Source organism: Lynx rufus, unplaced genomic scaffold (assembly GCF_022079265.1).
Source record: "Lynx rufus isolate CCGP_SWC_20201006 ecotype Redwood Valley unplaced genomic scaffold, mLynRuf1.p SCAF_11, whole genome shotgun sequence".
NCBI classification, from domain to species: Eukaryota; Metazoa; Chordata; class Mammalia; order Carnivora; family Felidae; genus Lynx; species Lynx rufus.
This window is the reverse complement of record NW_025814825.1, coordinates 60,086,478-60,227,500: the sequence shown is the minus strand read 5'-3', so window position 1 is coordinate 60,227,500 and position 141,023 is coordinate 60,086,478. Positions and strand designations below refer to the sequence as shown.

The window sequence follows — 141,023 nt, the reverse complement described above, 5'->3', positions numbered from 1 at the left end:
TGCCTTTAACATGAACTGAACTGGGGAATGGGTTGTCCAACAAATGAGGAATTGGACCCTATTGGGTACAACCAGACCCATGGTGGGGGGGGGGGGCGGGGGATCCATCAGCCAAACTTCTCTTTCCATCTAGGGACTAAGAGGGAAATGGAGTGGATTTTGCTCTGAAACTGTTGATTACTGGAATGGATATTGATCTGATTGGTCATCAATTAACACCTCACTGCAGGCCATACTGCTTGACTTTCTTAACAGAAGCTCAAAGGGACAACTTTGTCCAGCAGCTTAAGTTAAGCCAAAAAGGGGAGAAAAAGGTGGGGAGAGGGGAGAGCTGCTGGGGAGGTGAATATACAATAACATGTTTAAAACCCCCACGCCCCCTTCTCAAGTGGAATACGTAAGAATACGGTGAAAATTTTAAGATAAATTATCTCTGATCACATTTCTTTATTGTACACTGGGTAAACATTTACAGTAAATCGTTTGTAAATTTCACCCTTGGAAAAACTACAATGCAATCATGTTCGTTATTTCCAGCTTCTAATACAGTCTTTGGTGGCAGACTTATATTTCTCGTATTACCTTGTTCCAAATGTGAGCTGGGGCAGCTGGCTCTTTTTCTTTCCTTACATTTTCATGATTTATATAAATACTTTTGCTGCTGTATTGTATTTTATTTTTATCCTTTGCATTTTATTGGTACCAAACTACTCGTGCATTTCCAGGGCTCCCATGCGAATATTCCTATTTATTCCATGATTATTTATTGAAAGCTATCTCATGCTCGGTTACTTTGCCACTTTCTTTTGCTTTAAACATTAAACAGATGCAGTATATTTTCAAATAATTTAAACAATACTTGATGAGTGAATTTTCCCTTTTGCCCTGCCAGGATTTTGTTACTTCTGGTCAAAATGGTAACATCTCTGTCTTGGCTGTCACATTGGCTACTGATTGAGAAACCTTCCCATCTCCTCCTTGACCGCTGCTAATAAAACAAGCACTGTTTTTGACCCAAAGAGAGTTTTTGGGGAACGACATGCATGGAGATGAAGGTCACGCTGAGAGGAGAGTTCAGCATTGTCCCAGAGAGCCTCCTGAGGCCACGAAAATGCCACACTATCCAATATGGTGACCACCAGCCACAAGAACTGAAGAACTGTGTTTTTAACTTGATTTTATTTCAATTACACGTGGCCACATGTTCCATAATATAGACAGTACTAGTCTAGCTGGCCCTGCTGATGGGTTTGTTGGGCTCTGGGAGTGATTTGGGGAGGAAAATGAACCTCTGATGCACACTGAAGATTCAAGGTGGCTCAGCTAGTGTGGGGTGGGGGTGGGGGACCCTGGGGCCATTTCCGGCTCCACCCCCTGCTGGCTCAGTGATCACAAGTAAGTCCAGGGCCCTCTTGGAGCCCTAATTTCCTCATCAGGAGAATAGGTATAATAATTACAAACTCACAAAGTTACCATAAGGATAAAATGTGATTAACACAAGTGAAAGTACTTCCGCACTGAAACAAAATATATTGAACATTTAGTATTTGCTGGGTAATTTACACAGCTGATACCATTTAATCTTTATGGTGACCCTGTGACAAAATGGCGACTATAATTGTAATTGTCACTGGTCCCATTTTAGAGGTAAGGACACTGAGGCTCTAAGAGGCCAGTGATATCCCCAGTCTCCCCCAGTTAAAAAGTAAGGGGGCTGCTCCTTGGGCCCATGGGTTTTGCCACCGTGTCAGATGACCTCAGCAGCAAACCCTTTAGATGTCAGGAATGATTAATCACAACAATCATTTCCAGTTGCCATAGCGCCTTTTGTCTTGAGGGAGTCGGGAACCAAATCCACCATCGGGGAATTCAGCAGCTTCGGGGGTGAAGGGGGCTGACGATGGCTCCCACCGACCAAGTGAAGCTGCTAGAATAGCAAAACCCCTCAGCAGACACCCCCACCCCAGAATCCTTCCCATCAGTGTCAGCTGCCCCTTCTGGGGGGGGAGGGTGGGAAGAAACTTCCTGGTTTCGGCTTCTAGGCTTCTTTTGTTGAGCTGTGGCCATCCTTCTAAGACAGCATTTCTGTAACCTGGCTGGCTCCCCGGAATGTCCATTAGGACTGGTGGTCTGTGTTCCCTCACTGTCTCTAGGGCCCCCAGTCCCACTGAGGGGCATCTGAAGGGGTCTCTGCTAAGTCATGTCGTTCCCCAAACATGACTTGTCATTACTGATGCCAAAGAATAAAGATGTGGCATGCACAGCAGGGGAAGGTACTGGACCGGGTGTAAAATCTGCAAATGAGGTAGGTGACCACGGCTCCAGAGCGACTCCAGGTGGCAGGCGGGTGGGCACCCACCGATGGCTAAGATGGCCATAGCCTCTCTGCAGTGCTCGCTTTCTTTGAGGACAGTGGCCCTGGATATATGCGCAGGCATATTAAAACGATTTTTTTAAATATTTATTTATTTTTGAGATAGACAGAGAGAGAGATGGCGTGAGCAGGGGCAGGGCACAGAGAGAGGGAGACAGAATCTGAAGCAGGCTCCAGGCTCTGAGCTGTCAGCACAGAGCCCTATATAGGGCTCGAACTCACAAACCGTGAGATCATGACCTGAGCTGAAGTCAGATGCTTAACCGACTGAGCCACCCAGGCGCCCCAAATGCATGTGTATATTTAACCCTAAAGGAGTCTGTGGTTTTTGAGGCCCCTGATAAAACCATGTGGTTGATTTCAGTGAATCACCCATCATCATGTGACTGAATTTTAAGTAAAAACAAAGGGGCTGGATTGTGCAGGCGATCGTTCTATGCCCTGTGCGTTGGGCTCTCTGAAATACCCATTCCACAGACCTACAGTCACCAGCAAGGAGAATGAAAGCAAGACGTGAAGATAAGAAATGTCGGGATGTTTTGGGGCCCCGGAGGGCAGGGGGCTCCTGAAGGGGTAGGAGGAGTGTTGGGGTGTTCGGGCAGAGGCCGGGATGGAATGCCTGCCGTGAAGGATTCCAGCTTGGCCAGCGGGCAGCGAACAAACTTCCCCAAGATCCCCCTCTTCAATCTCCAGGGGAGGCGGAGGGGAGACTAGTGTGTCCGGCCCTTCTAGTTCGCAACGTGTGTTTCCTTCCATCATCCCGAATGATGCTCTCGACTTCTGGGGAGGCTTGGCTTACTATTTTCCCAATTTTGCAGACGAGGAAACCAGAGCTCAGGACAAAAATGACTCATCCAAGACCACGCGGCTGGTTAAGAAGCAGCACCAAGACTCGAATGTAGGTTTCCTGACCCCAACCCACTCACGTGGAGTCAAGTAGGGGAATTTCCCTGCTGCCTCCTGGGGGATGGCAATCTGGTGAGGACTGACTGGTGCCATAAAGGCAGATTGAAAGGTAGTAAAGGCAGGAGGACCAAGATGGCAGAAAAGCATGGAAGGTTTTTTGCGTCTCTTGTCCCTGAAATGCAGCCAGATCAACACGAAACCACCCTGCACACCTAGAAAACTGATCTGAGGATTAGCACAACAATCTGCACAACCTGAACCACAGACCTCGGCAGGTACGCGGCGTGGAGAGGTGAACTGGGGGAGAGAGAAGCCACGGGGGGCAGGGAGCTTGTTCGTGCTGGCGGAGAGAGGACCGGGGTGGCGGGGGGAGAGTACAGGAAAAGCACCCCCCACCGAAAGCAGCTGGAGAGAAAGAGAAGAGTGGGAAAGTAGTAAAGGCAGTAAAGATGTACTCTGAAGCTGAGGATTTCATCGCTTTTAAGTAAGGTTGGTGTCTCCTCCGTGCGGTTCTGGTTGTGCTTAACTTAATTATTTGTAACGAAGCGTTTTCCCAGCCCCCTAGTACAACTATGGGTAATTCCGGAGTGTAGTGATGTAGGACTCCCTGGAAATCCGCCCGTCAGCCCCTTCCTCGGGAAGACAAAACTTCCTGAATGAAGTAACCCACCTCTTCTTTACCAACACATCCCCCGTAATTAGGTCACATTAAGGATGCAATGCCCGTAAAATTGGATTGTTTAAAAGTAATGAAACTTTAAGCAGCAAAAAAAAAAGAATTTTTTAACAATTAACGATTTTCAGAGGGTGACGGAGAGAAGATTCCCTTGCCGTCCCAACTGATTCAAATGTCACTGAGGGAATCAGATGCTGGGAAGGAATGAAAGGGGCACCTTCATCCCTAGAATGTGGGTGAGACTGTGGGGAGTTCAAGAGAGGGTGAGTTGTGCAGACCGGGTCTCAGCAGCGTAAGTTGTGTCGGGCATCCCCAGTTACGGTGAGATTGAAATATGGCTGCCATTGAAATATGGTTGAAATATGGCTGCCATTTTTTTTTTAATTTTTTTTTTAATGTTTATTTATTTTTGAGAGAGAGAGAGTGACACAGAGTGTGAGTGGGGGAGGGTCAGAGAGAGGGAGACACAGAATCGGAAGCAGGCTCCAGGCTCCGAGCTGTCAGCACAGAGCCCGACGCGGGGCTCGAACCCATGGACCGCGAGATCACGACCTGAGCTGAAGTCAGACGCCCAACCGACTGAGCCACCCAGGCGCCCCTGGCTGCCATTTTTTGAAAGAAGTCCAACTGCATGCCTTTGGGACTTTGCTTTAAACACTGGGGGAAAAAATCAACGAAATGCACCCAAGATACCCAGCCTGGATCCATCTTGCCAGCCACCATCCTCTTGGTCCTGTCTGATCCCCAGGCACGTCATCATAACCCACCGCATGCATCACAGTGGCATCTGGTTGGTCCCTCTGCCCCTGGACTTCAAGCCCAGGATCAGGGAGAGGGAACCTTCCTCGCACTTCTGCCCTGGAAGCTTCTGGAAAGCTCTCTAGAGATTCCCAGAAATCAGCCCAATGAATGCTGAGTCTAGAAGAACGGGGGCAGGTCTGCTTGCTCAGAGAAGGACTTCACTTTCCAGCTGAGGGTTCATCCTGATTCGGAGAATCCCCTCCTCGCCATCCGTGGAAGGTTGTTCTGGGTCTTGAGCGCCCTTCTTGTCCATTCACTCATCCATTCACTCACTCATTATTTATGGAGCGGGTTCTCTGTGCAGAGACGCACTGGGGGTACGGCCTTGCGTTCCTCCATGCACCTACTTTCTTAGAGGGAGAGGCAGACAATGTACAAGGTAAAAAATGGGTAATTTCGGGCTGTGATAAGTGCCGTGATGAACGTGAGCAGGGATGAGGTGGGGGAGGCTGGGATCCAGGTCCGAGAGGCCTGGGGAGGAGGAGGGACCGGGAACCAGGAAAGGGCCCCAAGAGGGTTTGCTGTCAGGGAGCCCAGGTGTGTCCACAGAATTTCCTTCCCCAGTTGCAAAACCTGCATGTTTCCTGGCCTGGGATTGCTCCCAGGGCCGGTGGTGAGGCATGAAGAGCAGCCTACCCCACTGAGTAGGGGCTGCCTGGAGGTCCCTCTGGAGCACGAGCCCCCCTCACCCCTGCCCTGCCTGCCGGGATGCACACCGTCTCTCACGTGCAAGCCTTGGCTGGAGAGAGAGGGCAATCCTCCCCCGAATCAAGCTCTTGGCTGGGACGCCAGTGCCGCTCGTCACTGGGGATGGGACCGGGGGGACAGGCCATCCGAGGAGGCCCTGGGCCTTTGGGAAACAAACTACCGATTTCCTTCTTTCGTCCAACCTTAGCGACATTTCGTAGGTGTCAGGGCCTTCCCAGGCCGGCGTCCCTGGGGCCTCCAGGCTTGCTACCGCGCTGGGTACGACCGGTGGGAAAGTTGGTGAGGGCTGGTGCTCGGCTGCAGCTCCCAGGCCCGGCTGGTTTGCTGCCGGGGCCCCCTGAGGAGCATGTGAACCTACGAGGCCCTTGCAGAACTGTCTTAGGCTCAGAGAACGAGGCGCGGAGTGCACAGGACGGACCGACTGTTGCTCCCATCACACAGGGGAGGAAGCAGAGGCTCACAGAGAGGGCATAGAGGCCCTGGCCGGACACCTAGCAGGCATTAGGGCTGAGCCCAGAGCCCTGGCCTGACTCTCCATACGAGTTCCCTATGGTGGCCGTGACAAAGCACCACAGACGAGGTGGCTCAACAGAGCAGAGTTTATTCTCTTACGGTTCTTGGGGCCAGAAGTTTGAAATCAGTGTAACTGGGCCCAAACCAAGGTGCGGTCGGGACCATTTTCCAAGCTCTAGGGGGGAGTTCTGTTCCTTGCCCGTCCAGCTTCAGGTGGCTGTCACCATTGTCTGGCTTGTGGTCACATCCCTCCCATCTTCAAGGCCAGCGTCTCTGCTCTGTCTTCATACTGCCTTCTCCTCTGTGTGGAAGATCCCCCTGTCTCCCTCTTATAAGAATACACGTAATTGTATTTAGGGCCCACTGAAATAATCTCCCTATCTCAAGGTCACATCTGCAAAGACCCTTTCTCCTTACAAGGAAACTTTGCAATTTCTGAGACTGGGACCCGATCCATTCGGGGGCTCTTATCCAGCCCACCATACTTGCCCCCACCACGGAGGCTGCTGTGTCAGCAGAGAGGACCCAAAACATCTTCCAACACGACCTTGGCTTTGAGCTTAGACGGATGTTCCCAGCGGCCATCCAGTCGTATTGGATCAGGGCGCACCTCCATGACCTCATTTAAAGTTAAACTTAGACCTATCTCCAAATACAGTCACATTCTGAGGTCCTGAGAGCAGGGACTTCAACATATGAATTTGAGGGGACACAGTTCAGCCCATAACGTGACCTAGCCCGCCCTTCCCTGTCCCGTGTGGCATTGTCCCACCAGTCCTTCAAGGCGCAATTCCGTCGGGGCGACTCCTCTGTGAGGCATCCCCGGAATTCCTTTCCCTCAGCTGAGGTCTTCACAGCTGGGCACATGCCGGCCTGTTCTCCCCCTAAAGCTCAGGGGCCCGGGCCGCTTCACCTCGGCCTTACCTCCGTGCTCCCTGGCTTGGGGTCTGGCATGGAAGCCGGGCTCACTAGACATTTGCCAAACCAAATTAAATGCCAGAATCCTCTCTTCTGGACTCCAAGCTCTGAAGTCTTTCTCCTCGTTGCCCAGGGTTCCGGGTGGGCGTTCTGTCTGCACATCTCCTGGTCTCTGGTGTATCCCTGAGTAGCTCCAGCTTACGCACAGATCGTGGGGTATCTGAGGACTAGTGGACAGGGCATTTAGAGGAACTTACCGTCTTCTCTAGTGCCTGCTTCCATATTGGGGGCATTCTGATTTATTGATGATTCTGCTTAACTCAGAATTAATGGCCACAGTGCTTCAGTCTAGTTTTCTGAAAGAGGGGGCACGGTGACGTGCCCTTATGTGGAACAAAGCACCAACCAGACCCAATTCCAACAATGTGGTGTTTCAGAAGGTTCTTTAGGGCACGACAGCCCTGCAGGGCCATGGCGATGCTCCCTGGTCATCACCGAAGCCAAGACGAGCGGGCTTTGGTACCCGTGGTCATACCTGCCAGGCAGAATGCCTGCTGAGTCTCATTTCCCTTCAGCACTTAGACTTTCCGCCCACAGCCTTCCTCCACCTCTTCTCCCCACATTTAGGGGTCAGTGACCTGGCTCCGTGCCTACATCCTGAGTGACCAGCCTAACCTCTGTGTGCCTGGAACATCTTCTAAACAGAGCTCATCCAACTTGTCCTGAGGCTCTCCCGGGCTTCTTGTGAGGGCCCGATGAGCTAACACATGCAAAAGAGCTTGGAAAACAGCTGTTTGAGTACGTGATTAAAAGTCATCTTGGTGGTAGGGGCGCCTGGGTGGCTCAGTCGGTCGAGCGTCCGACTTCGACTCAGGTCACGATCTCAGGGTTCGAGCCCTGCGTCGGGCTCTGTGCTGATGGCTCAGAGCCTGGAGCCTGCTTTGGATTCTGTGTCTCCCTCTCTCTCTCTCTCTCTCTGCCCCTCCCCTGGTCACACTCTGTCTGTCTCTCTCTCTCTCTCAAAAATGAATCAATGTTAAAAACAATTTTTTGGGGCGCCTGGGTGGCGCAGTCGGTTAAGCGTCCGACTTCAGCCAGGTCACGATCTCGCGGTCCAGGAGTTCAAGCCCCGCGTCAGGCTCTGGGCTGACGGCTCAGAGCCTGGAGCCTGTTTCCGATTCTGTGTCTCCCTCTCTCTCTGCCCCTCCCCTGTTCATGCTCTGTCTCTCTCTGTCCCAAAAATAAATAAACGTTGAAAAAAAAAAAAAACAACAATTTTTTTTTAAATCGTCTTGGTTGCGAGAAAGCCCGACATAGTCTGTGCCCACACCCCACGCACACGCAGGCTGCCGCAGAGAATCCTGCCCTCTGAGCCAGGGGACCAGGCTGCAGGAAGACACATTTCAGGCTCACAGCTCTCTGTGGCCACTTGCTCTGTCCATCCCAAGACAAGGGCTGGGCCAGGCAAGCAGGGACTGACCGTCACTCGCCTGCGGGCCTGGATCCGAGCCCTCGGGTGAGGCTGTTTGCACGCAAGCCCGAGGACGGATGAGACATTTAAATTTTACCAGCTCTCAGTTACGGGCTTGACATAGAGAAATGGCTGCAATCCTTTTTATCAGCCCAGAGAACAGGCACTAAATGACAAAATATCAGCCAGGGCCTGGATTCACGAAGCCTCCAAGTCCTAAAGCCGCTTCCTGGAATCTGAACGGCAGGCGAGGCCAGAGACAGACAGCGGGCTGGGCCTCGCCTTCCCGCTCCTTGTCCCGTATCTGCTGTTTCTCCCAATCATTTTCTTCATCTGTCTGTTGATTGGTGTCAACCCCTTTTTTAAAAATTTTAATTCTTATTTATAGACTGACCTTAATAAACTCTCTTCGAGTACCACGGGTTTGTCACTGTCACGGATGAAAACATTATTAATGGCGGGCTTGGTGACCGAGGACGACAGCTGCCCTTTAAACTCTCTGCGGCTGACCGGACCGCAGAGGCTCGTCTGGGGAGAAGGCCGCGGTCGATGGGGTCGGGGTCAGCCAAGGTGGCCCATCATTAACCAGTGCCCTTCCCATCAGTGCGTCAACCATGCCTGCAGGTGGAGCCTCTGATCCCGTACTCAGGAGCTGTCCCCAGCGCTCGAATGCACAGCAGTGGCCCTGGCCTATTTGTTTCAAATACAGACGGATAAACAGGAGGGGGAGGCAGCCAGCGAAGAAGAATGCATCTGATGTCATCGCCCGAGGTGGGGAGCCGTAGGAAGCAGGGGGAACAATCCGGGCCAGGCTTGGGGACGTGAGATCCTGGTCACCTAAGCCTTCTCCTGTGAGCTGCCACAGCCAGGCTGTTCTGGCCTCAAAGGAAAGAAACTCCTAGAGAAAGATTGGAGGCTTGGGTCCCGTAGCCTAGGTCAGGGCTCACGTACCCATCAGGCACAGCGCCTAGGGCCGCTGGAAAGGTCTCATTTCGCATCAGAAGCAGAAACAAAAACGTTAATATAGCAGTTGAGACTATATAATAATGGGTCCAGCCTAGATTTTGTTCTCGATACCAATGCAGCCATAAAATATAATTTCAAAATACATAATACATATTTATATATTTTTATATATTTGAAAGTGTATATATAGAAAAATGGGGGAAGCATTCCACAAAGGCAACAAGCCCGTAGGACCCACGAAAGTCCAAATGCAGCCACTGGTCCAAGCCCCGGGAGTTTTCAAACTACATCCGATACTCTTCCCGTGTGGACAACCCGTAATCTCGTTAAAAGGCATATATACCCTGGCTTTGTGCCTTGTCTTGTTACCTGAGATAAACGTTCCAAAGATGCTGGCTTGGGAGGGTGGAAAAAGACGGCATCAAACTGTAAATCAAGGCTGCTCCCTCTAGCCTAAAAATTAGACAGACGTGTCTACGCGAAGTCTGGGGCACGTTCTTAACAGGCCAGCCACCAGCCTGACTGCATGCGAAACGGGCTAAGTCCTCTCTGCTTGAAATACACGTTTTCGCCCAGCCATTTAAGGCAAGTTACCAATGACTTGGCGGAGTTGCCTCACACAGCACTTACTTTCCTCTTAGGAGGGGCCGGCCCCGCTCGGTGACACGGTTTGGGTGTTAAAGACAGAGCCGAAGGGCTGAGGCGGCCAAGGCTTCCCCAAGCACATGGCCGCTGGGACGTGGGGAGTCCTCCCTGGCCAGCGGGCTCCGAGCGGCCGAGGTAAATCATGCCACGTCCCCATTAACGTCTCATGTTGTTGCAGGGTGGTAATTTTGACAGCAAAATAAGCCACCAAACTGCATATGCTATTGGGTGACATGTAATTTTAACTTCATTCAGGAGCAAGACTTTTGAGACATTGTTACCTGCGGGAGCAAGCAATAAAACAAGGATGTACGGGAATGTGTCAAATAGAGGACCTTCCTAAATTACGCCGGGAGGCACAGATTAATACATTTAATATATTCTGGTCATGAGTGAAGTGCTCGTAGCAGAACAACTGCTCCTTCAGCGATATCATTCACGGGAATGAACTACAGTCGCACTGACAGCCTGGAAAAATGCCCCCACTTTTCAAACTGTACAAATGGTGGTTGGACACAGTAACTCAAAACTGGACACTTCATTTCAAGTTTAAAGCTAGTGGCCCAGCCACAAACTATTACTCCATCTTCTTTATTTGTGGTCCATGGTTTTGTACTCTTTAAGAATCAAATAAATACTGGTGTAATGGTTAGCAACTGCCAGTTGAACGAAAAATACTGCTAAATTCACCAATAAGTCTTTTTTCCACACACACAAATTTATGCCCCAAGAACAGAGCCCATTCCTGCCACGGGGTCTGGATAGTTTTTTAATGTAGAGGGAGACTCACTTTAGTGATAAGAGTTTAAACCCGAACTCCTTTTTCCTTTCCTCTCGCTCATAGATCTAGCGCCGGGAACAGAGGGAGGTACACAATCAGTATATGTAAGTGGAGGCACGTTAACTCGACCGTTCGCGGCTCGGCCTGGGCAGCCAGGGCTCCTGCCCCCCCACCCCGCCATATCCAGTGCCACTTGGCTTCTAGAATTCAAATCGATGCTGGGAATCTTCCAGAGAGGATGGCATCCTGGGTGTCCACGATGCACTGAGTCCTGGCCAGCGTCAACATTTAAAAAAAAAATTTTTTTTTAACATTTATTCATTTTTGAAAGAGAGAGAGAGAGCGTGAATAGGGGAGAGGCAGAGAGAGAGGGAGACACAGAATCGGAAGCAGGCTCCAGGCTCCGAGCTGTCAGCGCAGAGCCCGACGCAGGGCTGGAACTCACAAACTGTGAGATGATGACCTGAGCTGAAGTTGGACGCTCAACCGACTGAGCCACCCAGGCACCCCCCAGCGTCAACATTTGATATTATTGCTGTTTTTCAGAAGGTCTTTTTATTTTATTATTTTTTAAAAATATCTGTTTTTCAGAAGGTCTTTTTATTTTTTTGTTTTAAAAACAGCTTTATTGAGATATAATTCACGTAAGCATACAATTCACCCATTTAAAGTGTACAATTCAGTGGGTTTTAAATTTTTTTTAATGTTTATTTATTTTTGAGGGAGAGAGAGAGAAAGAGAGAGACAGAGCACGAGTGGGGGAGGAGCAGAGAGAGAGGGAGACACAGAATCGGAAGCAGGCTCCAGGCTCCGAGCTGTCAGCGCAGAGCCCGACGCAGGGCTGGAACTCACAAACTGTGAGATGATGACCTGAGCTGAAGTTGGACGCTCAACCGACTGAGCCACCCAGGCACCCCCCAGCGTCAACATTTGATATTATTGCTGTTTTTCAGAAGGTCTTTTTATTTTATTATTTTTTTAAAATATCTGTTTTTCAGAAGGTCTTTTTATTTTTTTGTTTTAAAAACAGCTTTATTGAGATATAATTCACGTAAGCATACAATTCACCCATTTAAAGTGTACAATTCAGTGGGTTTTAAATTTTTTTTAATGTTTATTTATTTTTGAGGGAGAGAGAGAGAAAGAGAGAGACAGAGCACGAGTGGGGGAGGAGCAGAGAGAGAGGGAGACACAGAATCGGAAGCAGGCTCCAGGCTCCGAGCTGTCAGCGCAGAGCCCGACGCAGGGCTGGAACTCACAAACTGTGAGATGATGACCTGAGCTGAAGTTGGACGCTCAACCGACTGAGCCACCCAGGCACCCCCCAGCGTCAACATTTGATATTATTGCTGTTTTTCAGAAGGTCTTTTTATTTTATTATTTTTTTAAAATATCTGTTTTTCAGAAGGTCTTTTTATTTTTTTGTTTTAAAAACAGCTTTATTGAGATATAATTCACGTAAGCATACAATTCACCCATTTAAAGTGTACAATTCAGTGGGTTTTAAATTTTTTTTAATGTTTATTTATTTTTGAGGGAGAGAGAGAGAAAGAGAGAGACAGAGCACGAGTGGGGGAGGAGCAGAGAGAGAGGGAGACACAGAATCGGAAGCAGGCTCCAGGCTCTGAGCCATCAGCACAGAGCCCGACGCAGGGCTTGAACTCACAAACCGTGAGATCACGACCTGAGCTGAAGCCACCAATTCAATGGTTCAAGCTGAACCAACTGAGCCACCCAGGCGCCCCCAATTCAATGGGTTTTAATACAACTGCAGATATGCACAGCCATCCCCACAGTCCATTTTAAAACATTTTATCACACCCCCCCCAAAACACATGGGCTGTCACTCCCCAGTTCCCCTTAACCCTCAGCCCTAGGAAGCCACGAATCTACTTTTTGTCTCTGAAGATTTGCGGGTTCCAATACTTCACATAAACGGAATCAAACAATATGTGGTCCTTTGTGACTGCCTTCTTTCACTTAGCATAATCTTCTCAAGGTTCACCTAATGTTGTAGCGTTTATCAGTAGTTTGTTCCTTTTCATGGCTGAATAATATTCCATCGCACCGATAGACCACGTCGTGTTCACCCATTCATTAGCTGATGGACCAGAATGCCCCCCAAGCTTTCCCCCTCGAGTCCTCATAGCAGGCTTAGTATGTGCCAAATATGTAGAACGCAGCACAGCCTGTATTTATCCGTGGCTTTGAGTTCTTGAGATATAAGCGAGCCCTACACCCAGAGCCATTAGCTCCTGGTTTGTTGACAGATGGAGACGCAGAGGCAGAAAGCCAAACAAACCGCCTAATCATCTTACCTGGGGCATAGCTCTGAATGTGGCCTTCTGTTCAAGGATCTTTCTTCCGCACATGATTGGTACTTCCCCCGTGGGGGCAGCCCAGTGCCCCGGGAAATGTCAACTCCTCTTGGTGCAGGAGGGAAGGAGCTGGGCTCCATTTTCTTCAGGAAGGCAGCCTCAGGGGTCCCTGAAAAGATAATGCAGGGTGAAAAAGCTGCAGATTTGGGGTTCAGCAGGGCTCCTGTGAATACCCACCCATGGGTGAGGGGTTGGCTGTGACTTAGTTACCCTTCTAAGGGTAGAAATCACATCAGGAGGCCGAGTAAGACCAGAAAGGGATGGTTCCAACAAGGAAGCCAAACCAGAGATTTGGGTACTGTGGTCCTCGCTTCTCCATGTGCCCTACGGGGGGAGCTGAGAAATTGTGCCCTGGGCAGAGACTGTCCATTCTCCCCTTTGTCCTCAATGACAAAAAGCCTGATTAGATCCAGGCATCAGTATGGCAGCTCAAAGACTACTTTTCCCAGCCTTCTCTTTGCGAGGCTTGGGCAGTGAGAAAACACAAAAGTTAGGCAAGGACCACCAAAAATAAAATTTTCATTATGAAAATTTTCCAGCATAAAGAAAGGTAGAGGGGGGTGCCTGGCTGGCTCAGTCAGTGGAGCGTGCAACTCTTGATCTTGGGATGGTGAGTTCGAGCCCCACGCTGGGTATAGGGATCACTTAGAAAAATATCTTAAAATCTATGACCCCCCCCAAAAAAGAGAAAAGAAAGGTAGAGGGACTAGGATAATGGGCACCCATACATACTCATCACCCAGATTCAACCGTTGTTAACAGTTTGCTTATTTGCTTGTTTACATGACACTTTACATGTAAATATTTTAGGATGCATCTCCAGAAAAGCAGGACATTTTCTTATATATCCACAATACCCTTCATACCTAGTAAAATAAACAATGACTCCTTGTTATCGTCAAAGAATCAGCCCATATTTAAGTTAGGATATCCATTTAAAAGTGGCTGACTCCAGGGGCGCCTGGGTGGCTCAGTCTGTTAAGCATGTGACTTTGGCTCAGGTCACGATCTCACAGTTTGTGGGTTCGAGCCCTGCTTCGGGCTCTGTGCTCACAGCTGGGGGCCTGGCGCTTGCTTCAGATTCTGTGTCTCCCTTCCCTCTTTGCCCCTCCCCTGCTCACTCTGTCTCTCAAAAATAAATAAACATTAAAAAAAAAAAAAAAGAGGCTGACCCCGATGGGAGACAGGTGTTCTTTAGATCTTTCTCCCTTTATCCTTCTGCTTTTCTAAATCACAAACATGGAGGCTGGTGCTCCAGCAACCATCTTGTGACTCTGAGGTCAACTGGAGGACAAAACCAGAGAGAAGTACTGTAAAGCGGAAAGAGGGAAGGGTGGGCTGCCAGATTAGCAAAACTGAAACGAAACAACAAAAACAAGCAAGCAGATCCACAAGCAAAAACCCACACAATACCGGTTTAATTGCATTTCAGATAAACTGTAAATAATTAGTTTAGTATAAGTATGTCTCATGCCATATTTGGGACATCCTTATATTTAAAAATGATTCATTATTATTTTTTTTTAATTTTTTTAACGTTTATTTATTTTCGAGACAGAGAGAGACAGAGCATGAACGGGGGAGGGTCAGAAAGAGGGAGACACAGAATCCGAAACAGGCTCCAGGCTCTGAGCGGTCAGCACAGAGCCCGACGTGGGGCTCGAACTCACGGACCGCGAGATCATGACATGAGCCGAAGTCGGCCGCTTAACCGACTGAGCCACCCAGGCGCCCCAAAAATGATTCACTATTTATCTGAGATTCAAATCTAAGCGGGCGTTCTGCATTTTGTATAGCTACCGTGCAATGGACTTGGGTTCTTGGTGCCTGTAGGCCTGCAAAGCACTGTCTACCTTCTTGCCCTCCCCCCATATCTAAGTAATTCATTTAATGAGTTCTGTTTAAGCACCTAAGATGTGCCAGGTCTCAGGCAAAAGCCTGTGTGGACACTGTCAAATGTGTCCATGAGATTCACAGTGTAGTGCGCGATACAGAAATTAATCCAGGTACCAGTGAGACGAACAATAAAAAGCAAGAGTAGGTTCTCTCCACCCCCATACTCATCCATACCCATCACTCCCAGGTCCCTGAACGCTGGTTTGTTTCCCACCTCTGGCTTCTGCCCCTCATCCTGGGATGTTCTCATCCCGTACATCTGCTCCTTTCGCTTTTTCCATTCATTCCTTCATTCCGCAAACTCCGGTTAAGCACATGCTGGGCCACATCCCAGGGCACAGAAGGCCCTGCCCTCCAGCGGCTTACAGCCTGACTGCCCATCGCCAAAGTCTTCCTGCCAACGCGGAGGCAGGACTGTGATGATGGCGGTACAGGCACAGGGAGCGGAGGAGAAGGCAAGCCCACAATAGCCTGGGGTTTGGAGGAACACATAAAAGCTCGCCAAGCAAGTGCCATGTGATTGCAGCTGTCAATGGAAGGGAAAGTGCATGACTTCAACCGTCAACCAAGCAGATGAGACAGCCCCCACCCTGTGACTGGCCCCAGCCAAGGCCCCTCCTTTTCTCCCCACGGGGAGCAGGCCAGATCCAGGGAGGTTTCCAGGTCCCTCCAGGGCTGACAGATCCCTGTGAGGGAGCCAGATGGCATCTGTCTGCCTCTGGTTACACCGCAGTCACATCCCGAACCTGCTTGGGCAGACGCCCGAACTTGGGCGTGTGAGTCACATGGTTCAGTGTCCTCGGCCATAACTTAATACTTTGCAAAATGAGGGGGCGCCTGGGTGGCTCAGTCAGTTAAGCCTCCGACTTCGGCTCGGGTCACCATCTCCCGGTTCGTGGGTTTGAGCCCCACATCGGGTTCTGTGCTGACAGCTCAGAGCCTGGAGCCTGCTTTGGACTCTGTGTCTCCCTCTTTCTCTGCCCCTCCCCTGCTCGCCCTCTGTCTCTCTCTGTCTCTGTCGCTCTCAAAAATAATAAACATTAAAAAATTTTTTTAAAATACACATTCTCCAGTACCCTCTGCCATTTTTGCAGCCTTCCAGGTCAAGGCTGGTTCAACCATGGTTAGCCATGATCTGGTTCAACCATCCATTTAACTGATGAATAAACCAAACTGCAAAGAGGGAAAAAAAAAATTTTCCCAAGGTCACACCCAGCTCAGCTCTGCTGGAACCCAGTTTCCCTGTCGTCTTGACCCAGTGAGAGTTATAAATAACACCTTGCAACCAACTGTTTGGGGCACCCCATCGATGGTCAAATCCCCTGACACACAGCCAGCCCTCCCTCAGCGTGGCGGCTACCCAGAAGCACCAGCCACCTTATAGGATGCGCATTGTGGCTCCAGGAGCTGGCTGACCTTAGGAGAAGCCCCTGGCAGACAGTGGGGGCATCCTGGAGACCCCGCTTTGGGGGGCACGGGGGGAGGCCTCTCCCAGCCTTATCTTCCTTTTCTTCCCCCAGGGACTCTGTCCTCCAACCCAGCTCGTGGCTATGAGCAGAGGCAAACACAAGGAGGGAGCCAGGGCCAGATCTCCTGCTGAGTTAAGGGGGAGGCTGCCTAGAGGGAGCGAATTTGGGATTGCAGTCTCCTAGGGAGAGAGTATTCAGTTGCCATGGGATTGCCATGGGAACAATGGCAGACTATGGGAGTGGGGGGTGGGCAGGTTTGGGGCTGGGTCCCTGGGTTAGGGGGAAAGGTGAGGGCAAGGTTGGAAAAGATTTTCTGGGAGGGAAGCCAGAAAATCGGGGTTTAGAAGACCTCTAAAGACCTGCTCTGACAACCCCTGATTGACTGATGAGGCCAGAGACGACCAGCAACCCGCAGACGGCACACAGCAGAGAGGCCAGGCGTCCCAACTCCAAAGCCAGAGCTCCTCGCTCGCCCCTTTCTCGTCTGGGTGAGCCCGGAGCCCTCAGTAAACACCAGCACCCCCGGAGGTAGATGTGACCTACACGGCAGGCTGAGGATGTTCTGGAGTCCCATGATGTGGCCGGTGGAGACGAGCACGTCTTCTCGGGAGTGTGGGGCATTACCCTTCATGGACTCAAAGGTCAGGTGCCGGTTCCACCTTGCCGCGGGTGATGAAGAGCACAGAAGACAGATGGAGGCTGTTCCCACTCACAGTATGCTAATTCCGCTAACCAGTGGACCAGGAAATGGCTGGTCATTTGCACCGCCATCAAGACTCAGAGATGCTGCCTCAAAGCTCCCTTGTCTTTAACGCTGTCCCCCTGTTGAGGGTCCTCAGAAACAGTTGTTCCAGCCTGTCTCCAGGGGTGCGGGCAGCAGGAGGGACGGGACAGGTGACCGATGTATGGACCTTCGAGGGGACCCTTCCTGCTCTCAGGCTGCCCTGCGCCCGGCACCTCCACCTCTGCCCCTGTGCTCACTGGGTCCCCCTCCCAGGGCTGTGGCCGGGACCAGGATTCCGGCGGGCTGCCCCCAGGGCCATCAGTCTCCTGGAAAAGAACAGAATTGCTGTTGTGGTGAAGTAAGGGCCATCTTTGCACTGTCTGCCTGCTCTCAGCCCAGTGCTGGCCCTTTTCCATTGCTCCTGGGGTGGCAGGGGAGGGTGGGGCCAGAAGGCTGCCTGTTGTTTGCAGAGCGGTTTTCAGATTGTGTAAGGCGCCTGAGGCCAAGGCCGAGCCTCTGTGGCTACCCTTCAATCCCTCTTAGGTCCATGCCTTGCAGCCCCAGTGCTGTGCACTTGAGTCCAGTCCGGCTGGGCTCCTTCCCCTCTGACCACAGTCACAGAGAGTTGTGCTGACAGGTGCCATGGGAGGCCATCCAGACTGGGGAAGCCTTCCCTGCGGGGATAGCACAGACCTGGAGAGCCCGCCCCACCGGCCCCGGAGTGAAATCTCAGGGGTACCAGTTCCTCTGTGTGAGAGTGTTTCCCCATCACTCCGGGCAGAGGTAGGTAAAGAAAGGAGCTGCGCAGCTCTGAGCTCCTAATATTGGAACGTATGCCTTTTGTCCTAGGGATCCCGAGATATCACCTGGGCCACACAAGGTCCACGTTATTCTAGGAACATTGGTGCTCGACAGAGGTAATGTAATAAAACCGGGAACTCCTTTCTTAGCAAATGGTGATGAGAAAAGAGGCTTGATGTGGAATTAGCCTTAAAACTTAACTTTCTCTTACCACTTAAAATCTGTATTATGACTTATTCAAACAAACATATCTTGCTCTTTTTTTTTTTTTGAAATTAAGGATATAATTGCATCTATAATCTTGGCCTGAGAGAAGAATGAAGCGAATGTTGATTTGGGGAAGTACGCTTTTCAGCACAAAACTGTGGATGGCTCACTCTGTGGGCCACTCTGGGTGGGTGATTCTCACAGCATAGTCTTACAGAGGGTCATTTTTGTGAAATTATCCGGAGGCGCCATACGTCTTCATGAGCGCACGTCTTAATCCCCGGCACTCAGATTATTCTCTCCGGGGTGTCTGCTGTGCCCACGCCCTTGCCCGTGTTTCTCTTCAAATTAAGAATGGCTAGATCCTCCTTCGCCAAGAGCTTTGCACACGAACGCTTCCCCGGCACCATTTTCATGACACCATGAAATCTGCAAGGTTGGCACAAGTTGCAGTTTCCCTTTGTAATCGATTTATTCCTTGCAATCGATAGATGTGGGTTTGCACAGGTGAGCAAAGATGGACGCTGGAGCTCCGCAGGAAGGGACATGCGGTGCTGGTGGGCACGACTTTTACGGATGGTGAACAGAGTGATGATCCTTTTCACTGCCCTAAGGAAGCCACGTGACCCAAGGACTCAGGTACCGGATCCTAGGATAGTGATGATCTGTGCTTGGTGGTTCTCCTTTTATGTATCCAGATCCTTCTCCGGACAAGACGCGGCTTCATCCTGTGTTGTCCCTGCTGGTCCTTTACGGACCATGTCTGAGACTCATCCTGATAAGGGCTCCTGACCATGCCTCTGAAAAGGGTCAGGCCAGTTCTAGACAGCAGAGCTGTAGCAAAAGAGATCTCCACACCTAACTGGGATGGCCTCGAACTGGTTCTGGCAGTCTTGTCTTCCCTGGACAGGGCACAGGATTCCCATCTGAGATGACACATCCTGTACCATTTTCCCAGGGGCAGCAGGCGGCCAGATTTAAGGACTCAGGGAGGTGATGGACAGTACTTTGGGAAACCCAAACACGAACCAAATGTTTCATTAAACACCAGTGATCTTCCAGGTCATAAGTAAGAATATCAACAAGTAAAATTTATTGAGTGCATACTATGTGCCAGGAACTGCACTAAGCATGTCACAAGTATTACCTTAGTTAACGCTAACTGCACTTTCAGTCTTACCCCTGTTTGACAGTTGAGGAAATAAAGACACAGATGATTTTTTTTTCCACATCACATGAGTGGTAAATGGCGAATGGAGGTTTGAACCCAGACGATCCGACTCTAGAACTCATACTCCTGGCTGACATCGTGTTGGAAAGTAACTCGCCTTTTTTCTTCTGGGTCTGAAAAATGCTGGGGGGCAGAACTGAGGTGTTATGGGATTGTCCAGCCCCTCGCCCACATTTGATAAATGTGGCCTCCAACATCCATAGCCAAGTGCCATAAAAACCCAGAGCCTCCTAAACTAGTAAGTGTACATTATGTGTAGTCATGAATCTGCTTAGAAAAGTCTATGCACAAGTCGAGAAACGGTCTGTCTGCTAGGAAAGGTGACCCCAGAAAAGCTGTTGTCGCCCGGTCTCAGCAGGCATGGGAAATATTTTCTCAAAGATGCCTCATTTCTTGGAACTAATAAAATAATTAGGTTGAACATGCTCAATGCAGACTTTCCCCTACCAGCGAGCTCTTTCACAGCCACTGAAAAGTCACTTTTTGGGGGGCTCATTATCCCTCAAGATCTCGTGCTGCTCATTTGCATATGAAAGAGGAAGTTCATAAAAGCCCTTTCTTATTTTCTAACACGAGTTCAAATCAGGGGCCATTATCACCCTATAGAAAGACCCAAATGGCATATGGATCATTCTGGAGAAGGGTGAGCTCCTTTTAAGAGAATTGTTTTAGTTTTTGCAGGAAATTAATCAGAGGGATGGGCTTTGTGGAGCGGGAGCAAATCTAATCTGTCCTTTGTTCGAATTTGCCTTGCTCCAATTCCTAGCAATTGTAGACAACATGCTCTTTTGTTCGGGAGACACTTGTTACATGCATAATTAGAGACTGCAGTAGCTGTGTTTAAAGAAAAACTGTTTTCCAATGTAATGTGTGATCTTGATAATAGTATTTTCATCAAAGGTAGCAATTACATTCATTAAGCTGGGACTGGCGTGGCGGCAAGGAAATTAAGTGGAAAGTGAATAAAAAGCTCCCCTCCCCCTTTTGTTATCTCCTTCTCTTTATAAGTTGAAATGCACCATGGTGAGCTGGGACTGAGGAATACATAGTGAATATAAAAAAATAAAGTCCTCCTTAACCTTTCTGAATAATGACCCTGCAGATATCCTAGGGATGGCAACTATAGATGCACTTTTCAAATTAAAGGGCTTTATTCTACCTTAATTTCCTATGCAAGTTTTAAACGAGCTCAACATATGATTCAGGTCTTCAAAGGCTGCAGGGCTCTTTAGGATTAATTCCCTGTTCTTTGCACCCATAAATTAATAGTTTTGTGTTCTCAAAAAACCCACAACAGGGCACACATCAACCAGTTTAGGAAAGAAATAAGGCCATTTGCCTATTTTTAATTAACTATTCATTTAGGCTTCCTTGTACTTTACTTTTTAAAGATTGCTGTAAATGAAGTCCACACATTGTGTGTGTGTGTGGCGGGGGGGAAACATAGCACAGGAAGAGAGCCCCCCCAGGTTCCTGAATCTCACTGTGTTGCTGTGAGAAATTTATTCTGGAAAAGACCAAAAAAAAAAAAAATATATATATATATATGTGTGTGTGTGTGTGTGTGAGTGTGTGTATGTGTGTGTGTCTCCACAGATGTTCTGTGTCCTTCCCCCCCTCCCCCGCCCCGCCCCCATTCCCGATTAAAAGTCCTGCTTGAAAAATGTCCTTGCAATGCCTCAAAGGGCTTTGATGATTTCAATTTTATTCAACAGAGCACAATGATAGCCAGACATTTCTGGGCAAAAGTAGATGGAAATATGCCACCTCCTATCAGCACCCTAGCTCTGGCCAATGTTTGACCTGAAAAGCTTTCCGAGAAAATGAAACCAGTCCACAAAAATCAATTGGGGACCCCTATTTCTTGTGATTGGACACGCACAGCTCAGCGGCAAGAATCATTATCTCTAAATTGATTGACCCAAATGTCATGCAGATCATCTTGGAGCGGAAGCCAAAGTGCTTGAACAGGCTCCGCATTTTCTGCTGGCTGCACCGCCAGATGCGGCCGTGGCCTTGATGCCCGCTCTAACCAAGCGGGTCAGGGTATTTCACCCTTGGCTAAGGGACTTGCTATAATTTGAGGGGAAAAAAATGGGACTTCAGAAGTTTTCAACGTTACTTTCCGACCTGTTCGTTAGCAGTTGGTTTGACTTTATGAGTCAGGAGGAGCCAGGAAACTAGGCGGTAGAGTAAGAGCTAACATCTACAGAGGGGCTTACTGGATACCAGGTTCTCTGCTAAGGGGCTTGGAATACACGCATTGTATACCTTCTTCATAATGGTGAGCTGTCGGGCACAATTTCCATCTTACAGTTCAGAAAATAAAACACCAGAGAGGTCAACTGAGCCACCCAAGCTGTACAATTAAGTTGGGGAGCAGACAGCCACACCCCGGCAGTCTGATATCCGGGTCCAAGCCCTTGGTCATCCACTGCACCATCATGGGAGCAAAGGCCCTCACCCTCCCGGGTTCTGGTTCTCTCAAGGTGAGTAAGAGGGTAGCTGACAAGTCCCTAGCATCCCAAGCAACAGCTTACGACTCCGAGATTTTTCAGAAGACTTTTCAGGTTATCTTGTCCCACCAGCTAGTTTGCTTTGGGGGGTCTCCTATGTAGGCTCCACTGCAGAGAGAGGATGAGGCCAGGGACCCAGGGATCACAGCAGCTGAAGATCTCAGGAAGTGGTCCAATGACAGGGGGTGGTTGGTGCGGATCCCTGTGCCCCAACACAGGTGAGCAAGAAGGAAATCACTTGTTCCTTTAGGTTTGATTGTACAAGCTTATGGAGTCAGAGTGTTGAGGATCTCTGCTAATAATCATCCCCAATTACCCTGGACCCAGTCCCTGGCTCCTGCTAGGGGGACAAGTCCCTTGACAACAGTCGATCTCAGCTCACTACAATAGCTTAGTTACTGCAGTCTCGTGTCTATTTTGAAGCTGTGCCCTGAATGTCAGCACTGGCCATGCCTGTCTGGGGCTCTAGCAGCTTGTGTGTGTGTGTGGGGGGGTGGGTGGGTGGGGTGGGGAGAGTGCAGGGTCTCTCTTGACTTTTTCCTTTCCTCATCTGGGGCTGGGGTTGGTTGTGGAGTCGGGGAGCGGAGGAGGGAGAGCAAAGAGAACTCTGCCTCCTCCGATGGCCAGGTGGGGTGCGGTCCCTCGCGGACCTCGTTGTGCTGGCTCCTTCTCTATGCACAGGATGCCGGAGTGTTGGCTACACCAAGTCCTGCTATCAAGGACTTGCTCTCTGGGCCCTGGGGGTCTCTTCTAGCAAGAGTGGCTACATTCTACTGCTGGCTCCATCCTCTTCTGTGCATACCTCTTTGTCCTCAACATAAAGGATTCCAGAAAGATCGGATAACACGATCTCATTTACCTCCTGAGCCAACTCTCAGGCCTGCCGGTATGTGCAGAACCCACGTGCTTTCACTTTTTGGAAACAGGAACTCAAATTAGGGTGGTCTGGGCCTCTCTCTGGGGGTCCTTTCATCATGTCATTGCTTCCCAGGTCTTTCCTCTCCTGCTCTTATGCAAAGCATCAATCTACGGGCCAAGTAAGGCATCCACCTGTGAACAAAATGCCAGGCTGCCTTCCTTGTAGGACCCTCAACCACCTTGACTTCGGGGAAGTAAAGCACCCTCTCCTCCCTCTCAGCCTATGCTCCTCTCACGTGGACCATGGCTCGTGGCACCTCTCTGAGGCCTGTGAGGAGGTAGGTGGTCCTACCCCTGGTGGCTTTCTGAACTTACAACATGAGGCACTTAGGTAGGCCGACCTTCTCATTTATTGCCCAAACTGGGAAGCCCTTCTGAAAGTGAAAGATGGCCCTGTTGACAATTATTCTGAGGCAACAGGCATAAACTGGGACTGTCTGGGCACCTCCTTGCTTGGCTTCTCTGCCTCATCTGGGACAGGTCTGAGATCAAGGCCAGAGGGCTCTGCCTGCAATCCCAGCCTCCTGGTGTCCCCTACACCGTTCCCTCTGGCTCACATTCCCAGGATGCTAGTCTAGGCTACACGTAAGGCCTGAAGGCCTCTCTCTCCTCTCCTGACCTGGGAAACCCCTCTTTAATTTGAGAGACATTCATCTCTCCTCAAGCCTTATCTTCCACATTGGACTTAGGTGTCTCCTCTCCTTCAAACTCTGTTTCCACCGAAAATAGGAACAGAAGTCAGGAAGGGCTGCTGCCAGCCTTGTGTGAGGCAAGGATCATGGAACCTCCTTGCATGGGGAGAAGGGAAAGGAGAAAATACCAAAAGAACACCAAAACAATCTCTGAAAATTAATCTTGCCACACCGCTTCAAAGCCGAAAGTTCTCGGAGAACGATGATGTTTGCTTAGTCAGGCACTCTGGGCATCGTTTGTTCTTTGGAGGAAGCAGCTGCTGCGTCCTCTAGAGCAGCCCAGACCTACGGAACTTTCCGCGATAACAGAAATGCTCTATAGCTGTGCTGCCCAATACGGTGGCCACCAGCCAAACGTGGCCAGGGAGCGCTCTGGAACATGGCTAGTGCTCCTGAGGAATCGAATGTCACATTTTATTTATTTTTAACTAACTTAAATTGAAATGGTCACACGGGGCTAGTCAGTAGCTATCATAGTGGACAGCACGGGTCTAGAAAAATCATTGAAGAGGAGAGATAGAATCCAACTGACGTTTAAAAGACTGTCATCGGCGGATAGGTGGCAAATGGGTTGGATCCTGGGAAGAGAAGAAGCTGGGAGCTAATTAGGGGGTACTGTCCCCAGACTGAGATCACACCTTGGATTGGACTAAAGTGCCAGTAGGGATGGAAAGATGTACAGATGAAGAATTATTTTGGAGGCAGAACCAGCGAAGGCGGCCCACTGGCGACTGGGCTTTCCATGTGCCACTACCAAGACCACACTGGCCTCTAAACAGATCCACCCTCTGTAGGAACCCATTCTGAATCATTCATTGCGCTTCAAGGAGACCCCTGACCCGGGACATGTCTTCTTTCAGTGGTGGACACAGCTGGTTACCATATGTACAGTTTCGAACGGTGTCTCCCACAATTCATGCCCACACTATGAGTGTGACCTTACTAGGAAATAAGACCTTTGCAGGTGTCATCAAGTGAAGATGAGGTCACACCGCATTAGGGTGGGCCCCAAATCCAATAGGGCTGGTGTCCTTAGAAGACACGGGAAATGCGGATACTTCACACGGAAGGGAGACGGCCATGTGATGATGAGGTTTAGTTTGGGTCCGTGCTGCCATGAGCCAAGGACCCCAAGGGTGACTGGCAGCCCCCGGAAGCTAGAAGAGGCAAGGAAGGATCCTCTCCTAGAGCCTCCAGAGGGTATATGAGCCCACCAACACCTTGATTTCAGACTCCCGGCCTCCAGAACTGTGAGACAACGCCTTCCTGTCGTTTTCAGCCACCTCATTTGCGGTATTTTGTTCCGGCAGCTCTGGAACATAGATGCACCGGGCCAGCATCCACTCCCTGTTGCCTTCCTAGCAGATCTAGATTTTGTTTTGGTAACTACCCCTTCCCCGGTAGCCGTGGATGTCAGGGAGCCGATCTTTCCTGGGTGGGTGCTGTCGATCTGGAGACAATCCTACCTTCCTTCCAAGGGAGGATTTTGGAGTGCGTCCGTGACCCGAAATTGGCCAGGAGGGTCCGAAGAGTAGTCTGTGGAGGCCATCTGTTTGCACGGCTTCTCCAATGTTCTTCTCTCCTTGGACATGATTGTGTCGGTGGGTAACACCTCCAGCGGCTGCAGCCACCTAGGCCCCGGGCTCAGGATGGTGTCCGGGAAGGACGGCGGAGCACAGAGATGGAAAGAGCGTAAGCCTGTTGGCCTTGGTAAGCTGCTGCTTCAACTGGCTCTGGGGCCTCGGGCCTCTGGGCTTTCCAAGCTATGTGACGTAACAGACACAAGGCTCATTCCTCCTCCATCCAAGTGGCTTAACAAAGTACAAACCCAAAGAGAGCCGTGTTGGCAAACACCATTGGCCCCGTCCGGCTGCTTTTCCAGATGATATTTCAGCTCCTGTGGCAACTCCTGCTTGATTAGAAATGAGTAAAAGAAAGGGGAGACACTTATTAAGATGCTACTCTGACCAATTCGCTCTTCCTACTTGGCCATCCACCCCATGGATGGTTTCTCAACACCTGGTCTCAGCTCTTTTGGAGGCTGGGGCAGGAGCAGTATATTTTTTTTTTTAATTTTTTAAAATGTTTTTATTTATATTTGAGAGAGAGAGAGAGAGAGAGACAGGGTGCAGCGGGGGAGGGGCAGAGAGCGGGAGACACAGAATGCAAAGCAGGCTCCAGGTTCTGAGCTGTCAGCACAGAGCCCGACGCGGGGCTCGAACCCACGAACTGTGAAATCATGACCTGAGCCAAAGTCGGACCCTTAACCAACTGACCCACCCAGGTGCCCCAGGGAGCAGTGTCTTATAAGCAAATTTATTTCTCACAGAGGCTGGGAAGCCCCAGATCATGGCACAGATTCGGTGTCAGATGAGGTTCGTCTTATTGGTGTGTCCTCACATGGCCCAAAGGGCCAGGGCTCCCTCTGGGGTCCCGCTTATAAGGGCACTAATCTCATTCTTCCCCACCCCACCCAAAGGCCACACCTCCGACGCTATCACCTTGTGGGGTAGGATTTCAACGTGCGAATTTACGAGGACCAATATCAGACGGGCAAGATTCTTTCACTCGTCCCCCAAATTGGGCGATTCCACCAAAGCTTTTCATGGTTCTGGCCGGCGTCTCCCTTCTGTCCCTGGCTATCCCAAAAGTTTCTCTCATCCAGAAAAGAAAATGCATCCCCTAATTCCAGAAGACCTCACAAACCACCTTTTAATCCCTCCAACTTAGTTTGATGTATTTCTCCATCTTTTTTCCCTTACTAATAAGAGGCACCCAGAGCGCCAGGGGGGGCTCAGTTGGCTAAGTGTCCCACTTGGGCTCAGGTCATGATCTCACAGTTCGTGGGTTCGAGCCCCGCCTCAGGCTCTCTGCTGTCAGCACAGAGCCCACGTTGGATCCTCTGTCTCCTTCTCTCACTGCCTCTCCCTGCTACCACTCTCTCAAAAATAAACATTAAAAAAAAAAAAAAAAAAAAAAGAGGACCTCAGTCATCCTCACGAACTCAGGCTCAGCTGCAAACCTTCGGATCCTTGCCTGGACTCTCCCTCAGAACCCCCCCAACCCACCCCTGGGGCCATGGTGCTTCCCCAGGCTCAGGACTGCTGGAGGCCTTCCCTCTGCATGGGCTTCTCCCTGCCACCCCCATCAGCACCCCCGGGGGGGTCCCCAGGCTGCCTCCTTGCAGTTCTTAAGATACAGGCACCCTTTCACCCTGCCCCTGAAAGCCAGGACCTGATGACCCCTGGCTCCCAGCCTCTTCTCAGATACTGCTCTGGGGGGAAGGAGGATTTGCTCAGGAAACAGACAAATTCACTGACTTGTTAAATCCTTCCACTCAGAGAACAAGAATGCAATACATTCTTGCAGAGTCGATGGTCATTTCCCAAAGCGATGAGCTTCCTCTTTCTGGCTCCTCTGTGTTCCAGTGGGCACTACCAGAACTTTCCATGAATTGGTATGGTTTCCCAACAGTTTTACGTGGTGGCTGACATGATGCGATATTCATAATTCACATGACTTTGAACTTGGATTATTTATGTGACCTACATGTAACGTGCACGGCACATGATACCCACTCGGTAACTGGATGCTAGATTTGTGAATGGTCTTTTTTATAAAAAGTATTTAATAGTTCAAATTTCCAAAACGAAAATGTCTTATAGATAGAGTGTTATTTTGCTTTTTTACATCAATGATTTTAAGTACTTTAAAAATAACTTTGGAAAACGGGTAAAAATAATTTTCAAATTTTTCATTAACTTTAATTTGCATTTTTAATGAAAATATACATTCCAGTTTTGTACATTATGAATAAAATTATTTTTAAAACTCCCGTGGCTCAGAAGCATGTATATGATCTTAACAGAAATAGAACACACGAATATAAAAGTTAGAAAACACAAAAACTCGAACTAAATAAGAAATAGAAAAGCTTCATAGAGGGGCGCCTGGGTGGCTCAGTCAGTTTAGTGTTTGACTCTTGACTTTGGCTCAGATCATGATCTCACGGTTCATGGGATCAAGTCCCAAGTCAGGCTCTGCACTGTTGCCTCAGAGCCTGCTTAGGATATTCTCTCCCTCTCTCTCAGCCCCTCCCCTGCTTGCACTCTCTCTCAAAAAAACAAAAACCCTCATAGAGGTGATCCACTCACATTTTTAAAACTCGTAATAATCAAGTGATCACAAACAGGACATTACACATTCTTTTTTGTTGCTTTCAGATCTAATTTTAAGTAACGTTTCCACCCAACGTGGGGCTCCAACTCACAACTCTGAAGTCAAGAGTTGCACACTCTATGGACTGCGCCAGTCAGGTAAGTGCCCCTACGCGTTCTTTACTGAGTGAAGATTTCCTTACCAATCAGAACAATGAAAATGTATGTGAAAACGTTTTCAGTGGATCCCCATCAAATTAACATCCCTGCAATTGTACCCCTTTTCATTAAAGATGTTATCACTGACAAAACAATAAGACTGCGGCTCGGCCCCCAGTTGAAGGCTAGCTCCAGGCTCACGAACACGCAGGACCAGCCGGTTCAACCCGCAGAGGGCATTTGCAGAGATGCTGGGGGATTCCTGTGTTCTTTCCCCAGGACGTGCGGACACTGCCACAGGTCTCAGAGGAAACCCACTGACTGAAATAGTAGCAAAAATGATAGAGGAATTAGGGGCCGAAAAACCGTTAGGAGTTAAGGCCCTAGGACAATAACAGGACTACAAGAGAAATGAGTCTTGAGAGAAGTCACACAAGAGACTCAAAACTAACCAACCAACCAAAGAACCCACCCTGAGAGCGCGCTCTTCTGCTGGTTGTTAACAACTATGAGGGTTTTCTCTCAAGAGATACTCCTTTCAGATGCCTGTGGAACATTCTGGCTTTTGCATCATCACGTGCAACCCTTTCCCCCAAGGGGCCAGTGGTGAATGTTGCAGTCTTTGAGTCGGATTCAGGTTCTTCATCTATTAGTCAGAGGTGATGAAGCAACTTTTTTTTTTTGAAATTTTGATTCTTCTGGAAAACTGCCCTTACGTGCTGAGGCCCAGAACGAATTCCAGGCCAAAAAAAATCAGCTGGCCTGTGTCGAACATCTATACAAACTTGGGGTCCACTGAGGTCGAGAAGTGCGTTAACTCAAAGGCCGCACAAATGCTTGCACCAAATGACAACCTGGTTTGTGAGAACATGACCAGTTTGACAGAGCCTAATTGCTTTTTTTTTTTTTTTTGAATCTTAAACCAAAACCAAAACAAAACACACCTTTCTGTGTCCGGCAACTGTTTTCACATTAGTACATTTCAATCTGAGTAATTCCCAAGACTTGCCCACTGGATAAGTACAGGGCTGTCTTAGTTTCAAAATGCTCTTTATTAAAATACGCTTAAAATGAGCTTAGCAGCAATCAATAAGCATATCCTTAGCCTTTGTCTACTTGGAAAAATCAATTGGGTTGATAAGACGGAGTATTAATGTGCAAAGGAACTGCGCATACATTACACAGTAATAGGTTTCTGTCATATGACCACGTGCAAAATAAAGCCACTCAACCAGATGTATTCCCTCCAGCCTCCCTGACCCTCCAAAGGTACAAAACCTTAAGACTCTGGAATTACTTGTTAGTTTACATCGCTGAGAGAGAGAGAGAGAGAAAAAAAAATCCATTTCTCTCTAAGAAAAATTATTAGGTTTAAAACACTGCATCTAAGGTAATTTATCCGTAGTTTCTTCATTAACTCTCTTGCTAATAAAGGTAAGTTTTCATTAAACAAGCCCCACCGAGCCTCCTATTTTGGTGTGGGAGAAATGCAATGAGCACATTGCCCTAAATTGCTTTTGGTTCCACAGAACTAGGAAAACAGCTGGTGCATAGCTTCTCAACGCCACACGAGGAGAGAAGCAGGGTAATCTGTAATGAGCTAGTCACCTCTGAACTCAGTAGGATGAAGGGGAAGGTGTCCTGCCCCTTCCACCTGCTGCCTCTCTGGCCCTCTAAACAGGTGGGTATTTAAGGAAGGTCTGGGGTTTTGTTAGCTGGTCCTGCTATATTGGGGTGCTGGAAAGTTGAAAAGGAACGTGGACTCTGGGGCTGGAATCCCTGGAACACTCAATTCTTAGTGTGCAATGAAAAATCCCCCGAGGGATTCTGAAACGGATTCCAGGCCCAGTGATTTGACCCGTAGAGCAGGATCTCAGGTGAGTCAGGGGCAGGTCTGTGACAGGGCTGTTCCACTCTCCTGAGGACTTCGTCAGTCTTTACACCATCAGTAATTACGTAAGACTGCCAAGTCTCTCCCTCCCACCCTAATCCTTCCAGGCATTTTAGACATAAATTTCCAAGACCCTGCTGGACATCTTGCCAGGGCAGATCTGAAAATAAGCATCGGACCTAATGACCAGCAAATTCTGGGGACGGCATTCCACAGTCTGCCTTTTTTAGACTCAGTTATTCTAGAGCTCAGTGAAGGCTTTGAACAGAGGACGGTAAGAGGTACAATGGTAGAATCTTGATAAACGGTAGAATTTCCATTTAAAAGAAAAGAAACCAGTAGCGTCAGCCAACAGTTGGGTGTTTTGTCAAAAACAAAACAAAAAACAAAAAACGAAGGAAGCAGAGAGCCTTAGGAAGAAGAGGGTGGCCAAAAGTATAGTTTGCAATGGATATAATAGGTCACCAATTAAAGGTAAAAAGATAATTTTTGAGAGTATTGTTTAAGCCCACTGACAAAAGTGAATGTCAGCTGAGATTAAAGGAGCAGGCCCTGAGCCGAGGCCTGTGGCCATGTGACCACCTGTCAGTGCTATGGGGCAGTGCCCCACAGGGAAGTTTTATTTTTTTAAAGATCGGAGACTTGAACGCTGTTAGAGATTGAAGGAGGGAGCCAATGGGGCCAGATAGGCTACAAATAAAATTAAGGGAATAATGACCCAAGGTCTCAGGGAACATCGTGTCTTCCTTTATTATTATTATTTGTTGGTAGCTTTGACCTTCTCCGTAGAATCTGATTTAAGAGGCAATAATTTAATCAGGGGTTGGCAAACTTTTCCCTAAGGGCCAGACGGTAAATATTTTGTGGGCAAGAGGGAAAACTGAGGATATTATGAACATATTTATATGCCATCTAAAATGTAAAAAAAAGTTTTCCTTCGCAGGTCATAAATACTAGGTTTGGAGATCTCAGGTCCGATCACATAAAATCAAACTACGACAAGAGGCAAGATGCTAACATCAAGGCCAGTGCAGGTGGCCCAGTTTGCAGCTGAGTGCGAGAAACCTCCCTGGGAAAGTCCTGCTCAGCAAAGCAAGACGTACAAGGCTTTGTGCGGGACAGCTGTTTACACTGGGCCAGTGCGACTTACCCACAGAGGCCAACCCTTCAAGGGACTAGGTTTCAGATCCCTTTCGGTCCTGTCAGCCTAGTGTCCTGTGTGGCTGGACGGAGCTGCCTACTTGGCTGTGGCTCGTTGAGAAAAGCAGAAAAGTCCGTGAAAGGTAAAATGATGCACCAAAGTGAAAATTCTCAGCAACCCTACAGGTAGCTTTATTTTCGAATCACAATTACTCTTACATTTATTTAATTACAAGTACTATTACACCCCATTATAAAACTTCCAACAGTATAGACGATGCCAATGACCCCCAGGGCTACCTTCTCACGTGCCAGCACAGGCCCTCGGTGCAGTTATCAGCGTGGCCACCACACTTCCCGAGCTCATTCTAAAAACTTCTATGCCTGCTTGGACTTACCGAAATAGATCTGTACCATTCTGGGCAAATATTCGAGGTTATGTGGCTCTTAAACTGCCACATGGGATGTACAATGTGTAATTCCATCGTTTATTTATTCTCTCGCTACGTTTCTACTTTCTCACTACTACAAACTCTGCTGTCCTAAGAGTCTGGGACGCGCCTTCTTGGCCGTCCTCCCTTAGGCACCCGACCAAGACAGCTGGGCTTCCCACGCCTCTGTCCACAATCATAACCTGTATTTTCATGTTGTAATTAACCAAAGTTATTTAAAGCTATGGTTCCCTTTTTTGTATTCTTTTTGTTATTTATTTACTTACCATCGTGTATGGTGGAGGTTGCCTGTAAAATTTGGGTTTTTTTTTTTTTTCCCAGAATTTGTAGCAATTTCCTGGAGAAGGGCCGTTCTTTTGCACTTCAAAAGGACAGTCCTGCCCCCGTTGACACCAATTGTAACTTCTGCTATCCCAATCCTCTGTTATCTGTTCTTACCTTTTTCTACTAGGCTGGTTGATTTCTGAGTCAGCGCCCAGGATGATGGTTTTGTCGATGGTTTTCATTGTATTTCCATTTGTTTTGCTCTATATAGTTCCCAGTTATGTTGTTAGAGACATAAAGTTCACGACTATTGGGCCTTCTTGGTGAAATCTTCCTATTTTCTCATGGATATTCTTTACGACTATTAGTGCCTTTAATTCGGTGCTGGTACTTGAATTCGGTGCTGGTACTTGTTGAAGCAGTTGTGCGGTCTTTTCCCTTCAACTTTCCTGTTTTTTGGCGTTTCTAACTGTAGGTAGCTGGTAGTTATATTTTCCTTTTGTCCCATCTTAACATCCTTTCTTTTTCATGGGTGAGTTTAACCCACGTATACCTATTATGTTTGGCTGTACCTCTACCTTATTTTGTTTCCTACTTACCATGCTTTCTTTAAAAACAAGTAACTTGCAAAGTTAGCTTTTCCCCTTTATATTGTAGCTATCCATACAGATAACTGCACATCAAACATCCTATACCACCACTCAGCTTTTTATCCTGCTCTCTCATTCTTCCTGTCTCAGGGAAACTTCCAGATCACTCTGGAGGGCAGGACATTTTCTGGTATTGCCTTAGTGCCCTTTTTAGTACTTTGCTCTCCTTCCAGCCACATCTCCCCATCACCCTATCCACCCCACTCCCCAGTCTTTCTCCCAAAACACACAGGCTCCCACCACCCCTAATGATTTCTTTTGCAGGCCTGCTAGCTACCTTCCCCGTTTGAAAAGATCATCCTGGCATTTTACTGGAAGCCTCCTGAAGATGAGCAAACCCGGAAGACCGGAGAACGAATCTGGGACGGCCTTCATCAGCCAGACTGCCTGAGTTTGAATCATTTCTGTCATGTACCAATAAGCATCTTATTGAACCTCTCCATGCCTCGGTCTCCTTGCCCGCAAAATGGGCTAACAGGAGCACCTACTGTAAAGGGTTGTTGTGAGTTAATTTGTATCAAGAGCACAGAATAGCAGGTGGCACACGGGAAGAGCTCAAGAGACGTCAGTGCTTAGTGTTATCATTCTAAAGGATCTAAAGAAGTACTTTTGCATAGGGCTGGGCTTGGTAGTTTCCCACTCAATCTCTGTGTGAGGAGGCACCAACGAGGACAGAAAAATGACCCCTGAGATCAGCACACGTTTCACTAAGTATCTACTTTCTCATCCCTGTGGGGCACTTTCGACCCTTGGACACAGTGAATGCTCGGCACAGGTCGCTGAACGACCGACCGATACCTGGATTTCTAAAGTAGCATAGGAGGGAACGGGGAACAGATAGGCTGAAACCTGCGGCTTCGGGCTATAGAAGATCACTGAGTAAAAGGCACAATGATGTACAATTTCCAGAAGTAGTACTAGAAAGCACAGGTATAAATATCAGCTAGACGAGATCTATCCTGTGAAGGTGTGCTCAAAACAGGTGACCTCTCAAACTGAAGAGTTCCTTATTTTGCTGAAAAAAAAAAAAAGGCAAAAAGAAAAAAAAAAAGAAAAAAGGGTCCTCCAGTAAAATTTTCTTTAGCATCAGAATTTAAACTTGGTCTACATCGTAGGACCTCTTCTCTGAAAACGAAATTGGCTTACAGGAGAGGCAAGCTATCAGGCTGGCAAACAAAAGTGTTATGTATTTTGCAGGAAGATTACACCATTTTGTTACTTCATCTGTATGTGGAATGAACGATTTTGCTTTGTCAGAGCGGCAAAAATCTCCAGTTAACTTAGTGCCGTAGTTTTTCATTCTCCATAGAATACGGACTTTGTGACACTGAGTAGTCTGATTGACATACACCGTTCCCTTCACGAAGGATCAGCAAAATACAACAGTGAGGATAGAACTAGCACATTTGCTAACATATGTCATAAACATTAAACCAAATCATACACAATAATCTTCACATGTGACATGCCAGCTTCAACTGATGGCAGCTGGTGTCTTTGGCAGGAGATTAATGTATGTAAGTCATGACAGTGATCAATCACAACACTTCTGAAACGCTCTTGGTCAGTTAAAAGAAATAAATCAACAATCATACTGAAATATAATAAGAATGAAATCCAAAATCTGCTGAACAGAGATGATGTCAGGTAGGAGGAAGAACACTGTATCGGGAGCCGTACACTTGGATTTTTGTCTTGTTTTGTCCTTGGTGGATGACCTTGGGCAAACATTCTGGGTCATGAATCTTTCGCGTTTAAAATGAAGAGTTGGCCGGATAGTTCTCTAAGGTCTTTCCAGGTTTATCTTTCCGTGGTTCTAAAATCTTTTGACACTGATTCATTTTCGTGTTGTAAAATGAAATCTCTAACAATACTGACTTGGCAGTTGGGTTGAGCCCAGCTCCTTCCACACAAATACAGCCAAGACGTATTTGGTGTTTGGGTTCAAGTCTGAAACTCCTGAGAGCCACGGAGGCCCAATCCTCAAACTCACGAAGAATAATGACAACCTTCAGGAGGTGAACAAGCTCATTCTCCATTAGACACAAACTCGGGATTGACCGTTTTAAAGCCCCTAAAGTCACGGTTATTAAGAAAAGGTGTAAGGGAAGAACTACAGGGAAAACCCACGACATCCTTTTTGGTAAAAGGCAAAATAACACAATAATTCCCTAATACAAGAAGGTAGATACATTAACTAGATTACAGAACTAACTTGCAACTGGTTTTTGTGAACATGGACAAAGGTACACATCATTAGAACTTTGTCAACACTCAATATACATTCAAGGTCTGGACATACACAGGAGTTTCTCCAATGCTGCTAATTCCAACACGAGGTTTCTTGAAGTTTCACGTCTTTACAATTCCACGGGAACCAGTGGGTTTTTTTTTTTTTTTGTACTAATGTTGGCTTCTGCATTATTTGTGAAGTCCACCTTTTACATAATCACAGAAATTAAAGACTAGACGTCTAGCCTTGTTTTAGGGCATTTCATCCATTCCCCTATTTTTTTTTTTTTATCAGATTACACTGCCTTTTTGTTCCGAAAGACCGAATGAAGGAATTTCTATCATCTTCCTATTTGAAAGTCACGTACACGTAATCTCTTTTGATCCAAGATCTGTATTTGTCTTTATTTCTTTCTGATATTTTAAAGTAATTCCTATCTCAATTGTATTTACCAATTCTGAGTATTTAACTATGATTTGCATCACAGAAATTAATCCAATTCAAGAAACATGAAGGTGCAAGAGCAAAATTACTTTAAAAATGTCAGGTTTTCTTAATAGGCATGATCCTCTCATTTATGGACTAAAATGCTTCCCATGCAGCAGCAGTATGAACCCGGAAGCATTTTTCAACATCTCTGACCCATCCCACCTTTTCAGAAGAGACAAAACTCTAATCCGTCTGTCGTCTACTTCCCTGAGGGGACTCAGGATATGTATCCTGGCCTGGGGGAGGGGGAGGAGAGTCCTTTTCTCCTGATTGAGAATCCCCAATACTGAAGAGATGGCATCACCAGCTCTATATTTTGTAGAGCTTTGCTTTTCTGTAATTTGTATTGTGAAACAAATAGATTTTTGCCTTCCAAGATATAAAATTATTTTTATATTATTTTCCATATCACTGAATATGCTTTTTCAAACTCTACAGGCCCTTTCTAACTCATTCCTTATAAGATTTTGATATGCTTCTTTACAGGGACAAGACTTCTCCCTCTTGAGAACCACTGAACCAAAACACAGCATCTGCATTACTATTCATGGTCAAGCCCAATAACTTTAAGTTTGAGGAAATACTATTCAAATACAGAAAGAAATGATGTTGCTGAAAAACAGTGTGTGATAAATGAATATTATAATACTGAATATATTCTGATTATTAAATCAAACTATTTAAACTTTATGCTTGAAAACTAATAGAAGGACTTGTTCTTTTTATTTTTTTTTTAACGTTTATTTATTTTTGAGAGAGACAGAGTGCGAGCAGGGGAGGGATAAAGAGAGAGGGAGACACAGAATCTGAAGCAGGCTCCAGGCTCCGAGCTGGCAGCACACGCCCGACCGACGCGAGGCTTGAACTCACGAACCGTGAGATCATGACCTGAGCCAAAGTCGGACGGCCAACCGACTGAGCCACCCAGGAGCCCCGAGAAGAACTTGTTTTTAAAATGATCTGCTGAAAACATCATGAAATGCATCTTTGACGCAGCTCAATTATAGGAACAAATCGTATTGCTTTCTTTTGTTAAAATAATGTCTTCAATCATATGACCTACAGAATTATACCCTTATTTTCCACCCACTTCCATTTAGAACTAGAACTTTCAGATCTTTCTATCTATTTATTTAATGTTTATTTTTGAGAGAGAGAGAGAGAGAGACAGGGAGAGAGAGCACGAGCTGGGGAGGAACAGAGAGAGAGGGAGACAGAGGATCCGAAGCAGGCTCTGCACTGTCAATGCAGAGCCCGATACGGGGTTCGAACTCATGACCTGAGCTGAAGTTGGACGCTTAACTAAGCCACCCAGGCGCCCCAGATTTTTCTTTTTTAAAAGTAACTTTCTTTTTTTAGGGGCACCTGGGTGGCTCATTCAGTTAAGCTTCCAACTCCTGGTCAGTCATAGTCTCACGGTTCTTGAGATAAGAGTCCTGCATTGGGCTCTGTGCTGACAGCGAGAAGCCAGCTTGGGATTCTCTCTCTCCCTCTCTCTGCCCCTCCCCTGCCCTCTCTCTCTCTCTCTCTCTCTTTTTCCTTCAAAATAAACATTTTTTAAAACTTTTTTTTTTAGATTTTTCTAAATACATTTTCAGTTCCTACCTAGGCTAGTAACTTAGAATTGAATCGATCAATAGAATTGCCAACTATAACAAATGTTTCTCTGATCCAAAAAATAAAGATTTAACAGGAATATAAAGCAGTCATGTCTGTACGTAATACTTCACATGCATTTCTCCAAATGCTGACAGAGTGAAACGTCTGTCTGCCCTGAAGCTGAAGTGATTTACATGTGTACAACTTTAACAACAGTTTTGGAGAAAACACAGATGCCTTTCTTCCCAAATTTGAAAAATGATTTCTCAGTGCCTAATTTATGCAGACTGGAAAGATAAAACACAAAAGATCAATCCCAAGAATCATGACTAAGGCCTTGAACAGAATACTTCAATGCCATGGAGGTTTACTTCCACAAAAAGGCACGATAGTTTAGACTTTTATGCCAGCGACAAGGGGGAGAGGCCCGTCCCTGTGGACGTCAGTATTCTGTGTCAATGCACTTTGCGATGGTGTTGAGCTGGATATTTGAAGCTCCTTCGTATATTGTGCCTTAAATAAAAAGGGAGCAAAAAAAAAAAAAAAAAAATTAGGAGTGCACCCATAACTACGTGTCTACATTAAGACATAGCTTCTACACATTACCTCTGTATATTTGCTATAAAACTGTCACTAGTGATATCATTCAATATCCCCTGAATATGGTACTATATGACAAAGTCATTTTGCCTAAGAGATGAAAATATTCCATTTGGAAATTGGATTCTGATTCCAGAATCAGTAGTAAACGGTTGAAGTTCACTGTTCCTAATCTATCAACGCATGAGCGTGGATTGTCACTCTGAAACAGGCAGCTTTCAAAGCTCCTTGTTTTGGTCTTCCTGCCTGGTAGTGGAGCGTCAGACGGCTCAGGCTTGATGGGGTGCTAGGCTTCTGAAATCAGAACTTAGCTTCAAAGAACGGCATTAAACGAATCAAACGTAGTAACATTTTTGGTAAGAGAAAAATGACAAGTCAGTTTGGTTGCAGTTTTGCGAAAAGGCTCTGTTGAGGCGTTTATAAAGGCAACTTGATGTCTTAAAAAATATAAATCCATCCTTCTTCTTAAAGGAAGAGGTGGGGGAGAAAAGCCCAGCCCCAGAAAAGAAGAGAGCCAATAAACACAACAGTGAAGAGATTACAATTGCCTTTGCCTAAGTACGGTAATATAAAACCAAACATATACAGCAGGCCACACAGCTACAGAGGCAAATAAAAGAAAACAAAATAAAACGTGAAAAAATCTACCTACCAACTTTTGCATCTCGGAAGTATTTTTCCACAGGGAAATCTTTGGTGTAGCCGACTCCTCCCATCCACTCGATACACTTACTGGTTGTGAGGCCTGCAATCTGCCAAAACCAAGCAGCAAATAATATGCTGAAACCGCATAACTCACGCACCATAAACACTCCTGCGGAATATTTTAGTAACGTGGAGCCACTGCTGTCCGCCGATCGGAGTTACTTTGTAGGATCGCATTGTCTCTTCAGCCCCATTCTCTACGCCATTTTTGGCAACTCGTATTTATTCACAAAATTCCTATTTTCTTTTTTTTTTTTTTTTTTTTTTTTTTAAGTTTTTATTTATTTTTTTGGGACAGAGAGAGACAGAGCATGAATGGGGGAGGGGCAGAGAGAGAGGGAGACACAGAATCGGAAACAGGCTCCAGGCTCCGAGCCATCAGCCCAGAGCCCGACGCGGGGCTCGAACTCACGGACCGCGAGATCGTGACCTGGCTGAAGTCGGACGCTTAACCAACTGCGCCACCCAGGCGCCCCACAAAATTCCTATTTTCTTAAGAACATTAGGATATCGTTCAGACACCTATGCACACCGACAGGTATCGTTACTCAGCAAATATATACACAAAGGGTCTTCTTTGCATCACGCACTCCGCCAGCCACTGGGTAAACGATGGTTGGGGGCTCTTTTGGTTCCCACATCAAACCAACAATTACAGAAAGTGATCAACTCTACGAGGCAAGGAGAACTGGCTAGGGAAGCTGATGTGACGTAGAAGGAGAACAGTGTGAAGAAATTACAGCTTCGCTGAGGCCCAAAGGATGAGTGAGGGGACATGTCAAGTTGAGGAACGTGTGGGAGGGCTTCAAGGGGCGAACGGGTTTATCGACCTCAAGGACCTGAGGGGAAGTGGGCTGGGGTCAGGGCAAGCTGCGAAGAGAATGGAGAGGCAGGCGGGCCTCCTGAGGGCAAGCATGTTTAATACTGTAATGGCCCCCCAATCTGTCTGCATGCTAATCCCCACAAACTAATGTTTGTTACCTTACATGACCACTGGGACCCACAGATGTGGTTAAGTTAAGGGCTTTGAGAGGGAGATGGTTCCGGGCTGCCTGGGTGGGCCCAATGGCATCACAAGGGTCCTCATAAGGGAAAGACAGAGGCAGGACGGCTCGAGCCAGATTTGAACACGCTACCGCTGGCTTTGAAGATGGAGGACGGGGCCACAGGTCACGGAATGTGAGCAGCCTCTAGAAGCGGGAAGAGTGAGGAAATGGATTCTCCCAGAGCTTCCGAAAGGCAGTTTTGCTGACACTTTGATTTTACCCCAGTGATACTCACTTTAGACTTGTGACCTCCAAAGCCATGACATAATAAAACTGCAGTGTTTTAGGCCACTACATTTTTGGTCATTTGTTAAAAGCGGCAATAGGAAATGAATACACGCACTGTTCCATTTGCCGTGAGAAGCCACGAAGGTTAAGCTGGAATGGCACGGCCTCGTGAACACTAAGAAAAGGGAAGAGGGGACTGGAGGAAGCGACAAGGACCAATGGAGCAGTCGGAAGATGAGTGGAGGCGTCTGGTGAAGAAATCACCCGGCTTGTTCAATAGGGGGCAGCAGAAAGGGAGGGAAATATACAAATGCAAGAAATACTTGGGGCACAATCCTCAGCACCTGGATGATGGGCTCAAGGTGGAGACGACGGGGAAGGGGGTGGTGAGATGACGCTCAGGCATCTGACTGGTGCGACGGGTTGGGCAGGTGAAGTGGAAATTGGATCTATTAGTCTGGAACCCAGAAGGGAGGTTGAGGCAGAAGATTAAATTTGGGGGCTAAGACGTTAAGTGGCTACCGGAAGCTATGGAATGAATGAGGCATACTGCCGAGGATGCGCCGTAGCAGCCAGTGACCGGGCAAAGTTCTCCAGCCAGTGTCCAATGGGTTAAACAGAGAAGGCAGAAGTATCAACAGAAAGCATTAAATTAAAGCAGAAACAATCTCTTCTTGTGTTTTTATTTCACATGAGCTCCCATGGCATTCACCTGGCCCCAACTGGAAGCCACGGGTGTGATGCCATCGTTCAGACTGAGGCTCACCCAGGGATTTACGGTGGGTGTTCTACCTGAACTGGGCCACTCGGTTTCCACAGAAGAGCCTGTAAAGACATCAAGACCTCATAGAATTGAGCACTTTCCTACACAAGGTTTGCAAGTGTGCTTTTCTGTTGCAGGAACTGGAAAGTCTACGTTATTTTACTTGAAAAACAAACCAATTATCAACACTCCTAAGTGGAAAGGTTAATACTTTTAAGTAACGGGGAGGGGAAGGTGAATTACGTTTTGTCTTACCTCTGATGCATAGTATTTGGCCATGGATGCTTCTTTTATGAATGACTTTCCACCTTCTAAAAGCCTAGCAGTGTTGTATACTAGCAATCTTGCAGCCTCCAGCTGGGTGGCCACCTGAGCCACTTGGTGTTGGAGCCCCTGTAATATTTAGGCCCAAGTTAGAGAATTAGGACTCATGAAAACACCGCTTATCCTCAAAGTCTTGCCTGGACATGGAGTGCTGACACACTGAAAATATGCACCCCCCGCAAAGGAATTTACATTCATTTTGTAGAAATACTTTAAAATCTCCAATCTAAAAAATAATAATTAAAATATGCAATCTAAAATGAAATACATTACTTCTCAGACAACTTTCAAAATTCATGTAATTATAAATGTCAAGACTTAAGAAATCATCACAAAATGAGGCTTAAAAATTTGACTGTTAGGGCGCCTGGGTGGCTCAGTCGGTTGAGCGTCCGATGTCAGCTCAGGTCATGATCTCGCAGTTCGTGGGTTCGAGCCCCGCATCAGGCTCTGTGCTGACAGCTCACAGCCTGGAGCCTGCTCCAGATTCTGTGTCTCCCTCTCTCTCTGCCCGCCCCCACCCCCCCCACTCACGCTCTGTCTCGTTCTCTCAAAAACAAATCAATGTTAAAAAAAATTAAAAACAAAATTTGACTGTTACATTTAATAACTTAAGCCCATTGCATGATCAAAATTAAGCTTAAACTAAATCCCAGCAAAGCAAAAGTGTGAACATATTTTTCATCTGCTTGAATTCATAAAATTTTGATTCTGCATATAGCCTCGGTGCATTAAAAAGATGCTGTTAGGGGGAACCTGGGTGGCTCAGTGGGTTGAGCATCCTACTTCAGCTCAGGTCATGATCTTGTGGTTTGTGAGTTTGAGCCCCGAGTGGGGCTCGCCGCTATTAGCCTGTCAGTGCAGAGCCCGCTTCAGATCCTCTGTCGCCCTCTCTCTGCCCTCTCCTGCTTGCGCTCTCCCAACAATAAATAAATTTTTTTTTAATAAATCAGTAAATCAGTAAATAAATACATAAATAAATAGATGCTGTTAGTTGCAAAGCAGTGAAAGAACAGTTGAAGCTCCCATTTTCTCTAAGTATCTTTATTAAAATACCTCTATGGCAATATTCATGAGCAGGTACCAGTTTCTTTAGGGTTATAGACAACAGAAGACTAATTAAAAAAACAAAACAAAATAAAACACCCTGAAGAAATCACTACCACTTCAAATTTTAGAGGATGGAGGGGCACACACTCAATGTTAGTCAATAAAAGGAGTGAGTCAGTGAGTGAGAATATGAGTATTAGCAGTTTATAGTTATAAACTATATCCTGGAAATATGGACATGGGTATGTCTATCACGAACAGAAATTTCTCATGCCCAATATCTCTGTCTGCCCAGATATGCACTAAGCACCTACTATACGCCAGGCACTGTGCTGAGCACTAAAGATGTCGCACTGAACATGGCAGTCAGAGTTCCTTGTGCTTATTACTTATATAGCCCAGCAAGGAGAACAGTTAAAAACATCTATCGAAAATACCCGATAGGGGCGCCTGGGTGGCGCAGTCGGTTAAGCGTCCGACTTCAGCCAGGTCACGATCTCGCGGTCCGTGAGTTCGAGCCCCGCGTCGGGCTCTGGGCTGATGGCTCGGAGCCTGGAGCCTGTTTCCGATTCTGTGTCTCCCTCTCTTTCTGCCCCTCCCCCGTTCATGCTCTGTCTCTCTCTGTCCCAAAAATAAATAAACGTTGAAAAAAAAAAATTTAAAAAAAAAAAAGAAAATACCCGATAGATTCTCCTTCTCTTTCTGTAATATGTGGTATGCACAAAAAAATCTGTTACATGTGTGTAGCTTATAAAGCATCATAATAAATTGAACACTCACTAACCTATGTGTACAGCAATTATCATCCTCCTTTTAATTTATCTTTACTTTATGGCATCTTTTGAGGAAAAGAAATTTGGTAGCCAAATTCACCATTATTATTATCTTTTACAATTGGTCTTTTGGGGCCTTGTTTACAAAATACTTTCCCTACCATGAGATCATAAAGATATTCTCTATTTTCTCCTAAAACTTAAAAAAAAATTTTTTTTAACGTTTATTTATTTTTGAGAGAGAGAGAGACAGTGCAAGCAGGGGAGGAGCAGAGAGAGAGGGAGATACAGATTCTGAAGCAGGCTCCAAGCTCTGAGCTGTCAGCACAGAGCCTGACATGGGGCTTGAACCCACAACTGTGAGATCATGACCTGAACCAAAGTCGGAAACTTAACCGACTGAGCCACACAGGTGCCCCTAAAATTTTATTTTTTATGTTATATCTTTAGTATATCAGAAATCTATTTCCCATGTATGGTGTGAGGTAGGGATCCAGTCTCATTTTTTTTTTCCACAAGGAAAGAATAGCCCCACTCAGTGATCTGCAATACCACTACTATCCTACATCAGGTTTCCATATGTGCCTAAGTCTATTTCTGGCCTTTCTTTTTTGTTCCATCAGTCAATGTGTCTATTTCTATGCCAATATCACTATTCTAGAAATAGTTTATGGCTTGTTATGTGGAATGCAGATTCTAATTATTTTTGAAAAGCACATTCGGTTCAATTAAACCAACAGTTGCCATCTAGGTTGTCCACTCCAATGACCACATCAGGTGCCAGGAGAGGCATAAAGCTGATGCCGGCAATGTCTCTTGCCCTACAAGAACTAACGATTGCTGAATACCGGTTCCCTGACTACACTGTGAACACAGGGCCTGACATGGAGAACATATTCAATGAATCTATCCTGAACACACAACTGAGAGAAGTGAGGATGAAGAGGCCTCATCTTTACCCAAGGAGCTTGTAGTCTGGACAAGACAAAGATGTGAATGATCACATGCAAAGCAAAACACAAACCATTCTAATGAGATTAAAGCAGTTAGAGAAAACTCTACCTTTAACCAAAGCATCAGATATACGTGGATAGATGTATAAAAATATATTATAAAATAATTATATATAATAAATAATGTTTTTCAAGATCAAATTTCCAAAAGTGTTTTCCAAAAGTGTTTCTAAGTGTGTTCTAATGCCACAAGAGGCATCTCTGGAAGTGCCACGATTATACCAATTAGTACACCTGACCCCGTATCCCTCCCTTACCAACTCCACAGACACAAAAATAGTTTCTGGCGTACCGAGATCTCCCTCAAATTGTCTCGTATTCTGTCCCTTTCCTTGCCATCTGTGTGGTAGCTGGTCCGAGAGAGTTCGCTAGTATAATAACATGCAAGTCAGACCGAAGCCAAGACAGAATCTGACACATTACTAGCTGTGTGTCCTTGGGAACTCAATCTCCAGATGCTTCAGCTTCCCATGTGTAAGACGCCATGACAGCACAGGCTGTGGGGGGCCCTGGCCAGGACTGACATGCTCACTCAGACTTTCCAGGCCAGAACTGACTGTGCCTCATATTTCCATGCACGTGCAATCTGTGTGTGCCCACGTAACGACAAATAATTACTACAGCACCTGAAGACAACGCATCACAACAGAACTGGTAATGGAATAAGAAATTGTCCTTGGGGCCTGCTTACAAGAAGGTTTTGTGAACATGTAAAGCAATTTTTTGGGATTTTTAGGTCAAGTGCTTAAGCGAGCTTGGTAAAGCTGTCACTCCAGGCTTTCCCGAACCCGGCAAGGCCTCAACATGGACCGGAAGATGCCACCGTCACCAACGGTCCCCTTAGCTGGGGAGCTCCGAGAAGCTACATCATTAGACCACGCCCCTATTTCCCAATACGCTTGGCTGAGAACATCTCGTTTGTACCCACTGCAGCACACTGTACCTTCTACAAGAAAGAAGGGTCAAGGTGTCGTCTTTTGAGGATTACCACATGGCTCTGACCTGCGCAGGGGATTCCTAACAAGTGTTACCGTTTACTGAGCGCTCGTTAGACTCAGGCAATGTGCTGAATACTCTACACATCTAGCGGATGCGAAGTCACCCTGAAGTCACCCTAGTATCATCTTTAGAGAGGAGTCATGCCACAGGCGGGCCTCAAGGACTGTTGTTCTGCCCTTGGAGAAGGTCAAGGCATTCACAGGTGTGCTCCCTGAGACCTATTCCTTCCTCCTCTCCACCTCTCCCATTAAAATCCCCCCGAGGGGACGCCCTCCACAGCTTTATGACACAGCTCTTCATTAATAGGAAACCACGACAGTATAGCTGGCTAGAAAGAGGCTGAGAATTACGTACCTGAAAATCGAATATCCTTTTGCCAAATTGCATCCTTTCCTTTATATATGGGATAGTGTGGTCAAAGCAGCCTTGAGCCAATCCCAGCATCTGTTTAAAAAAAAAAAAAAAGAGCAGAATTTCTTATTTTGTTGTAAGTTTAACACTTTTAATTATTTAGGGTATAAATCCCTTTTACAAGCAAACTGAACAGCTGGGGTAGGGGAAGGACTGGCGAGGTGTGTGTTAACACCTTCACCCACTGCATTAGTAGAAGTTAATTTCCAGTAACTGGGAGAAGATTCGAGAGATTTCACATACATATGAGTCTACTGAATTCTTGCAGGGTAAATCCTACGGCTTGGCTGTGCTTGTACAACCAGGTTACTTCTAAAGAAGCTTCTCCTCTAAGCTCTGATTCTCCAGGCATAAAGCAAGCCACAGAAATTTTGCTCGGAACTGGCCTCAAAGACTAGAGCAGCTCCCTCTGGTCCTTCTAGAAGGCAAGCATGGAAGGTCACTTCCTAACCTTCTATCTTCCTGTCCGTTCTGCGTACGATCAGGATTAATAAGGGCTTCAGGGGAAAGGGCACTAGAACATAAAAGAGCAGTGTTTTCCAACCCTGGAGGCATATCAAGATCATTTGTGGGGACTTGATTAAAAAAGAAAAAAGCGACATGAGGGTCTAACAACTGAATCTAAATCTTGAGAATGGAGGGGGTGAGTGGCCTAGGCATCAGCGTTTAAAAAAATTTTTTTTAATGTTTATTTATTTTTGAGAGAGAGAGACAGAGCACGAGTGGGGGAAGGGCAGAGAAGAGAGACACTCACAGAATCCGAAGCAGGCTCCAGGCTGTCAGCACAGAGCCCGATTCGGGGCTTGAACTCACGAACTGTGAGATCATGAACTGAGCTGAAATCGGCCGTTTAACCGACTGAGCCACCCAGGTGCCCCGGCATCAGCGTTTTAAAACCTTAATGGTTCACTGCAGGGCTAAAGCGAGAGCACCTGGTGAAAACATGGATTTAGGCACTTGAACAAATCAGGACGTGGTGACAATCTTAGCTGAACTGTCCCATTGCTAACTAAACTCTGTATCGAACTATTCAAGCTTAGAAGTGGTTTCCAAATTTCAACATCAGGTAGCCACTTAAGCCACCATCTACTTATGCCAAACTATGTGGGTTTTAGAAAAAGGAAACAGGGGTGCCTGGGTGGCTCAGTTGGTCTAAGTGTCCGACTTCAGCTTTAGGTCATGATCTCACGGTTCATGGGTTCAAGCCCCATGTCAGGTTCTGTGCCGACAGCTCAGACCCTGGAGCTTCCTTTGGATTCTGTGTCTCTCTCTCTCTCTCTCTCTCTCTGCCCCTCCCTGCTCGCACTCTGTCTCTCTCTCTCAAAAATAAACATTTAAAAAAAAAATAGAAAAAGGAAACAAATATCAATAGCAAAAGCTTTGTGGGAAATGCCCATAGACTTATTAATATTTCATTAGTGTTCACATTTTCCTTTAGCCTTTTATTTTGAATTTTCTGGAGAACAGAATATTGTGCTAAAAATTAAAGGATCTCCCCCCCCTCGCCAAAAAAAACACCCCCAAATTTTAGTGAGGCAGCGACCCAACGCATTTTTGGCTGAGTCAAGATGATGTCATCAAACTTTTTTTTTTTATTTAAATTTGATTTAGCCAACTGTCACCAAACCCTTAGGACTAAAATTCACAGCATGTTAATAATATCCTACATTGACGTGAAAATTAAAATCACTGGCTGTCAATCACAATAGGCTTTTCATCTCTGTACAATGTTTTCACTATCATTACTGAAAAACTAAATAGTCCTCGGCTGCAGTTTTGAGGACTGATGCCTTCAGGTCTCTGTCAGATGTGACTCTTGCTCTAAAAGGCATTCACAATGCTAGCCAAGAAACAATAACTACCTGACCTTAACTTTTAATTAGGTTATAAGATAACTCAGAGTAATTAGACTAAAGCCCAGGCTGTGTATTTTAATGCCAGAACATCTATATTATTTATATGTCTGAGAACAAGGAGATTCAGACTATGGTTTTTAACACCATATCTGATGAAGCTGAATCACAGAAAAACATTAAGAACAACAGATATGCCAATTCTCTCATTATCTAGCTTTGTGGGAAACACGGGTTAAGTTTTAATCTAAGAATATTTTGTCAGCAAATTAACAGCAACACAAAAACCCCTAGGGTAACAGCATGACATTTACTATTCCAATAGCTAATACATGTAACATCTTCAAAACCTAAAAGCTGTCAGTTTGTAAATTTTGGATATTCACTGACTAAATGAATTCTACAAATTCTGTAAATATATTCTACAAAATGATATATTTTTTAAAAGGTTTTATTTTTAAGTAATCTCTACACCCAGCATGGGGCTCAAACTCACGACCCCGAGATCAAGAGTCACATGCTCTACCAACTGAGCCAGCCACGTGTCCCCCAAACGACATTTATAATAAAACCCAAGACTTTATTCATGTTGCTAATCAAGAAAATAACTGAGGGGTGCCTGGGTGGCTCAGTCGGTTAAGCGTCCGACTTCAGCTCAGGTCGTGATCTCGCGGTCCGTGAGTTCGGGTCCCACGTCAGGCTCTGTGCTGACAGCTCAGAGCCTGAAGGCTGCTTCTGATTCTGTGTCTCCCTCTCTCTGACCCTCCCCCGTTCATGCTCTGTCTCTCTCTGTCTCAAAAATAAATAAAGGTTAAAAAAAATAATAAAAAGAAAATAAAAAAAAAGAAAATAACTGGTATCACTTCACAGAAAAATGTAATATGCATTACAAAGGGCAAATTTGATAAAAAAAATGGAATAGTTCTCATCTTATATATCCTATTTTATTGTGGTTATTTTATTTCAAGCACTACACACAAAAAATTGCCAGATTTTCACATACACAACACTAAGCAACAAATTTTTCATTATTTATAGATTAGAGGGGCACGTGGGTGGCTTGGTCGGTTGAACGTCTGACTTTAGCTCAGGTCATGTCTCACGGTTTGAGGGTTCAACCCCACATCAGGCTCTGGGCTGACAGCTCAGAGCCTGGAGCCTGCTTCAGATTCTGTGTGTCCCTCTCTCTCTGCCCCTCCTCCACTCACACTCTGTCTACTTCTCTCAAAAATAAACATTAAAAAAAAGATATTATAGATTAGAGATGTTTACTACACAGACTGTTATGTATTCTTAATTTAAAAAATTTCTTCTAGCATGAACCTCAAAAATTGAAAAGATTTTTTAAAAAATGCATTTAATTTACAATATATTTGAGAAGTGATTGATGCAGGTATCAGATAATACTTAACATTCTCAAAGCAGAAAAAGTGTCACCACTAAGCCATTGTTTGGCTCTCAGGGCATTACATTATTGACCAAAAGTGGGATTTTCAAGCTGGTGGTCAGACGCCATTCTCCCACCTCACGGAAGGGAAGGGCGCCATCTTGTGTTCACACGCTTCCAAATATTCATCAGTTTTACTGCATTTTTTTCTTTCTACGTTTAATCGACCCACACTGTGCAAGAGTCAAACGAAATGGCCACAATGTGACTAACCTGTGCAGCAATTCCTATTCTGCCTTCATTAAGACTCCCTATGGCATACTTATAGCCGTGTCCAATTTGTCCCAGGATGTTGGTTTCTGGAACCTGAAGGGAAAAATGTAGTTATTTCTCCATTTAATTTTACAGAGTTCATTTTGATTATATAGTTTTACATGCACAATACTCCCAATTCGCGTCATAGGACTCCAGCCCAGGACTTAGCAAATTCCAAGGAAACTGTCAGCTACACCCGTCTCTCCCTCTGCACCTCTTCCCACACACGGGCTCTGGGAGACACAGGACTCAAGTCTGTGCTGTTTGCTACTGCGTCCTCTAGCGTCTAGCCCAGGCGTGTGTGAAACAAATGAATGGGTCTAGAGAAAGGGTAATCTCATACAATTCCTGAATCCCAAATGAGATTTGGGATTTTTATCTGTATGCTATGGGATGAGATAAAACATTTTAGAGATCACAGAAAATAGGCGAGTGGTTTCCTAAATCAAGGGTGTGAAACCTTTCTTCTGCCAAGACTATTATTCCCATAAAAATCAACTGAGGTTGTGTGCACACAGATGCATGTGTATACCAGGGAGGGCAAAAAGGAGAGAAGAAATAAAGTGTTTATTCATCATTAAAAAAAAATCTAGACTAGGAACAATAAAACAAGACACTTAGCTTTATAACCCTGGGGGAGGAAGTGGGCAGAACAGAGGAAGAAAGGGCAAGTGGGAAAGAAGCCAGTCCGGGGGAATTAGTGAGGCTGAAACATCTATCTGTACAGTCACCCCGTGGGCACACACAACACATGCTCACTCATGAACAGAAAAATCGAGTTGCAATAGGAGTGGTAAAAAACCCGTCACAACCTGTTCCACCTGAGTCAAGTTCTAACTAAGCATTCTGGCAATCTTCTCTTCCTCGGTTGGAACAGATTCCACTCAACGGTGGGGCGACGCCAGGTTGGTTCCCAGGCTCGCCGAGTAACATCCCCACCTTGTGGCCTTTAGTATATCCAACACCACACACCTGTCTCGGAATGCAAGTTTATAAAGTATACATGGCTCACAAGCATATAAATTAAAAAGTATAAATGGGGGCGGGGGGCGGGGGGGGAGACGCCTGGGTGGCTCAAGCGGTTAAGTATCCGACCTCAGCTCAGGTCATGATCTCACAGTTTGTGAGTATAAGCAGCGAGGAGCCTGCTTTGGATTCTCTCTCTCCCTCCCTCTCTGCCCCTCTTCTGTGTGCACACATGCTCTCTCTCTCAAAAATAAGTAAACAACAACAAAAATTTGTTTAAGTATAAATGGGATTAATCTTCAGCATTGGCTCTGAGGCCAGCTGCTGGGGAGAAGCTTCCATCCTTTGCCTAAACTCTTGTGAAAAGTACATTTAGGGGGCGCCCCAGTGGCTCAGTTGGTTAAGCGTCCGACTCCTGTTTCGGCTCAGGTCATTATCTCATGGTTCATGGGTTCCAGCCCCACATCAGGCTCTGCACTGCCAGTGTGGAGCCTGCTGGGGATTCTCTCTCTCCCTCTCTCTCTGCCCCTCCCCCACTCGCTTGCATGCACACTCTCTCCCTCCAAATAAATAAATAAACTTAACAAAAATAAAAATACTTATTTAAAAAATAAGTACATTTAGTCACAGTCTCACCTAAGAACATCATCCCAGTTTTACAAAATACTCTCCTATGCACACTCAACATTGTGACGCTTTTCTTGCACGTCGATAATTCTGTGCAAAGCTTATTTCACACCAGTCTTTCACTGGAAATTCTAAGACACCCACCTTGACGTTTTCAAACGTTAACGGGCAGGTGGAAGAAGCTCTCAACCCCATTTTGTTTTCTGCTTTCCCTACGTGAAGGCCTTCAGTATCGCGATCTACTAAGAAGCAGGTAATTCCTTTATACCCCTAAAAAGAAGATTTAAAATGCAAATAAAAAATGTTATTGCCACACTCGAACTGGGAAGATCCCTTGTTTCCAACAGTTGAAAGTTACCAGAAAATTAAAACTGAACTTTAGCATTAAATAGTAATGGGCTCAGGGGCAACTGGGTGGCTCAGCCGGTTATGCATCTGACTCTTGGTTTTGGCTCAGGTCATGATCTCATGGTTCGTGGGATCGAGCCCTGCATTGGCCTGACTGCACAGAGCCTGCTTGGGATTGTCTCTTTCTCTCTCTCTCTGCCCTTCCTCCACTTGTGTTCTCTCTCTCTCTCTCTCTCTCTCTTTCTGGCTCTCTCTCTCAAAATAAATTATCATTAAAAATTTTTTTTTAAATATTAATGGACTCAGAATTACAACATGTGCATTAGGACACAAGAAGTTCTGGAAAGCACTAGATTCAGAGTTAAGAATGCTACAGGTTCTTTGACTTTTTCAAAAGCCATTATGGCTAGCAAAATTAAGATATGCTAAGGTACTGTGTGATCACGAGAATTTCCATGTTTTAAATTTAATTTTATTAAATACTTTAAAGTTTCAAAATTTAATTCGATTGTTAGGTCAGAGAAAGGACAAAAGATAAAATGTATTGACTTTTTTGCCCTGTATCTATTTTCTAACTACACAAAATATTCTTAAAAACAAATGTACTAAGTCAGTACTTACATTCATCATTACATAGAAATTCTGGAATCCTACAGAATGGAAGATCAGCTTCCTATATAACATACTAGGTGGCAATTAATAAATAGTCCTCCATGTAAGTAATAATCACATCAACTGTATTTATTCAGGAAGATCAGTAAATAGGAGGATGAAAAGAAATCAATTGTCCTAACATTTTAGTCCTGAGGAGAAGGAAGGATTTCAGACAAAGTTGTAAAAAGGAAATGCACGCAGGCAAGAGATAGAAAGAGAAAAGGTGGGGCGGGGGAGGGAAGCAATTTTGCTTCCAAACTTACAAGGTCAGAATTTATGTTCGCCATCACCAGGAAGAGCCCCGCACACTCAGCACTGGTGATCCACATCTTTGACCCATTGATGACATAATAATTTCCCTTTTTATCAGCTCTGGTCTTCAAAGCAAATGCATCGCTACCTGCTCCAGCTTCTGAAAGGCAGAAACTTCCTATCTACATATGCAAGCAAAAAAAATTCCAAGTTAATAACTGTATACGTATTCAGTATAACAAGTACGGTAAAGCAAACATTTGTCAACGAAAGCTTTAGCCACTTTTAAAAGCCTGTACTTATCAAAATAATAATGGTATCTTCACGTTATTATTTTCTAAAATACACCTTACTGGGGTGCCTCGGTGGCTCAGTCAGTTGAGCGTTGGGACTGCAGCTCAGGTCATGATCTCACGGCTCCGGGTTTGAGCCCTGTGTCGGGCTCTGTGCTGACAGCTCAGAGCCTGGAGCCTGCTTTCGATTCTGTGTCTCCCTCTCTCTGCCCCTGCCCCACTCATGCTCTGTCCCTCTCTCTCTCAGAAGTAAATGAACACTAAAAAATTTTTTTTTAAACATAAAATATACCCTACTATTTGTCGAAGACAGATTTAAAGACTTAAGCACGTATATTCAATGTTAAATTGAATGAAATTGGTTCTAATAACTGCAGTTTTCTAGACATCTCACCATAAATTAAACTACCAACAAAAGTATTACGAAAATATCATTGGGGCCAAAAAAAATTATTTTTTTCTGTGATGATTATTCTCTGAATTGCTGAGCAGAAATGAGAGGTAGAATAGATTTTTCTAATAGCATTAATTTATGGAGCACTGCTTGACTGACGAATGGTGCTGCGCTGTGGTCTTGGATAGGGGTCAACATTGCAGCTGAAGATGTCCTAAGTTTGGAAGAGATCAGATTCATTTCAACAAGTATCAACTCACTTTCTCTGTCACAAGCTTGGTCAAATAGGTAGCCTTTTGTTCTTCTGTTCCATGTTTTCTAATCAGTTTGTTAATGATGGTGTTCTGGAGGTCACACACCAAAGCCACAGATGCATCAACTTTGGCTAATTCCTCTATCGCTAGGATAGAGGAAAAAAAGGAAGCTCCTGTTCCTCCATATTTTGTTTCAACTTCAATACCCATCAACTAAAGGAAGAACAAAGAAACAGATTAAGAAAGTCAGTTTCTATATGGGAAAGTTTCTTGCAAGAACAAGTTCAAAACCAAAGTTTAACTATCTAAGTTCCTAATTTTAAAATCGCATATTTCATTTTACTTCGGTATGGCTACTTCACTACGTTGTAAGTTACAAAAACTATAAAACTATATGTAACTATATAAATTTGAAAAGGATGTAGTTATACACTAGAACTATCATTTGCTTCCTTATGGAATCTGAAACACAAAAATTGGTGAAATGCTCTGAAGGATAATGGAATGGAATAATGAGAAAGTCTCGCACACTAAGGAGACGGAGGAAGGCAGTGGGTCACAATCTCTTCTGGTCAGCCGCCTCCACCTTGACTCATTCAGCCAAGATAATGACTGAATGACCATTCCTCCTGGGGGCACTGTGGCAAGTCCGGACGGTTAGTGGACATCTGGTGGTCTCTTCCTGAACCACAACAGACAAGGCAGAGGAGCCTGGTGAACACGACCAGATTCTGGCCAAGGCTTTCCAGTGACCATCTGACTGTTCAGCAGCTACTCCTAAGTCTGGAACATGAAATGTCCCCAGCCCCCTACTTCTAAGTATTCTCATTTCAGAAAGAGAACGTGTGTACGTGTAAATCAAGACCCAGAGCTGTTCACAGGTAAAAGGGTAATACTGCTCCTTTCCATTCTGCGCAGACACTTCTGGAACGCTGCAGCATGCTGCAGTCTGGGTTCCGGCTGCTATGTTTAAGCTGATGGGAAGCTTAGCGGATGGGCAGGTAGAAGCACCAAGGGGGGAGACTGAGACGGTGAGAACTACAAATGATGTTCTACCAGGGAAAACTGAAGGATTCGGGCGTGCCTGAAGTCTGAGGAAGGCGTGATAACTCATCTGATTGTAATACCTTAGAGCTGTCAGAGACACTGCTTCTCCAAAAAAGTCACCGATTTTCCCTACTGTAAAGTATTTCCCTACAAGTACTGGAAATACCGTACTTGTCAGCTATTACGGCAGGTGACCACAGCCCGGGGACGAGAGGAGGCTGAGAATAGCCGGTGCAGGATGTGTGCAGCCAAGCAGAGCCTCCAGGTGGCGCTCCACCTAAGGAAGAGCAGGCCGTGAGGCCGCAGCGAACCCAGCCAGCGAGAACTCTCTGGTGGGGAGAGTGGAGTCCAAAGTGTGGAGCAAACACTAAGTAAGACTCCTCAGAGCAGCCTAGAGGTTCTGCAGACGGTGGAGACGAAGCCTGCGCAAAAAACTGGATTCACAGACGCTATCTGACCCGCTGGGACTCCAGAGAAGATTCCATTTTCCCAGACGTTTCACTGCTTTAAAGAAAGGTGGAAAAATCACTACTATGTATGGTATTAAAAAGCTGGTCTCTTTAAAACCGGGAAGAAGCAAAACTATTTAGGTTCGGCGAGAAAGGCTATCTTTCAAACAGGATCAACACACCAGATTCTAGCCAATGGCTCTGAATAGGAGCTACTAGTTCTGGGATATCCCTAGTATTCAAAATGAAAAATGAATTATTGCTTCACGCCTACGGAGAGGGAGAGATGACGAGCGAGTGCAGTGATTGTGAAAATGTTCTCCTTGGAGCCCCCATGCTGATAAACCCACAGCCTAAACAATTCTACCTTTTTTTTCCCCCAAGTTTATTCATTTTTGAGAGAGAGACGAGATGGAGTGTGAGTGGGGGAGAGGCAGAGAGCAAGAGGGAGACACAGAACCCGAAGCAGGCTCCGGGCTCCGAGCTGTCGGCACAGAGCCCGACGCAGGGCTCGAACTCACAAACTGCGAGATCGTGACCTGAGCTGAAGTCGGAAGCTCAACTGACTGAGCCACCCAGGCGCCCCAAAACAATTCTACTTTTATCTGCTCTGTATCCTGGGCTTCCATCAAAGGACTACGTGACTTGAAATCTGGAAATCGGTTTCCCTGGTTAATGTGGAACTCAGATGTCACCTGAACTTCTAAGTTTACCATGTACGGACAGAGGGATTCAGGTAGAATATACACTTGACTATGAAGTTTCACTAACTAAAGTTGGCTTCTTAATCCTGGGCATTACCGAGCTGGATGATTCTTTGTCACGCAGCTGTCCTGTACACAGTACGATGTTTAGCAGCATCCCTGGCCTCTATCCCACCAGTTGTCACTGGCACCCCTAGCTGTGGCAACCAAAAACGTCTCCAGACACTGCCAAATATCTCTTGAGGGACAAAACGGCCTCTAGTTGAATACCACAGGTCCAAAGAAATCACTCTCACTTGCTTCTAAGCCCTTTACTTAAGAAGTACAGGATTTCCAATTTCAAATGTTAAATCAATTAAAAGAAAATCTTTAACTAGGACCTCAATCTAAAAGAGAACATACAGGGGCGCCTAGATGGCTCAGTCGGTTAAGCATCCGACTCTGGATTTCGGCTCAGGTCACGATTGTGTCACGGTCATGAGATTGGGCCCCACGTCGGGCTCTCTGTGTGCTGACAGAGATTCTTGGGATTCTCTCTCTCCCTCTCTCTCCTCTCCTTCTCCAATCATGCTCTCTAATAAATAAACATTTAAAAATAAATGCATGAATGAATGAGAACACAGATAATCCTGACTAGGAAATGAAGACTTCGTTATGCCATCATTAAAGTCCCTAAATTTAAAAGCATGCCTACATTTGAATGCCGGAAAGTACGGTATTTTTAAAGTTTGAAATGGGAAGAATTACAAAGTATGTACCCCTTGCTGAAATAATCCTTGTATTACTGATTCCTCCATTTTTGAATTTTCATCCATCGTTGAAACCAGAGGAGCAATCTGTTCCTGGGCAAATTTTTTAACTGTAGGGGAAAAAAAACCAATACTGGTAACATCTTTATTCTATTTAATATAGCAGGTTTTACTGTTTTCAAAAACATGTTTTAAATTCATGGGAAAAAAACTGCATTCACAAATTGAGGTGCACACATCCCCCAGGCACATCACGGAATTTCACACCAGGGACCCAACTGGTGACCAGAGGGGTCCGGAGTTGAAAGTGAGCCGACTACTCACCCGTGTTCTTAATCATCATCTCCTCCTCTGTAAACATCTGCAGAGGGGCACAGGATGGCCCATGATCCGTTACACCGAGCAGAGCTGCTGACTGGGAAGATTTCAGGACACGGGGAGGAGTTTTCCAAGAAGACAGGCAAGTTGGGACATGTCTTCTTAGCTGTAGGAACGGTCCCCCCGTGGAACAGGGAACACACACATACAAGGTAAAGAAAAGTATCTGAACATCAGTTTCTTCGGGAATGACTTTATAACCCACTCTCCTCTCTTGCGTCACCAAAGAAGGGGAACGTGAGCTGGCGCATTTTAAAATTCACAGTCTTGGGACCCAAAACCCAAGTTGGTTTAACGTGTGTGTCCTTTACCAGCGATGAGCTCTTCTAACTAAAGCAATTTCCCGGATGATTACCTTTTACCTTCAAGAAAACAGAACTTTCTAGGTGGAACTCATTCTTAAAATGTTGCATTCCACGGACTTCATTAAAGGGGAAACCTGAAAACAAAAGCACTACTGGGTGACCAGCGCAAAGAGCATTCTTGAGTGGGGTGGGTTGCACAGGGCAACTGAGCAGGGGTGGGGGAGGAGCGTCCCCTGCCCTGCTGGCTGCAGAAGCCAGCCTCTTGATTCCTGAGGCTACTTTTGTTTTGTCAGCTTCTCATTAGTAAGAGACAATGTGGCATAAGGGTTAAGAAAATGGGCTCTATAGTCTGCAAGGACTGGACTAGTTTCAAACCTAGCATCTGGTATTTACCAGCTATGTGGTCTTGGGCAAGTGATTTCAGCCTCAGTTAAAACCTCTGAGGCTGTTTCCTTCCCTGCAAAATGTAGATAATAATCCCTTGAGTTTTGTGAGGATTCATGAGACAATCTGCATGAAGGGTTTAGCATAGCACCTGCCATATAGTAAGAGCTCAATAAACAGTGATGACTGTTTCTACTCGGGCCCCTAAGAACACAGCAGTGGGGGTCCTACCAGAGGTAGTTGTGGCAGTAGTAACAGAGTTAACCCGCAAGGCTGGCTTTTCTTGCCATTCGTGTATCTCCCTGCCGCAGTGGCCCAAATCCTTCAAACGTGCCAATTCTGCTTAAACAATGGATTTGCTCCAATTTTGTACAAAAAAGAAGTCATCTAATTTTAAATACTTGCCATACCTTTCCAATTTTATTTTGTAGAATTCTATTGCAAGGGAAACAGATAAGGTATCAGTCTTTTCCTGAACGTAAAAACATGCTAAGTGGAAGAAGCCAGCCACAAAAGATCACAGATCGTATGACTCTATCTACATGAAATTTCCAGAAAAGGCAAATCCACAGAGACAGAAAGTAGAGCAGTGGCTGCCTAGGGCTGGGGGGTGAGAAGGAGCAGTGGTTACAAAGGGCACAATCATGGGCTCCTGGCTGGTTTACCTGGTAGAGCGCGTGACTCTTTATCTCAGGGTCACGAGTTCAAGCTGGGTGTAGAGCCTACTTAAAAAACAAAATAAGAAAGGGCACAATGATCTTTTGGTGGGTGATGGAAACGTTCTAAATTGGATTGTGGTGATGATTCTGTAAATTTACTGATAGTCATTGCGTTGTACACTTTATTTTTCCTATTTTTTTAAAGTTTATTATTTTTTAGTAATCTCTATACCCAACGTGGGGTTCGAACCCATGACCTCGAGATCCAGCATCAGATGCTCTTCCAACTGCGCCAGCCAGGCACCCTGTTGCTCTACACACTTTAAAGGAGTGAATGTTGGGGCGCCTGGGTGGCGCAGTCGGTTAAGCGTCCGACTTCAGCCAGGTCACGATCTCGCGGTCCGTGAGTTCGAGCCCCGCGACAGGCTCTGGGCTGATGGCTCAGAGCCTGGAGCCTGTTTCCGATTCTGTGTCTCCCTCTCTCTCTGCCCCTCGCCCGTTCATGCTCTGTCTCTCTCTGTCCCAAAAATAAATAAACGTTGAAAAAAAAATTTTTTTTAAAAAATAAAAAAAAAAAATAAAGGAGTGAATGTTATGGTAGGTAAGTTATACTTCAATTAAGCTGCTTTAAAAAAAGAATTAGTGTGTTCCTTTTACTCAATGAGATTTAAAAATGAACTTTCTGAGCACCTGCCAATTGCCTGAGAGTGTAGGGCATAAGGGAGAGCATGATATGGCTCATGGAACAGGCCAAAAAAAAAAAAAAGTCAAGTTTTGCAGGATTAAAAAGAAGGGTAGTAAAAAACGGGAGAGTGAGTGAGAGAGAAAAGGAGAAAGAGTCACTGTGTTTGAAACCACTGTTAATCTTTCCCACATACAGGTCAATCTTTGCAATTATGTGCCCAAGTACAGATATGCTCTGCTCTAGATTCAGGGGGGAAACACACGTTGGCCAGATGGAAGAAAAATGTGGTTCAGTTTTGTAGTTCATTTGTTTTGTTTTCAGAATCAGGAGGCAGATAGTTTAGGGCGAAGTTGCACGGAACGTTTTCTTCCTGTTAAAAGACACAGTTGGGAGAGGAAAACTTTGGACTAGAAAGAAGGAGGGGGGATACATGAGGTGGTGTCTTCTTCCTGATGACACAGATGAAGAATCACGGGTAAGGGGGGGGGGGTTGAGAAAGGGAGGTGCACAGGGGCTTGAGGAGGGCAGCAGAGTGCTAAGTAGGACCAGGAGAGAGCGTGATCGGTGACAACAGGCACCAGGGACGGACTGGGAGAAGGAATGGAATTATGGAGGTGGAAGGGTATGTTTTGCTCAGTGGTTGGGCGGGCGGCGGGGGGGGGGGGGTGGTGGGGGGGGGTGGGGGAAGGGGGGCGAGTCCTGTAATGGGACCGTCCAGAGATGTTGGAATGAATGAATGAGCTGACTAATCTCCTCCACAAAATGATCATGAAACTCGCCTGTTACATTTTAAAACCTCAACACATTGCCCACCTCTCTTCTTTCTGGAAGAGATTATTTACTTCACCAGACCCCCTACAGAGTTCTTTGTGTCTCTGAGTCAATGTATCACCTTTGTACTGGAGTTGAACAGAAAGCCCACCACTGAGAAACTTAAGAAGCCAGCAGGTATGACAATAATACCCATTTTTTCCTGCTGACATAACCGTGACCCGCTTTGGTCTCAAAATTGCTACCGACAAAGTGTTCGACACATAGCAATTATTTTAGATTCACAAGACAACACAGGCAAAGGTCCTTTACAAAGTAGGCATACAAACGTAGGAAGATGCGATAATAAAATATAGTGGCTGTGTGCTAAGGGATTGGAATCCCTTAGGAACCAAAGCATTGAACGTTATTACCTCTCCTTTTTGGCAGAAAAAAAAAAGTTCCTTTTAATATGACAGTCTTTAATAAAGGAAACGTTTCCTTGCCTCGCCTTTAAACTGCACAGCCCAAGGTTTCGATGATGATTTTCGACTGTCCCCTGCCCTTCAGTGTTGACCTCAGCCTGTGCGGCTTTGGTGTCCACTCCATCAAAATGATTTTCCACAGTTATAACCCATTGTACCACATCATCACATTTTTTTGTACAGGGCAGCAATTGCTCCTTGAATGGAATAATAGTTATTTATGCCTTGCCAAATACTTTCCGTAACACAAGTCTGATCTGTTTCCGACTCAGCTGACCAGAGTTCTGTTGCCCTTGGAAGTACTGATGATCAGACCTGGGGTCTGTAGACTCCTGTGGACGGAACAATAAAGTCCATGAACTTGCATGGGGGAAATTATATCTTTATCTCACTAACCTCTAACGGAAATAAAGCATTTCCTTCAGTTATGAAATGGAGGCAACAAGTTACAAGTTATCTGTGGCTCTGTCACCAAAAGAAATTACAGATAGTTTCGTATCAAATAAATTGGTGCAAATATATTGATGCTCCTTACTACTTCAAAACTACAGAGCTGCTTCCAGATCTTTTTTTTTTTAATTTTTTTTTTAATGTGTATTTATTTTTGAGACAGAGAGAGACACAGCATGAGCAGGGAAGGGTCAGAGAGAGAGGGAGACACAGAGTCTGAAAACAGGCTCCAGGCTCCGAGCTGTCAGCCCAGAGCCCGACGCGGGGCTTGAACTCATGAACCTTGAGATCGTGACCTGAGCCGAAGTTGGACGCTTAACCGACTGAGCCACCCAGGTGCCCTGCAGATCTTAAGAAATACGTATTACTATATCACAATTAAAAATATCTTTATAACTTTTCTCATAACTGGCTTCCTTTGTGTTTTGTATATTTTACGTATTTTAAAACATTTTGAGAAAAAGTCTATTAAATTTCACTACAGTGCTGTGTACCTTTCATCTATTGCACACAAAAAGGTGAAGAACCCTTGACTGTGGAATGTTCTGGTAGGTTTTTTTTTTTTTTTTTTTTGCTAAATCCATTACATCCGTTATATATGGAACATATCCATCGTGTTCCAGCACAATGAAATATCGTTCCCAACATTTTTAGAGTGCTTCAGTTCTACGGGCTTTTACAATTCGTGAAAGGTAAAAAGGAGGACACATGAGAGAAGTTTGCGAACCTGCGAAGCCCCGCTTAGGCTCTTCCCGAGGAAGTGTTCCAATGCAACGTGGAGGGCTTTGCACCTTAAATGTCTATATTAAGAGGTTCCCACCAAATGTGCCCCCAGCTCTTTTTCCCACATGTGTGCAAGAAGACATGCCCTTTCCTGCTTGGATTCCATTCCAGCACCACGGAATTCACATTCCAGTTTTCTTTTCTTAGTGGTAACTTCTTTCCGACAGTGAGAAACTTGGCTCTCGAGATCTAGGATGATTTACTTGCTTAAACCTAGCACACGTTTACAACAGTTTCAGAACTGCTAACCCAGACCGCTGCGAGACACAAATCTGTGCTCGCGCACAGGCCTTTTTGTCTTTGGCAATCGAAACATGGTTTCTGTGGCTTCTTTTTTCCCCGCCCCCTGTGTGGGGTGATGTGACTGTCCTGTAATAATTCTGGGACCGATTCCAACACGTGGGGGTGTTCCCCACACAAATAAGCAATTCTCCCAACCCAGAGACGGTGTCAGGCCCCACAGGTCAAGGGCTCAAGTCCCACAAGATGGCTCCTGTCCCACTTCACGCAGCAGTTGGCAAGCCTGGGCCATCCCGTGCTTCAGACTCACTGGCTACAGATTGCAGGTTCCTAGTACCTTGGGTTCATTAAGGTTTCTAGAGCAGCTCACAGAACTCAGAGGAACATTTTTCTTACTGGATTACTGATTTATTATCAAAGAACATAACTCCCGAGCAGCCACACAGAGAGATGCACAGGGCATGGTGTGGGGAAAGGGCACACCTTTCTGTGTTCTCTACTCAGGCACCCGTCTCCCAGCACCTCCCTGTGCTCATGGACCGGAAAGCTCTCCGAGCCCTGTTCCAGTGGGTTTGTATGGAAGCTTCATTATGTAGACTAGATTGATTCAATCACTGGCCATTGGCCACTAACTCAACCTCCAGCCCCTCTTCCCTCCCAGGAGCCTGGTGGAGGGGGTGGGGGGTGTGAAACTGAAAGGCCCAACCATCTCACCATGAGAGTGGCTCCCGGGGAACCCAAACCCCACCCTGTGCTGCAGTCTAGAAGTCATCTCATTGACAGAAACTCAAGTGCCATGGAAGGGGGTTCAGTATGAGTAACAAGGCACCCATTTCACCTTTAAGGCTCTCAAACTATTTCAGGAATTGCAAACAGGATCCCAATTATTTTCATGAAAGATGCTCTTTGCTCTTCTTGCCTAGGAAATTCCCAGGGTTTGGGGAGCTATGAGCCAGGAACCCTGAAGGAAGACCCGGCATGTGTTTATTATAAACCTCAGTATCACAACTTGTAATATCGTTAGATACATTTGCCACAGCAACATTCCATCTTCCCCTTATACCCAGTTCAATTTTACTTTATTTTTGATTTGGGGGGGGGGGAGAGAAAGAGAGGGCAGAGAGGGAGAATCTTAAGCAGGCAACATGTTCAGTGTGGAGCCCAACAGGGGGCCCGATCCCACGAGCCTGGGAGCATGACCTGAGCTGATATCAAGAGTCGGACATTCAACCGGCTGAGTCTCCCAGGAGCCCGGTTCAATTTTTCTTTTATACATAAGGTAAAATGTACTTAAAATTTTTTTTTCTAACATTTATTCATTTTTGAGAGACAGAGTGTGAGCAGGGCAGAGAGGGCGACACAGAATCTGAAGCAGGCCCCAGGCTCTGAGCTCGATGTAGGGCTCTAACTCCCAGACCGCGAGATCAGGACCTGAGCCAAAGTCGAACGCTTAACCAACTGAGCCACCCAGGTGCCCCTGGTAAAATGTACTTTTTGTAGTATACAGTTCACTGGGTTTGGCCAGATGCACAGAGCTCTGCGCTCACCACTGCCGCTCGCCATACAGTGGTTGCATCACCCCCAAATTCCTCGTGATGCACCTCTTCTTCCCCACTTCTCGTCATCCACTTCTTCCCCAATCTACTGCACTGCATTTCCCATCACAACTCGAGCCAAGAATGGCTCCAGTGGGCTACCTCTCTGCACCGGCATCCAGGGCACAGAGGACACAGACACACGTGTGGCCTCATCCAAAACTAAATTCATAGTCACCTACCTCCACTTAGGCCCTTTCCCATTCTCTGAAATGATGACATTCTCTCACCACCACCACCCTCCCCCCCAACACGCACAAGCTCTGCCCCTCACCGTCAGCCAACGATCTCACCTTCTACCAGAAAAATTAATGCCAACAAACAGTAAACACCTCAACTTCCCACCACCCAATCCACTCGGGGCCCTGCATGGGCCACCCCTCCTGTCCTTTCTTCCTCTTACAATGTAAATGCTGTCCCTCCTCTTAAGAAAGGCCCGTCCCCCTACCTCTCTCTGGATTCCACCCCTCCCCACCTTCACGGGATCCTTAGCCATCACGTTTGTCTTCTCACATTTTTCCACTTCTCCCTGCTCGAATCCACCTGGAGTACCATCCCCCCCCCCCCCCCCCCCGCTTCCCCTACACAGCCAGACACCGCCGGAGCGCTGCCTACTTGCCCTTGCCTCCTCAGTGCCCCCACCGCTCACCGGCACCTCTCCCTGGAGGGCCTCCACCAACATCTCTATGCTCTCCAGGCTTCAACTTACTTGCTGTCAGCAGATTCAGTTCAGGTGAGCACACCCCTCCTCCTTCCAAATGCTCCCCTCTCATTGTCTTCCTTCTGGTCAGTTTTTCCTCAGTCTCCTGTTTTAGCTTCTCTCTCACTTTGTTGGGGAAGTCTGACAAAGGCTCTCTCCTTTTTTTTTTTTTTTTAAATTTTTTTTTTTTCAACGTTTATTTATTTCTGGGACAGAGAGAGACAGAGCATGAACGGGGAAGGGGCAGAGAGAGAGGGAGACACAGAGTCGGAAACAGGCTCCAGGCTCCGAGCCATCAGCCCAGAGCCCGACGCGGGGCTCGAACTCCCGGACCGCGAGATCGTGACCTGGCTGAAGTCGGACGCTCAACCGACTGCACCACCCAGGCGCCCCAAAGGCTCTCTCTTTAACCAAACGTGAGTCAGCTCCTCTGAGTCCATTCCAACTAGGCCCTGACCTTGGGCGCTGTCCTTGGTCCGCTGAGTCCAGTTTTAGCAAGAATCCTGCCGGGTCAGGTTAGTGAAAACACCCACCCTCGGTATCTGATCACTGCAGCATGCCTCCAGCAAGAATCCTCGCTGGCTGGCGAGTGTGACTCTACCAAGTGTCAGGGAGGGAGCATTTCTTCTAACCTTCATGGTCCTTCTAGCTGGACTAAGAATCAAACCGAGATGGGAAGGATTAACAGGAGAAAGTCCAGTTGAATCCACACAGACCTGGAAATTCCAAAGACAGTCAGGTGATGTGATGCTTTTATGAGCTAAGGACGGGGTAGACATCTGAGCGTACAGAAGGGACAAGGCCATAAGCAGGAAGGGGAAAGATGTCTGGAGGTCACCCAATCATGCAGGTGAGTTTCTTAGGTAAAGAGGAATCTCCGTTAATAGCTTTCTTCTTGGTATAAGCAGGCAGGTAAGGGGGAAGTATAGAGCTTTACCTGAACCCGCCAGGTTTTGGTTGCTTTTAACTCACACTAACGTTCATGCCAAAGTGGCCCACCTTGGGTGGTCTGCCCCCTTGCCCCCCACAAAAGAATCCCACTTGCCTGTAATGTTTCTTAGTGATTTTGCATCTGCTGACTCCCACTCTACTTGTCCTTGCTGTGTTTGGAACTGGGCTTGATCTCCCCTCCCTACCGCAAAATCCAATGTAGGCCCTTTTTTATTCTGAAATTATTTCTTAACGTTTTTATTTATTGTTGAGAGAGAGACAAAGTCGGAGAGGGGAAGAGAGAGAGGGAGACAGGATCCAAAGCGGGCTCTGTGCTGACAGCAGACAGCCTGAGGCAGGGCCTGAATTCAGGAAACTGTGAGATCATGACCAGAGCTGAAGTCAAATGCTTAACCGACTGAGCCACCCAGGCGCCCCTGCAGTAGTCCCTTCTTGGATAAAGTCTTCTTCATCGTCTTTAACAAGGGTCATGAATAATTTTTCTTTAACAAAGTGGGGGGAGGGGTGCGAAGAAACTCTTAAACTCTGTAGGTCGAGTGTAAAAACAGGTATAAGAAATCACAATAAAGATCAAGCCACACATTAAGGCCCAGCAATTCCCTGTTAGCTCATACACATGAGGATAAGCTTGCAAGCAACGCAGTGACAGTTATAAAGGTGAAGAATTAAACATCCAATTATCTGTCAACAAAGGAATGCATAAGTTGTGGGGTACTGATTCTGAAGTGGAAAAGAATTTGCCATCACAAAATATGCCTCTCTGACCTAAGGATGATCTTGAGCTGCCTATTTTTTTTTTTTTTCAATGTGTACTTATGATTGAGAAACAGAGACAGACAGAGCACGAGCAGGGGAGGGGCAGAGAGAGAGGAAACACAGATTCCGAAGCAGGATCCAGGCTCTGAGCAAGCTGTCAGCACAGAGCCGGAGGCGGGGCTGCAACTCACAGACGGCTAGATCACGACCTGGGCCGAAGTCAGACGCCCAACTGGCTGAGCCACCTGGCCCCCCCCCCCCCCCCCCCCCCGAGCTGGCTCTTTTTTAGAAATAACAGACATAAGAGAATCTCTCAAAACTGAGTAGACAAAACCCTTTTGTACGAGACATTTGGCTACATTAAAAGGGAGATCTTCAAGTGAAAGGGTGTCTTCCTCTCTGTACCAGGAAGAGTAGGATGACTAAGTCCCTAGAAACTTATGCAGGGAAAAGGGGAAGGCTTAAATCTGCATAACTGCCCCACTCTTGTTTACTGGTGCTTTTCCTGGCAACCTCCCACAACTGCATGTCCCTCCCTCCCACTTTTGTATTTAGCTGGTAACAGTATTTAAAGTGATGGTGGCTTGGGCCATTTCAGGGTTACTCAGTCTCCCTGGGTGTCTCCCATTTATACAGAAGGTATCCAAGTTATTAAATTTGTTTGTTTCTTTGCTTGTCTTTCCCTGTTAACCTGTCTTTTATAACACAGGGATCTCAGCCAAGAACCTATAAGGGTAGAGTGAAAAATATTTTCTCCTCCTCTATAATTCAATGGGATAGCTTACAGCAGTTAAAATGAACTAGGGAGCTACATATAGCAACATGGATAAATCTTGGAAATATCATAGTGAGTTAAAAAAGCAATTTGCAAAAAGGATTTGTTTGGGATGATAGCATTTATGTATACTCTAAAAACACACCAAATGATAGTATATATTCTCATGGAAACACACGGATGCAGTAAAAGTCTTAAAAACATGAACAAGAAGCATACACATCAGCGTCAGGATTATGTTCCCTCTGTGGAGAAGGTGGAAATGGCACCGTTTTTGTCAAAAGTTTGTTTCACTTCTTGAAAAAACAAATGGGTGGCTCAGTCGGTTAACCAGCTGACTTTGGCTCAGGTCATGATCTCACAGTTTGTGAGTTCGAGCCCTGTGTGGGGCCGTCTGCTGTCAGCATAGAGCCTGCTTCAGATCCTCTGTCCTCCCCACCCTCCACCCCTGCCCCTATACTTCCCCCTCAAAGATAAACATTTATTAAAAAAAATTTTTTTAAAGTTTATTTTTTGAGAGACATAGAGCGTGAATGGGGGAGGGGCAGAGAGCGAGGGAGACACAGAATCTGAAGCAGGCTCCAGGCTCCGAGCTGTCACCACAGAGAGGGGCTCGAACTCACAAACTGCGATATCATGACCTGAGCCAAAGAAGGATGCTGAACCGACTGAGCCACCCAGGCACCCCCAAAATAAACGTTTAAACAGATAAACAAACCTCCAAAACTATAGGAAAAGTGGGTTGTGGGCATATGGGTGCCAGGTTTCCTGCACTTTCTTGTGTATTAGAAATATTTACTGATGAAATGTTAATGTTATGACTTTTTAAAGTATGTGATGTGTAATCCATGTACGCTCTGGATTTTTGAAGTAGGCTTGCCTTTAAAATGCTACGTTCGGTTTTAGATAAATCATACTGCAGAACAACTTTATGGCTTTCTTAGGAACCTGTCAAATATAGTTGCACGTAATTAAACTAAAGAAACTGGTCAATTCTGGGAACATTCACCAACTCCACTAGGGTCGAGTTGCCCCTGAGATAGCAAAAAAAAGAGAGAGCCATACCAATGAAGACTGATTCAACGGGCTCAAGATGAAACTTGGGCTTCGGTATTTCTAGAAAGCTCCCCCAGATGATTCTCATGTGTAGCCTGGGCTGGAATCTGGTTTAACACGCATGACTTGGAAAGTAAAAACTCAACTCCTCTTAATGCAACCTTTCAAAAGCCTAACCACTCACTTGTCTATGGTAATGATCCACGAATGTGCATCCCTGCTCTCCCTGCCACGTCCGCCCCCAATGTGTTTGGCTTTAAACAGTTTTTTGTGTTGAACAATAACAAGGTTCAAAAAAGCTTTTGAACGATGCCCCATCCTCATCCAGCCCACTTCTCGACCTTCCTCACAGGTCACTGCGTCAGGCTCTGTGCCAACAACTCAGAGCCTGGAGCCTGTTTCAGATTCTGTGTCTCCCTCTCTCTCTGCCCCTCCCCTACTCATGCTCTGTCTTTCTCCCTCTCAAAACAAACAAACCAACGATCATTAAAAAAAAAAAAAAAAAAAAAAAAAAAAAAAAAAAAAAAGTGGCATGTTCTAGTGACTGAGCCAGCCAGGTACCCACTAAGTCCTTTTTGACATACAAGTCCATTAAAATCATGTAGTAATTCTACAGCTAAATAATTAGGGTGCTCACCCTGGGTAAGCAGATTTTGATGGTAACTTTCTTGTCCTTTTTGCGTTAAAAAAAAAATTAACCAAGTAAATTTAAAGATCTGACTGGCTTTATTCAATGATTCATGAATTAGGCAGCATCCCATCTAGCAAGGGGGAGTGCCACTGGGATAAATAAAAGAAAGGCTTTTAAAAGCAGAGAAAGCATTTAAAAAAAAAAAAGAAAGTAATTTATTAACAAGGAATGCACTGTTTGCCTTCCCTCCTAAGGGGAGCTGAAAGGGTCTATCAACAAATTTCTTAGTTGGACCAAGAAATTCCAAGTTGACCTGTTAAAGGCTACATTCCTGGTTGGCTGGCGAGGGGGCGTGGGGGTGGGGTGTTGAAAACTACAGTTAAGTTAGGTATTAAGTCTCGGCTTACTGCTGTGCGGCCCTTAACCTAAGCGACATCATTTTTAGCCTCTGGTTTTCTTTTTTTTTTTAATTTTTTTTTTAATGTTTATTTATCTTTGAGACAGAGAGAGACAGAGCATGAATGGGGGAGGGGCAGAGAGAGAGGGAGACACAGAATCGGAAGCAGGCTCCAGGCTCTGAGCCATCAGCCCAGAGCCCGACGCGGGGCTCGAACTCACGAACCGTGGGATCGTGACCTGAGCTGAAGTCGGACGCTCAGCCGACTGAGCCACCCAGGCGCCCCTAGCCTCTGGTTTTCTAACAGCATTGACTCAACTTTACAGATCAAGAAAGGGTAAAATAAGATTATTTTATGATATAATTAAACATGTGTAATACTAAAAGAAGGATCTTTTAACTGTCAACAAACCAGAATATCCCACTCTCCGATTCTCCTGGGAACTAAAAAGTATTTTAAAAGTAAATCAGCAGAGTGAGATATAATCAGAATGGTTAAAATAAAAACCTTAACAACAATACCAACTGATGGTAAGTGTTAGGGTCAGGCGTAAGGCAGGGTAAAGATAGGAGTCAGAGGCTAAAAAATTTTAGCGGTCAAAGGCTTTATTTGGGAACTAAGGTCTCGGGCGAAGTTCCATGACTCTGGGAGAGAGAAAGAGAGAGGAGTCAGGGAAGTCGTGCCCAGGTGTGGTGGGGTTGGGTTTTTAAGCTGCAGCGGTTCCGGGTTTAGGTCTAGGTGGGCCTTTTCCGCTGTCGCTCGGTGACTGGTTGACCTCCAACTCGTTCTGGCAAGCTACTAGGGGCTTTTCGTTGGGTTGCACTGGCAAGATGGCCGTCCCCTCTACTGTGATTCCAAGGACATCCTAAGGGTAAGGACGAGGATAAACTGGATGTCCATACACTGCTGTTAGGAACGTGAAATGACACAGCCACTCTGGAAACCTGTTCCGCAAGTTTTTTCCGATCATGCAATTACCACAACTGTGTTCTCATTATTTACTTAAGACATGAACATTTAAGGGGGCACCTGGGTGGGCTCCTGGACTTCGGCCCAGGTCATGATGTCGCAGTTTGTGAGTTCGAGCCCTGTGGCTCTGTGCTGACGGCTTGGAGCCTGGAGCCTGCTTTGAATTCTGGCATCTCCCTCTCTCTCTGCCCCTCCCCTGCTCATACTCTGTCTCTCTCCGTCTCTCAAAAATAAATAAATGTTTAAAAAAAATTTTTTTTAAAGAAATGAACATTTAAGTTCAAACAAAAACCTGCATACCAATGTATACAGCGGCTTTATTCATAATAGTCAACTAGAAACAACCACGTTGTCTTCCATTGGATGATTCGTTAAGCACCCAATGGTATACCGCTCATGGCATGGGGGGGACCCACTTGGAACCCCAGAGCTGGCAGAAAGATTGTTTTAATCTGAAGACATCTGAGATTCAACAAATGCAGGAAAAAGTCTTCTTGGAGGTTCCCTGATCTGGCTCAAAGCAGTTAACTTTGGGGAAAGGAGGGTGCCAGAAACCCTCTCTTGGGGGAGTTTTATGGAAAGACCACCAATACTTGTAGAGACAAATATTATCACGAACTTTCTTATCTCTTGTCTGTTCTCCTAAAAACTCATCTGTCTTTCCTAAAAGAACCCTATTTGTTTTTCTCTTAGGATCAGTTTCTGCCCCTTTCCTTTTCCCTAAGATATGAAACCTTTAACTAACCTTTGAAAGAGTCAGCTAGTTCTTCTGTTGGTTCCCCTACTCATACGAAATAAACCTTTTCCTTGAGTTAATGTCTTCTGTCAGTTTAATTTCCAGACTCCAGCTACAGAACCCAAGAGGGCAGAGGAAAAGTTTTTCAGTCTGGAAAAATGGAATATCGCTCAGCAATAAAAGAAGCAAGCTCTCCATGTCGGCAACAGCTTGGCAATAACCTGTTCGAATCTCAGGACTATTATGAAAAAAGCCAATCCCAAAGGTTATGAATCGATGATTTCATTTATCTAACATTCTTGAAATGATACAATTATACAGACGGAAAACAGAACCACTAAGTTACAGGGCCTTAAGGGATGTCCTGTGGTTAAACAAAGGTAACACAAAGGATCTTTGTGAGGATGGAAGTGTCCCGTAGCTTGGCTGTGGTTGTGGATACCCAAACATACGCGTGATTAAAACTGCACAGGACAAAATATATAAATTACATGTAAAACTGGAGATATCTGACTAAGTGTGATGGACTGTCTCAATGTTAACATCTTGGTTGTGATACTATACTGTAGTTTTTATAAGGTGTTACCACTAGGACAAATTGGATGAAGAGTATGCAGGGGGTGCCTGGGGGCTCAGTCAGTTACTGTCTGACTCTTGATTTCAGCTCAGGTCATGATCTCAAGGTTGTAAGATCGAGCCCTACATTGGGCTCTGCGATGGGCCATGGAGCCTGCTTAAGATTCTCTCTCTCTCTCTCTCTCTCTCTCTCTCTCTGCCCTTCCTCCACTTGCACACACACACTCTAAAAAAAAAAAAAAAGAAAAAAGGAGTATGTAGGATCTCTTTGTGTTACTTCTAACAACTGCATGAGAACCTACAATTATCTACTGAAAATAACATTTTAAAAAATTCTAGTGCCCTCCCCCCCAAATTAAATTAAGCAAATTACTTTAAAGTTAGAGAAACCAAATGTTATAGCTTTACCATGACAGAAATTCACATGGCTTATGAAGATTATGTCAACAATCTAGAAGAATTTAACGAATAGACATTTGAACACTGAACCTCTTATCATTTGTACCTGTTTCTAAAGCATGTAAATTTAAGAAGTTTTCCAGCAGGAAGTAGGAGTGAAGAGGGGCAGGTCCTCCGTGCCAAGGTCTCGTAAAATAAATAGGAGCTCAAGGTTAAATGCCAAGGTGTTTAATTATGCTCACTGCTTGTTAATTAACCTAATCAAAACAAGAACGGTGATTTTTGTGATGTTTTGATGCTCCTTGGGGCAGAAGGAGCAACATGGTATATAAATAGTTCTGCAGGTTTTTTTTTTTTTTCAACTTTTTTTTTCAACTTTTTTTTTTTTTTTTTTTGGGACAGAGAGAGACAGCATGAACAGGGGAGGGGCAGAGAGAGAGGGAGACACAGAATCGGAAACAGGCTCCAGGCTCCGAGCCATCAGCCCAGAGCCTGACGCGGGGCTCGAACTCCCGGACCGCGAGATGGTGACCTGGCTGAAGTCGGACGCTTAACCGACTGCGCCACCCAGGCGCCCCTGTTCTGCAGGTTTATGGGACAATAGTTAACACAGAGAGGGCCCTATTATGTAATCAGCTGGCCACATTTTTCTCAGGCTCTGTGGTAGGCGGAGGGAGAATCCTTCCAAGACAGCTAGTTTCCTGTACAGCAAAATGTGAGAAGAGGCGGAGATAAGAGGATTTGCTTATTAATGCCACTGTGTCAATAATGGTTATAAAAAAATCCTTCAGTACAGCAGATGATGCAATGTTTCTTCTCCACTTTGTAACAACTCAAGGACTCCCGTCTTCCTCTACACAGACCTCTTAGAGAATTCCAACTAACTCCAGGATATTTATTTTAAGATCTGATTTAAGTACTACATATCTCATTTTAGATTTTAAATTGATCCTTTCTTTGCCTTCCTATCCCCGAGCCAAAGCTTTTACACCAGAACTTCTTCAACCTCTGCTTGCTTTCTCCAAAAACAGCAGCTTCGGTTCCAGGCGTTCTCCAGAACTACTAAAAAGGTAACCTTTCCCTTCCATCGGTCTCCGCCTCCTCCAGTATCTAAAGGTTCCTAACAATGCCACCGCTTTCTAGAAGAATAGACAGAGACTGTCTCAGGAGAGGGTGAAATGAACCAAGACAGGGCACAGTGCTGGGAAATCAGCATAAAGGAGACCTGTTCACCTTTACATGGCCTTGGCCAGGCCAACAAGTTCTCTTTCCAAAACGGCCTCTATTTCCAAAGAAATCTTACAGGGTGGGATTATCAACGAACTTAAAATTTTTTAATTGTGCCATTAACTCGGGTCCAACACCTTATCAGGTACTGGGAATTTCCCTCCTCTTCAGGGAAACCAGGCTGGGTAGCAGAAAGAACAGTTAAACCAGAATCAAGAGACCCGACTTCTAGACCAGGAGTTGCACGCTTAAAATGCCTGCAGGGACAGGTGGATAGTAAGAGGAGGGAAGGGAACCTACGAACCTAAGGCAGTTCTCTAGCCTTAAACAGACCCAGTTCACACCCTGCCTCAACGTGCATTCCATAAGCTGGCCCTGAGTTCCATCTCGCCTCTGCTCCCTTTGGGTTGTTCTCTTTACATAGCACGAGTTGTGCTTGTACTTTTGCTCTTACTCTGAATAAAGTGTATTTGTCACAAATCGTCCCCTAAGGGATATCCTACATTAATTCTCGTCTTGACTTTGCCTGTCTTCAGCATTCACCCCACATGGTCTGTAACGTACTCCAAAGGCTCAGACCTATATCTGATTTTTCTGTTAGTTTCTGCTCCGATTTTTTTTGGCTAGTTGCCAGATCCCTTTCCTGCTCAGCTTCCAAAATGCTTCCAGTTAGAAGTTCAATTCACACTTTTAAAAGTCTGAAGTCTAAGCAGAATGAATCCTTTTCGTTTTGTTCAGGTCATCACACTAAGAGGTGGTAGGCAGGATTCAAACTCCAGTGCTCTGATTCCAAGGCCTGTTTCTAGAAGTCCTAGAAAGTCTAGAAATCCTTTATAGGATTAACTGAACACGGAATTGCCTCAAAAATACGTTTTTAAAATGATCCCTTGAAAAACATCAAGGTGCCTAAAATGCTTTGGAACCACAGGTAGACTAGGTCAATTCCCCACAAACCAGGTTGCCCCAACAAAATGGACATGTTAGTTCTAATGCACGTGCAGGGATAAGAGAGCCCTTCTGAGAAGGCAGGCATGGCTGAGTGCCCAAGCTGTGACCTGACTGTTGTGTGACAACAGCACCTTGAATACCGTCCTCCCCCTCCCACCCCCCAGTTCCTCAGCTGTGAAATGAAGCCACTAAGACTTGCTTAATAGGAACAGTGTACAGGGTGGTGGATGTAAGATGCTGTCCCTGGTCTATAGAAAATTCTCACTAAAATCTGGCTTTCCATTTGTCTTTGATATCAGGGACCAAAATTAGCCCTAATTTGCAATTCTCTACCCTCCGTACCACTTGCTATGACAGCAATAAAACTAGATTATAGCTGACTATGTACCTCCAAAGCTCAAAACCTTCAAAGGCCCCTCAACAACCTAAAAGATAAACTCCAAAATTCCTTAAAATTCCCCAGGCCCTTTCGTTGCTGTGTCTTCCCCAATTCTCTTTTTCCCCTAAAATCTAAACCCAGCTCCCAGAGAGGCTGTCTCTCCCCTAATGGTCCTGTATACCACTCCCTCCTCTGAGCCCACAGGCAGACTGTGGACCCGTTGGGATTTGTATGCTACCTACATAGCAGATTAGTTGGATATAGTTCTAACTTCCCCACTAAAAGATACACTTCTTAAAGGTCAGTGTTCATGGTCTTTATTGTATCTGCCATACTACCCAATGTCTCACACATGGCAATAAAAGCTGACATTTAATGACAGCTGACTCTATGCCAGGCACTATTTTAAGTGCCTCACATCCCCCTATAGATAGGTACCATTATTCTCCCCATATTACAGATCGAGAAACTAAGATCCACAGAGATTCAATAACCTGTCCAACGCTGCTAGGGAGTGACAGAGCCTGTGTTCAAACCCAAGCAATCAGGTTGCAAACCCCACATTCTCAACCACTATGCTACATAGTCAACATCCCGTCAATTACATTAGCTGATTAATGCAAAAGAGTGTCAGAAACTAACAAGGACAACCAGTCACAATAAACCAACAAATCCAAACAAAAGAGATCTCTGGCATGGCTAAGGAAGAGAAGAAGGTAGCAGAGCACGAAGGTCAAGTGTCCCATCAGACTAGAATCTGAACACCAGCTCTGTCACTTACTTTCTAACAAGTCACTCTGAGCAAGTCACTTGATCTATTCCGGCATTAGCCTCTGCAGCCAAAAGACTGATGAAACTAGTACTCTGGAAGATAGTTTTAAGAATTAAATGAAATGACACAAATAGAACACCAAGAACATGTGCCTGCCACACCACGTGTGGTCTAAAACTGTGTTGGCTCTAACACAAGAGTCAAATTGTGAAATCCTGGGAACTGTCTTTCCTAAGCTACTAAACAACAATTATAAAATAGTACTAACTAGTACCATAGAGACTTAATTTCTTTGCAACAATACACTAAGACGACTTTAGAAATCTTCTTAATACCTCAAGTCTGTAAGACAGTCAAATAAAATTAATTACCTCTAATTACACAAGGAGAGTTCTGCCTCCGGGCATGGTACTGAAGTGGCAGCTGAACAGCCTTTAACTCTTTAGAGCAAATGCAAAGGTCTACAGCCAAGCAGAGGTCAAGTCCCTAATGAAATGTTCTCACAAACAGAAATGTATCCAAGTGTGAGAGGGTTCTAGAAAGCCTACCCAAGGAAAAGCTGAATAATGGAAACATTTAATGTAATGAGAAAACCCCACACAGTATCTTTTAAAGAATCCACAGTTTGTATCCGTCCAGAGAGCGGAATTAGGTACAACAGGTGGGTATTCCTGGGAGGCAGGTTTCAGCGCAAGTTGAGGAAGCCGGAGGGAAATGGGCTCCCCTGAGCAGTGCTGAGCTCACCCATGGGAGATGCTCTGGCCCTGGTCATGAGATAAGGGGCTGAGGGAATTCTCTAACTGGTTGCGAAGTCTGACCAACTCTGAGGTCCCTTCCTAACTCTGGAGCAGGGCTGAGTTAGGGAAGACGGGGAAACGCACCGCTCAGAAAGAGACTATTTTTCACAATCTTTTTGGGGGTGGTGGTGAAATGTAATAATTGGGTAAAGTTGGCCTCGGAGAGGGGGCACCTCTGCAAACTGCCCCTAAGGATCCGAGGCTCAGGGCCCAAAGATTTGCAAAGGACATCTGGGAGTCATGGCACTCCGACTCAGGGCAGAATGCCTGCTTCCTCAAAGAAGCTTCGAGAACATCTCCCAGCCCCCTTTTCACCAGCTGCTGCTCCCGGCCCTCCTTACAGAAGCGGAGGCCGGCTCGCCCAGAGGCCTGGTGGGAGGTCGGCCCTCGGTGAAGGGTCTGAGACCGACCCGGAGGAGAGAAGGAGGCTAGGACCCGGGACGTGGAGAGGGCTCCTGGGTCCCGTTAGAAGACCCCGCCGCCGAGGCCAAGGTCGTCTCAGACCCCCAGGGCGACCGCCACCAGCGCACTCACCAGCGCGCTTCCGCGCAGCAGCCGAACCGCCGCTCCCTCCATGGGTGTTGCAGGAGATGCGACTGTGCCTACCCAGCGAAGTCCTTTCTCAGCGCCTCCGGGCCCAGGGTCAGCGCTTAGGGGCGGGGCCTAAGGGCGGGGTCAGGCCCCGCCCCCACCCCCGCACACCTCCCTGGCCCCGCCCCCTAGTGCCTACGGAACCTCAAGAGAGACACACAGCTCCCTCTCCGCCTTTGCCATAAGCCCTGCTCACGCGAGACTTCGACAAGGCTGTGGGGCGGGAAGAGAGTCGGAGACACAACAAACATGGCGGCGGCGGCGACGGTGACGAAGACGGCGGCGGCGGCGACGGTAGCGGCATTAAACAAGGCGGTGGGAGTTACTCGGTGCGGTGGTCAGGTGGTAAGTAGCAGGCTTCCGGCTCGGAAGGCGGCGACACAGCTGAACAGGACAGTTAAGAAGGAGCGGCGGGAGACGAGAGTCGAGTTCGCAGCGGGCCGGCTGACCCCGCTCGGGACTCAGTCTCAGCGGAAGGTTGGGCGTGGTCGGTCGGTCAGCAGGGTCGCGACCCAGGGTGTTCTTGGCCCGAGTGAGGAATGTGCTGTTTCTCGGTTCCGGGAGCCCCGAGGGAGCGGCGCCTGTAGGCAGGGGCTGGAGACTCCTGGGTAGGGAGCTGCTTCTCGCTCTGACAGGTGGTCGTGCGGGGGTCTCCCCGAGGTTTGCGTCTTCACCGGGTCCCAGGGCCTGGGGGTTAGACGAGGCGCGGGACTCCTAAGTGTTGCGAATCCTTATGAGGATGCTGCCCCGACGCCAGTCCTGGGCTGCTCCTTGGGAGGACTTTTAAAACCTCTGTTATCTAATGGTCCTGCCTGGGTTAGTTTCTACTGTTTATGCACTCTCATTTTGGGAGATGTGAGGTTTGGGGAGGGCTTTGCAGCGAAGACCCATTCAAGTTCACGCAGGCTTAAGTCTCTTAATAAACTGTCTGTAGCGCGGGTAACCAAGCCGTGCAACTATTAAGTGCTCTGTAACTGAATTTGAATTGAGGTTAAACCGGTTCCAGCTACCACTGACCACGTGGCCCGTGTAGTGTCCCCTTAATGTGCTATTGGGAACCCTAATGGGAAGTGACAATTGGAGGAAGAAATAAAGCTACTTTAAATTGTGAGATCTAAGGAAAATTCGGTTTTGAAGAAACAAAACTTATTTAAAACAAAATTTTAAACATCTGGACAGTTAGTTTTAAAATTGCATTTTATTTTAATTTATGACATGCCTTCAACAGCTACTGATTAATATATTGTTGGGAAATCGTTATGGGGAATTGAGATGTTTGGTGTTTTTTTGCCCCCTAGGGGTTCAAACCGCGTCCTAGAAAACCCTACGTGTTTGGGATTGCGATAGAGAGCATAATAAAGAGGGGAATCAAGTGTTCGTTCGTTGTGGGGTGTGCTTGGAGGTTTCCTTTTTAGCCCTTTCCCACAAATGTTTCCCTAGGACTAGTGCATTATTTTTATGCAACTGTAGTTGTTCAGCAGTACTAAGCCTGACTCTGTAAGTGTACAATACTGTGCACAAATGAAGTTCATAACTTGAGTTTAAGAAAATAAACATTATTGAGAATTTGCCAAAACGAAATCTTAAGAAATCCACCAGTGGGTGGAAAAAGTCAAATTAGTGCTTGTTAGTCTTTGGTGGTTCTTTGTAGCTTTTGTTGAAATAAACTTGTTGCTTTGTTCTTTCATTATCTACTAGTTTAGTTTTCTGGGAATTTTAAAATTGGCACAGGTTATTTTCTTAGCTTAAACCTGTAGATGCTAGTTAACTTTTTGTCATAAAGGTTTTGATTTGTGGTGTGCTTTTCTTTGCAGAACTCTGTATGGCTTTTCAATTTTAGTTGAAATTCCCTCCATGGCCTTTTGGAGTCCCTTGGTGTGTCTCCAGAGTAAATTTCGATTACTCTTCATTTCATCAATGTTGGAGTGGCAAGAAAAAGGAGGAACTGATTTGGGGTGAAAAGGTTAGAGTGTGTAGCTCCTGTTTTGGATATCTTCTAACTTTATGTTTTACTTTTATGTTATGTTTTCTGATTTCTCAAAGCCTTATAATGTCCCTTTTTGCTTTCAAAGAATTTGTTTTGGACGATTCTGTAATCGAAGGAAATGTGTCCTAATTATCTTTGAAGAGTCTGCGTCACTCTCTCTACAAATCAGTCCTCATTTGTCAGGCTTCTTTCTCCATTGATGTGTATTCCATGGCAAAGTAAATCTTTCAGTGACTGTAATTATTAGGCCATAAAAATAAGCACATCTATTAAGCTGCAGTCACTTTTGTAGAGGCATACCTAACCACCAAATTAAGCTGTTGTATAAGTAAGTTGGTTGCTCAGTTTTCTACCTTATGGTTAGTAACCCCCAAAGAGTAGGTGAATAAAATAGATATTTCTATTCCTGTATCATGTTGTTTTCAAAAATTTCCCATAGCTAATAAAAAAGATAGACTTTGGGGGGAAGGTAGGCCATAGAGAATTCTTCTGGTTCTTATGTCACTGCTGTTTCATGGTTGTGGCTGTCTTCTAATTCACATCATGATGCCTGTTTTGTTAGCTCCTGGTTAAGAGAGGGTTTATGTGTGTGCACTTGTATGTGTATCAACAACTTCCCATTTATAGTGTGAGACTGAAAAACAAATATCAGAAAACTTCATACACCAGTATCAGAAACCAAGAAAGGTTGGAGAATCGTTTTAAGTTACCTGCTTAAAGGTGAAGAGGTTTTCATGTTCTTTTGGGATCCCAAAGTTTGTTTCTTAAATGCTTCTTTCCTTCACTGGGTAGCCTCTGGCTGTTTTGTAAGAACCTTATTTTTGAGCCTCGAATGGGTAATTTGGGAGAAACTGTTGGCATAAAAATGGTTAAGGTACATTCTACCCAGTTTATACAGACATGTACCTACACCCCGGGGGTTACCATACTAGACCCAACTTAACTTTTATCAGAGTAATCACAGGGGAGACACAAAAGTTTTGCCGTATCATAAGGAACGGGAATAATTCTTCCATGGTTGATATAATTCGATATCATTTAGTGGAAAGAATAGGTCAGGTTAGGAATACACCACCCAAATCTGTAATAAAATTGGAGAATTCAAATATGTTTCTTTTTCTGATGACATGATCTTCCATTTTGAAATTTTGTGTAAGTTATATTTTGGCTAACAAGTCCCAAGGTGTTGAATTCATGGCTTGTGGAAAAGATACCTCCAGTAAAAACATTATAGTTTGCTGATTTCTTAAAGTAGATTTTTATGGTATGTTTGGAGAGGTTTTTAAATTTATCAGTGTCTTAGGGGCATCTCCAGATTTCAGTTAATTTGTGAAGTTCTTAGATTATTAAACTTTCAGAGACTGATGATTATTAAAGACAGGAAGAGGGTTTGGATATGAAACCTTTATTTTCTTTTGATATTAGGAAGTGTTCCGTAGTTTCAGTTATTGTTCTTTTTCTATTTACTGTTGATTAGAAATAGTGGCTTGAGATGGAGAGAGCTGGATTTTGAACCAAAGACTCCATTCAGATTTAGGCAAGGGCCTGTCATGGTGTGTGTGTGTGTGTGTGTGTGCGTGTGTGTGTGTGTGTGTGTGTGTGTGTGTGTGTGTGTGTACACGCGCGTGCGCAAAAGAGAGAGAGAAAGTAAGAGAGGGTGTGAGAGAGATAGATGTGATATAGGTCAAGGGAGCATAAAAAATGCTTAGGGATGGAATGACACGTAATTTCTGAACCATTGCAGAAATACCAGAGGTTAAAACTCATCAATATATTTAAAACTCTAATTTAAGAACAGTTTTCTCCCCATATTTACAGTGTTGTGATCTTCCCTTTTTTCGTAGGCATCCTTTTTTTTTAAAGTCCATCATGCATTATGATTGAAAATCACACAATTTATGGCAGAGAACGCAGTGAAATTTATAATGTGACAATGTGATAATAGCCAAGACTGTCAAAATATGCCAGCCATCCTCTGTAATTAGGTTCATTTGTGTTCTTAAAACTTGAGATGCATGTATAAAAATACCATTTTCTTCTGCTTGCTTACTGGCAATCTCATGCATTTTTTTTTTCTGCATGGTCACATGTTGTACCATAGCAATGTTAGGCCTTCTAATCAGGAGTTGGTAAGATCTTGCTTTTTGAAGACTATCAAAGCATATTCAGATATTTTCCAGTGGACACATCTCAGTTTTCATATGAACTGATTAGCAAGAAGTGATGCTAAGTTGTAATGTAAATACCAGGATTTCTTTCTTAATTACGACTTTTATAATTAGGATACAGACAATCTGTAGGGCCTTACTAATCCTCATCCCTTTTATTTCTTTTTCCTCTTATTGTGGGGGGCCTCTACCTCTAGTACTTTATTGAGTAGCAGTAGTAATAGCAAGCATCCTTGTCTTGTTCTTGATTCCAAAGGGAATGCAACTAAATTTTCTGTTAATTGTGATGTAGATTTTTGGAAGATACCCTATATCAACTTGAGGAATTTTAAACATTCTAAATTTGAGTGAATGATTACTCTGCTGTTTTCTTGCACCTACTGTTTGACACTCAGATATCAGTCTGATTGGTTTTTTTTTTACGTGGGTAGATTGCCTTTTTTTCCTCTGAGTAGTTTTATGTTCTCTTTATCTTCTTTGAGGTTTTAAAATTTCAAAATGTGTCTGTTATTATCATAGGTTCTGTTTTGCACTCTATGATCCCTTTCTGTCTGAAAGACATCTTTAATTTTGGAATTTCTTGATTGTTATTTTTTTGAAAAACATTTCTCTTGGCTTATCTTTTTATTTTTCTGGAACTCATTTGATTAATCTGTCTGCTGTATTTCATACCTTTTTATGTATATCTTTACACTGTTTCCCACCCCTGTGTGTTTTGTTGTCCTTTTTTCCCTTTCCCTTTTATTGAGTTATAATCTTACTACCAATTATTGTAGATCTTATTCTTTATAACCTTTTTCATTGGAGCTGACTGGCTCACTTTTTTTTTTTTGCCCCTGATCAAAGGTTAAATTAAAATTTTTTTTTAATCTTTATTTATTTTTGAGAAAGAGAGAGACAGAGCGTGAGCAGGGGAGGAACAGAGAAGGAGACACAGAATCGGAAGCAGGCTCCAGGCTCTGAGCTGTCAGCACAGAGCCCGATGCGCGGCTCGAACCCAAGAACTGCGAGATCATGACCTGAGCCGAACTCGGACGCTTAACCGACTGAACCACCCAGGCGCCCCTCAAAGGTTAAATTTTAAAGGACAAATGAGCAGAATCAACAACAGTCATGGAACAATTAGTAATACACTGATTAGGAAGCAGAGAGAACCAGTTTAGATAAGCATGGTAAGATGGGAAAAAGTAACTGAAACAAACTTGTTCAGAAACCAACAATGATCCTTAAGACTGAGAAAGTTGAGCCAGACTAAAGCAAATGATTTAAAGAGGTGGCCTAAGAGAGTAAAATAAGATATGAGTTTGGGAAATCGCAATTTGGGCTATGGGAATTAATGAGACGAGGGTAGACCATGTGTGTTTCATTGTAACTAAAGAACATATATATAAAATGATAGCTTATGATGCTCAGTTGATGAACTGAGAAAAAGGGGAAAAAAATCTAGGACAGGAAGAATTTTTTGACCTCGGGTATAACCATTTTTTTGCTGCAAAATAGCTACTGTTGTCTGAGAACATGCCGTATGCTACACAGGTTGTGAGATACTTTACGTATACATACCTGTAAAACTTAAAACAGCATTGCCAGTTGGTACTATCCCATTTTACAAAATAAGAAACTGTGGCTGAGAGAAGTTTCTGTTTAGAGTCTTCAAGCTAGTACGTTTGGCCTAATACCGTAATACTCTGTTTATCTAGAGGATAGACCTTCAGTGGCCTCAACTTTCTAGAAAACAATGAAAAGATGTAGTAATAACAATACCTTTTAAAAACCCCTAAACATCTTCTAAGAAGGGAGGAAAAGAACTATTCACAAATGTTGCATTAAGAACAGTGAAAATTTGGTCATTTGCACATCCTTACTTGGATAGATATGTTCAGAATAAAGAACAAGTTAGATGTGAGGAGAGAGAAAGACAAGAAATACAGATATTAAATAAAAATCAGTCTGGGGCCAGTAAATAAGGGAAACCAAAAACTGCCCTGTGTCCTTCCATTAGTTCCTAAAATATCACTGCAGTATTGTATAGTACAGCATGCTACAGGAGTGACATAGTTAAGGGTTAGTCTATATCTATTAGAGTTCTCTTTAGTTAAAACAGAAGTTTTGGTCTTAAAATATCAATCAAGCTGCTGTTAATTGGGAAATGTGCTGTCACGGAGCCTTCTCATTTCTCAACTCCACAGTTCATGCTTTGGAAAACAGATTGAAAAGTACCCAGACTAGTCCAGACATTCTTGAAGAAGAAAAACGTACTGGTGGACCTTAGTACCTGAGTTATTAAGATTTTTATTATTAGGACTGCCTAATTATTATTAGGCAAGCGGCATGGAGATCCTCAGTTTGTCTCATCCCTGAAGTGCAGCTAGATTAGCACCAAACCATTTTGCACACCTAGGAAATTGATCTGAGGATTAACACAACAGTCTGCATAACCTGAGCCACAGAACTCGGCAGGTATGCAGTGCAGAGAGGTGAACTGGGGAAGACAAAAGCAGCGGAGGGTAGGGAGCTGTTTTTGTGGAGAGAGGACAGAGAAAGGTGGAGAGTGTGGTGCATTGGGAGAGTGCAGGAAAAACACTCCCTCGAAAGTAGCTAGAGAAAGAGAGAGGAAGAGTGAAAACACAGGGGACTGAACAAGAAATCTGTTCCCCAAAACCTTTGACAGGAAGAAAGGAGAGGGTTTCAATACCACCAGGATTCTATAAACATTGGAGCACAGAGTCTGAAGTTCTGGAGCCCAGTGGCTGGTGGTGCTCTGGTGAGGAAATAGGGCGAATCCCCAGGAGCAGGCAGCAGGGTCTGAGGGGTCCGCATGCCACATGGGGAGAAATGGTTCCCCTGCTTGGAGAGCATTTGGTGAGGCCATACGGCCTTCCCACAGACAAAGGTCCCAGTGGACTCTGGAGAGCAGACACGTTTGCTGGTATTGGGACATATATGCCAGAGTGTAGTGAAACCTGATGCCAGCTGGGTATTGTGATTTGCCACAATCTCTGAATCCCTGTGGCTGCACGATCACACAAACGTTTTCTGGGGCCAGCAGGCACCTGGCCATTGTGCAGCAAGACCTTCCCCCAGAGAGTCATAGTGGGTCCAAGCCACAGGGTTCTCTCAAAGTGTGGGGTTTTGAAAAAAAAATTTTTTTTAACGTCTATTTATTTTTGAGACAGAGAGAGACACAGCATGAACGGGGGGAGGGTCAGAGAGAGAGGGAGACACAGAATCTGAAACAGGCTCCAGGCTCTGAGCTGTCAGCACAGAGCCTGACGCGGGGCTTGAACTCACGGACCGTGAGATCATGACCTGAGCCGAAGTTGGACATGTAACTGACTGAGCCACCCAGGCGCCCCAAAGTGTGGGGTTTTGAAACACAACCCCACCTGGGATCAACACTCTGGAGGGAGGTGCCGCCTGGTAGGCGGACAGCTTGGACATGGACAGAGTAGAGGTGGGGAGTGGACGGAGGCCTGAGACAAAGGAGGGGTGCTTGATCATGGGTTGGTGAGAGCATGAAGTTCCTGTGCCAGAGACTAGGGAGCTGGGTAAAGCCATTTCTATCTCCTGCACACACACGGGCACCACACCGATCCACCTCAGTAAGCTAAGCAGCGCTACCTAGTGGAGAATGGAGCCATTACACCAAGCCCTGCCCAAATGCTCCCTCCGAGCATATCTCCTAGAACAAGTCCCTCTACCTGCTTAGTGTACAGACTATAGAGTACTTCATAGTTTGAGTTCTAGGGGTAATTGGATGTAACTTCATTTGGATTTAATTCTGTTTGCTGGTTCATTTATTTGTTTTTCTGCTTCTGGTTTTGTGTAAATTGGGTTTTTTTTTTTCATTTTATTTTGCATGGATACAGAAAGAAAAAAATGTATTTTTCTTTTTTTTTTGTTTTTTTACTTTATTTTTTATTTTTAAGAATTTTTCATTCTATTTCGTTTTATTTTATTATATAAAAATTTTTTTTTAAGTTTAAAAATTTTTAGGGGTTCCTGGGTAGCTCATTTGGTTAAGCATCCAACTTCAGCTCAGGTCGTGAACTCATGCTTCATGAGCTTGAGCCCTGTGTCGGCCTCTGTGCTGACAGCTCAGAGCCTGGAGCCTGCTTCAGATTCTGTGTCTCCATCCATCTCTGCCCCTCCCCCACTCACACTCTGTCTCTCTGTCTCTCCAAAATGAATAAACGTTTAAAAAAAATCTAATAAATAAAATATTTAGGGCTTATAAAAAATACATTTTTTAACCTTTTTTTCTTTTTTTCTTTTCTTGCCCCCCCTTTTTTTTTTACACTATTTTATCAACCTTTCAACAAGCAGACCAAAACACACCTAGGATCAAACTTCTTTTATTTCATTTTTTGTTTTGTTTTTAATTTTTAACTTTTATTTCATTAACTTTCTTATTCCTCCAAAATGACAAATGAAGGAATTCACCCAAAAAGAAAGAACAGGAAGAAATGACAGGCAGGGGCTTAATCAACACAGATACAAGCAAAATGTCCAAACTAGAATTTAGAACCATGATAATAAGAATACCAGATTGGGTTGAAAAAAACATAGAATCCCTTTCTGCAGAGATAAAAGAAGTAAAATCTAGTCAGGACGAAATTAAAAATGCTGCAAGCAAAATGCAGTCTCAAATGGACGCCACAATGGCAAGGATGGAGGAAGTAGACCACAAAATTATGGAGAATAATGAAGCAGAGAAAAAAGAGGGAAACAAAGGCAAAAGAACACGATACAAGATTTAGAGAACTCAGTGACTTATTAAAAAGGAATAACATCTGAATCACAGGGGTTCCAGAAGATGAAGAGAGAGAAAAAGGGGCAGGTTTATGTGAGCAAACCATAGCAGAAAACTTTCCTAATCTGGGGAAGGACACAGAGATCAGAATCCAAGAAGCACAAAGAACTCCCATTAGATTCAACAAAAACCGACCATCACCAAGGCGTATTATAGTCAAATTCACAAAATACACAGATGAGGAAAGAAGTATGAAAGCAGCAAGGGAAAAAATTAGCCTTAACCTATAAGGGAAGACCAGGTTTGCAGCAGAGTTATCCACAGACACTTGGCAGGCCAGAAAGGAGTGGTAGGATATATTCAATGTGTTGAATTGGAAAAATATGCAGCCAAGAATTCTTTATCCTGAAAGGCTGTCATTCAAAATAGGAGAGAGAAAGAGTTTCCCAGACAAACAAAAACTAAAGGAGTTCATGACCACTAAACCAGCCCTGGAAGAAATTTTAAGGGGGAGTCTTTGAGTGGATAAAAGACGAAATGAAACAAAAAAGATTGGACACAACAAAGACTACAAAGGACCAGAGAACATCACCAGAAACAGCAACACGGTGGTACTGAATTTATTCACTACTCACTCTAAATGTCAATGGATTAAAAACTCCAATCAAAAGACATAGGGTATCACAATGGTAAGAAAACAAGTCCCATCTATATGCAGCTTAAAAGAGACCCATTTTAGAACTAAAGACACTTGCAGATTAAAAGTAAGGGGATGGAGAACCATCTATCATGCTAATGGTGTTCAAAAGAAAGCTGGAGTAGCCATACTTATATCAGAGAAACTAGATTTTAAAATAAAATAGAGACTGTAACAAGAGATGAAGAAGGGCATATTATATCACAATTAAGGGGGTCTATCCACCAAAAAGATCTAACAGTTGTAAATATTTATGCCCCCAATGTGGAAGCACCCAAGTATATAAATCAATTAACCACAAACATAAAGAAACTCATTGGTGATAATACCATAATAGTAGGGGACTTCAGCACCCCACTTACAACAATGGACAGATCAACTAAGCAGAAAATCAACAAGGAAACTAGCTTTGAATGATACACTGGACTGGATGGACTTAACAAATATATTCAGAACATTTCATCCTAAAGCAGTAGAATACACATTTTTCTTGAGTGCACCTGGAACATTCTCCAGAATAGATCACATACTGGGACACAAATAGCCCTCAACCAGTACAAAAGGATAGAGGTCATACTGTGCATATTTTTAAACCAAAATGCTATGAAACTTGAAGTCAACTACAAGAAAAAATTTGGAAAGACCATAAATACTTGGAGATTAAAGAACACCCTACTAAAGAATGAATGGGTTAACCAAGAAATTAATGAGGAAATTCAAAAGTACATGGAAGCCAGTGGAGATGAAAATATGACAGCCCAAAACGTCTGGGATGCAGCAAAGGTGGTCATAAGAGGGAAGTATATAGCAATCCAGGCCTTCTCAAGGAAGGAAGAAAGGTCTCAAATATACAACCTAGCCTTCACTTACAAGAGCTGGAAAAAGAACTGCAAATAAAGCCCAAAACTAGAAGATGGGAAATAATAAAGAATAGAGCATAAATCAATAATATTGAAATTAAAAAACAAAACAAAACAAAACCAGTAGAACAGGTCAATGAAACCAGGAGCTGGTTCTTTGAAAGAATTAACAAAATTGATAAACCCTGGCCAGATTGTTCAAAAAGAAAAAGGAAAGGACCCAAATAAATAAAATCACAAATGAAAGAGGAGAGATCACAACTAATACTGCAGAAATGCAAACAATAATAAGAGAATATTATGAGCAATCATATGCCACCAGATTGGGCAATCTGGAAGAAATGGACAAATTCCTAGAAACATCCAAACTACCAAAACTGAAACAAGGAGTAGAAAATTTGAACAGACCTATAACCAGGAAAGAAATTGAATTAGTAATCAAAAATCTCCCAACAAACAAGAGTCCAGGGCTAGATGACTTTCCAGGGGAATTCCACCAAACATTTAAACAAGACTTAACATCTGTTCTTTTGAAGCAGTTCCAAAAAATAGAAATGGAGGGAAAACTTCCAAACTCATTCTATGAGGCCAGCATTACCTTGATTTCAAACCAAACCAGACCAAAGACCCCACTAAAAAGGAGAACTACAGACCCAATATCCCTGATGAACATGGATGGGAAAATTCTCAATAATACTAGCAAACATGATCCAACAATACATTAAAAGAATTATTCACCATGATCGGCTGGAATTTATTCCTGGGATGCAGGGTTGGTTCAATATCCACAAATCAATCAATGTGATACATCACATTGTGATGAAAGGATAAGAACCACATGACTGTCTCAATAGATGCTGAAAAAGCATCTGACAAAATACAGCATCCTTTCTTGATAAAACCTTCCAGAAAGTAGGGATAGAAGGAAGGATCAGACTTCAAGATCATAAAAGCCATATATGAAAGCCCCACCATGAATATGATTCTCAATGGGGAAAAACTGAGAGCTTTCCCTCTAAAGTCAAGAACACGATCTAAAGTCGATATCCACTCTCATCACTGTTATTCAACATAGTTTTGGAAGCCCTAGCCTCAGTAATCAGAAAACACAAAAAAATAAAAGGCATACAAATTGGCAAGGCAGAAGTTAAACTAACTCTTCATAGATGGCATGACACTCTATGTGGATAACCCAAAAGACTCACCAAAAGCCTGCTGGAACTGATTCATGAGTTCAGCAATGTCATAAGATATAAAATCAATGTGTAGAAATCGGTTGCATTTCTATACACCAATAATGGAGCAGCAGAAAGAGAAACCAAGGAATCAGTCTCATTTACAATTTCACCAAAAACCATAAAATACCTAGGGATAAACCTAACCAAAGAGGTGAAAAATGTATATGCTGAAAACTATAGAAAGCTTATGAAAGAAATGGAAAAGGACACAAAGAAATGGAAAAACATTCCATGCTCATGGATCAGAAGAACAAATATTGTTAAAATGTTGATACAACCCAAAGCAACCTACATATTCAATGCAGTCCCTATCGAAATAACACCCGCATTTCACAGAGTTAGAACATACAGTCCTAAAATTTGTATGGAACCAGAAAAGACTCCAGTTAGCCAAAGCAGTCCTGAAAAAGGAAACCAAAGCTGGAGGCATCACAATTCTGGACTTCAGGCTGTATTACAAAGCTGTAATTATCAAGACAGTATGGTACTGGCACAAAGACAGACAGACACATAGATCACTGGAACAGAATAGAGAACCTAGAAATGGACCCACAAATGTATGGCCAACTAGTCTTTGACAAAGCAGGAAAGAATATCCAATGGAAAAAAAAGTCTCTTCAGCAAATGGTGTTGGGAAAACTGGACAGCGACATGCAGAAGAATGAACCTGGACCACTATCTCACACCATACACAAAAATAAACTCAAAATGGATGAAAGACCTAAACATAAGACAGGAATCCATCAAAATCCTACAGGAGAAAACAGGCAACAACCTTTTCAACCTCAGCTGTAGCAACTCACTCAACATGTCTTTGGAGGCAAGGGAAACAAAAGCAAACATGAACTATTGGGACCTCATCAAGATAAAAAGCTTCTGCACAGCGAAGGAAACAGCAAAAGTAACCTATGGAATGGGAGAAGATATTTGCAAATGACATGTCAGATGAAGGGTTAGTATCCAAAATCTATAAACAACCTAACCAAACTCAACACCCCAAAAACAAATAATCCAATGAAGAAATGGACAAAAGGCATAAATAGACACTTTTCCAAAGAAGACATCCAGATGGCTAACAGACACGTGAAAAGATGCTCAACATCACTCATCGGGAAAATAAAAATCAAAACCACAGTGAGTTACCACCTCACACCTGTCAGAATGGCTAAAATTAACTCAGGCAACAACATGTTGGTGAGGATGTGGAGAAAGAGGAACCCTTTTGCACTGCTAGTGGGAATGTAGATGGGTGCAGCCACTCCAAAAGACAGTATGGAGTTCCTCAAAAAATTAAAAATAGATCTACCCCACGACCCAGCAATTGCACTACTAGGTGTTTATCCAAAGGATACAGGAGTGCTGATTCAGAGGGGCACATGCACTCCAATGTTTATAGCAGCACTATCAACAATAGCCAAAGGATGGAAAGAGCCCATATGTCCATCGACTGAATGGATAAAGAAGATGTGGTATATATACAATGGAATCTCACTCAGCAATCAAAAAGAATGAAATCTTCCAATTTGCAACAACGTGGATAGAACTAGAGTATATTATGCTAAATGAAGTAAGTCAGACAAATATTCAGACAAATTTCACTCATGAAATTTAAGATACAAAATAGATGAACATAAGGGAAAGGACACAAAAACAATATAAAAACAGAGACAAACCATAAGAGACTTTTAAATACAGAGAACAGTGTTGTTGGAGGAGTGTTGGGTGAGGGGATGGGCTAAAGGGGCAAGGGGTATTAAGGAGGACACTTGTTGGGATGAGTGCTGGGTGTTATGTGTAAGTGATGAATCACTAAAAATATGTGTGTGTGTGTGTGTGTGTGTGTGTCTGTGTGTGTATAAATACCTAATATAGTAAAACTATCAGAATATCTACTAAAAATCCCATTTAGTTAAAAAAAACTGTTTGGAGACATACATGTATTGTGTAAATCTCCATTTGGTTGAAATAACTTTTGAAATATTTAGCTCTTTGAAACATCTAAATAGCAGTCAAAGGAGGTTGTTTACATGCCCCCTCCTCCTTCCATCCTTAGAAGATTCTCTGATATTTAATGCAGGAGCGGATATCATAATTTGTGACACCTCCTAGAAAAAATTCAGAAGGAATCTAAAAAAATTTATCATGCCATTTAAGGGATGACTGAGTTCAGCAGACATGTTAGCTATAGGGGGGGAGAAGAGAATTGCTGACTAGGGATGTAATGAAGAGGATCTAGCTGGTCATAAGATCATAGAGGGGGGATTATATCATGAAGGAGGAGGGGGAGGACTCGATTTCTAAACTTTCTTCCAGCTCTTAAGATTCTGTGGATTTGACGGTCCCGTCCACCACTGCAGTTTGAATCACACTGGAGTAGGTTTGTTTGTTTAGTTCTTAATGTGGTTGCCATCTGTGCTTGGCGCCCTTTATTTCTTGTGCACTTTCTTGAAACTTTTCTTTTCATCAGCCAAATGCAAATATGTATGTGTAGACTCTGCCCACACATCACTAACTTTCAAAATAAAATAAAAATTAAATTGTTAAAAAAAAAAAAGAAAAAGACCACGTGGTGTGTGAGCATAGACAAAAATAGACCAGTGAAACAGAATAGAGAATCCAGAAATAGAGCCACATATATATAATCACCTGATTTAGAAAGATGATAGTAGAATCTAGTGGAGAAAGGCTAGTCTATGAAATGCGTGTTGCTAGGACATCTCTTTGGGAAAAAAGTATATTTTGACTCTTCACCTCACACTATACATACACAAATTCCAGATGAAATATGAAAGGTAAAAAAAAAACACAAAAAACTAGTAAAGTTTTTAGAAGAAACTACAGAAGAACATCCTCAAGTAAGATATTGGTAAGGACACAACTCTAAATGTGAAGGAAAGAAATGGGGAAGTTGGACTGTATTAAGAACTTGTGTTCATGAGGTTATCTTTAGGAAAGTGAAAAGGCAAACAGAGTGAGAGAAGACGCTTGAAATCCACATATCCAATAAAGAGCTCATATCCAGAATATTACAAAGAACTCTTACCTATTAGAAAAATAGGCAAAAGACTTGAAAGCTATCACTGGGTATGAAAATAGAGGGTGTCTTCATGGCTAATTAACATAAAAAGTACACAACTTCATTAATCATCAAGGGATAGAAATTAAAACCAGTGTGATACCACCATATATGCACTGGAATGGCTACAATGAAAAAAGCAATAAATACCTGTGTGTTGGCAGGGATGTAGAGCAAGAGAGCTCTTGTTCACTGCTGGTGAGAGTGTAAACTGGTTTAAGCACTTTGAAAAACCATTTTGCACTATCTAAAGCTGATATATGCAAACCCTGTGCCATAGCAATTTCAGAGGTCGCAGGGTCCTTGCTGGGGCTCAGGGACCAGCACAGGAAGGTGTGCCGGGGTGCTACCAGGATGCGGGTGGCCTTCTGTTTCTCCATGTGGGTGCTGACTTCATGGATGCATTCAGCGTATGACAATTCATTGAGCTCTACCCTTAGGATTTATGTGCTCTTCTGTGTGTATGCCGGGCTTTGAGAAAATGTTAAACTTACATATTGAGAAGTGACTAATCTTTAGATTCATTCTACTGAATGAATCATCTGGCTTTCAAAGATGAGTGTTTTTAGATAGAAGTAACTCATTAAATAGTTGGAATATTTAATGAGGAAAAAATTTAGCAGAAGATATATTTAACAAGACCTTAGACATTTGCATAAAAATATTTTTACTGGAAGAAAAGACTTTTGTCTCCTAGGTGCTTGTTTTTACTAGAAAACTTTTTCATTATTTGATTTCTGAATTTGGGCCATAATTATACCTATGTGAGGATCAGTTTAGTTTGTGGTTACAAAATCTTATATGATACTTTACATGAGCATCAGATTTTTTGTTTTCTTTCTTAATTTTTTCCCTCCATTCTCATAGCATGATGGGTAGCGGCAGAGGTGGTGATTTGGATTTCTAGGGCAGGGGTCAGGGAAATTATGGCATGTAGGCCAAACCTGGCTTAAGGCCTGCCTCTATAAAGCTTTATTTTGGAATACAGCCATACTCAATTTATTCACGTTTTTTATGGCCACTTTCAGCTATGACGGCAGTTAAGTAGTTGCGACAGAAACCTTATGACCTACAAAGCCTAAAATACTTACTGTCTTGCCTTTTTATGGAAAAGGTTTACCACCCTTTGTTCTAGATCACCTTTATTTCTAGAGTATTCATCCATGTGAACCCTATGATTTGAGAGCCTTTACTGTCCAAAATGATAGTCACTAGCCATATGTAGCTATTTCAGTTTAAATTAAATAAAATTAAAAACTCAGGTCATTTGTATTCACCACACTTTAAGTACTCGTCGCTGTGTGTGGCTGGTAGCAACTGTATTGGGCAATGCAGATATGTAATATGTCCATCATCCAGAAAATTCTCTCTGGCCCTGATTGAGCCACTTGGTTTTTTTTACTGTCTCCATTGATAATCCTGCTGATGTGCCTGTTTCTTTCATCTGGACTTATTTTCTCTTATTTTCTGTCTTTGTAATTTCATTCCATCCTTTAAGACTAAGTTTGAATCCTAGTTTATTTAAATATTAAATATATTAAATATTCAACATTTTCAGTATGTCTTATCTAGTTCACCAAGAAAATAGTAAGATATTGAAAGGCAGGTACTGTGTTCTTTGTAGCTTTGTTTAGTTCCTTGAACATAGTCATCTTTGTCACTGTTGTTTTAATACATATTGGATCTCACTAAATAGTGTGAAATTATTTCACTTTTTTTCTCCCTAGGCATAACGAACTGTAAACTTCAAAAAAATAAAAATAAATAAAAAAAGAAAGAAAGAAAAAGAAAAAAGTAAAGATGGGTGAAAAGAAACCAGAGCCTTTGGACTTCGTGAAAGATTTCCAGGAATATCTGACTCAACAGACTCATCATGTGAATATGATTTCTGGATCAGTTAGTGGGGATAAAGAAGCAGAGGCTCTTCAGGGAGGTAGACTCATCTTAATACTATTAATTAATTCACTTTTCATAAATATGTTAATGTTTGTATATAGCTATGCATATGATGAAGACCACTATTGACTAATGTGAATCATTCCATCTTTACTTAGAAAGATACAGTACAATTTGTTTTCCTCTTTACACATGTCAGATTTTTGTTGAGGGAGAATGAGGCTTCCCCAAGGGCCTAACATGGTCTAGAGAGGCATTATGGTCTCATTGGAAGATTAGGAGTTCCAAATATCCTTCCCATCTTATAAGTTCTAGTAGCTAACTGTCGACACAAGGAACCCAAGGGGGTTGAACATCAGCTTCACTACACAAAGGATTTGGCCATTAGGAAATCTGGATTAGACCAGAGACATGATGGGGGTTTCTGTTTTTTCTCTCTTAAAATGAAGAAAGCGCTGACCATGTTTACCCATTTAGACAGCAAACTGGAATAGAGAAAGCAACCCATTTGGGCCTGTTACAGACAGACTTTATCTTGTTTGCTTACCAAACACACTGGAATTTATTTCTGAACGTAGCTCAGGTGTCAACAAACCACAGCTCACGGACCCCACCTGGACTGCTAACTGTTTTTATATGACCTGCAAACTCAGAGAGATTTCTAGATTTTAAAATGGGGGGGGGGAACCAAAACAATACTCTAATGTGCAAATTATATGAAATTCAGACATCAGCATCCATAAGTAACATTTGATTGAAACAGAGCTATATTTGCTTGTTCACATGTTTTCTATAGCTGTTTTTGTGCTATAACAGCAGAGTTCAGTAGTTGTGATAGAGAACATGTGGCCCATAAAGCCACAAAGTATTTACTCTCTGATCCTTATGGGAGGTTTGCTGACCCCTGATGAAGATGGTCTGTGGCCTGTAGTCTAGGGGCCAACAGCAGTGGCCAGGCATCATCTGGGAGCTTGTCAGAAGTGTAAAATGTCAGTTCCCAGTGCAGATCTACTGAATCAGTCTGTATTTTAAAAAGCTCCTCATGTGATTCATACACATGCACATTAAATGTTTGGAGTCACCGGCTCGAGAGAGAAATCAGAGAGGGGGACACAGCCTTGTCCCTCCCATGCCGTGGCACTGTTGGATATTGGGTTTTCACCGACCAGCAAGATCACTTTTCTCCTGGTGAAGCAGGGAGGAAACAGTGGAGGAGGCGGCTTGACGTGTTCACACAAATAGTACTGCTATTTCCTGGGGATGCAGTAGAAGTGCTTTGCCCATGAAGTTGCAGCACCAAAAATGTCCCTTCTGACACTTGAGTTTATAGGTTCCTGGACTGGGATCCAAGAGAAAAGGCTTGTAGTCCCCACTGCTTGCTGGTCTTCCTGATTAGGAGCACTTGCCCCTTCAGTTTCTTTATAGATACAAAGAAGTAGTCAGATCACATTAAAAACAAAGGGCCAGACCGATACCTTTTAGCTTTCAAATTCTTGCAGTTCCAACATTCAGAGGTATCAGATAGACTATCTTCCTTTATGTGCTTATTTAGAATGTTAAGATCCTAAATGCATCCCAGCCTCTAGAACATGTGCATAAACCAAGTGGAACAGTGCAAAACTCAACATTAATTGCTTTAGACTACAGTAAATAGAGTTAGGATTGGGGAGATTACTGTGACTGCCAGTTATAATATTTGTAGAAGTGGCTAGAATCTTAAACGTGTGTAACTTTGCCATTACTCCTTACTCCCCTCTGTCTCCTCACCTGTCACATTAGGATAATACCCAGCTCTCTTCTTCAGAAGCATGTGGAAGACTGATAAAATGTATGTGTAAGTAATTTGAGATCCCCCTATAAAAGGTTCTCAAAAACAGGATACTGCTTTTGTGTGAAATTAACCTCAGTTCAGAAAGTGAAAGTCTGTAGCTTACGAGTTTAGCTTTTGTGCTAAATTAACTATCAATTTATGATTTTTTTACCACTCAAAACCAAAATGCTAAATTGAGTTGATTCTGAGATGCATAATTTCTTTTGCTATACTTTGTTTATAGCTGGAACAGATGGTGATCAAAATGGACTCGATCACCCATCTGTTGAAGTTTCTCTGGATGAAAACTCAGGAATGTTAGTAGACGGGTTTGAAAGGACCTTTGATGGGAAGCTCAAGTGTCGGTACTGCAACTATGCCAGCAAAGGAACAGCCCGGCTTATTGAACACATTAGAATCCACACAGGTAACGGAGAAACAGCTGGAGAAGGCATTTGTTTGGGGGTGGGAGAGGGGCCAAGGAAGGCAGGTTGATGCGTCCTATAAATCGTTCTAATAGTTTAACATTGATGGCTGATAACAAGGTATGGATAAATGGAGAAGTTACTCTATTTTTTCAAAACAATAGCATAATGAGAGGAAGTAAGGCCCCTTCTAGAGCTTCCCCTTCCTTAGCCATCTTTCTTCGTGTTCCAAGTAATCTCTCAACATTTATCTGCTTCTCAGGCTGGGCAGGTTAATGCTGATGGTATGTGAAGTGATAAAATGTTTTTATCTTCATCCTTAGTATGTTTCAGTTGCCGACCAGGGACAAGGCATTTATACAGTCACAGACTACATTGCTAATCTGCAGGGCTTGCTGTAGCCACCCCATTTCCTGAGAAACCCTCCTAGCTGTGCCTGCCCTGGGCAAGCCCTGGTCACGTGTCCCAGCTGTGTGCCTGTGGTTTCTCATGCTATGTGGTGCTGACCTAGACCCCTTCTGAGGACAGGGTTTGTGGCAGGGCCCTCTTGGTGCCCCCAGAGCCTAAAAGAGCAGCTGACATGTAGTAAGTATTCAGTACTTAATTTGTCAGTACTTAATTTGTTAAATTAATGACTCCAAATCTCATATTCCAGATACTTATTTTACACTATTTCCAGCTAAGGGCACTAACTCAAATTGTCCCCTGTGGCAGCTGAAGAGGAGAAGGAGGAAGGTAGAGGTAAAGCACTGGCCATTTTGAAGGGACACTTGGCATAACTCATACTTGGACTAGGAAACTCATTTCCATTTTGAGCTTTCTATTTAATAGAAGGACTTTTTAGAAAGGCTTTTTGTATTTTTTTTCTGAGGAAGGGGTATGTGTGTGTGTGTGTATGAATATGTATGGAGAAGTGCTCGTGTATAGGTGTGTACATAAACATATAACTGAGGCATGGTTTTGGTAAAGTCACTGTTACACAGGGTACTGTCAGTTTTGCTCTTCTTTCCCAAAATGCCAGCTGAAGCCATAACAACTTTTACATGATATTGACTAAGAGAATGGATCTCTATGTCTCAAATTGTGGCTGAAGAGTTCTTAAGCTTTATTTAAGTGTACAGGTTTCTTTGCAAAGAAACGTGAACAATTTCTAAATCTAATGAACGGACAAAACATGAAACTCTCCACAAATGAGCTACCTTTGCAGTTTCTCCCCCATTTTTCTTTTTAAACAGGTGAGAAACCTCATAGGTGTCACTTATGTCCATTCGCATCTGCTTACGAGCGCCATCTGGAAGCCCACATGCGTTCCCATACAGGAGAAAAACCATACAAATGTGAATTATGTTCCTTCCGCTGCAGTGATCGAAGTAACCTGTCCCATCATCGAAGGCGCAAGCATAAAATGGTACCAATTAAAGGCACTAGGTCTTCCTTAAGCAGCAAGAAAATGTGGGGAGTTTTACAGAAGAAAACAAGCAATCTGGGCTATAGCAGAAGAGCACTAATCAACTTAAGTCCACCTTCCATGGTGGTTCAGAAGCCAGACTACCTTAACGACTTTACCCATGAAATCCCAAATATCCAGACCGACTCGTATGAAAGTATGGCAAAAACCGCACCAACGGGTGGCCTGCCAAGGGACCCACAAGAACTCATGGTTGACAACCCTTTAAATCAGCTCTCGACTCTGGCAGGACAGTTGTCCAGTTTACCGCCGGAGAACCAAAACCCCGCCTCCCCCGACGTGGTCCCCTGCCCGGATGAGAAGCCTTTCATGATGCAGCAGCCCTCTGCCCAAGCGGTCGTTGCCGCCGTGTCCGCGAGTATTCCTCAGAGCTCCTCCCCCACGAGCCCTGAGCCTCGGCCGCCCCACAGCCAGAGGAACTACAGTCCGGTGGCAGGTCCGAGCAGCGAACCGAGTGCCCACACCAGTACCCCCAGCCTAGGGAACAGCCAGCCGAGCACTCCGGCTCCCACGCTGCCGGTCCAGGACCCTCAGCTCCTGCACCACTGCCAGCACTGTGATATGTACTTCGCCGACAACATCCTTTACACTATTCATATGGGATGTCATGGGTATGAAAATCCTTTCCAGTGTAACATATGTGGCTGCAAATGTAAAAACAAGTATGATTTTGCCTGTCATTTTGCAAGGGGACAACATAACCAACACTGATTGAAAATAATCACATTATGCTTTCCTTGGTTTTTGTGTTTTATAGTTTTGTTTATTGTTGTTTTTGTTTTTCTGGGGGTGGGGTCATTCCTAATAAGATGTCTGCTAATTTAAAGTCTATCTACATATTTATAGAATGTAAGTTTGACAGTGGAAACAAAACTTTCTCCTTTTTTTTTTCTTCTCCCCATAAAAATCTGGTGAGGGTCACTTATGTATTAGAACAGTTAGACACATTGGGGTCTATTTTCTCGTTTCATTTAGACATTTGAGAATTGGAGTGCAGTCATAATCCTAACAGGTATTCATTTAAATTTCCCATATTTATGGTCCATAAAATCTTCAAAGCTTATTGCTACTCTTGGTATTTCAACATACACATTGCAGCTAGGTAATTTCTACCATGAATCAGCATGGTAAAATTATCGCCTCTTCCAAAGTCTATTAACAGCTTATTCAGTGTTTTCAGAGAGGAATTGCCTTTAACAACACTCTTAACTGACATGCTGTTTAGTTCACATTGCTGAAGTTGAAGCCGCGCTTTCGTTTCAACTGATAATCACAGAACTACTTTGTGTAGATTTTGTTTTCCATAAGGGGAAATGTTAATAGTGCATTCCTTTCAAATTAAAGCTATAAAAACATGAGGTAAAAGTTCTGAAAAGAAATGAAACTTAAATTGAAAATGGGCTTAATATTTAAAATACCTGTTTATTCCATTTCCAGTTTAAACACCTGTCTTTTTATGCTGGTTTATTGTAAAAGCCACAGGTAAATACAGGAGAGTGCTAGAAATATAAGAGGATTATCTGTAAAGATGCCTTTTTGTTTCTTTTAATTTGAACCTTTCATTTAAATTCTCCATTCTGACATCATTATTGTCAGGCGAGGTTGATAAGTATACTGAGACTCTGTTATTCCTTCTATTCCTTTGATGACCAAAGAGGTACAGTGGAATTCATCCATCTCACTCCTCGGAAATGCAGTCCTTTACACACATGTACACGCGCGCGCGCGCACACACACACACACACAGAATCTCTGAAATGTCCATTTCCTGCCCTCTGTCCATTCATCGTCCATAATTTCTGAGAAGAGGTGGTATAGTAACACATGGGAAAATGTGGTGGTGAAGTAATACTTAAAAAAATGAGAACGTGTGTGCAGAGCAAATTCTGGTTTTTCCTTCAGAATTGGCCATTTAAAAGATTTGCTGTGAATTCAAGTTGTAATGCTTATTTGCAGGTCCTGCCAGTTTTTCGTGTACAGTGACAAAACTATACGGAGACTGAATCGCCGCCTTAGTAGGAAAGGGTACAAAAAGTAGGAAAATAGAAGATGCAGTTAAATGTGATATTTGATTTGTTTACAAAAATAAGACTTGCTAAATCTAGAATAATTTTGAATAGGAGGCTATTGTTTTTATATTGTGTAATAACTAGCTTACTCTGAAGAGGGCTTGGTCAAACAATAAAATATATTGTTACTAACTGCTGGTTTCTGTGTACTTTGCAAAAGTTTGATTTTTTAATTTGGTTCAGATCTTACAAAGTGTTACTAATTGGCTTCTTAAGGAGAATATCCTAACTACTAAGCATTTAATAAGCAAAAAAGACCTCAGTTCATCTATAGTAACTAAAAGGGAAACACAGACAGTGTATGTCCCCAGAACCCCCAAGTGCCAACTTAATGAATCTTCTGCCCTCCCTTCCAAATGCTAGAAAGCCAGTAAAAGGAGTTCTTGTGGTTTAGTGTCCAATTGAAACTAATCTCAGCAGCATTGTTGAGAGAGCAGCAAGGAGTCTGTCCAAACTGTCAGTAACTCTCTTCCTTGTCAGATCTGAGGCTTGCGCCATCTACGATTGTATTTCTCTTGTAGCTTCACTCACTCACCGCTCAGATCCACGTTCATGCAACCATTTCCAAATCTGACTTGGCTCTAGTATTTTTTTATTGCCAGGAGAAACAGGTTGCCGTCATTTGGAAGCTTTTGCAATTCAAACGAAAGCAATACTCTGAGATAGAAAATGAGAGATTTCATTAAAGAAGGAGGAAGGACTCTCTCATTAAAACCAGTTTATTAACTCTATGTTCTGGGCCCAATAGTGACAAACACTTTTTTCTGACAACTAAAGATAGATGTTTGGAAGGTACATTTTAATTTAAACAGAGAATATCTTTTTTTTCATAATTATAAACTAGAATTAGAAATCTAATTTTCCTAGGACTTAAAAGAGCACAGTCCGTGTTCCAAAGGCGTCAGTGCTTGAGCGCTACAATTAATTCTAAATGCACTAAAGTTTTTGAATCAAATCTACCTTAGAAACTTTTTTAGTATTGTATTTTTTAAAAAGATTTAGGATTTTATTTAAATGTTCTGTGAGTTAAATTTTATACATGGAAAGATGATACTATCTTCCATTAAGTGTTGAATATGTTTCTCCCATTTTATTTTTAATCAAATATTTTATAGAAATGAGCTGCTAGGAAAAGTTGAACGTGAACTATTTATAGTACTTTGCTGTGAACAGGCAATGCTCTGAAACTAAAATTATTTTTGTTCAGTGAACATAAGTTTAGATTTTTAAAGTTCATAGATAATTTATCTCCACTAATATTTTTTTAAGAAACTGTGAAGAGATTAACAGGGAATAATTTCGTTTCAGATTTTACTAATCTAGTATGTAGCTACAACTTCTTGAAATTCAAGTAAAGGCTAGACTTTTACTTTGAATATTTGCCACTGCTATTTCATTTTAGAAATAAGTGTTTGCCATTTATCTGCAGAATTGTTTGACAAAGGGGATATTCCTTTAAAAATGTTGAGATAAACTTCATTTTAAGTTTTACAAAGATATTTATCAAGTGGATGTATTATTTTTAAAGAAATTCCCTGCTAAGGACTTTTTCATTAAATAATCTTATTAGAGGGATTATGATTTCTACAACTTGTTTTTGTTCATATGTACTTTGATGTAAAGAACATATTTTATATGCAAAACATAAAACCTGAGTATGGTTGCAAAACACTACATTGTTTAGGGATTCCAGAGAGCAGTTTGATGCTGAAATAACCATATCTAGTCTGTAGTTCATATTGTGAATTAAGCTTTGCTTTTGTAATACATGAATAAAAAAATAACACTTCTATTGATCTCGATTTTTCTTCTTTGAAAACTAGGGTCCAGTTAGGTTTTTAGTAATTTTCCCGTATGTAAACTGTTAATTAAAAAAAAGGGGGGGGGTTATGGCTACATTGGTTTGAATTTGTAGAATGCCTTACCCATGAGAAGATCTGTCACATGAGTTAAAAACAAAAACAGCTCCATGTATCCACGTCTTGTCTTCTTCCTTCTCTGCCTTATTGACGAAGACTCCTGTCCCCACCAGCCCTACCCTAAGGGTTCTGGCACGTAAATGAGGAAGCCTGCTGCCGATACTCAATTGTCCACATCACATCTGACAAGCCACCAACTGAAGTAGTTTCTGTTATGACAAATGGATCTTTAGAATGGACTTTTTTTTTTTTTTAAACAAGTCTGGCAATTCACACCACTGGCCTAGAAAATATCCAGTAATGCAAAATGGTTTTATTTTGCAAACTCAACCAAAATCGGATATTTGATTGTAAGTTCAAAAGTTTTAATGCTTTGAAAAATATTTCTGGACAATATTCTCTTTCTCATGATGAAAAAAAGCAATAGCGTCTGATACATTGGTGGTTTCTGGAAAGCACAGGTACTTTTTGTTTCCTTGTCTTAGGTCTTCCAAAAACTCTGCTTTGAGCTTGTTGAGTTCTTCTGCTAGAAGCTTCAAGTTGAAAGGAAGCACTCGTTCCTCTAAAATGAAAAGACATTCTCAAATTATTTGTATAAACTAAATCAGGCCAGGCTGTCTAACAACATAGGAAATTAATTTGAATACTTCTGACAAACTGATCAGATTTTATTAATCACAGTTGAGCTGGTGTACTATGTAGACAAAAGGTCACACTGACGTGATAACAAATCTTTTAAATAACTTCGTATGAGATGCATGAGCAGAAAAGATAAGCCTGGAGGGGATTTTTTTGTTGTTGTTGACAAGATGGTTGGTTTAGAATGTTCTTGAGCTAACAGGTAGTAAGGCAAAAAAAGCAGGAATAGGAAATGACAGTGTGGTTGAAACTGTTGTAAATAGTCTCTAGAGCAGATGTCCAACCTAGAACTTCCTACAATGATGGAAATGTCCTGGATCTGCCCTCTTCAATACAGCAGCCACTAGCCACGTGGGTAATGTGACTGAGGAACTAGATTTTTATATTAAACAGCTTTATTGAAATAAATTTGCATACTATATACCCTTTATTAATTTAGACTCCAACTCAGGGGGCACCTGGGTGGCTCAGTCGGTTGAGTGTCTGACTCCTGGTCTCAGCTCAGGTCATGATCTCGAGGTTCAGGAGATAGAGTCCCACGTTGGGTTCTGTGCCTCTAGATTTCTCCCTTCTGGATCTCTCACATGACTGAACTCAAGCAACACGTGGACTTCTGTGATGGCTTCTTTCACTTAGTCTAACATTTTCAAGGCTCATCCTGGCTCCGATGAATAATGCTGACGCAAACATTTGTGTTCACATTTTTATATGAACGTACGTTTTCACTTCTCTTTCCTGGCAGTGCAATTGCTGGGTCCCGTGGTGACTACACTTACTCGCTGCAGGAAGTGCTCGGTGGTTTGCCAAAGCAGCTGCACTGCTTCCCATTCCCACCAGCAGCGGACGAGGGTTCGGATTTCCCCACGTGCTCACCGCCTCTTGGACTTTCTGATTCTGGCTGGCCTAGTGAGTGGGTGCAGTGGCCGCTCGTGGTTTTGGTTTGCGTCTCCCTGATGACTAATGATGTCAAGTGTGTCTTCTTGTGGTTGTGGGCCACTTGTGTATCTTCCCTGGGGAAATGTCTATTCAGATCCTTTGCCCGTTTTTAAAACCGGGTTATCTTTATTATTGAGTGGTAAGAGTCCTTTATCTGTTTTGGATGCAAGTCCCTTATGAGATAGATGATTTGCGAGGATTTTCTCCTGATCTGTGGGTTGTCTTTTCATTTTCTTGGTGGTAGGAGAAATGAATTTCTAATTTCATTTAAGCATAGATCTAGATGCTACGACCACCTCCCTCACCAAAAAAAAAAAAAAAAAGTTTTTTTTTAATGGGTGGGAAATAAGTCAAGAGTGATTTGAGCGTAATCCTATCTCCTCCCCTTCTCTTCATTTTATACAGAAGACAAGGCAGGCAAATGATTGAGCCCCAGCTCCTGCAACTATTTTTGTTTTTATTCTAATTATGCTGCTGTTTCTGTTCCAGGCCCGTGTTTTTCAAACTCTGGATTATAACCTACAAGTGAGATGCAGGTTGCAAGCTGTGTTTCTCTAAAATGGAATCAAAAAGATCATAGAAGAGCTCACCAAACGTGAGGGTTCTGTGAAACTTGTTGCTACGCACGTGTGTGTTCGTGTACTGAGCTACAGTCTCGGGTACAAGATAAAATCTGCTTCTGGATCGTGGTTAAAAAAAAAAAAGTATGAAACACACCATATGGTTAGTGTATTGTTTCTTCTTCCAAGAAACTGTTGTAAAGGTGTTAATAATAGATGTTGTCGTAAAGGTGTTAATAATAGATGCCGATGATGCAGGGAGCGTAACAGAAAACATAAACTAGAGTCACTTGACTCTGAACCCAGGTTGTCCACGTATCTAGTAGCTGTTCAGCCTTGGGTAAGTTACTTGATCCTCTCAGAACCTTCATTTCCCCATTTATAAAATTACACCTACCTCATGAGGCTGTCAAGACTGGAAACAGTATGTATAAGGCACTTAGCATGTAAAAGCTAAAGAAACGGTAGGCTATTAGTTTTTAAGTCAGATTTTAAATATAGTGTAGAGTTCAACATTTAAAAGCGAAAGGAGTAATTTTTTTTAATATTCATTTATTTTGAGACACAGAGAACGAGAGAGGGGAAGGAGAGAGAGAGAGGGAAAGAGAATCCCAAGCAGGCTTTGCACCGTCATCACAGAGCCTGACACGCGTCTTGATCCCATGAATCATGAGATCATGACCCGAGCCAAAATCAAGAGTTGGACGCTTAACCAACCGAGCCACCCAGGCACCCCTAAAGGAGTTCTTTTATAAAACGACCACACATGCCATCTAAGTTCAGACTGACAATCCACTGAGCTTGCTGACTGGACATGTGGCCCCTGACCACCTCTCCCCATTCCTTATTTCACCCGATTCAGTGGCCTCTTTTCTGCTCTAAGACCTACCAAATAACTTCACCTCGGGGTTTCTGCACCTGTGTCCACTGCGTGGAATGATCTATCTCCAGATATCTGCATGCTGACTCTTTCCGTTATTCATATCTCTGCTTAAATACCACCTCTGAGAAGCCTTCCTGATTACCCTTTAAAAGAAGCTCTCCTGGGTGCCTGGGTGGCTCAGTCGGTTGAGCATCCGACTTCAGCTCAGGTCATGATCTCGCGGTTTGTGAGTTCGAGCCCCGCGTTGGGCTCTGTGCTGACAGCTCAGAGCCTGGAGCCTGCTTCGGATTCTGTGTCTCCCTCTCTCTCCCCCTCCCCAGCTCATGCTCTGTCTCTCTCTGTCTCAAAAATAAAAACAAAACAAAAAAACATTAAAAAACAGTTTTTAAAAGAAGCTCTCCCATCACCCTCCACTGCCTTACCCTACTTTATTTTTCTTCAGGGCACCAGCAGAGACTCATGTATTTATCTGTCTGTCTCCTCAAAGTAATGTTCTGCTCCCTGCTGACACCCTAGTATCTAGAATAAAGCCTAGTACAGAGTAGCCACTCAATAAAAATGTACTGGATGGATGAATACCCTGTTCTGGGGGTAGAATTTTTAGTTTTCTATAATCCAGTTGCATGGTGAAACTAAAAACGATGTCAACGTTGTGACGGAAAGCTAACCAACTACCCAAGGGAACAAGAACAGCAGGAGAGTTGTATCAACTAAACCCCACACGACTGCTCAACATACCTTTTGCTTCCTTCATTGTCTGAGAGACAATCCTTCGGAGCATCTGATCGGCTTGATGAAGAAGGTTGGTTGAACAAATGATTCTGTCTGCTTCCTATGCAACACAGACATCGTTACTGAAGTTAGGTAGTTTTATAAAAGAGGTGGCTAAACTGTGATGTGTTTCTGATGAGACTACAAGGAAAGTTACGGTGGCTTTTCTGTTCCAGCTGTCCCTCCCGAGATCCCATCTAGATGACGGGGGCTGACAATCTGTCCAATAATGGGCTCTCCGTCTACAGCGTTTGTCACCATGTGCGGTGCAAGTGCTCCTGTCCTTGTCCGTCTCAAGCTACCAACACCAACATATGTTAACAGGCTCTAATATTTCGGAAAATGTGACAGTCGGCTTTGACCAGCTGCTGCCCGTGGCCACCAGGATGCCACTGCAGCCAGTTGTCATAAGTAGAGTCCTGCTGAGATGCCAAGGCGGTGACAAAGGCATTTTTCACATTTTACTCATATTCTTTTTTACATTCAGCTCAGAAAGACCTTCCTTCAAACAGTTGTACCTTGCCATTTATACCACATCTATACTGGAAGATTTACCTTTTGTTCCACATTGTCCTCAATATATTTTACTGGATTTTCCAAAGCAGTAAGCAATAAATCGGTCAACTTCAGGCTAGAAGAGAAGGTGAGATAAAATGAATCCTTCTATCAAACATCTTTTTTAAAAAGAACCTGTGTTTATGAATACTGAATTGAATTCTAGAGGAATAAACATGCTATAATCCAAAGGATCCTAAGCCAAAGGGGTAAAAAATGAAAAGATTTGGAAGCTACCTTCTACTTACAAAATCCAAATGGAGAAGCTGAAAACAAGTTAGAAGGCAAAAGAATCCCCTTATTTAAAAAAATACTAATTTTCTAAGACTCATTTCAATAAGCTTTGAAAAGGAATTCTCTCTTTTCCCTCATTAAGTGCTACTATAACTCTACTTTATTTCCTCAAGAAGGGACTTCTTTCTGGCTTCTTATTTACTGGATGGGGATTAGCAAAGTTCCTCGCTGGTCAAGGGGCCATGGAGGGTTCAGGTAGAATCCATTCATTTACTACTATGTATGTGAAACTATGTGCTATAAGTTGGGGGTACAGGAAGATCCCTACACTTTCTAAGTCCAGCAGTGGTTACATCATCTCCATTAGGAGACAGATAATTAAATCAGCAAAAATGTATAATTTCAGACAGTGACAAGTGGATAAGTGAAAACAAAGTGAATTTTAAAAATTAGCCATTTAAAAACTGCTGGTCCCCTGTGGACAACAGTTAGGCAGGAGCTAAGAAAATGAGGGCAAAATAGCTCTAGAACTGTGCTGTCTGAGAAAATAGCCACTAGCCATGAGGCTATTTAAGTTTACAGTAATTAAAATAAAATTTAAAATTCAGGCCGCCAGATGCACCGGCTATATTTCAAGTGCTCAATAGTCACATGTGGCCAGCAGCTACTACACTGGACAGTACAAATGTAGTACATTTCCATCATCTGCGAAAATTCCATTAGAAATGTGCGGCTGTAGAACTCTCAAGACATACATCACAAACGAAAGCATTAGCACCGCAGCCCACAGGCATCACATATACGTGGTGGTGTAACTGCAGGGGGGTCTGAGTCAAAATTAGGACTCCAGACCACTTCCACTCTCTTTCTTTCTGTGAGAAAATTACTGGGCAACCTATTTAGACTGTGCTACTGTGGCAAGAGTTTCAAAGATGTGTCCAACTCTGCATTCCCTGCTCTGATCTCTGGGAGAACCTAGTCTTTTTTTTTTTTTTTTTTTTTTAAGTTTATTTATGTATCTTGAGAGAGAGAGAGAGAGAGAGAGAGAGAGAGAGAATCTCAAGCAGGCTCTGCACTGTCAGCACAGAGCCCGATGTTGGGGCTGGAACTCCCAAGCTGTGAGATCCTGAAACCAAGGGTCAGATGCTTAACCAGACTGAGCCACCCAGGCGCCCCTGGGAGAACATAGTCTTAACAAGAGCACATGTGCGCCAGCAAACTTGGGTTCACATCTGAGCTACCACGAGCTCGGGGACTCTGGGCAAACTAACTTTCTCACTCAGTTGCCTCTTCTCTAGAGAGGAGAGAGAGCAATCTCCATGTTTGTGTAAAGGTTAACCGAGTGGACCTGGGTAAAGCCAAGGGCACAGTGCTCCCTCAGGGAGGCACCCAGCTAAGGTCAGCTTTGCGTAGGATACCTGGCTTCAGAAGAACATTCTGAACTCTCAATTGTGAGGCTGTTGTGTTCCCAAGCATTTTTCTCGGGGTTGGGCTTTTCCAGCTTTCTTCCCATCAGGTGGATGGTCTCGGCAGGCAGCGCCTGGGGTCTCTGGCCATTCCTCTGTAAACAGGTCTCCAGAGAACAATCTAAAAAAAGCTGGCAAAAGCCTAATGAATCTGAAAGCAATGTGAAACCATGAAATCAGTGGTGCACTATTTTTTCCAAAATGCAAAATAAACAAATCAGGCAAATTATCCCAGCTGTGGCAGGAAAATACTGAACATCTAGCTTTGAAAATTAAGTAAATCTATACTAACTTCCTGATCCAATTCAATTCTCACTAAAAGCAGTCGTGATTTTGATAGGCAAACAAGTGTCTGTGTGTAAGAAAAAAAATGTTTTAATTACGTTTCCGAGCCAGTTGGTAGACTTCGTATCTCATACTTTGATAATAAAAGTTGTCATCTAAAATCAAAAACAAAGGTCTAGAAACAGCAGTCTTCGTTAAGAGATAGCAAGACCGGGCCTCCGGTGCAGCAGAAGATATCAGATCTTGATCCTTTAAGCAGGTTATAAAATCCTCCCACATGGCTTCAGTCCTGTTGGGTGGGGTAGACATCTGACACCCGTTAATGACAGCCAACAAGAAGTATTCTAGGTACTTCAACAGTTCCTGTCGAAGCAACTTCCATTGGGATGGCTACAAAAGAGGGAAAAATCACAATTTATATTGGGCTTTGGTCAACAGGGTGCTCCGGCCTATCGCCTTCCACCCCACGTGAACATCTCAGCTCACAGAGCCAAACCATGTGGAATTCTCTGAGCACAACTTGTTTCACCTTGCCTCCTATGTCTTCCGATATCCTGTTTCCTCTGCCCAGAAACTCCTACTCCCTGAGGATAGTCCTCTGAAGTCTCCACAGACACATCCACGCAGGAGGCAGCTCAGACCCTCCCTTGCCTACATGACATCCTGCTTTGCACAGACGGGGTCTCCACCCTAATGGGGCTTACACTATTGAGGCATTTGCACATCTCTAACTCTCTGCTCAATCAACAGTCCATGGTCTAACTGGCCTCCAGCAGACGGTCAGGCACGTAAGAGGTGCTCCAGTACAGAAAATGACTGAATGAGTAAATAAATGGAAGAATGAAAAGCTGTTACCATCCAAGAGAAATGAGCCAAAATCAATATCCTGACAAAATAAAATTGGCTTAGACAAAGCAACGCTGGTTTGTCCTTGAGATGAGAAAAGTTGTGGACAGAAAAGATCTGCCGAAAGGCACCTGGGTCAGGGTGAAAAGCCTTGAGGCTCACAACAGAGTTGGAATGGGATGGGGAAAGCTAGACTGAAGGGAAGAGAATAAGTAACTTGAGAACATAGGTAATCTTGTGCCACTCAAGGACTGTGGAGAGCAGGTCCAGTCTGGAGAGAAAACATAGGAATAGGAGATAAGGGTCCCTCTCCTGCCTGTCCATGCCTTACCACATCACTGACGTTACAGCACATACAACAAATACATCAGCTAAACCTACGGAGAAGGAAAACACGATCACTTCCTAAAAGGTGAGATTTCCTACTCATGGTGACTAGTTGAGTCCCACAGTCTCCGTCTACAGGGAGGAGTGGAAAAACTGTAACAATAAAAGTGAGGAAATGGCCCAGTAAATACAACCATACATCTCACCAACTTTCAGCTTTCACTCAAGTGGCGAAAATACTATCATCCAACTAAATCTAGTGCCACCAGGGACTTGATAACTGTAGTCATCTCATAATTAGAACAAGAACGGGACAGAATACATACAGTTGCCAGCCACCGAACGTACTATAATTTTACATATATAGAGAGTGGAATCACATCATATTCATATTTTATTTAGATGCCTCCACCTACACACAGGTACTGAACGACAAATCTAGCTCAATTTTTCAGAATCTGTCGAAGAGTATTTAGTCTAGGGGGAGAACGAGATGGGAGATATGAATCCACTCTTCCCCAGAGGTCGCACTTTTCTTGTGCTTCTCCAAGGGGATACATCTCGCTGCACAGAGTGTGATTTGAAGGCTTAAAGAGAATCTATAAGTACCTATATGTAAGTAGGTGCCTAAACACAAGCCCATTACTTCATCTGGTGGTCACCTGAGAAACAGCCGTCTTTTCCTAATGCTGGCAGAGGCAGATGTACCCGGAAATGAGTGAAGAGAGAGCTTCAGACACCAGCCCCTTCATTTGTACAGCTTTCTATTGTCATGGGAGGGAACCTAGTAATTTTGTTATTCATAATTTTTTATCCTTTATCTTAAAAAAAAAAAAAGTTCCCAACTGTGTAAACTTGAAGACCCACAAGAATTCACCGGTGGCTGGACGTTAAACTGGCTGTGAAGTTTTTAAGAGATTCTGTCCCTCTCCTAAGTACGATCTTCCTAAAGGACTTTTCAAAAGTAGGGGCGCCTGGGTGGCGCAGTCGGTTAAGCGTCCGACTTCAGCCAGGTCACGATCACGCGGTCCGTGAGTTCGAGCCCCGCGTCGGGCTCTGGGCTGATGGCTCAGAGCCTGGAGCCTGTTTCCGATTCTGTGTCTCCCTCTCTCTCTGCCCCTCCCCCGTTCATGCTCTGTCTCTCTCTGTCCCAAAAATAAATAAACGTTGAAAAAAAAACCAAAAAACAAAAGCATACTTGTCTATGGGGATGGGGATGGGGATGGGGATGGGGGCGGGAGGGTACCATCCTGCACGCCGACAAAACCTAACGCCGTCTTAAGACTCACTGTATGCAATACACAATCCGTACAGGCCCCAAATATACACATAAATCTCTGCGACGAATCCTTCTAAGACGGAGTCGACACAGTCTACGTTAAACCAACTCCACCCACTCCACTTCTCTCGAACTCCAGTCTCCCCCGCTCCGTCAGGGCCGCACCTCCCACACAAGGGGCAGTCCAGCATTTAGGTGGAGCCCCTCTATGTCCTTCTGCGACCACAGGCTAGGCCCCGCCCCCTCCGTACTGACCAACGGCCGCGCGCTCGCCTCCTCGAGGAACGCGTCCGGCATGACGTCATCATAGGCGACCACGCCGACGGCCCAGCCGCGCTCCTGCCGTAACCGGGGGCTTAGGGCCCGCGCGAAGGTCGATTTTCCTGCCGCGGGCAGGCCGCAGAGGAGGCAGAGGCCTAGCTTCCGCGGCCCCTCGCCATGCACTCCTCTGGCGTCCTCGGCGGTCTTCATGCTGTCGCGGGAGACGGGAGGCGGCTGGGGACGTCGTCTCCGGAACCGGCCGCCCAGCGCGCACGCGCAGTCTCCCACAGCCCTGCCGCGCCGCGCCGCCTGGGGCCGGGAGGGGGCACCCGGCGGGTCTTCCAATCCTGGCCCCGTGCGCGGCCCGCCTGTTTGCGAGGGCCCCCGTTTGTGAGGCGAGTCCTCTGGGCTCGGCAGGCCGCGGTGATGCGTTTCCTAACCTCCGGCCATTTTCCAAAGGTCAGAGAGGTGGCCTCAGTGTTCAGTTAGATTTGTCCTCCCCGCTGGAAACTTGCAAGCCACTAGGAAGTGCGCCTCGGTCTTGCTACGACCAAGTACCCGGCCCTGGAAGATCCCGGAAGAAGCTTTGGGCGTCTTTCTCTAGCGGTCTTTGAAAGGTCAAGTGCTGGAGGTCAGCATAGTAGGCGAAGCTGAGAGTCCCACGGCCGCGCTCCACTGCCCCTCCTAAATGTGACAGGTGGCAGGAAAAAAAGTTACTGTGCCCTGAGTTACAGCAAGTGCGAGGAAGTGGAGGCCGGATAGAACATCCCTAGACCTCAGTTCCAATGCTTTCATGCAGAGGACAGTAGGTATTTTAGCGTTCAAATACTAAGCTGTGGAGAGGTATAAGACAAACTCCTTGTGTGCAGATGTAGTGTAGAGAAGTTGAATTCGGATTCTAACTTACACCTTATTTTAAAGGGGATTACTTCTCAGTCGTAAAGTGGTATGTTCAAAATGTGAACAAGTGAGGTTAGAATCCACATACAGGGGCAAAATACAATCGGTAACCCAATGTTAAATCTGGTATAAATTGACACGGCACGTGTATGTACATTTTCTTTTTTCTGTTGAAGCTGAGCCACGAGTTAAACATACTCTTAATTTCATGACATTCTGCCATTGGTCCAGTGCAAGAATGAGGAAGGAATATTATGACAGTGGGGCAGCAAGCCCAAGGTCCCCAACCAAAAGGCAGTATGGCAGTGGTTGCTGAGTTGCAGACTGCCCCGAACTCAAATATATGGCGTCAGCAATGAAGATACAGAACTTTGAGCAGAAATTTAGAAGTTCTATTCAGCCTAAGCAGGTAGCTGCTTGGAACTTAAAAAGTCTTGCTTAGTGACATTGGGTGTCTCTGCCCTTTAGTGCCCTCCCCTTGAACCTCCTTTCCCCTTCCCTCCCATGTCAGTTGATTTAAGAATGAAGCTAAGGGGCGCCTGGGTGGCTCAGTCCTTGATGCGTCTGACTTCAGCTCAGATCATGATCTGACAGCTTGTGAGTTCAAGCCCTGCCTCAGGGTCTGTGCTGACAGCTCAGAGCCTGGAGCCTGCTTCTGATTCTGTGTCTCCCTCTTTCTCTTCCCTTTCCGCACTCACATGCTCTCAAAAGTAAAAACACTAAAAACAAAACAAAAAACATAAAAAAAAAAAAAAAGGATAAAGCTGAGTATGCTAAGAACTTAGGGGAGGGAAAGGACCCAAACTTTCATTGCTCTGTCGGATTCTAGTACCCATAATCAGACTGATCTATTTTTGGTGTCATTGCAGTAATCACAGTGACCAAAAAGCAAGCCCATCCTCGAGAGACATTTGTGGCCCTTTTGACTCATATACAAACACATAATCTGAAGGGGCACAGGTCACTCTTGCTTAGGATTTGTTCAAATTGACTTAAATCGCTCTTAAGTTGATTGCCACACGGGCATTGTCACTAAGTGCACCCCAATTATCATCCTTCTGTCCGTTCTGATCCTCTCAGAAGCAAGGGGGTGGGTCAGTAACCCTTCCTGCTGGAGCAGTCACTCTGCTCTGAACTTGTAGTGAGGCTGCTTGACAGACCTGACCTTGCTAGTTCTGTTCTCTCAGTTCTGCCCCTCAGAGCCGCAGGCACTCCCCGACTCTTGCCTGGCCAAGGTCTCCTGACTACCACGTGGGGGGTGCCCAGCTCCGGATTCCGGTTTTTGCCTCCGCTAAGTCTCCCATGTTGGAGGCTGTTCATTCTTCTCACGAGCGCTTCCAGTTCGCTTTGCTTCAGCTGCCCGTTGCAAACATGTCAATTTGTCCTGAAGGGGAAGCTGTATTTGCCTGAGAGCAAGTGAACACAAAACAGTGTGTGACAGCTCTGGGGTTAAGTTTCCTGATTGTGAGTGAAGGGCTCAAAAGGACACTTCCAAAATCAGAGATTCCACCTTTTTTTTTTTTTTTTTTTTTTTACATTTTTATTTATTTTTGAGACAGAGACAGAGCATGAACGGGGGAGGGTCAGAGAGAGAGGGAGACACAGAATCTCAAACGGGCTCCAGGCTCTGAGCTGTCAGCACAGAGCCCGATGCGGGGCTTGAGCTCACGGACTGCGAGATCGTGACCTGAGCCGAAGTCGGACACCCAACTGACTGAGCCACCCAGACGCCCCGAGATTCCACCTTCTGACATCCCCAGTATCTTCAGAAGCAGGTTTTCTCCTCCGGTCACTAACGCTGTTTTCTGCCAACTCAGCACTCAAGTTCTTCAGCTGCTAACAAATTGCTAACAATCTAGCTTGCCAAAGCCCAGATTTCCTCAGTCACAGCAATAGTAATATAAAATCTCACTCCTCACCTCTTTTGCTCGCTTTCTTTACTAATTCCCAGAGCTAAGCCTTCTGGAACCCCTGCAGATTTTTTACAATCTTTACCTTAACCCAAACATGGCATTGTTCACAACCTCTCCAATTTCTCACTTCTCACTGCTGAGAAGATTAACACAAGCGAGTCCGTTGCCTGGTAGACATTTAGTAAGTGCTTGTCCCGTTAGCTGCCATCTCCTCATGGGCCTGTGAAAACGAACTTCCCTTTCTTTGCTCTCCAGTGAGGTATTTGTTCATACCCGTTTCAAAAACTCCTGTAAACTTCAGGCTGGCACAAAACTTTGTAAGCTTACTGGCTCCTCTCTGACACTATCAATATCGTTTTCAGTTGAATCATCTTCAAGTCACCAATCTTATCTCTTCATTGAGCTTTTAAAAATCCTAACAAAGGTATCTCAAAATGTGAGCCAGATACTGAAATGTTACCAGATCTTGAAGTAATTTTACAATATGTAGTGTTTTTCTGATTTCTCAAAGACTGCTCTGCCCCTGGTAGTGTGAGAGAGTCAATCATTCTACTGTGCTGACAGTGGGTACTCCATGCCAGAAAAATCATTAATCGCAACCCTAACAACCAGCAAAGTGTCTGAGGACAAAATCACAGGTACGAGAAGCAGTTCTGCCAAGATAATGGAGGATCTGGATGTTGTCAACCTCTAGTTCATAGGAGCAGTGATGCTACACATTTCAATTTCTTGGTTTCTTAAACTTTCTAAACAACTCTTTTGGAAGAAAACAACTCCTAGAGATTTCTAATGGGCTTTCTTACTGTTTCCTTCCTACCATTGTTCTATGCTTAAAATAGTTACAAAGATGTTTAAAACAAACTCAACAGTCTAGTGAGCCATGTATTTTAACACTGAAAGTTATTCACTCAATGTTCACTTGGTACTTGTGTATCAGATACTGTGTTAAATATTAGATATCTGCACATAAATAAAGACCTCCCCTGCTGTTAAAAAAAAAAAAGCTAATATTTGAGGAAAGTGAGAAAAGTAAAATGTCCACAGCATGTAGAGATAAATACAACTACCAATTAAGAAAATGTACCTTGGCTGTTCATATGTATTGTATACAAAAATACAGCTATCAAAGGTAAAAATCCTACAAGGATTTTATAGTTTCCCTTTTTCCTGAAGTCCAATATTATAACTTATCCCTGTGTGGGGGGGAACATTAATAAACATACTTCAAAATTCTGTAATTATGCATAAAGATGGGTAATTTTTTAGGAAGCACACAATATTCAAAGTGGGTTGTGAGCATATTACGTAGAATATTTGATGGGTTACTTCTTCAGAAAGCACAAGTGTCACAAAAACACAACAAAAAGTCACAAAATACATCCTACAACTCATTTAGCTCAGATGCTACTTTCCTGCATTATGAACTTATCAAAAGAAGAGTTGGTTCACCCAGATCTTAAAATTCTAGGTGAACAACCTCGGTCACTGCCGAGTTCCCAAGAATGCAGGATAAGACAATCCCATGAAATGGGTCCATTACGAAAGTTCATTTTAAGCCAGGTATTCTGAAGCTGGAGTAGATTTTTCCATAGATACCATGTTACTCATGCTGGTTACCTTTTCAATCTAGTCTTTTTACTGAATTCATTCACATTAGTGTATACGGCTGTAGATACAAGCAGAACAAGTTGTTAATTTTTTTAAGTTACAAAAGTAAAACATGCAAACAAAACCTCTTTGCAGTTTTCAGTAATTTAAGGGTATAAAGGGGTCCTACATCAAAGTGTCTAAGAATCTGTTGTAAGGCACACAGAGCAACAAGACACAGTTATGTGACTCCTACCTACCTCACCCCTAACACCTCTATTTGTATTTTCAAATATTTTCCCCTAACTTTATTTTAAAATTATTCTCTTTACTAAGACTCTAGGATAGTGATGTGTGGGTAGAGGTAGGGAAGCAAGAATATCATTTAACAGTAGCGTGGGGTTCTTTTTAGAAACCATACACACTATCTCCTAATAAAACTACTATTTTCCCCAGTTAGAATTTAAATGCTGTTACTTAATGGAAGAATGTCCAATTCTTTTTTTTTAATATTTTATTTATTTTTAAGACAGAGAGAGACAGAGCATGAGTGGGGATGGGGCAGAGAGAGAGGGAGACACAGAATCTGAAGCAGGCTCCAGGCTCCGAGCTGTCAGCACACAGCCCGACGCGGGGCTTGAACTCACGAACTGTGAGATCACGACCTGAGCTGAAGTCGGACGCTCAACCGACTGAGCCACCCAGGCGCCCCTGTCCAATTCTTGACATATACTGATGACCACAACTGTGTTGTAGTCCCCAAGACAATCCTTGGGCTCAATGATTTGTTAGGACTCAGAAAAGCTGTTATACCCATGGTTACGAATCTAACATGGCTGTGAGATATAACCATGTCTTGCTCCTGTGTGTGCCTTATAACAGATTCTTAAACATGAAAGGGTGCAGATTAAAACTAGTAGAGCAAAGGCACATAGGGTAGAATCCAGGTGAGACCAGGTGCAAGCTTCCAGTTGTCTTCTCCCAGTGGAGTTGTAACGACAGCACTTAATTCTCCCAGCAATGATGTGCGACATCATGTGCAGGGTGTTGCCAACCAAGGAAGTTCCTCCGAGTCTTGGTGTCTAAGGTTTTTATTGGGGGTCAGTCAGGTAGGCATGTAGCACCCATGTGCTGACGTTAGTTACTCAGTCTTCAGCCCTTTCAAGGGTCAAACTGATAGAATGTGGCCCCTCACCATAAATCCAACTGTTAGCATAACCTCAAGATGGTGGGGTCCAAGGCCCCTAGTTAAAAGACAATTTTATCAAGCAGGATATGCCAACAGCTTAGAGGGTATTTCCAGGAGCTGGGTAAGAGCCAGGACTTTTTTGGAATGTGCACGTTTCGAACAAGTTAACCCTTTTACTGGACAAAGCAACTTTAGTATAAGAAGATGTTACATAGTCAACATCATGGATGTGAGCACAGATTCAGCTCTAGATCAAGAGCTTCCCCATCATTTCCACATTTCCTCACAAAGGTTGAAGTCAGGCTGTATTAAAAACTTTATAGAGTACAGCAATGTTGCTAACCAGAAGAGAGGTTATAAATGAGATCGGGTGGGAAATACCTATAAACAAGAATTGGGGGGAAAGGACAGGAAGTCATTGTTTCTTTCCCAACTCCTTCCTTAATTACAGGCCCATATGGAGGCAGGGTGAGAGGAAGGGAATTCCTGGCAATTGTGGGACCTTGCAAGAGCCAGAAATGGAAGGAGGCACAATCCAAGTGGTACTTGTTGGGAAGGAAGAGAAGTTCCTATAACCACCTTCATGGGGAGTATACTCCTGGCTAAAAGGCAGGACATATACAGTAAGAAGTAACTCTACTTAAAATTAAGATGGTCAACATTTAAACTGTTGTATTACTAAATGAATAGGTTCAGGAAAATAAATACTCCAACTCACTTTTTTTTCTAAAATGTACCTTTCAGTATGCATTGGCTTATATTCTGAAAACAGACTGGAAAAATGCTCCTAAAGAGCACATTGAGTTCTTACATTTTAATAAGCTATAATAAACTTTAAAATAGGTGAGTTAAAAATTGCATAGTTCATCCTAGTGATATTGGTGGGAATTGTATTGTTATTGACATACATTTTATGATTTATTTCAAAGGGGAAAACAGGGAAAAAAGTTAGTTGCAATTCATGACAAAAGTAATTTTTCATAGTAAGATTGAGATCAGTTCTGAACAACCACCACATTGGCTTTGAAGAAAAAAGCATATGACTGAATTTACTCGTTTTGCCTTTTTCGGTGTCTTAGTTCGTGATAAAGCTGTCACCCAGCCTTTGCCAATTTGTCAATTCCATACAACAAACATGTGCTCAACACCTCTAGAAGGCATAAAATAATTGCTAATCTTGACAAGCCTACAGATAGTAGAGAACACAACTATGTAAACTGATAAAGTCTGAAACTGCAGAATTATCGTATCTAACAAAGACTCTTTGCTTGATCACTCAGGATCCTGAAATCTACTCCTAGGCTCATCTGTGCACTTCCTTGTAAAATCTAGTTATAGTAAGAGATCTGCTGCCAAGTCAGTTTAGCAAGAGTCCCCCATCCTCCAGATCTGATCACCCTTGATATTTAATCAGGTTCCTTATCTTCCACCATCCCCCAAGTGCTGACCATCCTGGCCTCTCATCGGCAAATGTTCTATTAGGCTGGTTTTAGCCAGAATTCCCCGGACCCCTGATGTTTCCTCTTCATAATTTTCCATTATAGACTCCCCACCCTGCTCCTTGCCTATAAATTCCCACTTGTCCATGATATATTCAGAATTGAGCCTGGTTTGGGGCACCTGGGTGGCTCAGTCGGTTAAGCACCCAACTCTTGGTTTTGGCTCAGGTCATGATTTCACAGTTCGTGAGTTTGAGCTATGTGTCAGGCTCTGTGCTGACAGTGCGAAGGCTGCTTGGGATTCTCTCTCCCTCTTTCTACCCATCCCTCATTCTCTCTCAAAATGAATAAACTTAAAAAGAGAGAGAGAGAATTGAGCCTGGTTGTATATAGAGGTCTATCTCCTATTGCAATAGTTCTAAATAAAATCTGTTTTTTACCATCCAGCTGTGGTTTTTCTTCACATACTTAAAAGGGGTAAGCATACTACAGAGAAATTAGTTTAATTCCGTAGCAAAGTGGATATCTGCTTGGTTTTGAATGATAAAGAGGACATTCCCTACTACCCAAAGAAAGGGGATTCTAGATAGAGGGAAAAGTATGTGCAAAAGGAGGAGGCAGTATGTGGAAAGAGGCAGGCAGGAGTCACAGTACCAAGGGCCTTTTATGCCGTGCTAAGCAGAAAAGGTGATGGTGACATCAAGCATCAGAAGGGACAGAGGGCAGTGTAGAGGATGAAATGGAGGGTATGAGAATGATGGCTAGGGGTGCCTAGCTGGGTCAGTCAGTAGAGCATGCAACCCTTGATCATGAGGTCACGAGTTCAAGTCCCACATTGGGCATAGAGCTCACTTAAAAAAAAAGAGAGGGGGTGCCTGGGTGGCTCAGTTGGTTGAGTGCTTAACTTTGGCTCAGGTTATGATCTCGAGATTCGTGAGGTCAAGCCCCAAGTTGAGTTCACCACTATCAGTGGTGGAGCCCACTTCCGATACTCTGTCCCCCCCTCTCTCTGCCCCTCCCCTGCTTGTGCTCTCTCAAAAATATATAAAACATTTAAAAAAGACAGAGAAGGCTAATGACAGTAAAGAAACTCCTGGAATTGTTCAGATGAAAGCTAGTGCTTAAAAATAAGAAGCAGAGATGAAGAAAGATGAGAAAGATTTCCTTTAAGAAAATCAAGACCTGGTGATTTATTTTCTATTTCAAGCTTTTATTTAAATTGCAGCTAGTTAACATATATGGTAAAAATTAGTTTCAGGTGTAGAATTTGGTGATTCATCACTCACATATAACACTTGTGCTCCTCACAAGTGTCCTCCGTAATACTCAGCTCCCTCCATCAACCCTGTTTGTTCTCTATAGTTAAGGGTCTCATGGTTTGCTTTTCTTTTTCCCCCTTCCCCTATGTTCATCTGTTTTGTTTCTTAAATCCCATATATGAGTGGAATCGTATGGTATTTGTCTTTCTCTGACTTATTTCACTTAGCATAATACACTCTAGCTCCATCCACTGTCACAAATGTTAAGATTTCATTCTTTTTGATGGTTAATATTCCATTACATATATATATATATATATATATATATATACATATACACACACATACATATACACACACACACACACACATATACATATACATATGTGTACGTGCCACACATCTCTATCCATTCATCAGTTGATGGACATTGGACATTTGGGCTCTTTCCATACTTTGGCTATTCTTGATAATGCTGCCATAAACACTAGGGAGCATGTACCTCTTTGAATTAGTATTTTTGTGTCCTTTCGGTAAATACCTAGTAATGCAATTGCTGGGTCATAGGGTAGTTATATTTTTACTTTTTTGAGGAACTTCCATACTGTTTTCCAGAGTGGCTCCACCAGTTTGCATTTCAACCAACAGTGTAAGAGGATTTCTCTTTCTCCACATCCTTGCCAACATCTGTTTTTTTCCTGTGTTAATTTTAGCCATTCTGACAGGTATGAGGTGGTATCTCATTGTGGTTTTGATTTGTATTTTCCTGATGATGAGTGATGTTGAGCATCTTTTCATGTGTCTGTTAGCCATCTGGATGTCTTCTTTGGAAAAGTATCTATTCATGTCTTCTCATTTATTTTTAATATTTATTTTGAGAAAGAGAGAAAGCACCCACATGCTTGCTGGAGTGCAGGAAGAGCAGAGAGAGAAAGAGACAGAGAGAGACAGAGAGACAGAATCCTAAGCAGGTTCTGTGCTGTCAGTGCAGAGTCCCACACAGGGCTTGATCTCAGGAACTCGAAACCATGACCTGAGCTGAGATCAAGAGTCAGGTGCTTAACCAACTGAGCCACCCAGGTGCCCCCTTCTGCCCATTTCTTAACTGGATTATTTATTTTGGGGGTGTAGAGTTTCATAAGTTCTTTATAGATTTTGGGTACTAACCCCTTATATGTCATTTGCACAAAACTTCTCACATTCCATAGGTTGCCTTTTAGTTTCGTTGTTTCCTTTGTTATGCAGAAGCTTTTCATCTTGATGAAGTCCCAAAAGTTCACTTTTGCTTTTGTTCCCCTTGCCTCTAGAGATGTGCCTAGTAAGAAGTTGCTACAGCTGAGGTCAAAGAGGTGCTGCCTATTGTTTTCCTCTAGGATTCCGATGGTTTTCTGTCTCACGTCTAGGGTCTTTCATCCATTTTGAATTCATTTTTGTGTATGGTGTAAGAAAACAGTCCATTTTCATTCTTCTGCATGTTGCTGTCCAGTTTTCCCAACACTATTTGCTGAAAAGACTTTTTTCCATTGCATGGATATTCTTTCCTCCTTTGTCAAAGATTAGTTGACTATACAATTATGGGTCCATTTCTGGGTTTTCTATTCTGTTCCATTTGATCTGCGTCTGTTTTTGTGACAGTACTTTACTGTCTGGATGACTACAGCTTCGTAACAAGACCTGGTGATTTCCTGAATGTATGCGAGTCTTTAGGTTTTGGCTCCTGGTCATTCAGCCTCTTTAAGGAAGTCAAAATCCAGTAGATAACATTCATTTCACTCCTTAAATTCAAGATTGGAATTTTGAAGAAAAGCGTATTTTCCTTTGGACTGCCCAAAATGTTAACATGAGTGAAAGTTAATGTATGAGCACAGGAAACAAGATATTTAGAATCAAAACACTGATGTAGACCACCTAGAATGAATCTGGAATACTGAAAAATCTTTGCAAACCAGTACCTTTACATTTAAGCACTTTTGAACTTGATGCTCCATTTGTCTATGACCTAATTTCCTTTTTGCTTTCAAAAAATGAAAAACTCACCTGCACAAGCCTTTCCAGGAAGAGGATGGGTGGAGGTGGTGGGGAGGCACTAGTTACCTTCCTATCCCATGGGGCAACTAGAAAGTTCCATCAGCTCCTTTTTCCCGGAATCAAAGCTTAAAGGTCCTTCAAGTCCCAGCTCAGATGTCACTCCACCAGCACTGGGGTCCCACTTCTGCTCGGGACAGGTTTCTGCTCACAGCCACCGCCCCTCTGGCCGCTTTCCACACCTCCCCTCCAGCGCCGAGGCTGGAGGGCGCCAGGTCACCCCGCCGCCGTCCTGCCCTGGCGCCAGCGGCTCACCGACAGGGCGACGTCCGGCCGGCGCCCCGGCTGCACTGCAGCCCGGTGACACCGAGCAAACCTCCGCCTGCTAAAGCCAAGCTGCCGGCATCCACGCACCCGCCGCCCGCGGGGACGACGTGCTGGGGGACCGCGTGGGGGTCAAAGAAACCCCAACTGCACGGCCCGACCCACCGCCCAGGGTCTGCGGTCGGCGGGAAGGCCAAGGCGTCCACCGCAGGCACAGCGAGGCTCGGCAGCAGGGCCTCCAGGTCGCCTGCAGCGACGGCACCACTCCTACCTGACGATGGACTCTCCTCGAAGGACCAACCCTCCCGGGCGGCCAGACAACCGTCGTCCACACCACCTGCTACTTCCTCCGACCAACGTCGAAAAATCCGCCTGCGTTCCCGCCAGTCTCGCCCCGCGTCTGCGCACAGCTCCTTTCGTAGGCCGAGGGGCCGTCGGAGCGCATGCTCTGTCCTTGAGCTCTTCCCGGGCAGGTTTGGAACCGCGTTGCTGAGGCTGGCTGGCGCGCGCATGCGCGTCTCCGGTACCTAGTTCTTTCCCCACTGGACAAGGAGCGGCTGGTCTTGGAATTGAAGCCTGCCGAGCCGGAAGGCGCTGTGCTTTTTCACCTCCGTCGCTCTGGCGGAAACGCAAGCGGTGGAAGAGAGGTTCCGGGGTTGGCCTCGGCTGGCGGCTGCAGCATGGACACCCGGGCCGAGGAGGCGGGAGTGACTCGCCGCCCGATGCTGGCCTCTTCCTGGGATGCTGCCTGCGGAGCCCTGGCCCGGAGTCTCCATCTCACCCGGGCTGGTGTCGGCGCCCCGGACTTGGACTGGGAGCAGCTGCTGGCGCCGCCTGACCCGGGGTGAGCAGGGCCGGCGGGGACCGGGGCCGCGGCGCCGGGCTGGTCGCGCTCCTGGGGGAGCCGGGAGGGGAGGCGGGGCCGAGCGGAGAGAGGGTGGGGGGCCCGGGGTGCGGGAAGGACCTGACTGCGGGGGCCCCGCATCTCCGCCGGGTCGCCCCCGGGGTCCGCCTCCCTCCCCCAGGCGACCCGACGGAGGCCTCTCTGTTGTCGACCCGAGGGGGCGTTAGAAAAACGAACTGTCGAGAATCCCCATCAGCTTAATTATGAGAAAGAGCCGCGTTTGCCTTTTATTGCATTCTGCTTCCCCCTCTTGTGCGCACAGTAGGTGCCCAGGGAACTTTTTATGTTGAAGGAGAAGGACTGCAGAGGCTTGAACCCACAGTCGAGGAGAAAGTAGAGGGGAAAACCCCGGTGGGTGGCGTGCCCATCTCCTTGTGAATCTGTCTTGAGCGTCTGTTGGGTGCTTGGGAGGGTGCGGGGACCGCCGTGGTAAATGGGAGGGAGTTAGAAGAAGTCCTGGTGACCCAATAGGAGGGTCGTGAGCAGCGTTCAGACAGGTGCACTGTGTGATAGTTTGAACAATTCTTTTCAGCCAAGATCTGGTGATTTTGAAAAGAAGCCTCAACAGTGACCAAGATGAAAACCCCTGCTTCCTTTACCTGAGATGCGACCCTAACGGAGGTGAAGAGATCGTTTCTATTGGCATTTTAAGTTCCGCAAGAAATATGGAAGTATACTTAGGAGAGGAGTACTGTGGAACCAGTAGGGGCAAGAATGTTTGTAGTGATCTGGATAACAGGTTTGTAACTCGTTCATGCAGAAGTGTTCCCCCCAAGCAGTGTTGTTTTTCCCCAGGGTTTGTGGTATTTACTGATTCTCTAACATTGAGGCCAGACACTAAGGGAGAGAAGAGAAAAACATACCAGCAGGAATAGAACTTTCTCCTTTTTTTTTTTTTAATTTTTTTTTCAATGTTTTTTATTTATTTTTGGGACAGAGAGAGACAGAGCATGAACGGGGGAGGGGCAGAGAGAGAGGGAGACACAGAATCGGAAACAGGCTCCAGGCTCCGAGCCATCAGCCCAGAGCCTGACGCAGGGCTCGAACTCACGGACCGCGAGATCGTGACCTGGCTGAAGTCGGACGCTTAACCGACTGCGCCACCCAGGCGCCCATAGAACTTTCTCCTTTTAAGAGATCTTGGAGATTGGGACGCCTGGGTAGCTCAGTCGGTTGAGCGTCCCACTTCAGCTCAGGTCATGATCTCACAGTTCGTGAGTTCAAGTCCCGCTTCGGGCTCTGTGCTGACAGCTCAGAGCCTGGAGCCTGCCTGCTTCCGATTCTGTGTCTCCTTCTCTCCCTGCCCCTGCCGTCCTCACACTCTGTCTCTGTCTCTCAAAAAGTGAATAAATGTGGGGCGCCTGGGTGGCGCAGTCGGTTAAGCGTCCGACTTCAGCCAGGTCACGATCTCGCGGTCCGTGAGTTCGAGCCCCGCATCGGGCTCTGGGCTGATGGCTCAGAGCCTGGAGCCTGTTTCCGATTCTGTGTCTCCCTCTCTCTCTGCCCCTCCCCCGTTCATGCTCTGTCTCTCTCTGTCCCAAAAATAAATAAACGTTGAAAAAAAAAAATTAAAAAAAAATGTGAATAAATGTTAAAAAAAAAAAATTAAAAAAATAAAAGATCTTGGAGATAGATAGTCTAGGTCACCTTTCTCAATTTTTATAAATGTGGAAATTTAGAGCTAATTGAGGGAGCTGACTAGATAGAGGGTCATACTAGGTAGTCAGACTGTATAAACTGTGCAGACTACAGTGTAGTCCTTATTCTTCTTCTTGGCCTTTTTTCTACATGGACGTACAACGGTGTCTCTTCCAAAGATAATTGGGCAGTTAGTCTGGAACACTGCATACATTTTTCTGGAAGGAAGTCTATTGTAAGTAGCAGACAGGCCCAAGACGGTGCCTCCCCAGCCTATGTAACCCACAATTCAGCCTGTTATTTTGCTATTTCTCTAGGTTTTTTTTTTTTTAAAGACTTATTTTTATGTTTGGTGAGAGAGAGAGAGAGCATGTGAGTGGGGGAGAAAGGCAGAGGGAGAGAAAGAGCGGAAGAGAGTGAGAGAATCTTAAGCGGGCTTCATGCTCAGCAGGCAGCCTGATGTGGGGCTTGATTCCTCGACTCTGGGCCAAAATCAAGTTTGGTGGCTCAAGCAACATTGGCCCCCAGTGTCCCTGATTTTTCTCTAGGTTATTCTACAAAGATTCTACCCTAATTGAATCTCAGGATTTAAGTAATGGCTTAGAAACAACTAAAACAAATTTTTTTTTTTAATTTGAGTATAGTTGACGTGCAATGTTACATTCGTTTCAGGTATACAGCATAGTGATTCATCATCTTTATAGATTATGCTGTGCTCACAAGTGTAACTACCATCAGTTACTGTACAGTATTGTTGACTATATTCCCTACGCTGTACCTTTTATTTCCATAATTGATTCATTCCGTAACTGGAATCCTGTATCTCCCATGCCCTTGCATCCATTTTGCCCATTCCTCTGGCAACCATCAGTTTGTGTTCTGTGTTTATAGGTCTGATTCTGCTTTTTCATTTTTTTTTTTTTTGCTTATTCATTTGAAACAATTTGTTTTTAAGTTTATTGAAAATCATAAAGTAAAAGTAACTTTCAATTTTATTTTTAGTGAGCACGAAATTATTTTCTACAAAAAATATTTAAAATTGGAGTCTTCCAGCCATGCTTGTAAAATAAAGGTAAGTCATCACTAAATTTTAACTAAGTTGCCAACTGCAAATGGGTTTGTGTAATTTGTGCTTCTTTTCTGTTGGTTTCGTAATATGCTTCATCTACCTTTGTTCCTGGTTGTCTTTATGTATAAAAATATGGTGTCATGATAACTGCAAGCAGTTTTGGTTTCATTATATCAAGAAAGGTGGAAGGGAATTAGAGAAGTTTAGAGAAGAGCATCCAAAAATCAGGGATTTGGAGTGATGTCTTAAGTATGAAAAATACAGAAGTGAAAACTAGAGCCTAGAAAAAGTACCAAACCGGAGTACGTAGGCCCAGGATATTAATTCTGCTTTGTTGACTAGTTAAGTGACCCTCGCCAAATCTCTTTCTTTGGAAGTACCTCATGGATGAATTAGAGGACCTAAACGGCACCTGGGTGGCTCAGTTGGTTAAGTGTCTGACTTGATTTTGACTCATGTCATGATCTCATGGTTTGTGGAATTGAGCCCCAAGCCGGACTCTGCACTGACAGCACAGAGCCTGCTTGGGATTCTCTCTCTTCTTCTCTGTTAGAGGACCTAAACGGCACCTGGGTGGCTCAGTTGGTTAAGTGTCTGACTTGATTTTGACTCATGTCATGATCTCATGGTTTGTGGAATTGAGCCCCAAGCCGGACTCTGCACTGACAGCACAGAGCCTGCTTGGGATTCTCTCTCTTCTTCTCTGTTAGAGGACCTAAACGGCACCTGGGTGGCTCAGTTGGTTAAGTGTCTGACTTGATTTTGACTCATGTCATGATCTCATGGTTTGTGGAATTGAGCCCCAAGCCGGACTCTGCACTGACAGCACAGAGCCTGCTTGGGATTCTCTCTCTTCTTCTCTGTCTGCCCCTCTTCCTGCTCACCCGTGTGTGTTCTCTCTCTCTCTTTCCCCTCTCTCTCTCTCTCTCTCTCTTTCTCTGCCTCTCAAAAATAAATAAATAGGGATACCTTAGGAGACTCAGTTGGTTAAGCATCCAACTTTGGCTCATGATCTCACAGTTCGTGATTTTTGAGCCCCACGTCGGGCTCTGTGCTGACAGCTCAGAGTCTGGAGCCTGCTTTGGTTGGATTCTGTGTCTCCCTCTCTTTCTGGCCCTCCCCCACTTGCACACACACTCTCTCTCTCTCTCTGTCTCTCTCTCTCAAAAGTAATAAACATTAAAAAAACTTTTTTAAATAAATAAAAATTAGAGGACTAAAAAAAAACCCTCCTTGGTATTACATGAATGTTCATCATCATCAGTCCTGATAGCTAAAAGCTTACAAAGAAAACAACACAACTGTCTGTCACCTAATGAATGTAATGAAAATATGGTATAGTATACCCACACAATGGGAAAGTATTTAGTCATAAAAAGCATTGAATTACTGAAACATACTACAGACATGGGTGAACCTTGAAACATTATACTGTGTGAAAGAATTTGGGGCCATATATTGTGTGATTCCATAAGTATATATATATGGAATCACACAATATATACATATATGTATTTGTGTGATTCTATAAATCTATATATATATATAGATTTGTGTGATTCCATAAATATATATATATAGATAGATTTGTGTGATTCCATAAATATATATATATATTTGTGTGATTCTATAAATATATATATATTTGTGTGATTCCATAAATATATATGTATATATATTTGTGTGATTCCATAAATATATATATATGTGTGTGATTCCATAAATATATATATATGTGATCCCATAAATATATATATATATATATTTGTGTGATTCTATAAATATATATATGTATATTTGTGTGATTCCATAAATATATATATATGTGTGTGATTCCATAAATATATATATGTATATTTGTGTGATTCCATATATATATATGGAATATATATGTATATATACATATATATATATGGAATATATGTATGTGTGATTACACGTATATATATGGAATATATATGTATGTATATATATATAAGGTCTGGAATAGGCAGATGCATAGAGACTAAAGATTAGTTGTTGGCTAGGGTTGGGGGACTTGGTGGGATGGGAAGTGACTGGCAGTGGGTAAAGGGCTACTTTTTGGAGTGATGTTCTAAAATTGCAAAGGTTACACAACTCTATGAATATACTAAAATCCACTGAATTGTACGCTTTAACTCGATTGTTTGGCATGTGGATTATATCTCTATAAAGATACTTAAAAAAATTTTTTTTTTAATGTTTATTTTTGAGAGAGAGTGTGCGTGCAAGTTGGGGAGGGGCAGAGAGAGAGGGAGACACAGAATCCAAAGCAGGCTCCAGGCTCTGAGCTGTCAGCACAGAGCCCGATGTGGGGCACGGATTTGTGAACCATGAGATCATGACCTGAGTTGAAGTCAGATGCTTAACTGACTGAGCCATGCAGGCCCCCTCTGTTTTTAAATTTTGTAAAAAGGAAATAAACACTTGCAATCTTTTTGTCTCCACATTACTTTATACAGGGTTACAAGACTTTAGAATAAGACAAAATAAGTAGTTTCATTATCTGCTGGTGGCAAATTAACAGAACTGATTATTCCAAGATATTGTTTTATTTAGTATATATTAATAACTTTCAGACTTATTTAAAGTGATTCCTTCATTCAAGTATTTGAATGCCTGCTGATGTTAGATACTGTGTGAGGCATGTAGGAATTAGCAGTAATATAATGAATGACTGCCCTTATGTTGCTTACATTCTAGTGTAATGAGATAGATTATAAGCCAACTCAATGAGTAAAATGTGTCCCATATTCAGTGGTCGGGCAATGAGGGTGAAAAAGCAGAAAAGGGATAGTAGGGAGGTTAGAGGGTAGGTGTAGAAATTTAATAGGGAGATTCCTTGATTGTTGAGGACAGTCCACCTCTTTGCTGCCACACTCAAAGTTCTTGGATCATGGGTCTGGTTTGACTTGTGTTTTTATGTTACATGTGGTTTTATGTGTGTCTCTGAAGGTAAGTGCTTTTTGTAACTGTTCTTTGGAAACTCTGTGGGAGTGCAAAGGCTAGGTTGATTTAGAGAGATCCTACACCTACTAGAGCTTATTCTGGAGCAATAACATATGAAAGTTAATGGTTCCTGATGCATATTTTTGAGCACTTACTCAGTGGTAGGTACTGGGAACTTTAACACCTAATCTTCATAACAAACATGTGAAATCATTGTTATTACCCTCCCTCATTTTATTCCTGATTCAGGTTTTCGCCTTTTCCCAGGATCACACAGGCTCTAAGTAGAGTCATCATTGAACCCAGTTCTGTCTGATTCTGTTTCCTTTCCACGTGCTACTGTGTTGTCCATATCACACATAAAATGTCTTTTGGTTCAGAAACATGGATGAAATGAGGCAGCATAAAGTGTTGAGCAGGACACTACTAGAGAAGCCAGAAGGGCTGTGTTCCAAGCTTGCTCTTACTAATTTGGGTAGCCCTTTGACAAGTCAGAAAATCACCCCTGACCTCATCATTTTTGTGTGTGAACTAGCAGGTTATGTTAGACCATTTTAACTTTCCCTTATAATTCTAAATTCTAAGAGACTGACTTATTTTTAGGATTTCAGTAAATACTTTGGAAGTGCTTTTGTATTAAATAGTATTATAGCTAGCTGTGCTATGTTAAATTCTCAGATTGGCATAGTTTATTTTTATTCATTAATTTAAGTGAATGGAACTTTATTATAGTCCCTTTTGGCTATTCTGTATATTTTTTCAGTTTGAAATGATACCTTTTTTTTTTTAATGTTTATTTATTTTTGAGAGAGAGAATGGGAGAGGGGCAGAAAGAGAGAGAGAGAGGGGATCTGAGGCAGGCTCCATGGTGACAACAGAAAGCCGGATGCGGGGCTTGAACTCATAAACCGTGAGATCATGACCTGAGGTGAAGTTGGATGCTTACCCTGAGCCACCCAGACACCCCTCAAATGATACTGTTTTATATAAATAATTCCTATGAGCCTGATAATAAATTAGAAGTGCTGACCACTACAATTTTCAGGAAAACTCTAAAAAATGAAAATGTATTTAATGTTTTGTTTTCTTAAATACATTACTGTTGCTAGTTTATGTTAAAAAGTCACCTTGAATAGTGATTATTGTTTAATATCATTATTTTCTGGAACGTCTTTGTTTTGTAACAGTTGCTCTCCTTTGGTGAAAAGCAGTGTGTGTTCATCAGTAAAGTTGTGGTACACATGAGGCGGGTTTCAGCCAGTTCTTCAACAAGCTCTCCTGCTCTAGGATCAAGGATAGACCTCCGGAGGGTCCAGACTATCATGGAGTCCATGGGGTCAAAGTTGTCACCTGGAGCTCAGCAACTGATGGATATGGTTAGATTTCAGCAGCAGGTAGGTAGAAATGGATTCTCTCCAGATAACCGTTAAAAATTTCAAAAAGGTGGCTTTTTTAAGGACATGTATTGATGTGGTTTTTTCTTTGAAAAAGATTGATTTAATGTTTTGAAAAGATATTGATTTAATGCGTACCTTTATTTACTTTTGTAAAATAACATTTTATAGACTTACCCTCTTCCAAAATATTTTTGTTACATATCTTCACAGTTTTCCATGAATTTACTCATTCATTCAGCAAATATTTATTAAGCACCCTCTCAGTGAATGAGGCAGTGTTTTGAGCACTTTAGAAAGTTCAAAGATTAGTCTGTAGCCTGTCTTTAAGGATCTTTGTAGTCTCATTTTATCTAGGCCTTTAGAAAAGAAGGAGGGGACCAGGCAAGTAAATTTGGAGGGATGCAGTTTGAGAGAGAAAATAACATGGATTAACTCTTCAGCGCTAGAAGGAACGGGATATAGCTAGGAAATGGATAGAAGTTCACTTCTCTGGGGTGAAGAAGTGGTAGGGGGAGTTGGGCTTGGGGCCGGATCATAGGGGGCTTTGAATGCTGTCTTAAAAGTTCATAGGTGGTTTTGCCTGTGTTTTGGGAAATTCGAACCCAGAGTTATACATAAGAGGAATGAGAAGGTACGGTGAATCAGTAGGATGTGGGACCCCAAGGGGAGCAGCTGCCTGTTCCTGCCCTCATCCAGGTGGGAGTTAAGGAGGGTCTGAAATTGGTTGGACGTATGACCTGATGCTGGGTTGTGAGTTGCTAAGGTGACGGTGCCGTCAGGGCTTGACAGCTAACTTGATATTAGTGTCGCTGGAGAAAGATAAAAGAGTTAAAAGTGAAATTGAGGTTTTGAAGATGGGGCTCCCAACAGTATAAATGGAACCCAAGGGAGGAGGCTACTTGGGAGAAAGGAAGTTTGATTTGGGGAGTATTGAATCATGGATGCGAATCCAACAGTGCCTGTGGCAGGAAGCAGAAGGGAGGTTTGCGAGGGGCACCCCAGCAGAGGGTGGGGAAGGAAATGAAGGGAGAGCCAGAGCAAGGAAGAAGGGTCCATGAGGAGTAGCTGTGTTTGGGAAGGACACAGGGAGAGGGAAAAGGAATAGGAGAGCGGAAGACCAGCGGTGCGACCGAGTAGCAGCAGGAAAGATCTGATGTCAGGAGACCTGATGGCAGGTTCTGGTGCTGACATTTGTACTTGTGCTATTGGTGTTGCTTCATCTTTTTGACATAAATTTCCCCAGGTTCAAAATCTAAGTGATAATACTGCTAAGATCATAGGATTCATGGGAAAGTTTAAAACAAATAGTATAATAAACAACTTGTGCGTTTCTCGCGAGATTTACCAATAGTAATTTATTTATTTTTTTAAAGTTTATTTATTTGGAGAGAGAGACAGAGAGAGAGTGCAGCTGGGGGAGGGGCAGAGAGAGAGGGAGACAGAGGATCCGAAGCGGGTTCCATGCTGACAGCATGGATCCCAGTGCAGGGCTTGAACCCATGAACCATGAGATCATGACCTGAGCCAAAGTCGGACGCTTAACTGACTGAGCCAGCGAGGGTTCTCAACCAATATTCATTTAGTACAGGTGTCACCGACACAATGGGAAGAAAGGGAGACTAGGAAAGTTGACGGTGATCACAGGAACCTTGGAAAGGAGGGGTTCAAAAAAATACCAGGTTCATACTTTTCTTTCTCCTGTACCGTTATCTCACCTTGATGCCGCAGGAAGTCTCTGACTGGGCCCCCTGCTCCACCACAGTCCATGCTCCACAGGGCAAGCAAAATAATCTCAAAGGGTAAGTCAGACTCGTCCTTCCCCCTGTGTAAAGCCCTCTGACTGCTTCTCTCACTCTCAGAATTAACCCAGATTCTTTACCTTGGCATCTAAGATCTGGGCCTTCTTGGACTCCTTAACCTCATCTCCTTCCTACCAAATCTCCTTGGACACCTTGCTCCAGACATGCTGATGTGTGTATTCCTCAGATACTCAGATGTGTTCGGGACCTTTGCACTCTTAACTTTTCTCTTTCTCCAGAAGCCCTTTCCCCAGACCTTGGCAAATCTGGCTTTTTCTTTTTATTAAGATACCAGCTTAAATGTTACATCCTATTAAGACCTTCCCCAACTACCAGTTTAAAATAGCCTTTTCCAGGGCACCTGGGTGGCTCAGTCAGTTAAGCGTCTGACTCTTGATTTTGGCTCAGGTCATGACCTTATGGTTCGTGAGTTCAAGCCCCACATCGGGCTCCGTGCTGAGAGCATGAAGCCTGCTTGGGATTCTCTCCCTCTCTCTCCGCTTCTTCCCCGTGCGTGTACACTCTCCCTCCCTCCCTCCCTCTCTCTTTCAAAATGAATAAAAATTAAACTGAAAACTAAACAATTAAAATAGCTTTTTCCTCCAAATCTGTATCATATTTTCATCAGAGCCTTCTTGATCATTTTGTTGTTATTTGTATATTGGTCTATCTCATTAAAATGTAAGCTTCATGTGAACAGGGACCTGGTCTGTCTTGATTAAGGCTTCAGATAAGTATACGATATATAGGATTTGGATTATCAACTGAGTACTCCTTAGAGAGCTTCAGGGGGTCAGTTTGAATAACCATGAGGTGGAAACCAGATTTTGAGGGATTAGGCACTAAATGGGGGTAGCTGGAATGTTGAGGTCCCAGGGTATTATGGGTTTGTTTCAAGAATGGTAGAGATAAGGAACTTGCCTGTATCAGAATTCCTTGTGATATTTATAAAATACAGATTACTGGCTGTTGCCAGTGACCTGAAACTCTGAAGGTGGTTTCCAGGAATCAGTATTTCAAGCAGGCATCCCCTGGTGAGTCTTATGCATAGTATATTTTAAAAACAAATGATTGAGGACAAGGATCCTATGGAGACAGAGATTGAAAATGTAAAAACAAGAAGAAATTTTTTTGTGTGTGCAAGACTTTGGAAACATCAGAGAGGGTTAAGGAATTAAAGTCAGCTCATGGACCAATTTTTATGTTTTAAAAACTTAGCTTTGGAAAAAGGGATAACGTGGATAATAGATTTTTTTTGGCCATGTCTTTAAGTTTTCTTTAATTCCAAAGATACGTGTTTTCTTTGCCTTGAATTTCAATCTGTTCAGAAGTAAATTAAGTAAGGCAAACCATAAGAAACTCTTAAATACAGAGAACAAACTGAGAGTGGATGGGAGTGGGGGAAAGGGGAAAATGGGTGACGGGCATTGAGGAGGGCACTTGTTGGGATGAGCACTGGGTGTTGTAGGTAAGCGATGAACCACGTGAATCTACCCCAAAAACCAACAGCACACTTTACACACTGTATTTTAGCCAATTGGACAGTAATTTATATTATTAAACAAAAAGTGCATTAAGTAAATCATAAAAGTGCTTTCCCAGCTCTCATTCTGTTCCCTGCCTGGTGTGTATCCTGGAGTTTTCTGTACTTGTAGAAATACGTGCACGTCCTTCCATCCAACACACATGTTGTGCCCTCCCCCCTCCCCCCACTAAATCATTGTATATGAGGACATTTGGGGAAGACAAAAAGTGATCCAGTTAAATCTTCTTTTAAACATGCTAATAAAAGACTTCTTCCAAGTGAGGAGGCTCTATTTATGGGATGATTCTTACATGATATACCTGGATTTCTAGGATTGCATATTATTAACAAACCAGAGTCTATGGAATGTCTCCCGGGAAAATGTCATGTAAGCTATTGTCATGTATCAACTATTTGTTGAGTATAAAGTAGGGATATTTTGGGGCTCCTGGCTGGCTTAGCTGGTAGAGCCATGCAACTCTTGATCTCAGGTTATAAGCTCAAGCCCCATGTTAGGTGTAGAGATGACTTAAAAATAAAATCTTAAAAAATAAATAAATGAAGTAGGGATGTTTCATGACCAAAACTATTCCTTCTATGGAAGTTGTATAACCGCACACACCTTCCTACATTAATTTGGGCAGGGCCTGTCCTGAAGGGGAAAGAAACAACCTGGGAAGCTTTGTTAGGAGTCCTACGCCTCTCCCTGCTTCACCTGGGCTATGGGGTTGCTTGTGTTCTTGAAAGTTTTATTAAAGTCGTATTTTGTTTCATTACATTTGAAGTTCAAATTTTCTGGCTTTGATTTGTTTTTGCTTTACCGTTTGGAAAAATTGAATGGGATACTATATCAAAGTGCCCTAGCATGTAGTTTTCATTTAATGTTATCTGAGTGAAAGGGTGTGCCCCATTTTCTCGAAGAACAAATTCAGGTGTGCAAGATTTACACGGTTTACTTTTTTCACCTTTGAAATACAAATATCTTTTTTTCTTGCTTTTTCAAGGTGATAACTAAAGTTAGTCAATCCTTTCAGATATCTGACCGGATATTCAGAGATAAACAACTTTTCACAAGCCTGGAGGTATATACATGTGCATATATGAAGTTATGTATACACAATAGTTTTTTACATATTCATATATACGTATAGACATAATTCTACATGAATGCTTTCATGTTCTTTTAGGCTACTCTGTAATTGTTTTCCATATAACATGACATGGATCCTTTGTTAGAAATTATTTCATACATATCCCTCTGCCTGCTTTAAAAAAATTTTTTTAATGTTTATTTCTGAGAGAGAGAGAGGGAGAGAGCGAGCGAGTGAGCGAGCATGAGCGGGGGAGGGGCAGAGAGAGAGGGAGACACAGAATCCGAAGCAGGCTCCAGGCTCTGAGCTGTCAGCACAGAGCCCGACGCGGGGCTCAAACTCATGAACCATGAGATCGCGACCTGAGCTGAAGTTGGGACACTTAACCGACTGAGCCACCCAGGCACCCCCTTCTGCCTGCTTTTAAAAGGGCTTGTTGTACCTTGTAAGGCCAATGTACAAGAAAATTAAGAATTCAGTGAAATCAAACGACAGGAAATAGAATAGCCACTAGCACTTAAAGTTTATTTATTGCACTGCCACATAGACTTACCTCTGAATTCCTTGATAGTTAATACAAAGAGGAAAGGTAAATCACCTAAAGAGCTTTTATTTGAAAAAAATACGAATTTTTATAATCAGTGAATTTCTTATAATCAAAATTTGATATATCAGAAAAGAAAACCTTGCATAGCAAATACCTTATTAACATTTGGATTTTTATAATTAACATTTCTGCCAAAGTAATTGTCATATGCAATTTTGACATTGATTTCACTGCTGTTTATGTAGACTTTTCAATTTTCTGTCATTAAGGTATTTTTGCTCTGTTATACTGCTACCAAAAATCATTTAGCTTTGTCATCATGATTGAGTAAAGCTCGTTTCCACCAGAGGAGAGTTGTTTACTTTAAAAATTTTGTATAGGGGCGCCTGGGTGGCGCAGTCGGTTAAGCGTCCGACTTCAGCCAGGTCACGATCTCGCGGTCCGTGAGTTCGAACCCCGCGTCGGGCTCTGGGCTGATGGCTCGGAGCCTGGAGCCTGTTTCCGATTCTGTGTCTCCCTCTCTCTCTGCCCCTCCCCCGTTCATGCTCTGTCTCTCTCTGTCCCAAAAATAAATAAACGTTGAAAAAAAAAATTAAAAAAAAAAAATTTTGTATAGAATTACATACGTAATTTATATATATATACATTTGTATAATTGTATGCTCTATATATAATATGTATGTAATTCTATACAAAATATAGAAAAATTATATTGCATATAATTACATGCAATTATATACAAATTTATATAAAACTTACACATAATTTGTATATATAATATGCATGTAGTTATATAACATAATTGTATACAGTTCATCTTCTTGGAATAATTTAATTTAAGGCTTATTCAAAACTTGGATTCAATAGAAGAACACATTTCTTTCTAGAGTATTTCTTCACTTCAGTAACAGAAGTTCTGTGGAGACTCCCCTACTCCTACACCACCATCTTCTCTGGCTTTCATTATTCCCCTTTCCTGCATTGTTTATCCCTAAGTATTTATCACTGTCTCTGTCCACATGATATATTGTCTTCCTTTCTCCCTTCCTTCCTTCCATTGTTTCCTACTCCCTTATACGTTCCACATGTCAGTGATTTTCATTGGTTTTGTTCACTGTCTCATTTCCTATGCCTGAAACACAAAGTCAATTTCTGGTAAATATTTGTTGACTGAGTTGAGTTTGGGGTTGGCATGATCCAGGAATCATTTTTTTAGAATATCTGGAAGATGTATATACTGAGTTTCTTTAGCTAACCTTAATAATACTTTTCTCATTCTCTTTCACTGGGTATTGAGCAACAGTAAGTATGAGATGATACCCCCGATAAGAGTGTGTAATAGAGTTCTGTATTTTGAATTTAGGATAGAGCCCTAAAACTTAAGAGTCAAGTCCGCTAGAAGTAGTTCTGCTCTTCTCTTGAGGAAGAATCCAAGGGTGCGGCACAAACAGGCCCTGTATGGGACATCATGTAACCTCATCACAGAAGTGAGCCAGGATTTTCTCATGAAATAATATAGCACCAGTTCAGTTGAGGCCGCAAATCATTAAGGCAGACATAGCCAAAAAGTTTGCTCGTTTCAGTCGTTGTAGACGTCACAAATGTACCGATGGAACATCATCAGTACCTTAGAGCATGTAAGCTATCTGGCGTGTCTTTTGTGATAAGCTAGTAGTAGATTTCCTTAGGTTAGCTTATTATATGTGAAACTTGATGGATGATACTCAATTCTAAGAAAATTATCAATTATCGTGACTCAGTTGAGTAGTATATTTTATTACCATAAATTAAGGAGGCCTTTGTAGCAGAGACGTGAATGTTAATGCAGTTTTACCAAGCATGCTAATATTTAATATTTCCTTTAGGGAGAAACTACAGAGAAATCATTAAAAGCCTGGACTGTGGAGTTAGGTGGCCCAGGTTCATGCCCCGGTTCTGCCACTTAACTAGTTGTGTTACCGTAGACAAGTGACCTTTAGCCTGGGTCTCCTCCACTCAGTATGGGGGTAGTAATCGTAGCCTGCTTCGTGTGGACGTTTTGAGGGTCAAATGAAAGAATGCACGTTGCCTGCCTCACAGTCATTACCCCCAAAGTTAGCTGTCATGACTGTTAACAGAGACGTGTGTTTCTTTACCTTGCTCAGAATCGTATTCCCATTGGCGAGCAGCTTCAGTCGGTTTTGGGAAATCCTGGCTACAGACGTGGGATTGACCTGCAGTCATCATCTACTTCGGGGGCCTTAGACAAGTCCCCGTCCACGCCTTTTCCTTTCAGAACCGGCTTGACCTCTGGAAACGTGACTGAAGACTTGAAAGCTTGCACCGATCAAAGTCTGCAGACACCCGGTGGCGGAAAGGCTACGAGCCTCCGAGAGTATAAAACTGTGTCACCAAGCCATGTTCTTCTTGAGAATGACCTCAAAAATGCGGTTTCTTCTCTCCTACCAAAGAAAGCAAGTGACAACTCGAATATACCTAACTCTGACTTGCTGCCTTTTCTCCAGAGTTTATGTAGTCAAGTTAGCCATCTCCGCGTGGGACGTAACACCAAGTGGCAGGAAACCGTCCCTAAGGCTGGTGGAGACATTGCTGGTGTTGCGTAAGTATTTAAGGCAAGTGTGATTTAGATTTCATAGGTGGAAGAGTCAGTTGGAGGAAAACATTCGTTTCACTAACTACTGCCTGAAAATGTTTCCCGAGGTCATTTTAGCAGCTTCTGCGTTTTACACATTAACATACTTATAGGGAATAAATATTCTGTAGGGGAGAATGGATTACTTTTAAAGAGGGGTCTAAAACTGAAGATGTTGATCACTTCTTAGGCATTTTATGGAAGGGGTACAAGCATCAAATAAGGGTTGGAGTAGAAAGTTATCTGTATAAATGGGGAGGGGCCGTGGAAACCATAATATAAACATTTGTGCCTGATTATAATCACTGAGTCATCATAGTAGATTTTCTTTGTAGGTCTTGTTTGCCATAGGCTAATTTTAGTCTGGTCATCAATGACATTTTTAAGCTTATAATCGTTTATAGTGTACAGACCCTTATCTGCTGACCTCATAATTCTAATGTTTTTGCAGCCTTGGTGTGATTAATGGGTGGCTAAGTATTTGGTATGTTTCCCCATCCTTCATGTTGATGTAATGTGTCAGGATATTGCACTAGACTGAAATTCATGACTCCGGTCATAGTTCTGGCTTAACTCTTTTGCCTTACCGGTTAAATCTTGTGGCTTAGATTTTTTTCACATGTAAAATGAGGTAGTTTTATTGGTTGAAATTTTCTTAAAGTCTCCAATAGCATTGAAATTTGAGGAGTTTAGCAAGTTATTGGAAAAAAAGTATGGTTTTCAGTAAGGATATTTATTACATAGTAATATTTTTTAGTAAGGATTCTCGGTCAGGAGAAAAACCATTATTCTTTAGTTGTTGATAGATTACATCAGTGAACTCTAGTTGGTATGTGATGTGGCTAAACAAACAAAACCAAACAAAGCAAACCAAAAAAAATTAAGTTGAGATTAAAAACTGCTCTGGGGCCAGGTGAGATTGAATGTCTCCATTCCTCTCAGCTCTGTCAATGCGAAATGAGCTAACCTTTTTCAAAATTTTATAGAGAAAGGAAAAGAATTTTCTTGGATGCCAAGTTAGGATAGTTGCGGGGGTTATGTAGTCTTCACAAAGAAGAGAGTGTTCTGGGAAGGAACATTTGGTGCAGGGTGATAGATGTGTTTTTACATAAAAAGTTACAAGTCATCGTAATGAAGGACATTCCAGAAAATTATGGACTTTATATTTTTAGTATATGCGCGACTGTATGACTTTATTTAAGTGTTTATTTATTTTTGAGAGAGAGACACAGAGTGCGAGTGGGGAGGGGCAGAGAGAGAGAGGGAGACACAGATCTTGAAACAGGCTCTGAGCTGTCAGCACAGAGCCTGATGCAGGGCTTGAACTCCGGAACGGTGAGATCATGATCTAGGCTGAAGTCGGACACCCAACCAGTTGAGCCACTCACTGTTCCCCAGTGTCAGGAGTGTCAAACAACTTGCTGATTCCAGACCTTTTATAAAGATTTCTTCTTTGAGGGTAGAAATTCTCTTCATTTTTATATTCTCATTTCAGTTGTATGCTTACGTGGTTAAAGAATTAAAGATTCAGAATACTTTGGGCACTCAGGGTCGTGGTTGCCTGTTCCATGTGTATTTTTGGAACCTGGAAATATGTTGTACGAAGAGAGCACAGCTATGGAGGCAGATTTCGGCAATGTGTGTTGGCTGCTTGTTTTTAGTAGAGTTTGGTTGCTTTTGTGATGACATCAGGAATCATTGTTATATTGTGTGTGTGTGTGTTTTAATTTATTTGTAGCACGGAAGAGCAGCCTGTGTGCTCCTACCTGGAAAAGGTCCTTACTAAAAATATGGAACTGATGGAAAAGAAGCTTGTGGACTACATTGATCAGCGGATACATAAACTGCAGAAGCACATAGATACAAAGATGGCTTTGTTGATGGACGTGCTGCAGAGTCCCTGCCCCCCACCCGCCGGGATGGCCCTCCGACAGTGGGACTCTGGGGAAAGACTGTCAAACGGAGAACGATAAGTGCTCGACACGGACCGTGCGCTACAGATATTTATTACGTATTTATTAGAAAGCCAAAACCCCACAAGTTCAAGGCAAGTATTTAATGGCATTTGAGGATCACCATCTTACGGACGGTGACCTCAGTGTTCATTTTAGCTCTGCTTGTTACTGTGAATCCGGTACTGTGCGCTAAGATTTAACAACACGATAGGGTTATAAATTATTTTTGTTTACAGTCTTGTTCACTCTGACAGAAATGTATGTGTGTTTCTGGCTTCAGTGTTGAAACATGTTAAGGATTTTTAATGCAATCCATGAGTCTGTGTTGTATAATGTTTTTGATAGAAGTATATTTTTTATTTATAATAGGGCTTATTTTATGGTCTTAGGAGTATGAAAAAGAATGCTTAGAGTATTTGATGATTTTTCTTTTTCTAATTGATTGTTCATGGAAAATTAGATACCTAAGACTTAAAAGCCTTTCATTCAGATCACTGATCGGGTGGTGTTTACGCTCGGATAACGGCTGAGGCATTGTGTTTCGCATGCGTACGTATGCACTGGGGCCGTTATTATCTGTTTCAATAAAGTGTAGCAGTAGGTAGAAAGTAAACATCAGAACCGGCCTGTTCCTTGTTGGCATTATTACTTTAGACTTAGCGTTTGAGGTAAATTGAGAGAATTCATCCTGTTTGATCTCAGTAAACCCAGAAAGTGTACAGTCCCCTCCTTTCCTGAGCAGATACAGGTTCTTGCCAGAGGCCTTCTCTCGTGTGTTTCCGGTGTGAAGTTCTGAGGCCTGCATTGAAGGAAGAAAGCGTGTGAATCAAGGGGGCTGCGGTTCTCTCTGGCAGACGTATGATAACTATCGTATGTGTGTTCAAGAGTGATCTAGTTGCCCTTAAAAATAAACCTATCCACTTTGGAAATTACTTGTCTCAAGGAAACAGTAAAGTTTTATTTTCAGTGAATCTTTGCCGAAAATGTTTTATGTTTATGGAAACCGGGTATTTCACACTCATTCAGTGTTTTGGTGAATTTACTCTTTGGAATAAGGGCTAATTTAGGGGCACCTGGGTGGCTCAGGCGGTTAAACGTCTGACTTGATTTCGACTCAGGTCATGATCTCAGGGTCATGAGATCCAGCCCCGCCCCCAAGAAGCCACACTAGGCGTGGAGCCTGCTTAAGATTCTCTCCCTCCCTCTCCTTCTGCGCCTCTCCCTACTCGTGCTCTCTGTAGAAAAAATAAAAAAAGGGCTAATTTAGATAACGCTACTCATTTTTATATACTACAGAGGTAATACAGCATGTGGAACACGCTCTGACCGTAGTCACAGGAGAATTTGCATATCACTTTTTCTAGTCTTTTCTGATTTGTGGGACATTCACAACATGTATAGCTTTATGATCCTACTTCCTTTGACATTCGGGAGAAACATGTCTCACTAGGAAAGTGGTCCGCTGCTCACATTAGCATCACACTTTACAAAGTAGTAAAACACCTGTTCTCATCGAAACCTCTCCACCATTAACAGCCACCATCACCACCGCTCTTGTCAACCACGCAGCATCCACTGTCTCTTCACAAGTGCTCAGGGAACTGAACTGCTTTGCCAGTGATCCTATAGGCAGGGGGGAGGTGGGACTCGGGTCCGGGACTCCTTTCCTTCCCGTCTCCATCTCTCCTGTTCCTCGTGCCCCAGTGCGAACCGTGGGGTGGGATCTTCTTATTTAGAATTCATCCCCTTTGACATTTGGAACCCAAGGCCGTAGAAATGGGAAGCGACTCTTCCTCCACGGCCGCCTCGCTCACGGTAAGGGACATGTAGCATCTCCCGAGACGCCCCTTCCTTCCCTCACATCCCCCGGTCTTCATCCATAAGGACGGTCCGTGCCCTGCATGGACAGGGCAGACCCGGATGATTCATTGTCCTCTGCCCATGCTGACAGGGTCTCTCCGGATGGCCCCCGAATCCTGACACAGTTGCAAGATGGCTTAGAGGGAACACCGCGAGGGTAGACAAACCTGAATTCTTCCACCGTAGCCCCTTCCCTGCTGCGTAACTTTGGCTGAGCTATTCAGGATTTCACCTCACTCTCCCTTCTGCAAATGGGGATATCACAGCCTTCGTCTTATCCTGTGGGAGGTTTATAATCATCTGAACAGGGAGCACCGGCACAGGCCCGGCACACAGAAGCGTCTAAGACGGGCAATGTTCGTCTCCCCTCCCTCGCTCTTGCCCCGCTGCCGTCCTCTCTTTCTCGACACATCAGGGATAATGTATGTGATTCTTAATTAATAGCCCTTGAATTCTGGGAAATACGGAAGCGCCCCTTCTTTTTTATTTCCTTCAGGGCCAGAAAGAAGTGAATTCCAACTTCCCTGGCGAAGGGCCACGAGTCTCAAAAGTGTGGCACCTTGACCGCACCAGCAGCACCTGGGAAGTTGTTACCCGTGCACGTTCTCGGGCCCCGGCCACCCCCGTCCGGGTCAGAATCTGGGCCCGGGGTCCCACAGCCGCGCTTTTGCAAAACCCTCCCGCGCTTCTGAGACTCTCCGGTTTAGAACCACGGGCAGAGGGGGAGCGTAGGGGCGCTGGAGCAAGGGTGCCGGGATCCGGTCCCTCTGCTGCCTGTATCGGTCCGTGACTCTGGGCACGTGAAGTGAGTTCTCTGGGATTTCTTACCCGCCGAGTGGGGATTAGATCGCATCCACCCCAGAGGGCTGTTGAGAGGACTGATTAACTGGGGAAGTTCTCACGAAGCCCTGAGAGAGTCTGGTAGGGCAGCGCCCCGTCCTCAGCTTGGCCTCGCACTGCCATAACCTAGGCACTTCTAGAAAACGCTTGTGGGTGTATATTTATTTCAAAATAAAAAATTGGGGGGGGTTGCATAGGAGGCTCAGTTGGCTGTGCATCTGACTCTTGATTTCAGCTCAGGTCATGGTCTCATGGTTCATGAGATTGAGCCCCTCCTTGGGCTCTGTGCTGACAGCACAGAGATGCTTGGGATTCTCTCTCTGCACCTCCCCCGCTCATTTGTACTCTCTCTCTCTCTCTCTCTCTCTCTCAAACATTTAAAAAAGTGAAAATAAAAAATTTAAAATAAAAACAGCACTGGTACCTGGTTCCCTCCCCACCACCCCCAGAATATTGAGCTAACTGCACAGTGTTCAGCCTGTGCATCTGGGATTTGGGAAACTCCCCTGCTGAGTGATGCACAGCAAAGTCTGGAACTGCAAGTTTAGTGTTTCAGGGCCTAGAATCTGGAACTAGACTAGCTGGCTACTAATGCTGATCATTCCACTTACTATGTGACCTGAGACAAGTTCTCAGCCTCCATGTGAGCCAGTCGGGGAGCACAGTCCGGTCAGGGGCTGTCAGCCATTCCCATCGTCAGCTGGGTTGTGGGTTTTCCTACCACAACTTCTGGGCGCAGCTGACATCTTTCCACAGAGATTTGTCAGTATGGCCAGACTTTTCAGCCATCCTTTTTTAGAAGACCAAAGTCTCTACTTGAAGCAGGAAAGGTGAGTCTGATGCTTTCATGTTCTGGTCTTTCAAGTGTCCAGGTACAGTCCTCGTGGCATTGAGTTGCAGGACCAGGGCTTTGTGGGTCTTCACCTCCTGCCTCGGATCCCCATACGGCCGTGTAGCTTAATACTTAACTGTTTTGTAGGTGTTATTTTAAAGATATGATTGACAAATTAAAATTGTGTGTATTTAAGGTTGTACAACATGATGTTTTGATATATCTATATATTGTGAAATGATTACCCAACTCAAGCAAATTAACGTATCACCTCAAATAGTTCCCATTAGACACTTGATATCTATGTACTTAGCACATTTCAAGTAAACAGTATAGACATCTATAGCCATCATGCTCTACATTAGGAATCTAGAACTTACTTATCTTGTAGTTAGTACCCTTTAAGTACTTATCTTGAAAATTAGTACCCTTTAACCAACATCTCTTATTTCCCCCACACCTACTCCCTGGTAACCACCATTCTACTCTGTTACAATAAGTTCAAGTTTTTTTGAGATTCCACATATGAGTGAGATCATGCATTTGTAATTCTGTGTCTGGCTTATTTCACTTAGCATAACATCACCCAGGTTTATCCATGTTACTGCAAATGGCAGGTTTTCTTTTTTCTTTTTTTTAATTTTAATTCCATATAGTTAACATACAGCATTACATTAGTTTCAGATGTACCAATGTAGTATTTAGCAACTCTGCATACTACTCTGTGCTCCTTAAAGGATTTCCTTTTTTAAGGCTGAATAATAAACTCAAAATGGATTAAGGACCTAAATGTGAGATCTGAAGCCATAATAATCCTAGAAGAGAGCATAGGCAGTAACTTCTCTGACATCTGCCATAGAAACATTTTTGTAGGTATGTTTCCTAAGGAAAAGGAAACAAGGGCAAAAATAAACTATTAAGACCACATCAAAATGAAAAGCTTTTGTACAGCAAAGGAAACAACCAACAAAACTATGGAACCTATGGAATGAGAGAAGATATTTGCAAATGACATACTGATGAGGGGTTAGTATCCAAAATATATGAAGAACTTACGAAGAGGCATAGTCAGGTTGCTTAGTAGGTTAGGCATCCGACTCTTGATCTCAGCTCAGGTCTTGATCTCAGGGTCAAGAGCCTTGTGTTGGGGTCTGCACTAGGCATGAAGCCTACCTAAAAGATAAAAAAGATCTTATTCAACTCAACACCAAAAAAACCCCCAAACAGTCCAAATTTAAAATGGCCAGAAGATATGAACATACATTTCTCCAAAGAAGACATATAGATGGACAACAGACTTATGAAAAGATGCTCAACATCACCCATCATCAGGGAAATGCAAATCAAACCCACAATGAGGTATCACCTCACTCCTGTCAGAATGGCTACAATCAAAATGACCAGAAATAACAAGTGTTGGTGAGGATGTGGAGAAAAAGGAACCCTCGTGCACTGTCGGTGGGATTGTAAATCAGTGCAGCCACTGTAGAAAACCGTATGGAGGTTCCTCAAAGAATTAAAAATGGAACTACCAAAGGACCCAATAATTCCACTTCTGGGAATATATCTGAAGGAAACAAAAATACTATGTTGAAGAGAATCTGCCCTCCCATGTTCATAACAGCACTGTTTACAATAGCCAAGACACGGAAACGACATAAGCGTTCATCGATGGATGAATAGATGTACACGCGTGTGCACGCACACACACATACA

At 43.9% G+C, this 141,023-nt stretch overlaps 4 protein-coding genes across 7 annotated transcripts; 2 read left to right on the top strand and 2 right to left on the bottom strand.

Moving 5' to 3' along the window:
- Window positions 1-36,824: 36,824 nt before the first annotated feature.
- Window positions 36,825-74,252, bottom strand: ACADSB (acyl-CoA dehydrogenase short/branched chain). The gene is made up of 11 exons (XM_047073567.1): window positions 74,148-74,252; window positions 55,154-55,313; window positions 54,839-54,939; window positions 51,887-52,093; window positions 50,951-51,121; window positions 49,830-49,955; window positions 48,051-48,143; window positions 44,481-44,570; window positions 40,223-40,360; window positions 37,878-37,977; window positions 36,825-37,138 (listed from the first exon to the last, which is right to left on the bottom strand). The coding sequence occupies exons 1-11, from the start codon at window positions 74,187-74,189 to the stop codon at window positions 37,068-37,070; spliced, it is 1,299 nt and encodes a 432-aa protein (XP_046929523.1). The 5' UTR covers window positions 74,190-74,252; the 3' UTR covers window positions 36,825-37,067.
- Window positions 74,253-74,404: 152 nt separating this feature from the next.
- Window positions 74,405-96,783, top strand: IKZF5 (IKAROS family zinc finger 5). 4 transcript variants are annotated; one of them, XM_047073562.1, is made up of 5 exons: window positions 74,405-74,549; window positions 76,019-76,167; window positions 90,711-90,916; window positions 92,934-93,116; window positions 94,350-96,783. In XM_047073562.1, exons 3-5 carry the CDS (start codon window positions 90,784-90,786, stop codon window positions 95,291-95,293), a joined length of 1,260 nt encoding a protein of 419 aa, XP_046929518.1. In that variant the 5' UTR covers window positions 74,405-74,549; window positions 76,019-76,167; window positions 90,711-90,783; the 3' UTR covers window positions 95,294-96,783. The 4 variants fall into 4 exon arrangements, with proteins under 4 accessions (XP_046929518.1, XP_046929520.1, XP_046929519.1 ...); XM_047073564.1 differs by lacking the exons at window positions 74,405-74,549; window positions 76,019-76,167 and adding an exon at window positions 92,659-92,707 and having other exon boundaries at window positions 90,827-90,916; XM_047073563.1 differs by lacking the exons at window positions 74,405-74,549; window positions 76,019-76,167 and adding an exon at window positions 92,659-92,713 and having other exon boundaries at window positions 90,827-90,916.
- Window positions 96,116-118,513, bottom strand: PSTK (phosphoseryl-tRNA kinase). The gene is made up of 7 exons (XM_047073566.1): window positions 117,937-118,513; window positions 107,607-108,296; window positions 104,998-105,289; window positions 104,567-104,765; window positions 102,915-102,990; window positions 102,327-102,420; window positions 96,116-99,132 (listed from the first exon to the last, which is right to left on the bottom strand). The coding sequence occupies exons 2-7, from the start codon at window positions 107,820-107,822 to the stop codon at window positions 98,936-98,938; spliced, it is 1,074 nt and encodes a 357-aa protein (XP_046929522.1). The 5' UTR covers window positions 107,823-108,296; window positions 117,937-118,513; the 3' UTR covers window positions 96,116-98,935.
- Window positions 118,514-118,723: 210 nt separating this feature from the next.
- Window positions 118,724-136,838, top strand: LOC124507199 (ATPase PAAT-like). Its single transcript, XM_047073561.1, has 6 exons — window positions 118,724-119,092; window positions 119,685-119,891; window positions 121,793-121,862; window positions 126,017-126,223; window positions 133,333-133,787; window positions 135,559-136,838. The coding sequence occupies exons 1-6, from the start codon at window positions 118,929-118,931 to the stop codon at window positions 135,791-135,793; spliced, it is 1,338 nt and encodes a 445-aa protein (XP_046929517.1). The 5' UTR covers window positions 118,724-118,928; the 3' UTR covers window positions 135,794-136,838.
- The last annotated feature ends 4,185 nt before the right edge of the window (window positions 136,839-141,023 follow it).

Bases quoted from the DNA above. Each gene is read 5' to 3' on its own strand.
- ACADSB (XM_047073567.1), bottom strand. From the start codon at position 74,189: ATGGAGGGAGCGGCGGTTCGGCTGCTGCGCGGAAGCGCGCTG. The intron at 40,361-44,480 runs GTACGTAATTCT...TAAATATTACAG, and splicing joins AAAGGATATTCGATTTTCAG to GGGCTCCAACACCAAGTGGC. The intron at 37,139-37,877 runs GTAGGTAGATTT...TTTTTATTTAAG, and splicing joins CTTCCGAGATGCAAAAGTTG to GCACAATATACGAAGGAGCT.
- IKZF5 (XM_047073562.1), top strand. From the start codon at position 90,784: ATGGGTGAAAAGAAACCAGAGCCTTTGGACTTCGTGAAAGATTTCCAG. The intron at 90,917-92,933 runs GTAGACTCATCT...CTTTGTTTATAG, and splicing joins AGCAGAGGCTCTTCAGGGAG to CTGGAACAGATGGTGATCAA. The intron at 93,117-94,349 runs GTAACGGAGAAA...CTTTTTAAACAG, and splicing joins ACACATTAGAATCCACACAG to GTGAGAAACCTCATAGGTGT.
- PSTK (XM_047073566.1), bottom strand. From the start codon at position 107,822: ATGAAGACCGCCGAGGACGCCAGAGGAGTGCATGGCGAGGGGCCGCGG. The intron at 104,766-104,997 runs GTAATTAAAACA...CATTGCTTTCAG, and splicing joins CTACCAACTGGCTCGGAAAC to ATTCATTAGGCTTTTGCCAG. The intron at 102,421-102,914 runs GTAAATCTTCCA...TGTGTTGCATAG, and splicing joins AGGACAATGTGGAACAAAAG to GAAGCAGACAGAATCATTTG.
- LOC124507199 (XM_047073561.1), top strand. From the start codon at position 118,929: ATGGACACCCGGGCCGAGGAGGCGGGAGTGACTCGCCGCCCGATGCTG. The intron at 119,093-119,684 runs GTGAGCAGGGCC...AATTCTTTTCAG, and splicing joins CTGGCGCCGCCTGACCCGGG to CCAAGATCTGGTGATTTTGA. The intron at 121,863-126,016 runs GTAAGTCATCAC...GTTTTGTAACAG, and splicing joins GCCATGCTTGTAAAATAAAG to TTGCTCTCCTTTGGTGAAAA.